The sequence below is a fragment of the Rattus rattus genome, chromosome 8 (assembly GCF_011064425.1).
Source record: "Rattus rattus isolate New Zealand chromosome 8, Rrattus_CSIRO_v1, whole genome shotgun sequence".
NCBI classification, from domain to species: Eukaryota; Metazoa; Chordata; class Mammalia; order Rodentia; family Muridae; genus Rattus; species Rattus rattus.
The window spans coordinates 38,265,087-38,407,586 of record NC_046161.1 but is presented as its reverse complement, the minus strand read 5'-3'; the positions used below and the strand labels follow the sequence as shown (position 1 = coordinate 38,407,586).

General features: G+C 51.1%; 1 protein-coding gene across 1 annotated transcript; it reads right to left on the bottom strand.

Annotated features, from left to right (window-relative positions):
* Positions 1-31,393: 31,393 nt before the first annotated feature.
* On the bottom strand, positions 31,394-94,636 carry Nectin1 (nectin cell adhesion molecule 1). The gene is made up of 6 exons (XM_032909463.1): positions 93,862-94,636; positions 47,689-48,039; positions 46,915-47,217; positions 46,519-46,636; positions 44,802-44,953; positions 31,394-35,387 (listed from the first exon to the last, which is right to left on the bottom strand). The coding sequence occupies exons 1-6, from the start codon at positions 93,938-93,940 to the stop codon at positions 34,843-34,845; spliced, it is 1,548 nt and encodes a 515-aa protein (XP_032765354.1). The 5' UTR covers positions 93,941-94,636; the 3' UTR covers positions 31,394-34,842.
* Positions 94,637-142,500: the final 47,864 nt, after the last annotated feature.

Here is a 142,500-nt window from a genome sequence, read left to right as displayed (position 1 = left end):
AACTGAGAGGCAGGACCAGGAAGCAGAATTCAGAGACTCAAAGGGCTCTGCTGAGGGTGGGGCTTGCTGTAAGGAGGTAAGGCCCTTACTCCAGAAAACCCTATCCTAGCTGAGAGTGAATTGGACGAGGTTCCAGAAGCTGGATCTCCCAGAAACAAAAAGCAGAGGTGACCCTCTGAAGAGCTACTATTGCTCCATGCTGGAGGCTACCTCAGTGGCTTCTCAAAGCAACAACTCTGGCGACAGGCTGGTAAAGATTAGTGTTAGAGCCTCACATGACTCACAGCTGGGAACACGCTGGACCCAACTGAGGAAGAGAAATTACATCCTGAAGTGAGGAATTAGCTAGCAGGCACATTAGAAGTCAGATGAATACTCTTAGATTTTATTTTTTACAGAGTTTCTTTTGTAGCTCAGGTTGACTTCCAACTTTCTGTCCTGTCTCAGCCACGTGAGTAGCTGGGATTACTGGTGTATGCTACCACATTTGACTTTAGGATAGATACTGAGGATTCTGACCCAGGGGACCCGAGCAAGAACCAGATAAGCAAGACAGACTTTGGAGGCATTTTCTCAGAACCTGGGATTTGACACTGGATCTTCACTATGATTTGAGTGTGAAGTGTTCTTTGCAGACTTATATGTTTAAGCAGTTGGCCTTTAGCTGAAGGATTTGTGTTGCTGTTGTTGTTTTGAGACAGGGTTTCTCTGTTCCCCTGGCTGTCCTGGAACTTACTCTGTAGACCAGGCTGGCTTTGAACTCATAGAGATCTTCCTGCCTCTGCCTCCTGGGGGCTGGGATTAAACATATGCGCCACCACCACTTGTCTAGGATTTTTTCTTTTAAGTTGTATTCTGAGTGTGTCACTGAGGGCGGGCTTTGAAGGTTATATCTGCTTTTGGGTTCTTCTTTCTGCTTCCTGGTTGGTCTATAAAGAGAAGCTCCTCTGTTGCCATGTTTATCTCACCATAATGGACTGTGCCTTCCTAAACCGTGAGCTAAGATGAACCTTCCTCCTTTAAGTTGCTTCGGTCTGGTATTTTGTAACAAGCCATGAAAAGTGACTAACAGAACCCCAGAGGATAAACAAATTCGCTCCCAGGGCTGTGACCTGTCTTTCACATAGGAGTGTAGTTTTGGGATTGACACTCTAACACCACATTGGTTTCTTGATCTGTGGGGGAAAAAAAGAGAAGTGGAAATCAGGGCAGCTTCTACCTGTCAGGCAGGAGGGTATATTGCAAGTTGTGTTGTGTCGGCCTGAAAGACCTGAAGGATGCAGGCAGGTGCTCCCTATCTAAAGTCTACTTAATGTATCAGTCTAGCTTCTGTAGACACCAGTAGACTCTATAAGGTGGTGGCTGATGTGACCTGAATGTTGGTGTCCTCTAGTTCTCATGTTGGAATCCTGAGGTGAGATAGCAGGAGCTGGGGGAGGGGGTCCTCTGGGAGATGAGTGGGAACTCACCCACCCTTCCACTATGCAAGGGCAGCAAGAGAATGCACCATCTTAGAAACGTGCGGTACCTAATGAACCCCGAATTCTGCTTGATTTCATTGGTGGCATCCCGGATTCAGAACCGTGAGACACATGAAGTGTGTTTTGAGCAGCCTGAACAGCCTGGGACAGTCACCTACTTACTTTGAGTTCAATCAACTCAGTCTTGGTTCAGCTGCAGTTGAAGTCTCTCAAATGCCAGCCAAAGGACCAGCCAACTTGGGAGCAATACACTTAAAAACAGCCTTTGAATTAGATTTATTTGTGTGTGTGTGTGTGTGTGTGTGTGTGTGTGTGTGTGTGTGTGTGTGTGTGTGGGCACACTGGTGCATGCAGCAGGCCACAGCACTTGTGTGGAGGTCAGAGGACAACTTACAGAAGTCAGATTTTTTTCCCTCTCGTCATGTGGGTCCCAGGGATGAGACTCGAGTCTTCAGGCTTGGAGGCAAGTGCCTTTATCTGCAGAGCCATCCTTCCTGCCCTTTGGCAGTACTTTGAAAGGCCTCTAAATGGTGCTGTGCCCTTTACAGAAAGAATGCTTGAGTCTGTGGAGCCAAGTACAAAAGCCAGCAGGAGCGAAATCTGTGGCCTCTAGTACCCAGTGGGGAATTTTGTGTTTCCGTCCCTGTACTTGCGGCTCTGCAAGGCAGAGGGTACCACAGTCCAGAACCTAGGGCTGCTGCCTGGCTACTAGAATCCGAGCAAGCAAGGTGAGGAGCCTTGTGTTGGTAGGGGGGATTGATCAGCGGGAGGAGGCCAGCTGCAGTTCTCTGACGAGGACAAGGGATGTTTAGAACCTCAGCTTCAACTCCTCGGCACATCTTCTGGTCTGATTGCGAACGAAGACAGACAAAATGCCTGGGTAAGAAGACCCTGGGCCCTCAGGAGCTCTGATCATTTGCCAGCCATCAAGACCTGCCAAGGAGTCAGCTAATGAAGGGAGCTAATGGACACAGGAAGTAGAAAGGAAGCTAAGGGTGGTGACCCATGCCTGTTAGCCCAGTCCTTGGAAGGTAGAGGCAGGAGGATCAGGAGTTTAAGGTCTTCACTAGCAACATGTCAAGTATGAGACTAACCTGGGGCAACGTGAGACTTCTCAAAAGCAGACAAAAATGAAACCAAACGGACAAGAATAAAGAAAAAGAAGAAGGTGACACCAGTCATGATCCTAAGGTCCCCACAGCAACAGGGTTCTATCTCTCATGAAGAGGCCCACATATAATTTGAACTTGGGTGACCTGGACATCTCTGTGGTCACGGGCTGTTGTAGTGGTTGGCTGTAGCCCTACCTGCCACCCCCTGGATCCTCCAACAGTGTTTATGCTGTGGCCACCCATGGTCCAGGTTGGCCCATCTACTCATGGCTGAGTGTTCTCCATTGCTTGGTCAAACTGTGTTGTATCTGGAGGTTCCCCAGGCAGTTCTCCTCTGGCCTTCTCTCCTTTCATAGGCAACAAGGCAGTCTTCTGGTCAAAAGATCTCTCTCTCCCTATGTTCCTATATCTTTCAGAGTTGTCCTCCCAGTGACCCCTGCATGTCTGATTTCACTATGACATCTGCCTCTTGGAGGACCAGAGTTGACATGGTGGCTTCAGAATTCCCAAGGCTGCTGAGTACCATTTTCATGTTCTAGCCAGGACTCTCTGCTCACAAGGATGAGGAGATGGGACTCTCTCCTTAAAGGTAGGGCCCTGCCTCCTCTCCCCTTTCTCTCTTGGACATTATGAATCTCCTGAGGTCCTGCGTAAGATCTAACCCAGAGCTGTGCAGTTGTCTGGTGGTTTCTGGATAAATTACCACCAGCCAAGACATTTCTGCAGACATGCAGGGGGCTGTCACAGGCTGGGTTAGCACTCGAGTGAGTGTGCAGAGAGAACTTGGGTCCACTCGGGTTAGGGCTACTGAGCTTGGTTGGGTCTTAAGTTGCTAGTCCCCAAGCTCCCTGAAGTCTTGCCGGCCTCTCTGGAGCTCTGCCTCTGTCAACAGTGACTGTTCCCGCACCTCCCTCTCACCACTTGTTGAAAGCAGAATTGATGACAATATCAATAATGTGACTTGTATACAAGCTGCACGGACAACAAACCCGAGTACCGGGGATAAATCCTTTCTTGGCCAGTAATTGCTCTGTAAGGCAAAAGGAATTATACTTTTCTTGGGAACAACAATGGAGCTCCCTGCAGTGCCTCTCGCCTTTCCCTGGAGACCTGCACAAACACCATCGCATGGGCCATTCTCTCCAGCCTCTAGTTACCCAGATGTCCTTCCTTGTTACACTGTCTCTGGCTCGTGCAGGACACAGGACGGAGGCATCTTCTGGTCCCATCTACTGCCTGTGACTAGTGGGCAGAGGTGGCTCCCTCTGCTCTCAGTCCTCAGAGACTCTTCAATAGAGAAGCTTATGGAGAGCAGTGGTTCTCAGCCTATGGGTCATGACCCCTTCAGGGTCACATATCAGATACTTATATTACGATTCATAACAGTAGCAAAATTACAGCTGTGAAGTAGCCATGAGACAATCTTGCGGTTGGAGGTCATGAGGAATTGTATTAAGGGGTCACCGCATCAGGAAGGTTGAGAACCACTGTGTGAGAGGACTCTGTCAGTGCAAGTGAAGCAGAGCTGGGGAAGGGTAGAGTGCTCAGGAGGAAGGAGGCTTGCCACGGCCACGAGTGTGCAACACCACGCTTAGCGGGGAGAAGGGGAGAGGAGTACGCAGTAGGACCTGAGGGATGGGCGCTGTCGTCGAGTGGGAGCTGCAGCAGTGAGGTGAGTCTGGTTCCTCCGAAGTCCCCAGGGAGGCCTAAGCCTGCTAGGCGGAAGGGGCAGCTGGCAGAGAACAGGATGGAGAAAGTCGTGGTGGGGATCAGGGCCAGGCGCAGCTGTCTCATTACATTACAGCGATTATTATGGTGTGCCTTGGCCTGCTCTACAGGGGATCCCGCTGGAGTCTATCCACGACTTTCCAAATCACGAACCTTCATCATCCTTTTTCCCAGCGCCACAGCCTCGGCCCCTCCTCCCTTTATCCCCCACACTTCAGTCTGGAGGTTGAGGGAGAAGGATAGTGTTGCAGATCTTGGATGGGGTGTGGCTTTCTCCTCTGGAGATGCTGGGCCTCTCCACTGTTTTACCTCACCCACTCCCAGCCACCTTGCCCACTCTTTCTTTCCCTTGCTGGGATAGACAATAGACCTGGGTCCTTCTGTAGGAAGCCGGAAGCTGAATGGGACCTACTTTGGGTTCCTGTGTCTTCCTTCCACTCCCTACCTGTCTGGCCCTGCTGGCCGCTGTACACACACCGAAAGCAGGATCCCAGTGACCTGGAGGGTGAGCCGTACCGTCCTCCATTGCTTACTGGGTGGTCCTGGCCGAGGCTCTCGAGTTCACTGGGCCTCAGTTTTCTAATTTATCCAGTAAATATCAACAGCGCTTGTGGTTTAGATCGGTGTGAGATTAAATGAAATAGTGTTTGTAAAACAACTGGCAAGAGGCCTGGGGCCCAGCCAGCACTGTGCACTGCCACTATGATTCCTCCTGTGGGAGTTGGCGGGGCCATGCTGTGCAGTCTCCAGTGGGGATAAGAGTGGTATAGGGGTTACTCTATGAAGAGCCAGCTTCATGTCGCTTCTTGGCTGGTGGTCTTTTGCATCTTTCGTTGTATCAGAAGGTGGAGGCTGGGCTGCTCTTCTGGGAGCAGTTCCCCAAGAAGGGGCCGTGCCTGCCCTGGGACCAGGATTTGGCATTTAAGTTGGGCCTTCATTGGCACTTCCAGCTATGAGGGAGGATAACTGTGCTGAGGAGACAAAGGCTTGACTTGGCTACCCATGCCAGAAGAGAGGGTGTTATCTTTGGGCCCAGCCGCTCTGGCCTGGGTCTCCGGGCTGGCACCGTATGGGTACCACCTCCAGTTCCCAAGCCTTCTGAAAGGAGCTGACCGTGAGCAGAGGTAGCAGCTATTCAAGTGATGCTGGCCCTGTGAGCGGCTGGGAGTGGGGCCAGACGAGGGGGCCATGAAGGAGCTTTCTGGTGGTCGTTAGAGTCTGGAGACTTGGGTGCAGAGTACAGAGCCGGGGGCTGGGCACTTGGAGGGCTGAGAGCTGGGCATCAGGCTGGGCTCAGTGTTCTTGGAAGTCCTATCTCCCCTCTAGAACATGTAGGATGCAGGGTCACTTGCCCAGGGTCACTGAAATGGGGGCTTCCTTCTTCCCATCCCTGGCTAAGGGTCCCGGTCTCAGTCTCTCTCTCTCTCTCTCTCTCTCTCTCTCTCTCTCTCTCTCTCTCTCTCTCTCTCTCTCTCTCCCCCCTACACACCCACCCCCATGTTTATGTGTGTGTATAACATGAAACACATGAGCTATGGCATACACAGAGGTCAGAGGATGATGCGGAGTCTGAAATTTGTTCTCTCCTACCACCTTATGTGGGTCACCAGGTTTGCCACCCCAAGTACCTTTACCTACCGAGGCATTTTATTGGCCTTTTTTATTTATTTATTTATTTATTTATTTATTTATTTATTTATTTTATTGAGACAGGATCTCATGTATCCCAAGCTTGCTTCAAATTCCCTAGATAGCCAGGAATGACCTTGAGTTTCTGACCCTGCCCCACTTCACCTCCCAAGTGTTAGAATGACAGGGGTGCATTACCATGCTGGGCCTCCAGCCTAGGGCCTTTCGAATGCTAAGCATTCAGTGCAGGCACTGTAAGAACTGAGCTATAAGCTCAGCTGTATCCCCAGCCCTCAGCTCATTCTTTTGTCTGTCTTTTCCCTCTAAGGCATTGGAGGAGCTCCGCTCTGGCTCCTACTGTCCTAGGGCTTAGCCATTCTTACCAAGGGCTGGTAGGTGGGGGAGACCCCCAGGTCATAGTAGGGGGGTTGTAGAGGAAGATCTTCCTGCTGTCTCCCCAGCTCTAGGTGGAGACCCTGGAAAAGAAAGTGGGAGCTGTACAGACCCTTCCACACCCTGCTCCAGATGACTCTGCGTTGGGTCTTAGTGGGGATGCCCCTCCCGGTTCATTGATCCCCATAGTCACCCCAACGCTGATTGGTTTAGAGGTAATAATGGTACCCTGGTAAGAGCCAGGCCAGGCCAGGCATCCCACAAGTGCTCAAGAAATGGAGACAGTCTCATGTGGCAGAGTAGCCTCTACACTGCTATGCAGCCAAGGCTAGTCTTGAATGTTATCTATCTCCTCTGTCTCTCTCTGTCTCTCTCTGTCTCTCTCTGTCTGTCTCTGTCTCTGTCTCTGTCTCTCTCTCTCTCTCTCTCTCTCTCTCCCCCTACCTATCTCTAATTTTTTGTCCCTTCCCCATTCTCTTTCTCTTTTCAAAAGCAGGGTCTCACTAAGTTGCCCTGGTTGGCCTGGGGCTCACAGAGATCTGGCTGCCTCTGCCTCCTGAATGCTGGGACTAAAGGTGTGCGTCACCGTGCCCTGCTTGGTCTTGAACTCTTGATCCTTCTGTCTCCATGTCCAGAGCACACTACCTTACTCAGTCTATTTGGTCCTAGGCATTGAGCCCAGGGTTTCCTGCATGCTATGGAACTCTCTACCAATTGAGCCACATCCCCATGTATGGTTGGGAGGCAGGGAGAGAGTTCCTCTGAGGGCTCTGGCTAGGACAGCCTAAGTTTGTCATTTCTCAGAGTGGGGCAGGAGAGGGCTTTGACCTAACCTGGAAAGACTGACTGGTTCATGAAATTACCACACACTCCAGGGAAGGTTAGCTCTCACTAAGGCTAGGTCCACTTAGTGAGATCCTGTATTTGAAAAAACTCTGTTTTTCCCCTAGATGAGGGATCTTGTCCTGTGCTGCCCTAGGCCCACCTGAATGTCCTCAGGAGCAAGTTGGCTTTCCCTGTCCGGAGTTGGCTCCAGCTTCTGGGAGGGGGACAGGTCCATCCTGAAGGAACCGAATGAAGGTGAGTTTAGTACAGGCTCAAATGGGGACCTGTGTCCTGGCAGGACATCTGAATACTACTGTCCCAAGAACCCTGAGCTCTGCTCCCAGGCAGCCCCAGGTGGCCAGAGTCTGAGATATGAGTACTCAGCACGGTGAGTAGAGACTAAGGGTGACCTGTCCATCTTTCGCAAGGATCCTTGCTATAGTCCATCCCAGCCTACCTTGGACAGTGTAGGAATCCTGTGAGTCCCAGTGAGAACCCCAGAGGCTACACCCAGGGCCACGGGGAGGGAGAACACAGGACAAAGTGTGGGGCACCAGCCATCTCAACCATCACAATAAATCATATTTAATGCAATATTTTTCAAATGAAAGTTAATCCAGAAATCCATGATGAACAAAATAACATTTTAAATAAAGAGAGGACCAGTAATAGCCTGCTGAGCCATATTGGAGCCTGAGGCAAAGGGGGAAATCAGTCATTCTAATTCTGTCTCTATTTAAAATGTGGATACTTTGTTCATCCTAGATTTTTTACACTGATTTTAATTATATATATATATATGTATATATATATATATTATTCAAGCTTGACATGAGGATTGAGGCAGGGGAATGATTTGGGCTAGAACTTAAAGACTAGCCTGAGCGACACTGTGAAACACAATGTTATTATTATATAAAAATAATAATGCTGCTAATAATAATGAATGAGAGAGATGAGTTAAAATGTTGTTGATGGTGATGGCTAGAGTTTTGGGCTCTTTCATAAACTTTATGTCTCTATGGTCTCTGGCCCCCAGTTAGTCAGCAGCTAAGTCCTGTGGTTCTCAACCTGTGGGTCATGACCCCTTTCCGGGGGAGGGGGGTTGCCTATCAGATATCCTGCACATCAGATATTTGCATTGCAATTAGTAACAGTAGCAACATTACAGCTATGAAGTAGCAATGAAATAATTTTATGGTTGGGGAGGAGCTGTATTCAAGAGTCGCAGATTTAGGAAGGTTGGGACCCACTGGTCTAGGGGAAGGTAAACCGGTAAGCACCATCGGGCCACAGTTTTCCTCACTGAAATTGTGCACCTACAAATTGGGATGCTGAGGAGGACCTGACGGCCTGAAACCCCTGCAAGAGCAAGTGCTCGCTGGGAGTTTAAGAGTCATTGGGTGAGGTAGGCTTGTCCACACTCACCCACTGATGTCAATTCCTAACTGGCTTTTCTGCTGCCAGCGGTACAGAAGGAAGACTGCCAGCGTCATGCCGAGGATGAGGACCATGGCCAATGCACCGCCAAGGAGCCTGGTTGCACTTCCTGGGCCCCCCTGGGGGAGGGGTTTTTCTGGAAGCAAGAGATGAGAGAGAAGGAGGGAGGGAGGGAGGAAGGGAGGGAGGGCGGAGGGAAAGAGAGAGGGGATAGGGGAGGAGGGGAGGGGAGGGGGAGGAGGGGAGAGAGAGAGAGAGAGAGAGAGAGAGAGAGAGAGAGAGAGAGAGAGAGAGAGAGAGAGAGCGCCTCAAGAGTCTGGAAGAGTCAGCAAGGCTGGCAAAATCCAGAAATTAAGAGACTCAGATGTCAGACCCCGAGGCAGGAGCCCCATGTTTCCACTGCCCTCTGGTCTAGGAGGGTAGTTGCCTGGATGGATGAGGAGGCCAGAATCTCTCCCAGAACTGTCACTCCAGTCCATGCTTCCATCCATATCTAGGACATAGAAGTGGGTTGGGGGATCCAGGGTTGACTGAGGGTGCTGAGAGATGGGGTCCCCACCCCCTCGTTCCATTTCTGGCCCTGCAGGGGAGATCCCTGATGAGGAGTTTAATTCCTACCCCTCCCCACCCAATTAGCCAAGCAAATGAGCTAATTGGAGCCCTGCCCTCACAGCTCTGGAGAGGACTGGGATCCTGAGGGGAAGAAGGCTAAGAGATTAGATAGGAAAGGGGTGCCGGGAGGCTCCTGCAGGAATCCTAGCCTCTTCAGTCAGGAGGGACTGAAAATCACAAGGGCCTGTAGTCTAAGGTGAGGGGGCTGAATATGCCTCCTGTCTGAGCTGGGGCATGGGGAGAGCCTTAACTTGCTTTGTGTTGGGTATGCAGTATCTCTGGGCCTTGGAAAGAAAAGGACCTGGGATTTACTGGGGCGTGGGGAGCTGGGCCCCAGTCTGAGCTGAGCCACCAGCCCATCCTGCATCAGTACAAGCAGCTTTCTGGCTCTGCAGATTTGGCATGGGAAGACACCGAAGGTGCCAAGTCGTCCTTGTTCCTCCCTCTGCTCCATGTCACCTCTGATCTTAACACTCTGGAAGGAAGAGACTGAGGAAGGAGTCACATGGAGTCCTTTCTCTGCTTCCTTCCCTCCACCATATTATATGTAATTAAACATGGAGAGGACCTGAATAGAGATGCTAAATTGCAGTTTGCAATAAACATCGTGTAGCCAATTTTCCTAAAGTGGATTTGACGAGCGTTCCGCCCCGCCCCCGGTCCCAATCCTGTGAAGGAGAGCAGTGAGGCTGTCTGGCAGGTACCCCAGCACGGCCTGGCTGTCATAGAATCTGTGGCCCTTCTTTGGTTTTAGCTTCTGGTATTCAGAGGACAGTGTCTCCACAGCAGCCCCACGCAGCCCCACGCAGCCCCACGCAGCCCCACGCAGCCCCACGCAGCCCCACGCAGCCCCACGCAGCCCCACGCAGCCCCACGCAGCCCCACGCAGCCCCACGCAGCCCCACGCAGCCCCACGCAGCCCCACGCAGCCCCTCCATCCATACACAGCCCTCCATCCATACACAGCTGCTGGCTTATAGCTCCGACGGGAAGGTTGTGTCTGCTGAAGGGGGCGTCTCGCATTGCACTTATGGGCTCTTGGGGCTAGGTTGCATGTGTGTGTGTGTGCATGGTGTGTGCATCTATCCACAGGGGCTCACGTGCCTCGGGCTTCTCCTCAGACCCTCTGCTGCAGCACCGTATCCTTTGTTCACAGACATCTTGGATTGGGATACTACAACCAGATAAGCAAACCTTGTTGATCTCCGTTCTTCTAACGCCTGGAAATTTGCATGAGTACTTCTCTTCTGGATCTTCAGCCTTCCTGTTCATCCCCACCTTCTCCCACCTCTCTACTCTCTTTCCTCCTTGCAGTTAGCAGATGCTTACCTATAGGTAGGAGCATCTGGACTGTTCCACAGTTGTTTTAGTCCTAGCAAGAGGGCTGTGAGAGGATGAGGCCCAGCCTCTGGGCTCCACCAGTCTTATCGACCTCTAGCGCTGCTGTCATGTCGTAGGATACCACTGTTATCACAGCCTAGCCAGACTTGTCCCCTTGAAGCTGTTCGCCCGCCACTCTCCATCCTAAGTTATAATGTTTCCTTCTTCCCTTCCATCTTGCCTTCCTTCCTTTCTGAGACACCATCTCATGTAGCTCAGGCTAGCCCTAACTTACTATATACCCCCAAGGATGACTAGGGACTCCTGATTCTTCTGTCTCTACCTCTAGGGTTCTAGGATTTCAGGTGAGTACTGCCACAGCCACTTTATGCGATGCCGGAGGCCAAATCCAGGGATTAGTGTATGCTAGGCGAGTGCTCTCCCACCTAAGCTACATCTCCATCCTGAGTGATCTTCCTAAATTGCAAATCTGATCAGGCCCCTCCCCAATTACAATCAGCTCAGGGTCTCAGGATAAAGAGTTTGATGCTCTTCAAGGAGTGAGGCTGATGTCTCTGTGTCCTGACCATGCTGTCTCCTCATCACAGAATCCCTGCCTTCTCTCTAGCTCAGGTGTTGTGGGAGCTACTTTTTGCTGGGGCCTCTCCAGTGTACCCCTCTCTCATCCAGGTCAGCCTGGCATCTGCTGCCCTCCTATTTCCTCCACCCCAGCGGCTATCCATCTGACTCTCTTTCGAGGTCTTGTCTGTGCACTGTGAGTGACTAGTTTGACATAGCTTTCTTGCTCAGGCTCCACTAGCTTAGTGGGTCTTGATTGGCCAGTCCCCGAGGGCGGTTCTGGGAGAGGATGGGCCCAAACACTAGAATCTCACCTCCCACCAGGGGGCGCTCTTGCCCTGAGCCGCCTTTGTTTCATTTTTCCTGGCTAGGACCCAAACTATATCTGGTACCCTGGGCCCAGCTGAAGAAGGCTGGCAAATTAGGAGGTGCTAAGGGGGTGGAGCGGCAGGAGAATGAACACATCCCCTATTTGGCTTAGAGTTCAGGTTTCCCTTCTACCAGTCTAGCTGTGGGGCACCGTCTACCCCAACAGCAGAAACGAGAGGAAGCGTTAGGGCCAAGGACTAGGGTCTCAGCCCCACTTGTACTCTCTGTTTATCGGTTAAGGCCCTGTTTCCTGAGCCTTAAGCCATCACCCTCTGGGACCACTTTAGCAAGGAAGGTGGCAGCTGTTTCAATAAGGGGCCTGATATCAAATTGTGTAATACACAGCAAAACAAAAATACCCAGGAAGGGTTTGTATATGCATCAAGGGTTGGGAGTATTGGGAGAAACAAGGCTCAAAGAGGGTGGCAGGCTCTGAGCAAGGCCTCACATGTGCCAGGGCCAGGGTGAAAGCCTCTGACTGTTTCTTCTAGGTTTACCCTCTCAAAGTGTCCCTTCAGTGTTACCCTCATTGTCCTTGGCCCCATCCCATTGACCTGGAGGATCCTCCCCTTGCCCCCAATTAGTGGAATAGGTACAAGTAGAAGGGGAGAAAGGAGATCAAGAAAGAAGGCCAAGAGAAGAGGCTGGCTTATGTCTGTGGCTTGCCAGGCACTGTGCCCAGTGCCTTGGCTGATTTCTGGTTTGTTTGATCTCTAAGCTTGCAGAATTAGATAATGTTATTCTTGATGAGCAAAGTCCAGATTAGGGAGGTGAAGTAATTTGTTCAAAGTTCTCCAGGTGGTCAGGAGTGGACTGGGACCTGGTATGGGGGGGCAGCACGGGGTGGGGGGGCTTTCCCTGGCCTAGGCTATAGGGGTTTCTTAGAGATGCTGGTTTTCTCATGCAGCATGGACCTGCTGTGGCTTTCTTGTCCTTTTGCAGACAAGGCCCCACCTAGCCCCGTCCGTTCCCCCCTTCACCCCCAGTGAGGGCCCCTGGTTGCTTTGTCTCTGAGCTTCCTCTTGACAGCTGTGAGGAGGGGCCTGGCGCTGGCCCCAGCTGGAGCACTGGCATCAAGCCCCCAGACACTCTCTAGTTACACCGTGACAAATGTGTTCCCCAGTCTCAGCTCCACAGGGCTTAGAGCAGGCTCTGTCACCTGCGGGCAGCCGGACACGGCTGGGAAGAAGAACCACTAAGGGGCCAGAGGGAGCTGGAAAAGCCCATGGAAGAGAAGCAAGGGCTTCCGCAAAGAACCTATGGTGCGCGAAGCCCAGTCTTTGCTGGTCTCGTGAGGTTGGTTGTGAGTCCCTTGCTCTACTGAGAATTCCCAGAAAGGTTAAGTCAACACACCAGAGTTCCACAGTCAGGAGCACCACTTTGACCCAGCATGACTTTTCTTTCCTTTTTTCTCTTCTTTCCTCTCATTTCTTTTGCCCCTTTTCCGGTCTCATGTAACAGGGGATGTCCTTGGGCTTTCTTTGTAGCCTAGGCTGGCCTTAAACTCCCGATCCTCCTGTCAACAAGCTGCTTTATCTCTCCTGCAGACTGAGCACATGAAATCCAGTGAGTTACAAAAGAGGCTCTGGCTCAGGCCTGGAGGCTGTGGACAGAGACAGACAGGGCTCTAAGCTTCTTCATGCACCAGCCTGGGGGGCTCCCTGGGAGCTGAGGATATTGTCCTCCCTGCTTGCCTGTCCCAGTGACTCGGGGCTATAACCTGCTTCCCAACTTGCTTGCCTGCTCCTGCTGCCTCTCTTTCACAAGCATGCTTTCAGCTCTAGATGCTGGGCTCTGAGGCAGGGGCTGTTCCCTGGGTAAGCTGAGGTCAGATGCAGACACAGAAAGTATCTCACTTTAAGATGGTTGCCTTGGTTGTTTTCACAAAGCCTGGGATGAGTATAGAGAAGAGAGAGGTTAACCTTGGTGTTCAGGTTTTGCAGAGCACGGGCCTCGCTGTAGGGTTTTGAGAGCCTTATTAGAGTTCCCAGAAGTAGAAAGGGATAGCGAGATAGCAGATGATTGTGCTATATGAGAAGAAGCCTAATTGTTGAATATGGCTAGGAAACGGGCTCTAGTTAGGTATGGAGGGCAGGAGGCTGGTAATGGGGACAGGGTAGAGCATGGTTAGAGGTTTAAATGGCTACAGCCTCTCTCATGCTGTCCCTGCCTGGGGACAGAAACCCTGCGTGGGGACAGAAACTCTGCCTTTCTGAGAAGCTGGACTGACCAGGTTCTCCCAGTGTAGCCCCCTCAAGTAAAGACTCAGGGCTGTCCTGGGTGGGTTACCTCCTGTGGGTCAGGCCAAACGGGTATGTCTGGGGGCAGTCTATGGATTCTACAAGCAAATGGCTGTCCTGGCGGGAGAGGAAGATGGGACTCTCATTTTGGTAGGCTGGTTTTTGGGCATGGGAGAGGGTGGGACGGTGGAAGGGCTGGTTGAGTTCTCGACTCAGGCCCTGTCTAGTGGTTTACATGGCCATCTCCCCAGCCAGATGTAAAAGCTGGACTCTGCTTGCTGGTTAGAGGGAGGGTGCTCAGGGTCAACTCCTGAAGATCTGAGGGCAAAATCCAGCATCCCACTGGTTTACCTGGCTATCTCTAGGTCTAGGTGGAGCAGGCATTTCATGATTATTTATTTTCTCTTGGTCTTTTGAGACAGGGTTCTGCTATGCAGCCCAGGCTGGATTTGAACTAACTCCTGCAGTCTCCTGCCTCGGCCTCCCGACTGTATCAGGCACACCCGGTTCATGATTCATTTTAATGTCATTGCTGTATGGGAGCCCGGGCTATGTGACCTGTTCCATGGGGACAGGAAGCTTCTTGTGGTACAGGTCAGAGCAGATGTGAAGCTGGGGTGAGGTAACACCCCAAGGCATCAGGAGGTTGGGTGGGGATCATCGTCCCAGCAGGAATGAGCAGTCAGCCCCTGCCCCTACAGGCCCGTGGCCTTGGCATCTAGACTGAGTGCCTCAGATACCTAAGACCATGGGGCTGACTTCCTAGTCATGTCCCACACAGCCCTGCAGCTTGCTGCTTGTTCCAGCTCCCCAGCTCTCTGTTCCACTTCAATTCTGTCTTCCCAGGCCCCCAAGTGTAGCTGGCTTCTATGTCAGTGTACTTGGAAGTTGTAGGAAGCTCCCCTCTTCTGCCCAGGGGAATGCATTTCGCCTCTGCCTATAGGAGCCAACTCAGGGACTTCCTTTTGACCCAGGCTGATGTACAATCTTCCTAGAGGCGTGTGGAGCAGCAGCCATGGCCTTCCTTCCTTGTTCTAAGCAGCTGATGGCTAGATGACTCTAAGATACAGCCAAGCTCTACCTGTTCCTTCTCTTTAGTTTGCCCTCTGTTCTATCACCAACGTGGTCCTAGCCTGGGGCAGCTAAGGGCCTCTGACCATCTTATTCTAGAGCCCCACTCCTGGGAACCCTCCAATGAAAAGAGCTTTTGTCTCTGGCCATAGATGTTGTTTTGGCTTAGGACTTGGCTGGAGGTCACTTTGAAGTCACCTTCTGCAGTTTCCACCGCTCTGCCCTCTTGCCCTTGACGTCTGTCTTGCTTGCCTGGGGCAGGCATAAATGATGTAAAGTGCTTAGCCCAGTGCTTGGCACATAGTCGATATGTAATAAATGGTTACTATTTTTGCTATTAGCCATTCAATAAGTAGAAATTGATGGTGGTGCTGGTGCTGAAGTTGCTGATGGTTGGGATGAGGCTCCTGCTGTTGCCAGCTGTGGTGCTGGTGATGGGGGTGATGATAATGGACATACTGGTACCATTTCTCTCCTCCTTGGAAGCTAGGTGAGATAGCTCCTCCTCTCCTTCCTCCCTCCCTCCTCCTTCTTTCTCCTCCTTGTCTGATGTCTTGAGACAGGGTATTATGAAACCCAAGCTGGTCTTGAACTCACAATATCCTTGAGGCCCTGCTCATCCTCTCTCTAGCTCTAAAATGCTGATTTTTTGGGTTGTACCGCAATGCCTGGCTTGGAAACACAGTTTGATAGAAGTGACACCCTCGGCTAAATCGTACTTGCCACTGAGAGCATCACAACTGTTGTATCTTACACGACTTTTTACTTAAGTGATCTTATTTGGCATGTCTACCGGTTAACCTCTGCAGAGAGATCAGTAACCGAGGCTCAGAGAAAGTTCGTGACATGGCCAAGGTCGCACTGCTGCTGGCGATGAAAGAGGAACCTCAGAGTTAGTTCTGATTCTCAGTACAGTGCTCCAGGTAGCATGAAGGAGGATCCTGCCTGAGTTCCCCTTTGGAAATGACTCTGGCTCCGGGTTTCTCTGCAAGGGAGACTGGCAGCTCAGCTATAAGTTACCCACTTTCTTAGCAAGTCACTGAAAACCTCCGAGTGCCAGCATCTCCTCTGGAAGATGGGAACAGTGGCACATACATTTCAGGTGTTAGTCACATAATATGTGTTTGAAGCATTCGCACAAGTGCCGGGGCACACTAGTTAACAAGCATTTCCTTTTCCCTGTAGGGCTCCTTAGGAAATATTCCTGCTACTCTTTCTCCTGCCCTTGGCTTTTCTTAGTCTTCGTACCATTAGGATCCACTCATAAAGACACTATTATGAGTGCCTTGGTCAGCTCAGGACAAAGGGCTGGCATGCCCCTCTCTCTCTCTCTCTCTCTCTCTCTCTCTCTCTCTCTCTCTCTCTCTCTCTCTGCGTGTGTGCGTGTGTGCTCCTCAAGCTTCCTAGCCCCTCCTACCCACCTTTGCACTTTGAGTTGTCATTAGGAGAGAAGAAGCAACTTAAGCTGAGCCCCTTCTGTCGGGCCCAGCTGGAGAGAGTTACTGGGATTTCATGCACATTCCTGGGAGAGGAGGAGCTGTCTTCCTGGTGGGGACCTTGCTCTGCAGGAACCTGACCCTCAGCCTCTTGGAGGGCAGGGTATGCCCTAGCCAAGTGAGGAGACCGAGGGAAGCCATTTGTGTCATGTGGCCATCCCTTACCCTACTGGGGACCCTGGTCCCCCCTCCCCTGTCAACTCCTGTTTCTCCCCTGCTGTTCTCAGAGAGCAGCTTGACCTAGGAACAAGGACTCAGGCTGGAAAAGCAGGACAGTGAGAGGAATCAGAGAGGCCCAAGTCTCCTCCATCTCTAGCAGTATAGCCTTCACTGGGCTGAGACAGCCTGTTTGTGCCTCTCTGGAAGAACAGATGTGTGGCACGAAGGCTGCTGTAATCTGGAGAGGGAGCAGGGACTTATTAATACGGCCAAATCCTAGTTCTCACATTTGCTGGGTAAGAGTGGTGGGCAGGGCCTCACTGGCTGTAGCCCTGCCCCTCACCTGGGTAACACAGTGGAGTTGGCCCTGATGGCAAAGGTAGGGGGGCGGGAGTGGAAGTGGGGGTGGGAGGTGGGAGGGAGATGAGCAAGCCCTGAGGGTTTGAGGGAGGTTGGGCTGGCCTAGCTCCTCATAAACTGCAGCACTTGGGAGATGTGTGCAGGCCTCTTGACTGGGCAGCACAATGGTGATGGCTCAGGAGGCATGGGTGCAGGTGAGCCAGCCCCAAGGGCATGAGAGCAGGAGAGCTGCCCCTGCCTCCTGCTGATGGAGGCATTGGGTGGCCTAGCCAGAGCACTGCTGGAGAGCATACCCTGGTGGTGTGGATAAGGGAGAGCCAGTGGGCTGACCAGCTCTGCTACACCCAGGCCCAGATCCAGGGCTCTGAGTTGGCCCAACCCAAAACCTGTATCATCTGTTAATGGCTGGGAGAGTGAAAGGGCCAGTCCTGCTGATCAAAGCTGCAGACCTCCATGACACAGGGCAACAACAGGATAACTGGGAGGAGTCCCGATGAGGATCATGTATTGATGGTGTCACAGAAGCCAGAGATCTTGAACTTGATCAATGACTCAAAGTAATGACCATTTGCAAGTGAAGATGTGTGGACAGAGGGATGTACTCTGGGACACACTGGGACACACTGCAGATTCCATGATGAGATGTTTTCTATGCTTTGGTATATATATTTTTTGGGAGGGGGGAGGTTGCAAGGGTGATCAGCAGATATGAGGGGAGACGAAGATGAGTGGGGCTGGGGTGCATGATGTGAAACCCACAAAGAACTAATGGCAGGGAGGGGATCCTGGCTTCTGGAGTCACCATCCCGAGCCTGGCAGGAAAGCTGAGTGGAGCCCATAGAAACTAAACCTCACCAGCTTGCAGTTGGGGGTCGCCTGGGAGCAATGCAAACAGCAGGTTCGAGACCCATCCCAGGCCTAGCTAAGATCACTGGAGTCAGGTCCAGGAGCTTTGGGCTTGAGTCAGGGATCTTTGCCTAGGATCCCCACCTCAGCTGTGGTCCTGAGCAGGCACTCCACATGCCCCAGAAAACCCTTGCTGTATACAGGGTAGAAACCCCAGGGGAGCTCCTCTTTTATCTACCCTGATAAGGGCCCACATTCCCCTGGCTTACTTTCCTGAGACTGATGGGGGGGGGCACACAGGACACTAAGAATGTTGAGTGATGACATCACTGAAATTGTCAGCGCTGATTGGCTGTGATGCCGCTCACTTAGAGTGCTTGCTTAGCATGCAACAAGCCCTGGGTTCCTCTCAGCCAGTTCTGTGGGCTTCCTGCCAGTGAGGTAGGTACCTTAATTAGATCTTGAGGTATCCTTGGTGGGGAAGGATTTCAAAAGGTCATTGAGGGTAGGCCCATCACAGTGTATGGTCAGCGGAGGTCAGAGGACAAATTTGGGGGAGTTGATATTTCCTTCCACCATGTGGGATCTGGGGATGGAACACCATGTGAAGATGACATCCTGGGCACCAGGACACTTATTCCATGTCTCAGGTGACCTCACAGGAACCCTGGAAGTGGACATCAGTGTCTTTTCTTTCTTTTTTTTCTTCTTTTTTTCTTTTTCCTTTTCTTCTTTTTTCTTTTTTTCAGAGCTGGGGACCAAACCCAGGGCCTTGCGCTTGCTAGGCAAGCGCTCTACCACTGAGCTAAATCCCCAACCCCTCTTTTCTTTTACTCTCTTGGCTCCAAGTCTCCAGGCAGTCTTTATGACTCTGAGTGAGTCTAGACCTGGCCCCACCTCTGTGCCTATGTGTCTAAGCTGTGCATTGAGATTCTTGGCTGCCACCTCAGACAGGGGCTCTCTAATTGTGAGTCGATGGAAACCTGTGGGCCCTAGTTTTAGCTTGTTTTTATTTTCTATTCTCTCTCTCTCTCTCTCTCTCTCTCTCTCTCTCTCTCTCTCTCTCTCTCTCTCTCTCTTTGTGAAACTCAGGTTGGCCTTGCACTTAGAACAATCCCCCTGTTTCAGCCTGAGTGTTGGGTGACAGGCATAAGCCATTATACTTGGATTACCTCAAATATTTATTGAGTGTTTCGAAGGAAGAAGGAAGGAGGGAGTGTGATAATTTATGGACAGAATGAGTGAATGAACAAATGAACAGAGTTGGATCAAGACCCCGCCTCGTGTGTTTATCCATGAAATCCCCTAGCTCTTTAGAACTCAAGTTCTTTCTTGTGTGCTCAGTGGGTACAGCTCAGGGAGCACTTGGCTTGGACTCAGCAGGCCTGGGTCCCAGCTCTGTCTGCTACTCATCACTGTGTAACTTTGGGGAGGATGTCAGACATCCCCACCCTGGGGACGATCCTCAGTTAATCATGTTGGGCAGATCTGCCTCTTGCTTATCTGTCCAGGGGACAATGAGGATTATGGGACATAAGGTCCTACTTCAGAAATCCAGAGCACCTTGTCATTTGAGTCCCTGCCTGCTGCTGACACGTTCTTGTAGGCTTTGCTCTGCCCTAGCTCTGTGAGCTCTGCCATTTTCCCAGGTCACTTCTGTTTTACGACATCACTGTCTTTTCCAAGAAATCTTTCTTCTCATTCTTGCCTGCTTCTCATAGCTCAAGTTGATATTCAACATGGTTTCTCACAAGCTCAGACTGAACCTGCCTGCCCTGGGGCACTTATCATTTTGTCAGTGAAACATGTATGAGACCCACATTGCCATTCCTAGAGTACAGTACATAATGCCCTATGTCTATCCTTAGTGTATACACACACAGACACACATGCACACACACACACACACACACACACACACACACACACACACACACACACACACACACAGAGTCTCCCTAGGTAGCAGTCTGGCTTTGAACATATTATATAGCCCAGGCTGGCCTTGAACTCATGGCAATCCTCCTGCCTCAGCTGCCTCGGCCCTGAGATTATAGACATAAGTCACTCACTATACCTTTCCTTTATTTTCTGCCTTTCTCCCCACTTACATTGACTTTGTTCTTTGACAATTTCACCCCCATAGAAACTACATTCTGACTATGGTAACTACTCACCTCTCCTCTCTGCAAGCCCCTTTCCACATTTATGTCTCATGTAGCCAAGGCTTTCCTCAAATATATGGTGCAGCTGAGCTGAGGATGGCCTTGAACTTCTGATTTTTCTGCCTCCGCTTCCTGAGCATAGAATTTTGGGTTTAGTTGTGTACCATCATGGCTGATTTATGCTGTGCTGGGGATTGAACCCCCCACTTTGTGGCTAGGCAAGGACTCTGCCAACTGTTTTGTGCATGAGAACCCCTTTAAAAGCCTTTAGTCTTTATGGTGGTAGTGGCTAGTAAAGGGTAGGACTGCCAAGCGGTTAGAGGAGTGCATGGCTTTCGAGGCAGCCTGGCTGGCTTTAGAAGACCAGTGTCTAACCAGCTGGTGTTGTGACTTTGGACGTCTCTGTCTGTCCTTCATTTTCCAGTCTCTCTGGGTGATGGTTGTAACACTAATGCCTCCCAGGGCTAGGGTGCAGGGCTGATCCGGTAAAGTGTTCTGAGCAGGGTCGGGTCCTTGGTGATGCAGTAAGGCAAGCTGTCATTGAAGTATCTGGTCACTTTGTGATTCCAGACAGTATACACATGTAAGGCGTCCTTACTGCGCCTCAGTTTCCTCATCCGGGCTTGGGGGGAAATGATTGCTGAGTTCCCACCTGCTTTAATGCACTCTATCACGAGCAGATACTGTACCTGTATCTCTACCAGATACCGTATCTGTGATGGCCAATCTCTGGGGATATTCAGGAGGCTGGCAAGATGGCTCAATGGTGCACGTAACCCAGTGACCTGAGTCTGCTGTGTGGACCTCACATGGTGGAAGGAGACAGCTGAGTCTTGCACGCTGTCCTCTGACCTTCACATATGTGCTGCCCAACTCACTGATAGAGATGTGATGTAAATAAATGAAGATGTTCAGAAATAATTGTAGCAGAGTGCAGTTGTTTGCGGCTGTAAATTCAACACTCGAGACTCTAAGTTGGGGGGATTCCCTGCTGGGTAAAGGGCAGGGTCATGAAGTCTGGGCTTTGTGGTGAGACTCTGCCTCAAAACAGAAAACAAGGATTGGCTATGGTTTGGCTCTGACGTGCCCTCCGTGGACTTGGGTCAGAGATCTGGTCCCTGGAGCTACTGAGAGACCAGTGTACACTAACCTCACAAAGGATTGATCTTTTGAGAAGTTCACGGCTGGTGGGCTGTCAGGAGCTGTGGCTTGGCTAAGGGAAGTGGGCCACTGGGCTATGCCATGGAAAGGTACACTGTGACCGTCCCGCTTCATGACTGTAAGGAAGCAGCAGCCTTCCTCCACTATGGCATGTGCAATTTAGTCTCTCACAGGGGCCTAGAGACTGAGCAGGTGAAAAATCTGAAAGCGAGGGCCACAGAACCTTCCTCGCATCACGTTTCTCTCAGGGCTTTCGACACAGAGGTGGAAAACTAAGACCGCCTCTGTGCTGAACACATGCGGACTGTTCCTTGTCATTATTCCTGAGACAATGCACCATGACAACTCTTAAACTGTCACCTAACCATAACCAGTGTTGCAAGTAATCTAAAGATGGCTGGAGGCACACAGGAGGATTGTGTGGGTTCTGTGTGAACGCTGCACTGTTTTATATAAGGGACTGGGACATTTGTGGACTATGGAAGCCCTGGATTTAACCCTCTAATGGGATCAAAGGATGGCTGCCTTCTAAAACTAGAGGAGAGATATTTTGCTGGGGATTTTCATGTGTTGGGCTTCGAGGACAAAGGAATAGGGCACATGGCAGAACACTGGCAGCTTAGGCTTTGAGACTAGCCTCTGACCTCCAAGAAGGGCTGGGGAGAGCCTTACTAGTTAGTTGGGCCCTGGTGCCATTGTCCTTCTTCCAGAGCCTCCAAGAACAGCCGCTACCAATCAGTTGAGTGCTCTTAATACCAAAAGGTTTGAGGATGTCTCCCAGAAGAATTTCATGTAAGGGCATCCACTTTTTGTTACTTAAACCTGGCCTCTTCCTCCAGTAAACAGAGAGGAAACCTCTGGGGATAGAGTAAAGTCACAATCTTCATGGGGGTTTGTCTCTGTCTCCACTATGGCATAGGAAGCCGCTCCTGCTGTAGTTTTCCCTGTAGGAAGGGCTTCTCTGTACATCTCGTCATGGAGGGGGCTTGGATAATTTTTGTTACCAGAGAAGATGTTTCACTTCTCTGCAGGGAAGGATGGGGGGGGAGGTCTGTCACTAGTGAGGTGGGTCAAGCCCTATGACTGGGCTGCCCCTTCTCCCACTGCAGCTGCTGACCAGAATCCTCTGCAAGCCTCTGTCACTATCACCCCAGGCATGGTCCCAGCATCCACTGCAGTGGATGCAGAGGGCCTGGAGTGGGGTGTGGTGATTCATCACTGTGAAGCTTTGAGGAGTAGGGAACTTGCTGTCCTGCCCCTGCAATTTTGTTTCCAGAAGCACCTCAGGGGAAGCCACTATGCTCCCATGTCTGCAGCTCTTTGTTCCACATGCGGAGAGGGACCGTGCCCTCCCTGTTCATTTCTGTCATGGAATCAGAGCTCACTTGATAAGACCTGGCAGAGTAAGGTAGGAGAGCCCAGCCCTGGGATTCAGCCCAGCCCTCTCCAGTGCTTTTCTTTCCTGCTCTCTGGGGTCCAGTTCTAACCAGTGCTCTTCCCCTGTAAGTCACGATAGTCATTTGGAGAAGAAACATGAGGTATGTCCTGTCCCCTGCCTGCCTTTTGCTACCACCCCCACCCAGGAACTGAACTATTTAGGAGCCCACCATGGAGGAGAGGGACAAAAGATGGTTTCTGAGTAAATTTCACATTTTGTGGTTAAGGTGGCACCATTGACACCGTAAGCTAGCCAGTGACTCCAGCTCTCAGGTTCTTTAATGTTGGTGCTTCCTTGCCTCTTTAGGACAGCCCCTCCCCCAGGGTACTAGTCATTCCCTCACCCCCCTTTCTTGCTCTCTCCATCCTCCTCTGGCTCCCAGTACTTCCTAGGTCCCTAAGAAGACTCCAGTATACAGGTACCAACCTTTCTTTCTGAGCTCTGGGGAGCATGTGCCAACCGCCTCCAAACTCTTTGTGCATGTGTGCTCATGTATGTGTGCAAGCGTGTGTACACATGTGTTTGGAGGCTGGACGTGGATGCTGGGTACCTTCCTCTTACTCTCGACCTTATGTTGGGAGACAGGGTCTCTCACTGATTTGGCTAGACTGTCTGGGCAACAATCCCCAAGGATGCTGTCTCTTTCCACGGCACTGGGATTACAGGTGGGCGCCAGACTTTTTTTTTTTTTCTTGTTATAGAACCCGTTTGAAAACCCAGATCATTAATAGTCATGAAAAAAACCATTCAAAACGTCACTAGTCATCAGAAAAAATGCAAATTAAAGCCATAATAAGATAGCATTAGGTCCTTGTTGAGATGACTAAAAGTGAAGAGATGACAGCAAATGTGCAGAGTAGTAGAGCCACCGGAACGCACACACATCATGCTGCCAGGACTTCCCCTTAGACAAATCCAGCTGCATCTGTCTCCAGTGCACTCTCAGGTCGGTTCCAGCAGACATCATTGTGACGGGCTCCACAGTAGATACAATGTATATAGCAACTGGGTGTGTGGTCATCTCAGACAGGTGCCCTGTCCACAGAATAAATACACTGTAGCCTGCACACACATACAATGTCATAATACGTAACTAGGAAACAAACATCAGAAGACTCCTGCAAACTGTCCTCTGGCCCCTTCACACATGCCACAATACATGTACATATGTTTGTCTTCATACACACACACAAATAATAAAATAAATCTTTGAAAACATTAAGAAAAGGTAGGCTCATGGCTCCAGAGGAGGGTCTTATCTGGAGGAGTGGTGTATGAGCCTTTGTCTTGATGTACTTGTGTGCCCACATAGAGCTAGACCCGACAGTCTGAGCACTTTACCCTTGGCAAATGCGAAAGTTAAAAAATTACAACTAACTCTTACAAAAGAGTTATGATAAGGAGGTGGAGACCTATCCTCTTGCTTTCCTGGAGTATTCCAAATTCCTATTTCTTTTTTAATTAATTATTTTGCAGTGCTAGGGATCAAACCCAAGACCTTCTGCATGCTAGGCAAGGGATCCATCACGAGCTACAGCCCCAAGCCCCCATTTCTACAGATGGAACTTTGGAGGGCACCCAGAAGTCTTTGCGCGGAAGTAGATATAGTCTTTTGTTTCTGTAACTAGTCCCAGTCCCTTGCTAATGAAGGTGGAACAGTGTGGAGATCCTAGCCAAGGCTACATATGCCAGCTACCACACCAAGCTGGGAGCTGGGATGAAAATACCAAGAGGGTGGTGGTCACCAGAGCTTGTACTGTGCAGAGTGCAGTACAAATCATCACCCATGATTTGATGAGTGTCCTAATAGTTGACGTCCTAATTAGGGAGACAAATAGAGCTAAAAGTTATGGTAAGATATGATATTACCTTGGCTAAGCCTGACTGAACACCCCATCTGTCCAGGGATATATGTTGAATGCCTGAAACGGAGATTGTTTTCATTTGATCTGCACAGCCACTGCCTGTGCTGGGTACCACTCTTATCGTCTCTCCAAACAGTAGCTCTATGAACCATCTTTAGTCCTCGCAGCAGCTTGTTGACACAGATTGAGACAAAGCTCAAGGACAGCTAGCAATGTGTACGGGTCCATACCGCTGACACTTGGTGCACCAAGGGATTGAATTCTGTCTGCTTCTTTTCCCTGCTTTTCACACACGCTCACAGTGAAGCATGTGTTGCCATCAGAACCGATGATCCAATCACCTTCCAAAAAATGGCAGCAGGCTGAAGTGCTGACCCTGATCATTGAGATAAAATGGAGCAGAGCCACATGAAAACCACCACAGGTGATGGGGATAGACGGTCCTAGTATAGGGCAAGGGAGACCATGTTGGAGCAAGCACACATGAAAATTCATCCATCTGTCTGTCCATTTATCCATCCATCCATCCATCATTGTTTTTCTCCTTGTCTACTCATGTAATCCATCCATTTACCCATCCATTGCTCTTCTTTCCTCCCTACCTGTTGGGGGAGGGGTTTGTACACTGTGTATTCAGATGCTGATTATCGTGCCCAGAGATCTTGTTTTGGTCCAACGTTGGCACTGTCAAGCATCTCCTGTCTCGGTGTTGTGTAAAATTAATTTCCCATCACTTCTGATTGGTTAACCAAGAGCTGATCAGCCAATAACTAGGCAGGAGAGGAGGGAGGACTTTCAATCCCACTGAGAGGGTCTCTCGGTAGGTCCCAGGGAAAGAGGCAATTCCCCATGAGGTCCCCAGGGAGAGTCGCTGTGAGAGGACAGATGGAGCAGGGGCAGCCAGGGTAAGACTAAGAGGCAGGTAACGGGGCACGTGACTGGGTGGCAGGCAGCATGGTCAGGTTATGGTAGGTGAGAACCCTGCCCAGCTACAGTGCAAGAGGCTCACTAATAAATATACCAGGTCTCGGTGTCATTATTTCAGCATAGAAAAGCCTAGACTTTTACACCTACCCATACATTTACTCACCCATTCTGTCCATCCCTTTGTCTGTCCCATCTGTCCCATCCACCCTCACCTATCCATCCACATATCCATCCATCTGCCCTCCTAATCTTCCCTTCCTCCCAATCTTCCTCCTTTTCAAACTCAACCACCAGGATCGAGCCTTTCTGTGTCCTATGCCGTTGCTATGAAGTCAGGTGCTTTGGCTGTGCCCGTGGCACAAGAGTGGGTAGGTCAGCATCAGAGAGGGCACACAATTTCCCACCCCTGCACTGTCATCTCATCCTGGTCACACAGTTGCAGGCAAACAATATTTTGTCTGTGCCCATGAGGATGAGAGGGAGATGGTGTTTTGTTCCCCCAGGAACACTGGGATTGTCAAGAATTGACTTCATTTCTTGGAGTAATTTCAGGTTCACAGTGAGACCGAGTGGAAGGCATAGAGATTTCAGAGACTCCTGCCCTTACATACAAACAGCCTCCCACCCTCAGCGGTCCCATGGTGGAGTGGTATATGTGTTACAGCGGATGATCCCACACTGACACCTCATTGTCACTGCAGTCTGGAGGGGACAGGTGCCGGGTGATGCCAGCTTGAGTGCTGGCTCTGTACTGGCCTGGAGACCATGCCTTCCCAGAGTTGCTGACCAATTGCACCAAGACGTAAGCCCAGCCTTGCGTGCCTCCCAAGGGCCGGTGCCTCACTGCTGTGGGGTTCAGTGGCCTGATGATTACTGTTCGGGTCAGGGATAAGCAGTTGGGTAAACAGTTTCGTAATATCCAAAGGGCTATCCTAGGAGACTGGCTGAGTTATTATTCTGTGTGTCCAAATCAGTGGGTGAGACTTGGGGAGGGAATATCTTGCCGTAAGTCGAACAGCCCTGGGTAAGGCAGGGTTACCCAGGATACCATGAGCTATGCTGATTTATCAACAGAGGTGTCCATTGGATGCTTGGGGATATAGCCCTGCCTTGCCTTTGGAGAGGTTGGGCTGTGTGACCCAAAGGTCTCTTTTGGCTGTTGCTTTTACAAATTCATGTGCCTTCAGTTCTACTGAGCACCTACTGTAGGGCCCTTTTTGCTTAGCACTAGAGATGAGGTAGACGACCTCTCCCTCTCCTGTGTCTACAGTCCAGTGAGGAGGGCAACTTGTGTGGGTCCATTATTTGTTGCTCCTCGGTTTGTAGGTTGTGGGATTCTCCTGAGGCTGAGGGACCTAAGGATGTTGTAAAATGAAAAAGAGCTCATGTGCTGGCTAGTTTTATGTCCACTTGACAGAAGCTAGAGTCATTTGGGAAGAAGAAACCTCAATTAAGAAAATGTACCCGTCACATTGGCCTGTGGGCAACGCTGGGGTGCATTTTCTTAATTAGTGATTGACGTGGGAGGGCTGGCCTATTGTGAGTGGTTTACCCATGGGCAGGTGGTCCTGAGATGTTAAGGAAGCAGGCTGAGCAAAACTTGGGGAACAAGTCAGAAAGTAGCACTCCTTCTCGGCTTCTGCTTCAGTTCCTGCCTCCAGGTTCCTGCCTGTGTTCTTCTCCTGACTTCCTTAGCTAAAGGACCGTGGTGTGGACGCATGAATGAATAAACCCTTTCCTCCCCAAGTTGCATTTGGGTATGGCGTTTTACCCCAACAATAGAAAGGAAGTTAACCAAGAGAGGCTAGATCCTTCAGTTGAGAGGAAACAGGTTGTGAGGTCAGGGGACCTGCATGATGTCGGAATCAGCCATCCTCTCAAACGTTTTCATTCATGGTGGAATACAAGCCTTCTCAGGCCCTTAGGGCAGGGAAAAGGGCAGAAAGGGTATAAGCATTGCTACCTTCCCCTTTTCTATCATGAGGGTCCTTTCTTGTGTCCCTAACTGGGCCCTAAGGGAACTGTCAATTTCCTTCTTGAAGCACATTCACTTCCTCCAACCCCACAGTCCCGGAATCTTCATTCACAGGGGACCTATGGAAGCTCCTTCTGGAAAGTTCCCAGAGCCCCCACATCCAGGAGTGGGGTAACATCAGAATACCTGCTTACAGCTATAGCTATTCCCTGGCCCTCTATTTGCCTCCAGGTGATGATCTCTGTGACAGACATCATCTTCCAGGACATTATGTCTTGGAGGATGATGATGAAGGGGGTTAATAATGATGATAATGGCATATTTGGTACCTAAGCCCCTATTTTACCATGTTACCTAACTACCCATCTACTCTGCTGTTCAAGATACTACACATGTTATTAGCCAATGGCCTCTCTCTCTCTCTCTCTCTCTCTCTCTCTCTCTCTCTCTCTCACACACACACACACACACACACACACACACACACACACACACACACACACACACACTAGGGTATTGCTTTCTATCCAAGGCTTGCCCTGACCTCACAATCCAACCTAGCTTCCTGAGTTCTAGGAGTACAGACTTACAGTCAAGTATCATCATGCTTAGTCAGGTTCCTATCTCAGGATCCTCCCCTTCTTCATGACTGACACCTGAGGATGCTCACCACGTCATGTTGGAGGCTTTGGATCTGGCTGTCTTTTAAACTGTCCTAAACTGTTTAGGGATTGCATATTAAAAGTTCCCAAGCGCCAAGGTTCTGCCTCTATCTGCCTGGGGCCAAGTTTGGAGTTTTAAAACCTCAACTGTGAGGGCTAATCTTGATTGTCAACATGATAAGATTTAGAATCATTATGGAACACATCTCTTGGTGTACCTCTGAAAGATTATCTAGATTTGGCTAATTGAGTTGGGAGGATCCATCCTAAATGTAGGCAGCACTATTCCCTAGGCTCAGGCCGCAGACCGAGTGAAAAAAAAAACAAAAAACTGAACATGAACACTTATTCCCTCTGCTTCCTGACTGTGGATACAATGTCATCAGCCCTCGAGCTCCTGACCCTATGACTCCTTCACTGAGAAGAACCTCACAGTCAGACAGGGAATCAGAACAAACTCTTCCTTAAATTGCTTTGGTTAGCTATTCTGTCAAAGCAACAAGGCAAGTAATTAATGCATTGGGTGATTCTGGATTAAGTAATCTGTGTTCACTGGAGCTCATGGTGTACATAAAAGGTGCTATTGTGTTCGTTCTCAAGGCAGACATACCAACTCCTGTCCTGGTCTTAGCCTGGAGTTCAGGGTGAACTGGATATGATGAGGCCAGAGGTGGAGTGGAGTAGGCGATGTGGAGTGTTTGTGCATGTCTCTGTCTCTGTCTCTGTTTCTCTGTCTCTGCCCCCCCCTCTGTGTGTGTGTGTGTGTGTGTGTGTGTGTGTGTGTGTGTGTGTGTGTGTGTACTTGGAAAGGAGTGGTTGTCGGAGAGAGAAAAAGAGGGCCAGTGCCTCTGTCATCTAGGAGTTGGTACAGATGAGGAACGAGACAGCAGCCTTCTAAAGACCTGGGCATGGCTGTCATCAAAGCTCCTCAACCAGGGGGAGAATAGCATAGGGCTTGAGGACCATAAAAATTAGCACCCAGGTCAAACCCAAGAACTATTCCTTAGAAGCTGCTGGACCTGGAGGTAGGTACAGAGTCCAGCTGGTGCTCGTTCCAGCCACCAGAGGCCTTCCACTGTCTTGTCATCCATGTCCTTCTCACTTTGTGTGTGTGTGTGTGTGTGTGTGTGTGTGTGTGTGTGTGTGCTATTTATGGTGTGGCTCTCTCTGTGTGGCCCTGGCTATCCTGGAGCTCGATTTGTAGACCAGGCTGGCCTTGAACTCGGAAATCTGCATGCTCAAGTGCTGGGATTAAAGGTGTGTGCCACCATTGTCTGGCCCCCTTATTATTTTAGATCATCCATTGACATTTTTCCCAGGAAGTCTTCCTCGATGAGTCTGTGACTGGCACCTCTACTCAATGCTCAGTGTAGCTCTCGCATGCCTACTTCATGCTCCACTGGGGGCTTGTATTGCTTCTTGGTCAACAGGAACTTGTTTCCCCACCTCTAGTTTCTTGACACCTCACTTCCCATTCCCCACTCTCAGAGGTGGCCCTCCCCATGAGTGAGCTCATAAACACTTACAGGCTATGTCTGGGTTTATCCCTAGCTTCCTCTCTAGACTTCAGCTCTCCACATACAGAATGAGGAGGCTGGACTAGCATGGTCACATTGGAACAAGTAATGTAAGATGCTAAGGTCTGACGTCTGCCCAGAGTACTTGAGACCCACCAATATCTGCATAACCCCTATGTATTCAAGGTCAAGGTAAAAAGGTCATGCTGCGTCCACTCAAACAAAATGGGTAATTCTCATCCTCTGCAGCCACAGCCTTGCGCTGCCATAGTTCTCGGCCCGAAGGCCAACGACTAATTTGGAACCTAGGTTCCTTGGTGCTCTGAATTCTTGGAATGGGGATAACCAGACTAGCAAAGTGACCTGGCTTCTAGTGACCCAAAATGTGAAAGACTACATGATCAAATATGGGACTCCTAAAGGTCAAGTTTATTTCCTTAGTCATCTACAACAGACTCAGAAGAATTGCTCAGAGAATGGTCTGCCAGCTGGGCATGGGCGATGGTGGCCTGCAGGAAGCACACTTTGCCTTATGCAGGCAGGGGCTGCCTCGGGTTCTAGCCTTGGGGTCCCTGCTCTATCTGTCTGGGGCATTGGTCAAAGATTTAAGTTTAGACAGAAGGAGGCCCCGTGGTCTAACTAACCAGTATGAAGTTTCTCCTAAGCCCGAATACAACTAGGAAGCTGAGTGTAGATGCTGCCCTCCTCAGTTAGGCATCAGGCCTCAGGCCTGGGGAAGGTGTGGCCTGGCTTCTCCAGAGCCAAGCTCCACCCACAGAGGCTGTGTCTGAGACTAATTGGCTTGCCCTCCTTCTTCGAAGCTGGAGAAAGTCTTGGCTAATTTGGCGGAACGCTCTAGTTAAATGCCAATTAGGGTGTTCTGTCCACTGCTCTCTTCCAATATATTAATAATGTAATTAAGCATTTATTGCTCCCACAAATTAAAAATTAACTTAAACAGACAGCCTGAAAAACTGAGGAAATAAACGCTCAGACAACCAATTTGCATCCCATTCGAATATCAACACCCTAAACACAGCTCAGCCCCGGTGAGGGACTCAGCCAGCTGCCAACAGCTGTGGGCTCCGCCTCTTCTACGCTGGATTCTGCCTCTCTGTACTGCTCAAGTCTTAGGTGTGGAGGAGGTGGCCTTGTTCCCACGTGGACCTGAGATCTTTCTCTAAGCAATCCATTTGGCTTCTGTGGTCCTTGTCCCTAACCCCATCCCCTCCCCAGGAGCCCGAGGATCTACGGTGTGGATCATGGTGAAGAGATGTTACCAGGGGTGGGTAGGAAGGAGCAGTCCCTGAAGCCCCTGCCCTCCCACCCTCTGGGTCGATTTGTCCTGCATTCCAGTCCAGGAGATGGGAAGCAGATGGTGCTGGCATGGGGAGGAGGAGGAGGGACTGGAGAATCCAGAGTTGAGCTACCCCAACCAGCCCCCTGGGAGAGAAGGGCCAGGACCAGGGAGAGCTGCTGGGATGATGGGGCTGTGTCCTCAGAATAGAAGAGGCAAGGCTGGAACCCCCCTCTTCTGTCTCCAGGGATCTAACACAGCAGGCACTCCACTGCAGTGTTCCTCAGAGCCACAGGGGACCTGGTGGAGGGGTGGTGACTCTTAGGAAATGGGCAATAGGAGAGGGACCTGGGGAGGGGTGGTGATTGACACAAGAGCTCTGGAGCAGGGGCTGCCTGTGACACTAGCCAGAGCAGGCTTTCCTCAGCTGTGTACTTCTGTCATCTATATCTTACCCTGCACCCCCATGCCTTGGCTCTAGCCAGCAGATGCCAGCCATCCCTTCCCTGTGCCCTGCACAGCTCATATCTTCTCACAGAAGGATGCCTCCATTGCAGCCTGCAAGGACTCAACAATGCCTGCAAGGTGGCCACTGTGGCCCCTCAATGAGTCCCTATTATAGAATCGGGTACTCTGTTGTGGTGCCTCCTTTGTCTTCCCCGCTGTCTGGCTGTGTCCTTCTCTTGCTCCCCCCCCCCCCACTGCAGTGACAAGAGGCAATTGGGCTTGTTTTAAACACTTTATTTATAAAAAAGTACATTTTTTTCTCAGTACATTTTCAACCCATCTTTTTTTTTTTTAATACAAGTAAAAGGGGGGCAGGGCAACCCCTCCCCCCTCCAGGTCAGGACCAGGAGAATCTGCTGGGCTGTCCCCGGGACCAAAGAGGAAAACAGTGACATAGAAACTGAAGCAAAGGAAGCTTAGTCACACTCAGGTGAGGGTGACAGCTCCTCCTGGATTTTGTTTCCATTTATTAAAAAAAAAAAAGAAAAGAAAGAAAAAGCCACCCCCTCACTCCCAGCCCATTCCTCACAGCCAGGGTCAGAAAGCAGCATCAGTGAGGCGGGTTCCTCACCTCTGGTTATCTCTGGCCCAGGTCAGCTTGAGCCACCTGCCCTCACCAGGAGAGGGTTTCAGTTGGCAGTTAGGCTTGGGGAAGTCTCTACCTGGACCCCCCAGAGGCCTGGGAGCACCCCCCTCCTCCCAGGAAAGGGAATGCAGTGTCTACTGGGCTCAGAGGGGTGGCCTCACCCACCTGACATGAGTCCTGATTCTCCCACCTCGAGGACGGCAGGAAGTTTATTGCACCAGTGACTGGGGCACGCTGGGGTGGCTGGCAGAGGGTGTGCCTTCCCAGGGCTCGGGGCCCAAGCATTAGTACGGGTTTCCCGTTCGTTCCTCGTGTGTATTTGTGCACACACACACCTGTGCTTGGCCTGTGGAAGGCGTGTGTCGGTGTGCTGGGCATGTGTTCACTAATCGTGTGTTGCTGTTTTTCAGGTCCGTCTGGTAAAAGAGACTCTGAGGGTTGTTGCACACCAGAACAATACCAAAATCTGTAGGGAAGCAGGGTCCAGGGGCAGTGGAGAGACAGGAGGGGGAGGGCAGCTAGGGACGACAACTGGAGGGGTCTGGGCAGGTAACACACCAAGTTCACTCTCTGCAGTCTGGCAGAAGCTCAGTTGTGTTGGAGGCAGGAAGGTGAAGCAGAATGCCCTCCTCTCTGCTACCCTGTCAGCCAGCTGTGTCCACTGCCCCACAAACACAGGGCAAAGAAAGGCCCCCCTCTTTGGGCCCAGCTACTGACCCTTGCTTCATGCTCTCTCTTAGCCCAGATGGCAGCTGCCTGGAAGCGCTTGGTGCCACAGCTGGGGACCCTAGATCCTGCTGCATGGACCCTATAAATTGTGCTTTGCTTGGGGGAAAGGCGTGCAGGTCTGTAAAGGGAGCTCAGGTGCTTTGTCCGGGCCCAGGGCCTCCTCAGTTCATCACAAGACAAGGGATAGGGGATGACTGTGAAAGGTGAGAGACGTGGAGGGTGAGTCTTTTAGTCTTATGGCCCCAGAGGGACAGAAATGCCCCTATGGGGGCAGTCAAGGTTCTGCCACCTGCCTTGGGAAGAAGGGGACCAAGGAGAGGGACGGAGTAGCATGAGGATCAGGATGAGCTGTGACATGGGAAGGACATTAATACTTCTGGGAGAAGCAGCCCAGCTCCTCCATCTTCCTCCGCCCTGTGGCTAGAAAGGCCCCAGAATCGTCTCCAAACTTCACCCCATCCAGTGTCCCCAATGCCAAGAGGGGAGAGCCGCCCCAGGGCTGACATGGCTTCAGACTTCTGCTACGTGGCTACTGGGCGGCCTGGGCTGGGACTAGGGCAGTGAGGGCCTGGCAGAAGGCCCCAACTGGTGGGCTGTGGGACGTCAGAGATGGCGCTTGGACTGGGAATTTAATAGCAGCACCAGGGAAGAGTGGGGTGAGGGGCTGGGGCTCCCTTAGGAAGCCTATGGCAGGGTGGGTCAGTGCCCGTGGGGCACAGAATGGCCTACCTCCCTCTCCCCAACATTTGCTATCCCTCAGTGAGTGTCACCTTGGGCTGAGTTAGCTGAGATTCTGACAGGCAGGCCCTAGGCATGCCCATTTAGAATGAGGGTAACCTGGGGGGGGCACAGATGGAGAAACTGAGGCACTTTGAGCTTGGGGACAGAGGGCTGGGAGGGACCTTTCTCCATGCACTCAAGGGAAGGCCCCAGCCCCAAATGGCCGATGAAGCCAGAATCCCATTCAGAGAGGGAGTCTGCATGCAAAGGAAGGCCCTTCCACACTCCCCTCTGATCAGCATGGCACCAGGAGAGACCGAGCAGGAATTGGACTATGGATAAGCAGCAAGTTCTTGGGGGCCCCTGCACTTTCTTTGAGGGCCGTGGCATCTAGGCCAGCCTTCCCCTATGAGACACCAGCAGTCCCTTCGGTCTACCCGATTATGTTTGCAGAGCTCCTGCAAAGCCGCCTTCTCCGTATCAGTACTTCTGTGCCTCATGCTCCTTCCCGGGACCCCAGCCCTGACTTTCCAGAAGAGTCAAGTGTTGCTAGCACTTGACAGATAAGGAGACATCTGAGAAACCTGTACACTGTAAGGAAAGGTTGGAGTGACACTGAACTCTTAGAGTGGCAGAAGTGTGTGTGTGTGTGTGTGTGTGTGTGTGTGTGTGTGTGTGTGTGTGTGTGTGGTGTTCATCCTAGCTGTCTCTGGATGCTTCTGTGAGCTGATCCCTTCCTGAGCTGGGAACGGGTAAGAGCTGGGGCAGAGGGGTGAGCCTCGGGCAGTGTTCAGCCTGGGCAGGGCGTGAGAGATTGGCATAGGCCCAGGGATGTGTGCATGGATATGTGTGCACGTGTTGGCAGAGACATGTAGGAACTGTGGGTAGAGTCCACCTGGGGTCACCCACTGTGTAGAGAACAGACTGGGGTTAACGGAGAGGGGTATATGAGACCTAGGCCAACTCCATTTTGGGGGCCAGAAAGAAAAAAAAAACATAAAACCACCCTCACCAGGAAAACACACTGCCCAGGACCCTCCCTTGGCTCCATTATTTCACACACAAGACTCCCCTGGGTACCACTGAGAACTCCTCTAAAACCTCTTAGGTGCACTGGCTGCATCAGCTTAGTGGGGGACATTGGGTTACTTCTCTCTGGGAAGAGGAGCAGCATACGGGATGGGGGTGAGGGTGCGCTTCCTCTTGAAGCTCCCTTTGCCCTCCATTCCCAACGAAGAGAACACAAACAAATTCCAGTGTTGGGGGGTGGGAGAGGACTGGCTCCCCAAACCCTGGAGGGATGCCCAAGCACACAAGACAAGAACAGGGCTCCCTACACATAGGGCAGTGGAAGGGGTCCTTAAAGGAAAGATACAGCAACACCAAAGCCACGGTCGAACACAACACCATGGGGAAAGGGTGGGGGGAGGGAGGAAAAAAAAAAAAAAAAAAAAGGAAGCCAAGTGGGATCTGCCCTGAGCTCCCCTGGCTCCCCAGGAGGTTGGGGCTGGTTTAGGGCAGCTGGTCAAGTCTCTGTGGAGCTCCTGGGGCAGTGGGCTGTGGGGTTGGTCAGGGGGCGTGCGGGTAGGGGCCAGGAAGAAGTGGGCACAGACAGAGGCTCCAGAAGGCGGGGCTACACATACCACTCTTTCTTGGAAATGAAAGACCCGTCGTTCTGAGAAACCATGTTCTCAGCCAAGTCCAGCTGTTCAGGGTCGTATTGGTAGCCCAGAGTCCGGTCCCCATAGCCGTCCTGACGGGCCTCAGCCTCATCCACAGTGAAGTAGGGCCGTTTGGCGTCCTCGTCATATTTGGGGTGGGGGCCGCCCACTTTGCGTTCGCCTCCTCCACCGCCCTCCTCCTCTTCTTCCTCCTCATAGCTGCTCCCGCCCAATGGGCCGGCCTTCTTTTCATCATCCGAGTCATCCGGGTACTGCAGGTTCTGTGCCATGGGCGGGTGATGCTGGGGGATTCCTGCCTTGCTGTAGCCGTTGCCGTATACGTGTTTCTTGGTGCTGTAGTCACCCTTGAAGGTGTGCCGGCGCCGGCGCAGGGCCACTATGATCCCTCCAACCACAATCAGCACCAGCAGGACACTCCCTGCCACGCCCCCAATGATGGCTGTGGGCATCTGCCCCGCGCGCCGCCCATGTTCAGGAGTCGGGGTGTAGGGGAATTCTGGGTAAGGAAAAGAGATGGAGGGGATAGTGTCAGTGTCTGTTCTTCAGAAGTCAGCAGAGATGTAGGGAGGCAGGGGAGGGAAAAGCCCAGGACAGGATTCCACACCCCAAGTTTGAGCAGTTCTGATTCCAAAGACCCCTTAGCACCCCATCTTCCTGAGGTCAGCTGCAGCATTGGAAGCAAGGCAGGCAAGAGGATGAGAGGCAGCTAATGTACCCAGAGCACCCAGCTTCCATCCTGACCTCCCTGGAGGTGGCATCAGTCCTGTTCTATCCCATCATGGTGCAGAGGTACATCTGTATGTACCCAACTGTGAGTCCCTCACTGTCACCATCCTCCATTTCTATTCAGTGCAGGGGAAGACTAGACTAGGGAGGTTAACTTACCCAAGGCCACTCAACCAATTAGAAATCATATTGCCTTTTTTTTTTTTTTCATATAAACACATGTAGAAGTAACTGACTGTCCCAACACCAGGAGCCTAGTAGGTATTCCAGACTAATTTATTTTGCCTTCAAGACAAATGGAAAATGGGTTCCCAAGTTTTGGCTCAGTTGAGGCCCTGTGAGTGCCAATGTGCTGCAAATGAATGCTGTGACTTTTTGGCTGTGATCTGGCTCTGCAGGACAAGGTAGAGACACGTTTGGATTGCCAGCTTGGGCTACAGGGTTGAAACACCCAAAGAGACAGGTCGTAGGCACAGAGCAGGGACGGGCAGAAAGGGGATAACAGGGGACTACATGTGTGTCACAGATCAGGAGCATACGTATGCGAGAGCACGTCTGATGGCCTGCAGGCTTTACTGGGCACAACAAATGTGTGAGGAAGGACATGCTGATAACAGGGACAGTCTGAGCCAGGCATAATGGCTCCTACTTGTAACTTCAGGATTTGAGAGACTAAGGCAGGGGGTGGGGGTGTTGCTATAAATTCAAGAGTGGTTTGGGCTATAGATCAAGACTGTCTCAAAAGAAAAAAAAAGACAAAAAGAAAAAAAGGGGAAAAAAAAGTCAGAAATGGAAAAGGCAGAGTGGAAATTAAAAGGCAATAAAAGCAGAAAAAGACAAAAAGGCCAGAAGATGGAAGGAAGGGGTGGGTGACCTTTTTTAAAACTCTGTTGTCTCTTTCTTTCCTTCCCCTTCTAGGCCTGGGAGGTGGATGAGTGAATGGGAAGCCAGACCAGGCCAGGCCAGAGGCCAAGAGGTCCCAGGGCAGGACACGGGGAGATGGTTCCCAGCACCACCACAGGGTGGCACCGCAGACCATGACTGGCTTCGGTAAAGCGCTGGGGTGTAGACATAGGGGCAAGTCAGGAAGGCTGCTGTCCAGTCCTCTTCCCAGTCTGGCCCAGGAGGGCCAAGACCAAGGTACCCGGTCTGTCTGGGCCCATGTATCTGCTCCTGGAAGCCTGCTGCAGCCAGCTCATTCCCTGATTCATTATCACTCACTCCATCGGAATCACACGTCTCCCATGGGCCCCATGTGAGTGTGTGGGGTGCTATTGGCAAGCAGGCAGGAGCAGGGCGGAGGTTCTGGATGGGGGAAGAGGCTTTCGTGTTGCTCAGGCTGGAAGGGCCTACTGAAAACACAGGGGCCCCAAAAGGGGATGGGGTGGGGGACACTTGCCTGAGGTCACATGGTTGAGCTGTGGCTGCCCAGAAGTTCTTAAAAGCCTGGAGCTGGCAGAAAGAAGCACAAGCCCGAAGGAGGATTTGGGTCCCTCCTTGCCACCACTGTGTCCTCTGTGCAGGTCACAGAGTGCAGGTCCATAAGTGTTTACTGATAACTGTTTTGAATGCCTATTTTGCCACCCTCTCTGAGAGCTCAGCATGGTTTACTGGGTCCCATCTGTTCATTGTCCTTAGAAAGGATGTACCTTGCTTATCTGTATTCTCAGCCTGCCTCTTCAACTCCAGTATCAGATACAGTCCTCTACATCTGCCTCTGTGTCTTTCTTTGCTTGGTTGGTTTCAAACAAGGTCTCATTAGCCCAGCTTAGCTTCAAACTTGCGATCTTCCTGTCTCAGCCTCCCGACCGCTGAGGTTCCGAGCCACCACTCCTGGCCCATCTTCACCTGTCTACTTCCTTATTCAGTTAGCATGTATACCCCAACTATTTTTCTCTCTAGTCATAGCATTGCTACGGAGCCAGATGACATGCCTGGGGTCACTGCAGCAAGCAGACATGGAGGGAGAGGACAGTGAAGTGCTCAGGGGTATAGGAGAATGAGAACACTGAGGCATGCACTTCACAAAGGTTTCTTGGAGGCTAGACTTTGCCCAGCCTTGAAGGATGATGGTGTGGGCTCAGAGAGGCCAAGGTAGTAATGGAGGCGTCTCGTTGGAAGGACCAGCCTGCCTTTCTGAACTGCTCCCCTCGCCTTCTGGGATGAGGAGCCCCAGGTCCTTGGCTTTTCCTTTCAATGCTCTGTAACCACCTGCGCTGTTGCACCAGTTGTCCCTGTGGAGGCTTTATCTTTGGACCTACGGGCCTCCCTGTCTCTGCTAAGGACAAAGCTCATCTCCATTCTGTGACTTCACTGTGACCCTCTAGCTTCTCAAGCCACTTCAAGTACAAAGCTCCCACTCAGCTGCAGAACTGTATCTCTGAAGGTCTCTGGGAAAGTGTTCCAAACTGCACCTCCTGGAACCTTGAGGCATTACTCAGAGCTCAGCGAAAACAGCTGGACAAACACTTTGGGAAACATTGGCTTAGATGACAGACTAGAGCCCTTCGCCTTCCCCCATACCCTAGAATATGACAGACATACACAGGATGGAAAGATTCCCAGTTTCCAGAAGACTGACCCCATCTTCCTACCCACAGGGCCATGCCGGGGAACTAACAGTTGGGTTATAGAGTCAAGAAACCTCTGGGACTGCCAACTCAAATTCCGACCTGTTCCAACATGACTGTCTGTCCCTTCTCATTCTCTCCATTCACCAGGCTTCTCCTGGCCTTCCACTGCCACCACCATTTGTCCATTCTGACTCCTCTAATATCTCATCGTTCTTCTCTTGGTTTTGCTGTGGTACAACATTCTTGGGCCTCTCACCTTTACTGTGTCTCTACCCTCTTGGCTGCCCTACCCAGTCGGCAGATTAATCCCCACTGGAAAGACACGACCACTCTATCTCAAAGACCAGCAGTAAGTCCCCATTGCCTGCTGGGACTTAGAACCTGGCCTGCCACACTCTTACCATGCACCTTCATCGCTGACTGCTGTGATGTGGATAGCTGTCCCCACCAAAGGCCCCAGTGCTGAAGGGTTGGTTGCTAGCCCATGGCACTACTGGGAGGTGTGGAACCTTCAGAGCTGGAGTCTAGCGGGAGGAAGTTCAGTCACTGGGGGTGTAGCCATGAAAGGGCTATGGCGACCCTGTCTCTCGTCTGCTTGCTGGCTTCCACAGGGTGAATGACTCATTCTACAGTCACATTCTTTCTGTGATATACTGTCTCATCCTAGGCCCTAAAGCAACAGGCCAATCAGTCATGGACTGCAACTTTTGGAACTGTGAGCTAGAATGAACTCCCCTCCCCCACCTGCCTCTCCGCACCCCCTGACAAGTATTTCACTATGTATCCCTAGCTGTCCTGGAACTCACTATGTAGTAGACCAGACTGGCCTTGAACCCATAGAGATCTGCCTGCCTCTGGCTCCCGAGTGCTGGGATTAAAGGCATGCAAACCTTTCCTTTTTTTAAATTGATTATCTCAGGTATTTTATGACAGGTACCAGAAGGTTGATTAATACATTATGCTTGCTATCTAATGGGCTCTGGTTTGCGGGTGTGTATGTGGAACTAAGGTTTTAACAAAGAGCCTGGGACAAGCTAGTACTCTTCCACCAGGCTGTACTCTTAACCATTTTTTTACTTCATATTTTGAGATATGGTCTTGGTAAGTTTCTCAGGCTGTCCTTGAACCTGCGATCCAGCTTCCCAAGTAGCTGGGAATAGAGAACCAGCCTCAAGTGAGTCCCTAACTACAAACAAGCCTTTGCTTACACCCCACGCCCTGCTGCAACGCCTCCCTCGTGCTTCGTTTCTGTAGCTCACGTTTAACTTTTCCCTGTAGACTTCACATGGACCGATGGCTTGCATCCTATGCCGTATTTTAAACAAGGTCAGACCCAAGTCTATTAATTACAAGTTCTTTGCTAATAAGCGCCTGTTATGATTAACCACAGTTGGTTCTGGTTCTCCTTCCAGTCAGAATAAGGAAAGAGCTGGGCGAAGTGGCCGCTCGTCCTCTGGCGGGCGCTGACTCACTGCAGCATGGTGGCTGTGCAGAACGTAAGTTCCGCCGTCGTTACCTTCCTGCTTTCCGAGCAAAGAGCCAATGAAAAATGCCGTGGTCTTACATTTAAACTCAGCTAGATTGGATTTTCTGACCCCACTAATCAGAGGATGACAGGGTTTGCTGTATCATCTGTCTGATGAGAATGGTCGGTGTCCCAAACTACTCTGTAAATTATATTTCGAAATAAATCTGGAATCTAGGCGCTTCTCACTAGACCCTCACCCAAGACACCACCATCTCTCACCTGGATTATTTATGGTTATCGACACCTAACCGCGTTCTCCAGTTTGCTTCGATAGGCTGCATTTGATAAAGCAGCCAGCAAAAATCCAATTCAAGTATAAGTCACATCCCATTGCTACCCTGCCCAGAGCCCCTAATTGACTCTGTTTTACTCTGTCTGGAAAGTCAAAGCCACAGAGCCTGGAATGGTCTCCATGACCTGACCCCTTTCCCAAACTCTGACGCCATCTTGTCCTGCTTTTCTGAAGGCTGAGGGCTCGTTGTCATGACTGGAGCCTCACGATCATGCACTGTCATCATGCACCTCAAGGGCTTGGGTTGAAAAGCACTTCCTCAGGGACGCTTTCCTCATCTACCATATTTAAAATTGCAATGTACAAGTCCGGTAGCACAGTGGTCTCCATCCCACTGTTCCCTTTCCCATGTCCCCTTCAGGACCCCATAAGCTTCCTAAGGATGGAGTTCGGTCTGCTTTGCTCACTGATTTATCCCAAATGCCTAGATTACATGGCGAGGATTTCTTAATCCTTGCTGAATAAAAGGACACATTCTCTCATGCCATGGCTCTGCCTTAGCAGAGCCAGCATTCGGGCCACAGATGAAGTAAACCTGGGACACACTGGGGACCTCATTTATAGGAATCGTGGTAGTAGGGGCAGCGGCTTAGGGGCAGATTATGCTTGGTTCTCTACCTCTGACCTTCCCTGCCCATGTCCTCTACTTAACGTTTTTCCTAAGCTCTAATGAGGTTTACTGTTCCTGGGGCGATCTTTTGGGACCAAGGGGGAGCCCAGGATATTTCAACTACTTTAAGGTCAGGTCTGTGTGGAGCAGAGGGAGGGCTAAGCTGTCAAAATAAAAGCGCCAGATGAGGGAGACAGAAGGAAGGGATAGTTGCGGGAACTTAATCCCTCCCCTGCTCTCCTCTGATGGTCATGGTCAGCCAGCAGCTTCTTTTTTTTACCAGAAGCAGAGTCACAAGTGCCACAGCTGGGTGGAGAAGGAAAAGTCACACTGGGGTCATTTGCTCTTGCTGTTGGGGACCCAGTTGGTTCCTCTCACATCCTTTTACAAAGTGGCTCACTTGGCCCTGCTTCAGAAGGGTTGCAGACTTCTCTCTGGGGGCCTGGGATGGACAGGACCACAGGGCAATGGAACATCTCAGTCTGGGTCCCCAGTTCTGAGACAAAGATGGGTGGCCCAGTGTGAGGGGCTTTGGATGGACCTGAGGTGAACTAGAGTTAGGGTTTATAGTCTGGAACTAGGATCTAGGGTCAAAGGAAATGTCCGGGCTTGCTTCCACAACCAATGCCGGATGTTTTCACAGGCAGGAAGTGACCTACATCAGATCAAGCCAGGAGGTTGTGAGAACTACATTTCCCAGCATGCAGTGAGGCCAGCCACTGAGAGTGGGAAGGCTTAAGGTCATACCCTGAGAAGCGCATGCTGTCCTCTTCTAATAGCTGAAGCAGCAGTGTGGTCCTACATTGTCTGACAGGGCTCCTGCAAGCTGGAGGAGGAACTCCCAGAGGTACTGATGTAGCTGCATCCTCAGACTCCCAAACATACCGCCATTTGCAGGCTCGGAGACAGCACATTTGCCCTCAGCATAGCCCCAGGCTTCCATTTGCACACTCAGCAGGCAGACAGTGGCTTGCCTGCTCACACTGGCTCACACATGCTTACAGAAGAACACACCCACAGTCATGTCTGGGCACGCACACGCGAAGAGACACTCCCTATGAAGGCCTACCAACCTCGGTCCAAAGAACTGGCCTGACTGGCATGCCCAAGGGATGAGCCCAGACATCACCAGAAGTAAGAGTTGGGACAGACACAGTGAACTTAAGTGGCTTCCCTCCCGGCTCTTGGGAGTGGCGAGAGGCCAATCTGCTACTTTCCTCCTAACACCCTTAAGGGCAGAAGCTACTCCTATTTGGTCAAGGCTGTATCCTGGAACCCTCCCCACCCTGACTGTTAGCCCTTGTGGAAGAAGGGCTCTCTGACTACTATGTTGTGGTACCACTGACCCAGGACTCTGAAACTGCTTCTCAGCACAAGGGCCTTGCAAATGGGCTTCTCTGAGTGGCCAGATGCTGTTAACTGCATCCACAAGTCCCCTGGGTTGTCCACTCAGCTTTCTCCTCCCTATGGCCACAGCATGGGCCTATTTCACACTAGGGGTCATTCACTGTGACAGCCCTTACTTAACTGGTGTCCTGGTGCCACCATGCAGCCATCTGACAGTCAACCCCCCCCTCCCGCCCCCTGGGATTGCTATGCTGTTTCACTGAGAGCCTTCCAGAGTCTCTCAAGGCCCTTCTTCCATACCCACCATCGCTGTTCCAGCTCCTGACCTTACATGTTCTCCCTCCCTACCCCACCATAGCCACTCATCTCTCCAGATGTGCCCAGGGCAAAGCTATTACCCGAAAGGATGGTCAGGATGAAATATTAAATTTCCACTTACCCTTCTCACTCATGCATTGCCCTTAGACCAGTGGGGCTGGCAGCGCAGGGTCCAGCTGTGCCCCTTGGGGTGGTCCCCAGAGATTTCAGAGGGCACTTGCTGGTGTGGGGAGAAGGGCGATGTGGTTGTCTGCCACTTAGAGAACGAACAGCACTGGAAAAGCTTAGGGCATGGGGCTGAATCCCTCAGAGAGGCTGGAAGCTGCTCCCTGCAGGGCTGACGCTCAGCTCCTGAGCCTAGCAGCTCAAGGACTGCCTTGCTTTCTTGGCTCTTGGCTCCTGGCATTAGATTCGCCAATAACAGAGCCCTGGGACGACCCTTTTCCAACTGGAGCTCTGGGCGGTTTTAGATCAGTTGATCTTGATCACACTTTAGGAACTGTATGCAGAAGACCACACACTACCACTTACGCCCCCGACTACGGGTCCCACGACCGGTACTGGGTACCCATGGCAACTTCTTCCTCATGGCTAGTTTCCTCTTCCTCCTTTCTGCTCCTGGACCTGAGCCCCGGGAGCAGCCCTTCCTTGTGTCCACTGCCTTTGTTCCTGGGCGTTCAGAAAAGGGAGGATGCCCCTTTCCTGCCATCTGTGGCTCTGAGGCTGGGCACACTTGCCCTGGCAGGGTTTCTGGTCAGTCTACTCATGCTGATAAGTAGCATTGATTTGAAGATGCTTTGGGGCTCCTTACGTCCTCCAAATTTCCAGTCAGCCGTTTTCCCAGAGTGCCTGGGTGGCAGAGTGGGATGCTGTGGTGATGTTGGTGATCCTGTTGGAGGGACCACTCCAGCACTCCCTTATATCCATACGGGGATATGAATGGCGGAGAACGGAATATAAGTTTGACTATCTCCCCATTACAGATTGGGAAGCTCAGGCTCGGAGAGGCAAAGAACTTATTTAAAGCCACACAGCCAAGAAGAGTCCTTATAGGAACACATTTCTGGCCTTCAAGTGACATACTGGTCATACACACATAGGTCATGTCCCAGGTGACGCCTCATAGGAGGTGGCTGTGCTTTTCCTCATCCAACCCTATAGTCTAGGGGGTCAGAGCTCAGGCCCCTGGGGCTCCAAACTGTTCCAGAAGGGAGAAGTGTGTGGCAGTCCTCTTCTGCATGTCTGCCACTCTATAGGAATTCCCAAACCCTATCCTGGCCTGTCACCTCGGCTGACACCAGTCTCCAGCCCTGGCACCTCTGCTCCTATAAACAGTCTCAGAGTCAGGGGTGGGGAGTTAAGAAAATAGTGAGTGACCACACCTTCTTGTTCCTAGGTAACAAGACAGCCCCAAGGACAGGTCAGTGCAGTGCTAGGAGAGCTCCAGCTGCTCTCTGTGCAGATGTGTTTGGAGCCTACCCACAGCTGAGATCTCACTTCTGAGATAGAGACTCAGAGCCAGCAAAGTCTTCAGGCTCCCCCAGACCTGTGTCTAGCTACAACTCTGACCATCACCTAGCTTCCTGAAGCCCAAGGTCACTCTGCACATGTTACATCCTGTCTCCTTTGGTGGCAGCGGGACGTCCCTTCCTGTTTTCAGAGGTTCTTTGTGACACTTTCTCAGCCTACAAAGGAATTTAGGTCTGATATTACAGACACTCTCCGTTGTGAAGTTTGGTGGCAATTTACTCCTTGGTGCATTTCTTTTGATGCTCCCTCCCACTAATGACAAGGATAATTCTGGAGGTCGGGACAATAATCACAGAGCCCTGGCCACTTACTGAGTCCTGCTAGGTTATGTGACCTACATTCTGTGTCACTGGACAGCAACCCTTCCTTCAAGGCAGGTCACCCTGCCCCCATTATACAGATGAGGCCTGCTCAGGTCATGTCCCAGGTGAGGTCTCCCCGCAGAACATCAAAGTGCTTATTTCCCCGGACAGACTGACACACACACATCCCTCATATAGTGACAGAAAGATCTGGGAAAAGAGCAATTCAGTCTGGAGATATATGTATCCAATGCCTTCAGGGAGCGTGCACGCCCCAGCCTCCATGCACGACGCTGTCTTGTGTTCTGCTTGAGGCTAGCTTCATCCTGCAGCCCTACAGGTTTTCTCACCTCCAGTCTGTAGAACTTGGAGGTCATGGGCTCTGTCAGCAGACCTGCCCCACCAAGCCAGCCTGATTCCCTGGTGCAAGCGTTCAGCTGTAGCTCCTAAATTCCACAGCTGAAAACAGCATTTCCTGTCCTCTCTGGCTGAGGGTCATTCTGACTGCACTCTTTAGCCCCATGTAAAGCAAAGAGAAAACTGCAAAGAAAGAATCGTGGCCTGAACCCCAGAAAAGCAAGAGAGGAAAAGACACACACTTCCCATCCCGATGCAATGAGCGGAGCGGGTGCAGCCACGGAGGAACCTGAGGATGGGAGCGGCAGGGAGGCTGAAGATTCCTACCTGTGATATTGACCTCCACCTGGCCAGAGCGGGTGCCAATAGGGTTGGTGGCCTCACAGATGTAGGTTCCTGCTAGGCTGTAGTTGATAGGTCCCCGGAAGAAGAGGGTTCTGTTCTGGGCCTCTACGCCCTTGGGGAGAGAGCCATTCAACCTATAGATATTGGGAGACACAGTGAAGGGTTATGACTCTTCAGACCCAAGAAGTTCCTAGGGCATCCACTTGGCTCAAGTGCTATCTGCCAGCTCTTTTAGCTGTGTGTGTGTATTAGGGTCTGTTTGGGATAGAGGAAGAGAGTGACAACAATCCCCCCTCACATCTCACAGTCTTGTGGTATTCAGTAATTTATGTCTTTTTTTTGTTTTGTTTTTGTTTCTTTTTGTTTTGAGACAGGGCTTTGTTATGTAGCCCAGGGTGGTTCTGCACTTGATCTTAGCCAAAAGGCCGAGAAGCGATCCAGGGTGGTTCTGAACTTGCAGTAACCCTGACTGGGTTCCTGTGGTGCTGTGATTACAGGACTTGGGCTACCATGCCTGGCGGTTCACCGTTGATCATCAAACCGCTGAAATGTATTCAAGGCAGGTGGGTCCCACTCCCACATCACAGACGAAACCCGAAACCGGAGATCCAAGGCCAAGGACACACAGCTAGGAAGCAGTAGAGCGAGAGCCAGCTGGGCCTGCAGGCTACAGGAGAGTTCTACTGCTCCTGGGTCCTCTTGCTGGCCCTTTGCCTCCTGGGTAGTGGGCTGACAACAGAGATACTGGGGTCCTGACCCTAGATAGCTCTCCTCTAGTGGGGCCACTGGGGCCAAGTGCCTTTGAAGAAGCTAGTCAGATGGACAAACAGGCCTGGTTGAGCTCTTTTCTCATTGACGATCTAGCCATTGCTGGGTATGTCTTAAGACGTTTCCATGTGGGCACCTTCATTCTTGTTCGTTCTTCTCCAGGTAAGCCGGCAGCCACTCTGGCTACAGGGCTGACTGGCCAGCAGGTCCCACCCACCTCATCTTCAGAAGCAGTTTTGTGCCAAGAAATGGAAGCTAACAGGGAGGGCCTGTCAGGGCTCTCTCCTGCCTAGAAAAAAAACCCTCTAGACTCACTCTGAGCTGCTGCCTTCTGGTCACACATGTCAACTTTCTTAGCTTCCACCACACCCTGTCTGCGTCCCTAGCTCTCTGCGGAAAGAACGCTCGCTTGAGATATTCAAGTCGGCTAGAGCGGCTGGGTTTGTTTCTCTCTGAGGGTCAAGAACCAGACTGTAAAAGCCAGGCACGGGACAGTGGGACATGGGGGTCCGCTGCTACTTCCACCCAGAGAACCTGGGGTTGCTGAAGGACTAGGGACAAAGAGAGACTGGGGTGTTCCAGAACACCAGCTTCCCAGGGGACACCTTGATAAAAATAAATAGTGGGAACCGGGGTGGGATGACTCAGGCTGAATCACCAAACGAAAATGACAAAACTCTTTATTAGGGAGAGAAGGGAAGCCGGTTATGAGAGAAGCCCCTGCTGGCAGGATTATTAGTTCCAAACCCAAGCACTCCAGTGCTGAGGTGTGAGTACAAAGTATGTGTGTGCATGTTGGGGCGGGGGGTCTCTTAAACCAACCCCTGTGGAAAAATCTGAGCTTAGATTCTAATCCTCCTTACTCCCCAGAGGTGGGTGGTTGGGCCTCTGTGGGATGTTTTCAGGGGACAAGCCAGCCTGCAGCACTCACGTGGTCCAGTGGTACTCAGTGGCCGGCGGATTAGCGTCTGCTTTGCACGTAAGCTTCACATCTGTCCGCTGTAGGTACCAGTTGCCATCGAAGCCTTCAATGGTCACCTCAGGTTCATCTGTGAGGCAAGGTTGGGGGTGGATGTTGGAAAAGGGCGAGGTCAGTGGGACAGACAGGGAAGGGATAGAAGGCACAGTTAAGGAAGGAGGATGGTGAGAACATGGGAGTAGCTTGGAGAACTAGTGGGTATCACGGGACCTCAGCGGAAGCTGCAAGGGGAAAGGTTAGGACGGGGAGAAGTGACAGAGGGGACAGGGAGACTGCAGTATCTTGGAAGAGAAAGTAGCGGGAAGAGATTAGGGGACAGAAGAGGAAGGGCCCCTGGCCGTGGCTCACACTGCACGTTGAGTGTCAGGCTCTCCCTGAAGCGGTCCAGGTGATAGTTGACGATGCAGGCCAGGGACTGCCGGTGGGCTTCCCTGCTGGGCACCAAGCGGTAACGGCTGATGACGGTCACTGTGCCGTTGGGGTTCCGAATTTCCTGGTACTCTGCCTCGCCCTTCAGCCTCGTTTCCCAGGACACCACGCTGGGAGGCTTCCCGTTGGCTGAGGTGCAGGTGGCCACCAGGACCTTGTCATCCTGTCCCTTCCTGGCTCGAAGCACAGCCTGAGTGCCCTCGATCCAGTTGGTGGGTTTGGCTGTGGGGGCAACACCATGGCATTAGTTGAAATTGCCTGGGTATCTGCTAGGGACCCACCCTGGTCATCTCTTGACTCTCAGCTGTGCTTTGCTAAAAGCCCTTCCCAGAATTTCTCCTGGGAAGTCCCTCAGGCCAGCCAGCCTTCCTTGCTGCATAAACAGCCTTGGTTTTAGGCTTCTAAGAGCCTTGGCGTGTTCAGCTTCCTTCCTTACCATGGTGTCTAAAGCGCCTGGCTGCTTCCTAGGCTCCAACACAAGTAATTCCCTTGGTGGGAGTCCCAACCTAAACACAGTGTCTGTCCCTGTCCAAAGGCCCCACCCCAATCCTTGAGGAATTGTCAAGTGGGAGGCACTATGCCTGGACTTATATGTGTGTGCCAAGCCAACAGGGGTGTCTGTGGCCACGGAAGCACATGTTAAAGATGGCCAAGCCATCGAGAAAAAGAAAAAAGAGGCCCAGGGCAGCTTACCCATCACGGTGAGATTGAGCTGGCTCTCCCGGTTGCCCGTGGGGAAGGTGGCAAATTCACAGATGTACATGCCCTCGTCCTCCAGCTCCAGGTGGGAGAGGCGGATGGTGCCGTCAATGAAGGAGGGCCGCAGGAACTCCACTCGTTTCTCGTAGGGAGGCAGCACAGAAACACCCATCGTTGGGTTGTAGATGGCCATGTTCTGCTTGGAGCCATTGGAGGCCTTCTGCCATGTGACCTGGGTGATCTTCACAGTGGGCAGTGGGTTGGCAAAGCTGCAGTGCAGAATCACATCTGTGCCGATGAAGCCATACATGGAGTCGTTCACCTGCACCACCTGCGTGTGAGTGCCTGGAAGACGGGATGATGGGAAAGTGGTCAGCACCGGGCACGACTCCCCACTCCTCGCTCTCTGCCCCCTGCTTTTTGGCGCTTACAGCAGTCATTACGTGTATAACTCTTCTTATGGAAATAATCACTGGGTCTGGTGGCTTGTGGCTCAAACCCCCGCACGCACTTGGGAGGCCAAACAGGAAGTTTGCTATGGGGCTTTAGGTCGAGCCTGGGTTACACCGGAAGTTCTAGAACAACGGCCTGCGACACAAGTGAAACTCATTTCATCCACTCCACTCCCCCTTCCCAAATAGATAAATTACTTGATATAAAGACCACTTATAGACTGTTAAGATGGCTCAGTGGGTAAAGCACTGGCTCCCAAGCATGGTGACCTAAATTTGATACTCAAAACCCTGTAATTGTTCTCTGTCCTCCGCACACCCACAATGGCTTATGCACGCGCGCACACGCACACGCACACACACACACACACACACACACTAAATAAATAAATAAATAAATGAATTTAATAATAAAATCCCACTCCGGATAATTCTGAAAAGTACTGAGAAGACAATGACATCATTCACTTGTAGCTCAGAATGGCCTTGAGCTCATTTTCCTCATCCGTCTCAGCTTCCTGAGTGCTGGCCTCCTTCATGCATACCACAACCATGCCTGGTTCCGATCTCTCTCTATACATTTGCATGAGAATGTGCTACGCATCCACATGGGGCTCTGAGGTTGTTGTTAAAGCTCTTCCTCAATTGAGTTCCAACATATTTTCTTTCTTTTTCTTATTTGTTTATTTACCTATGTATTTATCACGGGGTCTTCCTATGTAGTCCTGGATGGCTTAGAATTTGCTGTATGAAGCAGACTGGCTTCAAATCTGCAGACATCTGCTTACCTCTGCCTCCTCAGTGCTGGAGGTAAAGGCATGAGTTTCTCAGTCTTCTATTTTTAGGCAAGGTCTCTCTGTTGGACCTAGATGGGCTTAGTCTGTCTAGCCAGCCCACTCCAGGGATCCCAGCTTTGTCTTCTGGGCAGGCCACTATGAACATCTGGCATTTGTGTGGGTGCTGGGGACCCTAAATGTGATTCTCATGCTTTTGTGGCAAGCACTTTACCCACTCCCTACCTCTCTACATTAATTAAAACAAAACAAAACCCAGAATCCCCAAAGAAACAAAAACCAAACGAAACCAACAAGAAAGAAAGAAAGAAAAAATAAAAGAAAGAAAAAAATGAAAGAAAGAAAGGAAGGAAGAAAACCCCTCAAACTAAACAAAATCAGAACCATAGTGTAGAGATTGTTCCAAATGCTGCTTTTCAGTGAGTGGTACAGGTCAGTGTCCCATGTTAGTGAACATACACACACACCCCACTTTCTCCCTTTTGTCTGGTTCTGTGGACGGAGTCCAGGACCTTGCTCACGCCTGTCAAGTTTTCCACCACTGAGCTACCCTCCAGCTCTACCTCCTCATGCCCTCCCATGATGCCTTGTAATCTACACAGTCAAGTCTGATCTTGAACTAAGCCTCTTCCTGCCTCAGCCTCCAGAATGCTGGGATTGCGGGTGGCGCAGTCATCCTACCTAGCATGCCGCCATTTTTGTATGAGGGCCGAGAGCTCTGCTTTCCAAGAAGAGCCCTAGCTAGTTTTCCTGGGTCTTAGTCCCCTCATCTGAGTCAGATAATCCAGTGTCCTTTTCCTTACCCATTGCTGGGGAATCAGATGGCATATAGTAAGAGAGGACATGGGGGAAAAGGGGCAGGAATCTGGAGAAGGGACTGGGGATGCCCAGCAAGGAGGGCCCTTCCCCTTCAGCTCCCGTAAGGCTTACTTAAGCCCTTCCGTTAGAAAGCTGCCCAGTCTGGTCCTCCAGGCTCCTCCCAGAGCAGCTTCTCTGTTTCAGACTATGGCTGTTTATACCCAAGACTTCTACCCTGGACTATGAACTCCTACAGGGAACTCTTTTCCTTCCTGAATTCCCAAAGCCCAGCCCAGCTCAGCATCTGGCTTACACAGCAGGCTTCCGTGTTTCCTTTTCTCTAGTGGAGCAAATATTTATCGCTGGGCAAACTGCAGTGGCAGCCAAGAGAATGGAGATTCCTTGGAAGAAGCAGGCAGCTGGGTGACAAAAGTTTACCCAGCTTCCTCATCTAAGAGTCTTTTCCTTAACCTGAGCTTGGCGCTAGTCTGGGGCAACCACCCCAGACCAGGCTCTGCCCATCTATCACTTCTTTCCATCTGTGACAAGTCCCTAAGGCAGCATCTTTGTCATGTGACTGTATTGTTCCTGTCATTGATAAGTGACCACAGTTGTGAACTTCTTATCCTGCATCTCCAGTTTACTGATCATCAATAATAGCAGGCCCTCCACCAACCCAGAGGCAGGAGGATAGCTCCAAGAGACCTGGGATCCTTGCCTCCTCTGTGTGGTGGAGAGGTGGGGTCTCCTGGGAAGATCACTTTAGCACATGGTCACTTTAGCACACTGCTCCCCATTCCACTCCTCTAGAGACCACAGTGACCTCAGCTTAGTATACAGTAGGCTCTCAAGAGACACACGCTAAGCCAGGCATGGTGGAGCATGCTTGCAATATTAGCATTCAAGAGTCAGAAGTCAGATGGATAGTAAGTTCAAGGCCAGCCTGGACTACACAGTACGACTTGAGATGTAGGGGATGTAAGGAAGAAGGGAGAAAAGGAGAAGAGGTGTGGGGAGAGAGGGGGTAAGGGAGGAAAGAAGAGAAGGAGAAAGAGAGGGGCGGCAGCAGGGGCGGTGGCGCTGGATTACTGAATTCCTTCTAATGTCTCGATTTGGCTCTCCCAAACCATACCCTCAACACTGAGAATTCCATACACATCCCCATCCTTTTCACCATTGGCACAGCCTTACCAAGCACATCAAGCTGTGTTCCCATCCCTCCAGCTGGCCCTTGGAAGCATCAGGCACCCCAAGCAGAGGGGTAAGGAGCTGGAGGAGGTGGGAGGAGGAAAGTGACACAACTTGGGGTTTGAATTTCCGCCTACCCGTGGGACCCAGGCAGCCATTCCCTTGCCTCTTCAAAGGAGCAGGCTCGGTGCCCCGGGTCTCCTGTTTCCTTCTGGCTCTGTCTGTCAGCAGCCCAGCCCTTGTCCCACCCAGAAGCAGTCCTGAGAGGAGGCTAGTGGGTCAGATGGTCTAGCACTCTTGCTGACTGGTCAGCTGGCAAGCGACTAATTCCTCCATCTTCCCTGACAGGATAAATGGGTGCTCCCTGAATGCTCCTCCAGCCTCCGCTCCCCAGGCCTGCCAGAGGCTGCCCAGCAGCCGTGATAATGTGAGCATAATTGGGGAACTTGCGCCACATAAAGCTGAGAACTGGAAAAGCCAGTTGGGAGGGCTTGGGACACAGGTGAGAGTTGGGGGAAGGTGCATGGGCATCAGGAACTATCTTGGTGCTAGGTGTGGTTGGCCTGGAAGGGGCACATGGCCCACTGACCCCAGTATCCCTTCTCCTTGCATCCCTCTGCAGGTGTGTGGCTGGCGGGGGTGGGGTAGGGGGGTGGGTGCTTGTTACACAGGCTGACATTCCTATGCTACTTCCCAAGCAGTGACTTCACCCTTCAAGGATAAGGCAGTGCCAAGAGGGGAGGTTGCTGATGATGCCCGTGGAGGTTGAGGAGGTTCCTGTGCCAAAGCAGGTGTGTGTGTGTATGTGTGTGTGTGTGTGTGTGTGTGTGCGCTCACGTGTGGGTACACGCTCATGTCTATGTCTTCTCTAAGTATACTGGGTAGAGGCTGTTTGTCTCTCCACTGGCTTCTCCAGAAGCAGCTTCATGATGATGCAGAGAGGAACATTCTTGGCATCCCCTCATTGTATACAAAAGCATTCCTGGCACTTTCTGTCCCTGTGATGGGCTGGGTCAGGACACAGAGGACTTCTCAGTAGCGGGTGTGTTCACTTTTACTCTTGGCCTCTGTTAACCAGGCTGGGAGGTAGCCCATGGGTGGCATGTGGGGCTCCTGGAGCATTGACAGTGCCAGAAAGAGGGGACAAAAGACTAGTAAAAATAGGTCCCTCTTCCACATGCCACCCTGAGGGGCCTGGTTCCCAAACTTCTTGGACCAAGCGTGTCAAGTCAAGTCTAAGTACCCAGCTCTTAGCCTGGATGGCTTAAAAAATGTTTTTAAGGAAGCGGGAATCAGTCTTGAACAGGTAGAAGAGGAGCAGGCCTGGGAAAAGGAACAGGATGAATAGGTGCCTGCTGGGGCGGGCGGCAGGAGTCGGGACCATAGTATATGCTCATCTCTCTTCATTTCTGCCCTGGCTTCCTAATGTGGGACACAGCCAGGGTGGCCCCTGAGCTCAGTGGGATCTTTCTGGCATCTACTGAGGTGCACACAATGAGGCTGGGAAGAGTCTGCACTCTGCCTTGGTCGGTGCCATCCAGTGGCCGATGACTCAAGCCTTTCTGTGACTCAGTTTACACCGAGGGTGCACATGTGCAAAGTTCCAACAGTTAATGCCCGCCCCGTGAGACTTGTGAGGGTGAAATGAAGGAGTACGTGGTGAACCCAGGAGGCAGCATTAGCACAAAGTAAATGCCCAGTCGGTGTTGGCTGCTGCTGTCACCGTTGGCATTGTCACCATCGCCACCAGCATCAGCATCACCTTCCTCACTATCCCCATCATCTGTGAAACAGTGGGTCTCCCTCTCTAGGACTTCATTCAACTAATGCTTACTGATCATCCACCTGGCAGTAGGCACTGTACAGAACCCCCTCTTCTGGGACACCATGAGGTTCTTGCTCCTGACTCTCTGTGGGCACTTCTACTAGGACCCCAATGGCACAGAACAGGCAACTGTACCCATTACTATTTCCCACCCTTGTGTGGAGTCTGTATCCTGTCACTCAACAGCTGTCTAGCTACCGTGGGAAAAGCAGGGACACGCTTGTCCTTGAGCTGTGTCAACCACATTTTGCCTGACATTGTAGGCCTAAGTGTGGGAAACCTGCTGACTCTTTGGTTACCTAAGCAATAGGAAAGTCCTCTTCCCCTGCAGATCATGGCCTGGAGTTTTGTGACATGGTGACACATGAGCGTTCAATGGTCCAGGCAACCTCCCACTAGCCAGGTCAAGAAGGATTGAGTCATCTGCCCAGGGACACGGAAGAGTAGCCCCCTGGTCTACTGCAGTTCCCACCCTAAACCTGTGTCTTGCTCAATCTCTCTCTCTCTAAGGCTTTTCTCTGGGTGGTGTCCTTCAGAAACCCCAAAGTACTTTGCAAACGATACAAATGTCAATCATAATACTCAGTCACAGTACTCATGGGTACCTTATGCTGGGGTCCAGTCACTGAGGGTCAGACATGTTGTCTAGGGAACTCAGGCTGGGGCACCTACTGTGTGCTATGTGCAGAACTGGATGGGTCAGGATAGGGGACAGGGTGCAGAGATCATGAGACCTGTGTCTGCAGGAGGGGGTCCAAGCAAGGAGTCTTTCCCTGCCCGCCCTGTATAGTCACAGTTGAAGACACTGGTCCCTGGGACTTGTGCTCTGGTGCCTCGGTCTCCTTAACAGAGCACAGGCTAGGCAGTTGGGGCGACCTGGCTTCTCAGAAGTGCTGACCCAGCAAGGCAAGCATCAGACCAGCCCCCCCTCCCCCCAACGTCACAGGCCCGCAAAAGCCCAAGCTCAGCAAGAAAACACAAAGGCTCTTCAGTTGTGGCAGACGAACCTGCTCCCCAAGGCCCTACCCTGCTTGCCGTAGAGCTAATCTACAGCGAGATGGCAAGAGTTCCCACGCATCGGGCGTGGCCACACCGGCAGGTTCTCCTCCTGTCCCTTTGACTTTAGAACTCCTGTCCTGGCTGGGTCTGGGCTCGGAAGGCGGGTGTGTAAAGGGGCACTTTGGTGAGGCCCACTCTGCCCTGGCCTGGCTGTGGTGATCTCCAGGCCTTCACTTCCTGAAACTTTGCCTCGGCATCTCCAGCAGTCGCTTGAGCAGAGGGTTAACGCGCGCATTAGAAGTCTGTGTGTAAAGGTGTAGGGTGCTGGGCTCTCTGACGAGAACCTGTGTCAAAGCGACGTCCCTTTCTTTCTTTTGTTGTACTCTGTTGTGAGACAAGCATTGCACACCGTCGCCTAAGCTGCCCTAGAACAAGACTGCTGCAGCCTAGACCGGCGTCAAACTCATAGCAGGTCTCCTTAATCTCTCGACTAAGCTTCCTGACTAATGGGATTCATTACAATGTGAGAGCTACATGAGTTACATGTGACATCTGGCTAGAAGAAAATCAACCCTGTTTCCCCCCAACTTGTCCATATGTCCGTGTGTCTGTGTGTCCATGTGTGTAGGTCAGGGGCTGCACTGGAAATCCAACCCAGGGCTTTGCACATGCTTGCTAAGTAAGTGCCCTACCAACAAAGTACAACCCCAGTTGAAACTAATACCCTTGGCTTCTAGGGCTTTCTAGGCATGTTCCCTCCCTCCCCTCCAGGAACTGGCAGACAGGACAGGACTTCCTTCCGGTGGCTGGTGAGAAACAGGTAAATGCAAGTTAGAATGACTCACTGTGGGGAGGGGGAAGGGTCCCTGAAACCTGCTGAGTCAGCAAGGTGACCTAAGGCTTTCGGACCCTCCCCTCAGCCCAGCTTCTTTCTCAAATGTCAACTCTCTGGAAGTTCAGGCCGGAAGCATTCAGGCTGGCAAGTAAGAAATGGGATCAGGAGGGAACTCCCTTTCTGGGGTCACACTCCTCTCTCTTGGAAGACTGTGCCAACCTGTCATCTGGACCTGATCATTCTGCCAGGAAGAACCCATAAGGGCAGGCACTTGCTGAAGCCCTTTGAACTTGTCCTTTCTCGTATCTATGCCCCAGGCACGATTCCCCATTAATTCAGGAGCTCCTTGGCTCCCAGGCTGCAACACCTGCTTCCAAACTCCCCTTCACACCTGGGATGGGGCCACGGTGACCCCGATTTAGAGGGCACCAGGAGCAGACTGAGGCAATGGCTGTCCCACTCCTTGTCCCAGTGTCCAGCCAGCCCTCTCTAGGGAGACACAGCAAGGAGGCATAGAACATGTCCTGGCCAGGCACAGTAGCTAGTGGCGGCTTCATTTCCTATCTCTTGCAGCTCAGGGACCTCTGCTGGTGAGAAGGCCTTGGGGAATTCTCTTGGGGACAGAGTTTCTGGAATGGCTCCAGGGGCTCTGTATCCCTTCCACTCACTACCAGCCACTTGCAGTAGTGATAATGTCCTATGATCCCACAGTCAGGGGCTAATTGCTACTGTCTGAGCCCAGGCGCCTCCACCCCCAGTTCTGGGGTCACAGAAACTGCCCATGTTTTCCTCTTGGCTGAATGCTCCCCCCCTCGACTCCCCACATGGAGTTGGTTAATGATGGGCTGTGGGGCTGGCGCCCGGTTGCCTTGGGTGGGGGAACACAATGCGTGGGAGAAGAGGGGGCGCGGCAGCCTGGGAAAGGACCTGGAAGGAGCCAGGGCGCAGGATCTTCCAGACAGACTGGGCCAGCCCCACTCCCCTGCCAGTACAGAAGCCCCGAGGGTGGCAGCAGCCATGGGGGTGCCCTGACAAGCTCTGTCTCTCCCTGAAACTTGGCAGGGTGGGTTGGGGGACCAAGATGAGTCAGGGAGCTGGGCTTTGGTTCTCCCATCAAGGAACGCAGAAGAGGTTGGGAATTCTGGACCACTCTCTTGCAGGCCCACTTCCTGTTGTCACTCCATCCCCTGAGGCTCTGGTAAGCAGGGACTCTACTTTGGCACACCAGGAACACAGTGCCTCACTCCTGGCTCTACTTGTCTCCATCTCTAGTCTTCAAGGTGTTAGGTCTCAGCCTCCTCTACTTCCTCTAGTAGTCTTACCACCTTTCCTCTGGGCAGTGGTGAGGGGAAGGCTACATGCAGGAAACTGGGACAGGTAGGCCCTGGTCCCTACCACTCGGTCCTTGTTGTCTCCAGGCTTGAGTAGGGAGTGGTGGTCCTGAGGAACCCCGGAAGGGTTCTGTGGCCCTAACCTGTTCAGTTCACTCTGCCACAACTTTGCCTCTCTTGGGAGTCACTGTGAACTGACCACTCAGTTCTCTGACTTTGTATGCTGGCCAACTTCTCCTGGAAGTCCTCCCAGATCAAATCCACGGTGTACCACAGCAAAGCTGGGGTATATAGGAGGTTCTTCCATAGCCAAGCAGTCGCCCAGTCCAGCCCACAGTAGCTTCAAAACAGCTTTGTTACCAAGCGGCACTGGTTCAAATCTAACCCCTCCCCCCTCGCCAAGCTCCTCCTACCCCTACCCTCATCACCAGTGATCTCTCACTTCATATTCTCAACACTCCTGGCCTGGGCCCCCATGCACAACCCCTTCCTTTGTAACTCCAACACCCATGCCTTATGCCTTCTTCCTTCCTGCTCAGGCCTTGACCCTGAGTAGCTTAGACCACCTGCCATTGGCCCACTGCAGGACGATGCTGAGTGCCCTGGCTGGGGCTCCCATGTTGTAAAGTAAACTTCCTGAACTCCTCAAGATCAAGCCCAAGGTCACCTAAGTGGGCTTCGAACTCATGGCGATCTTCCTGCTTCGGCCTCCTATATGCTGGGATTAAAAATGTGAGCCCACCACGCCCCAAGGGAAGGTGTTGAACAGAGAGTCCCAGACTAAGAACAACAGTGAGGAAATGAGGGTGGGGAAGACTGCTAGAGGTTTGTCTTGCTATCCCTTCTGTTAAACATATCCTTTGACTTCTGTCCTTCCCAAGTCCCTTCTTGGGGAGGCAGCTTCCTGGAGCCCTCTCTTCTTGCCCTTGTCGTGGCTTAGGTGGGACTGTGCGTTCAGGGTGCACACGTAGGCATGCACTTGTTATAGCATGTCAGCCAAAGCCTGGCACTCAGACCTCACAGGGCACCCCTACTGGTTGGTGGAGAAGTCTGTAAGCCAGCTGTGGTCCTGAGCCAAGGCTAACTAACCATTGTTCCAGGTCCAGTGGCAGCTCCTGGGAAGGGCATTAGCCAAGGGGCAGAAATGGAAGCTGAGACCTCACCCATACAGAGGGGACACAGCTTAAAGACGGACTCTTCCTTGCCTGAAAATGGGAATCCCCACACGGCGTGGGTCAGTTTGCTCACCTTTTCAATCCCATATCTTCCTGCTTTGCTTCCAAGCTGATAGGCTTGGTTCTTTCTCTCTCTTCTGTCCCAGTTCCTAGTAGCCCATCTCCCTTCCTTCCTCACACCAGAGCATAAGGTGAAAAATAGTTTTCTCACCTAACTGAGCTGCTGCAAGAGAAGCCTTGCTCCCTGCCCTCCACCTAAGCCTGTTTATGTCTGTGTGTTCTCCAGCTCCACCCCCTGCCCCCCTCCACAGCCCTGGGCTGCTCCTGCCTGACCTGGCCTTTTTTGACTTGCAGCCACAGAAGCCTCTGGCTCTAAGGCCAAGATTCAGAAAGGTGCGGTGACATAAGGGTAGCTGCCGCCGCAGTGAACACTACTGTCTCACGGCAGACACAGCCGGGGCTTCCCTGTGAGCGTGCGTGCACTGCCACTGACACGTTTGGGGAAGTGTAGGCAGCAGCCTTTTTGGAAGACTGCAGTTGAAGAGGGAGAGGCTGGGGGCTGCTAGAAGGCAGGGGAAGAATTCCCTAGGCTTCCCCAGGGGAACCTTTACAAGGCTCAGGATCCGCATGTGCCTTCCTCAGTGATCACGGTTCCAAACTATGGAGAAGCTCAAAATCTGCTTGGGCAGTGCAGGGCTCTCGGGTCTACCTTGTATCAGGAAGGGCAAGGTGGGCTACTCCGGCACCAAGCTCTGAAAAGGCTCTGTCTTGCAGAAAGGTTGTAGGGAGGGGAGGCTATCAGGCAGGTAGGTACACTGCCTGCCTAGAAGGAAGGCACATTCTAAGAGAAAGGGTTTTTGGGTGGGAGGTATGATGCCCAAGGGATTGAGAGGAAAATAGAGAGTGAGGTCTATAGAGACCATTGGGGTACATGAAGTAATTAGTCCGTCAACTTGAAGTTGCATGGATCTCTCTGGGCATCATTTTCCTCACATATGAAGCAGGGATCATGATAGTACTGTTTAATAGGGCTGATATAAGAGTGAAACCAGCCTGTTCCTATGTGTTCCTAGCATGATGGGCACATGGAGAAGCTACCTAGGTGCTGGTATTGGTAACACATGGGGAAAGACCTGCCTTGATACAGCCTTGATACAGGTGGTGAGTCAGTTTCCCAAGCAAGGGCACCTAGATAACTGCTAACATTTTGGGCCAGACAATCCCGCCTAGTGGGGTCTGTATTGTACCCTGTGAGACACTTAGCAACACCCCTGGTGTCTATACATTAGATATTAGGAACACCACCATCACTTACAACAATTAAATCATATTCAGACACCGTCACATGCCCCCAAAGGAATAAAATTGCCTTAATGAAGACCAAGGGACTAGCGGAGGAACCGAAGAACTCAGGCAGGGGAGACGAAATGCATGATGGGTGTGTAGGGCCAGCCATGGCAAGCTATTGGGAGTGAGAAGTGCCAGCGTGGGACAGTCCGATGGGGAAACCTTCCTTGTATGTCCTGGGAAAGAAGAGAGAGGTGGGCCTTCGTGTCTGAAGGACAGAGCTGAGCCATGTGGTCAGAACGCTGGGCTCAGGAGCTGCTCTTTGACAGACACAGGCCACCGAGAGACGTTTGTGTCTCCAGAGGATGGAAGAGCTCTGGGAAGGACAGTCAGGGAAAGGGATGCCAGCAGGTGGACAGGCCGAGAGAGCATTGCCAGAACCTCTAGCCAGGGAGGTTAGGAGGCTGTGGTGGTAGTAGGCCAGGATATACTCAGGGTGATGCTCGACAGAACCGAGGAGAAACAGCATCTTCCTCCGAGGGTGAACTGCTATCATTTTGGAAGGATTTTCACCTCATTTGGTTCCTGCTTAAGTGAAATCCACAACATGTGTTCTCTGCATTAGTGGAGTGTTTGTGCTTAATTAGTGGCAAATTCTTTCATATTAAAGTCATTAAGTTTTGCTGTTTGCGCTCCTCACCCTGGGCCTGGCTCTCCTGCCTTTGCTTTAATGTGGGAAGGCCTGACTAGTGATACCCAGTCTGGTGGGCTAAGGAGAGAGTCGTTCAAACATACATAGCCGTGCATACATGCATGCAAGCACGCATGCACACACTCTGCGACACGCAGACTCCGTTGCTCCATCCCTGATGGCTGTCCCACCCAGGACTGGCATTTGTCCCTCCTGGTCCTTTGTCTATACCCCCAGGCACGTGGCTGGCAGCTCTCCGTTGGCCTTGCCCCACCTTTGGATCTATCTTATAGGCAATGCTAAGGGTCAGAGGAACGTTCCAGACTTCTGCGTGTGGGCCTGCCCCTCAAGCCGAGGGACAGGGACTGTACAACGTGGAAAACACAAATGCACAGGAGGCCGAGTTCTTAGGAACCAAGTGGGTGGTGGGATTGAGAGCAGACCAGGGCCAAGGCCACCGAGGGATGCTGGGATGGGGCAGGCTTTGCTCCTGCTCTAGCAGACTGTCTTATCCGTTCCAAAGGCTAAAGTGCACTGACTTGAGTGATGCTTTGTAGCCTAGAACTGCAGTGACCCCAACCTGTTGTCTATGATGGCACGGATGCCCTTTCAATATTAGCTTTAGGGGCCGTAGCCCAACTCCCTATACATTCCCACTGTAACCGCCAAACCACCTCCCCCACCTACCCAACATAAACCCTCCCAGCAGCAGTTTGAGCCTAGACTCACACAACAAACCAGGGTCATGACTCCAACCTGAGCGCTAACCTCTTCTGGGTTGTAGCCTCAGAACAGCACAAGGAGGGGGGGTTGGGAGTGGGGTGGGTGAGCATTCCAGTCCTGCGGTGACAGCCCCAATCTCTCTCCCTTCTAGATATAGGTTTCCCAGGCTGGGCCCGGAATGGAGCACTTTGGGGGTTTTCTTACCTCAGCCTTCTGAAAAGTGGAGCTGGGACTACAGGTGGGTGCCCCCTTGCTGGCTGCTTTTCAATGTTTGTGGAAGTTCAGGTCTAAATTCAGCCAAGCTTACTGTCACAGGGAAGCAGGACACTTAATGACTCATTTTGGTTTTTGTTTGTTTGTTTGTTTGTTTGTTTGTTGTTGTTTTCGCCTAGTTGCCTCCGTATGGTGTGGAGAAGGAGAACTCTTCAGAGGGTCCTGACATGGTGGATCAGGGAGAGGGAGGGTGCTCACTGGTACACCCTGCCTCCACCTTCAGCAGGCCTGTGGTCACGTCCAGGTTCTGCACAACTGACCCTGGGTGGCCCTCCCTGCTAGCACCCAAGAGGCCGAGTTGGTATAGGTCTTCCTAGCTGACCTGGACAGCTTCAGTGACTCCCAATGTCAGTGCCCATGGCCAAGTCTCATGCCCATCCCCAAACCCAGCCTTTCCGCCTATACAATGAGTCCCGGCATATCCAGCTCACTCAGCTGGGGTGAGGTCACCTCCCCAGGACTGGGCAGCTTCCTCTGTTCCTGGCACGCGGTTGTCACCGTTCCCTCCTTCTCTCTCTCTTCACAACACTCAAAACCATCACCTTACACTTGGCAAAATGCTGAGGGAACCCCTCCCTGCTGCCTCTGTAGCCTGCCCTCTTCCTGTCCTGCTTGGCAGGGAGACATGAGGAGGCCGGAGAGTCAGAAAAGGCTCTGAGCCCAGCCACAACCCCGCATCCTCCCGAGTCTTCCTTCTGGTTCCTGCTGCTGCGTCAGTTTCAAGTGTGGGGTCTTTCCCACACCGACCATCCCTCTGCCCAACATGAGTCTATCAGGAGCCTCGCCCAGGCCCGCTTCTAGCTCAGACTTGTCAAGGTTTCAGGAGTCACTGGTAGGGGCTGGCAAGCCAGGGCCTGTTCTTCATCCTGCCTCACAGAGGGAGCCAGCACGTAGGCACAGGGCATGGCGCCCAGCTGCGGGATGTAGCTAGCCTCTGTGGCCACCTGCTTCCCTTGACTTCTCGTCCTCTCCATCCCCTTGTCCTTCTGACCCTGCCCAGAGTGGCCTGAGAGCCCAGGGGCAGCCTATGGCAGTGGTATGCCATGTGTGCCAAGCATCCCTTGTCTTTCAAGTGTTGGAGGAGTTATCGCATGTCCCCTCTGACCACCAAAAGGTTGAGCAACACCCTGAACAACAGAAGCCTGTGGGTCCCTGAGAGGACACAAGAGGGACATGTTTCCTGCTGGGTCCCTCCAGAAGATGGCAAGAACAGTTAGCATGTGCGTGTCAGTTACCTGTACCTGTGGAGGCTCATGGGTGTTTAGTTCTCAAAACTCCCGGGTGCTAGGTGTCATTATCATCCTTGTCTTAGAAATGAGGAGTTCTAAGGCCAGTTGGACAGAACAGCCTGTTTCCAGAGGCTGTGCCTTCCGTCACTGAGCCTGGTGGTAAGTCTTGCTCTTTGGAGTTTAAGCAGAGGTCTACGCATTCATGACAGACACAAGGAACCTCTCTGATGCAGGACAGGTGAGGAGTCCCTATTTACATAAGGAGTGAGGGCATCATCCCCTCTGCCTGTCACCCCTGGCTCTGGGAAAGGACTGAGCCTGTCACCCTGGCCTCTGCCTCTGCTCCAGTCAGGGCTGCAGGCCAGCTGAGCCACAGAGAGACCTGACCGAGGACTCTGAACATACCTCATCTTCATTCTTCCAAGCCTGACTCTGGCTTAGATCTTTATCTTTGTGGCTCTCAGCTTCTCAACCTGGGAACTGTGGGGTGCGAGCTGTAGTGGAATGGAGATAAAACACCGAGGATTTGCAGGAATCATGGAGTGGAGGGTAAGCGTGGCTATCAGGCACCAAGGAGCTAGAGTTGAGAGTGAGTATGTATGTATGTATGTATGTATGTATGTATGTATGTATGTATGTATGTATGTATTCTTCACAACCATCCCAGGATGGGAGTTCCCCTCAGCCTTAGACCTAGAAAGATAAAATGACTACCAAGCTGTCTCTCCCCAAGACAGGAAACAGAAGGTTGGTATTTCCTATCTCATCTCCCCCCAAGCCCATCCTACCCTCATCAGCCACAAAGCCAAGGAAGCCTGAAGCAAGTGGGACTCATGAGACCCCAACCTTTCCCTGAGTGAGCCTGGAGCTCCCACGCAGCCCTCAAGGTGAGCAGGGCTTGTCCCACCTCCACCACTACCAAATGTTGCCTGGCTCCATGGCTGGCCTTCCCACCAGAGGCTGCTGGGATAGCATGCCAAATTAGCTTAATGAGTGAGGCCCCAACTTTAATTGGAGGCCAGGGCCTTGCACTGCTGGCTCCTGCTGTCACTCGGAAAGCTGGGAAGGGATGGGTGTTCGCTCTCTCCCTCTCCCAGGCATTTTCACCCTGGCTAATGGTTCCTCACTCAGAAAGGCCCCTACAACTGCTAATTGGACTTAATTACTGGGGTAATTAATGATTTGATTGGGAAACTGAAATGTGGTGGGTGAGTTCTGGTACATAAATAGAAAAGTCAAAGGGACAGTGGACTCAGACTGGGATCCAAGGACCATCTAAGGTGGAGAAGAAGCAGGCTGCGGATCCTTCAGAGGCCTCCTTAGTTGGGGACCAGGTGCTACTGGCTCCCCATTTGCCCATGAGGAAAGAAAAAAAAATCACAGAGGAGTGAACTGGTTCAACAGTTGTAAGGGAGTTGGTAGGGCTTAGAACTGAGGATCTGGCTGAAGAGGAGGGGCGGGGCTATGACTTGGCCTGAGATGGCTCAATAGGGTGACAGTGGCCATGAGAGCACCTGGGGAAGACTTATCAGCCAGCCACCTTAGAAAGGTAGTATGCTTGTTTCTCTTGTTGTGGCTACAGAGGCCTTGCCTCTGGGTCACAAGATAAGCAAACAGCTCACCTAAGAAGCCAGGTGCAGCCAAGGAGCAGCGGGTGCTTTGGCTAGAAGGCCGCAACCTCCAGCCATACATCTCTCCCCTTTTGGCCTCTTTCTCCAGGTTCAAGTGTTTCTGAAGGCTCCTGACTGCTCATTTCTTTCATGCTTGGCTGACTCTGCCTGGCTGCAGCATGAAGTTACAGGAGCTCAAGAGAAACCGGGGTGTGAGGGCATGGGGGCGGGGGCCAAAGCATCTGCTCTTGGACCTTATAATGGTGCGAGGACTTTCTACCACGTTGGGAGGGAGCAGAGGGGAAGGAATCAGAGCTAACAGAGGGCTGGTAGCCAGGCAGTAGCTGGGTCTGCAAGAGAGGCTGAGTAGGACGGTGAGTTGAAGACTAGCAAAGCCTGGGCAATTTAGCAAGACCTTGTCTCAAAAGCTAGAGCAACAAAACAAGCAAATCCAAACAGGAGCTGGAGAAGAGATGGTTCAAGAGTTAAGAGTGAGCTCAGGCTGCCCTTAGAGGGTCTAAGTTCACCTCCCTGCACCCTCATGGTGGCTCTCAATGGTCTGCAACTCCAGGTCTGGAGGATCTACTGTACCCTTGTTTGGCCTTCATGGACACCATCACACCCATGATGCACGCACATCTACCTCTCTCTCTCTCTCTCTCTCTCTCTCTCTCTCTCTCTCTCTCTCTCTCTCTCTGGCCAAATCTAATGTACGTAAGATAAAAATGAATACCGCTGAGCACGTTTGCCTGCCAACCACTTCCTCGCTATCTGCAAAACTCGCTCCTTAGTCACGGTGGTATAGCGGTTTAACCCTCTTTGGGAATTTCTAGAATGGTCTCGAGCTTCCTGTCTTTACAAAATCTTGGATAATACTGGATGGCGAACCTTGCCTGAGAGGCACCCACGTCTCACGGTGCGAGATTAGGCAATGAGTCTCAGGAACACTCTGTTAAGGCAGATGCCACTGTCGTGCTGGGAAACTGAGGCTCAGACAGGTACAGGGATTTATTCAATGGACACTGCTAACAGGTGGATCTGAATACAAATCAGATCTTACGACACAGCCTCCTGCCCTCTCCACTGCCTAGGGGCAGATCTGAAACAGTATCAGACCATCAATCTACCCCTGCTTAAACTCCCAGCTTCCTCTCCTCCTCTCCTCCTCCTCCTCCCATGTCCCCACCCGCCACACCTCCTTGGGGTGGAAAACTCCTACTTCAACATACAGGTCCCACAGTACCACTTGCTCTGTTCTCATATCCCACAGCCTCTGCCTCTGGCTTGCTCAAATAGCAATCCCTGGGCCCTCCATGATTGGCTGGGCCAGAATCCGAATCCCCAGCTGGCTTGGCACCTGAAGCCTGTACTGGGAACACACTCTATCTGATCTCCATAATGAACCCCAGGAAACAGACAGGGGTCCCCACTGACTTCCTAGGTCACTGAGAGCTTTTAATCAAGACTTCTTAGGAAGCTACCAGATCAAAGGAAGACTTGGGTCCCTGGCAAAGGCCATGCCTACTTCCCCAAAGAGAAGAGTCTCTATGAGAGGAGGGCTGAGAGCCACAGGGGCGTAGAACCAGTCACTCTCAAAGGTCTCAGGGACACACAAGGATGCACCTCTCTCACCCTCTGCTTGCTAGGCTGACCAGCAAGATGTAGGAACGGGTGGGGGTGGGGTACAGCCCTAACACACCTTCCTCCAGCCTCTTTGACTTTGGGCATCCAGAATCCTGAAGCAATCAAGGGGATAGTGTTGCCCATTTCGAAGTGGACTGAGACTACTCAGCAAAGGGAAGTGACTTACAGTTATAAAATAAACAGAAAAAAAGCATGGAGAACCCGAGACCCTTTCCACTTTGACTGCACAATACTGGGGAAGCAGCATTAGCCAGTGGCTGACGAACAGCCTTCTGAGAGTGAAGGCTTTTGGGTAAGGGTCTCTGGGAGACTGGGTGGCATCGCACACACATCACATGCATGTAGGACCCAGAAGAGCAGGATTGGGGTGAAGAAGTGTGGTGTCCCATTCCCCCACCCCCACCCCCTGCCACCACCCTTAGGTTGCAGCTGCACCAGGCAGAGCCTCTTGTGGGTGCAAACGGGAGGTGCTCTAGAGTTCAGTCCTGCCTGCACCCCCACCCCCACCCAGGGTAAGAGGGGAGAAGGAGGCCTGAAGAAGCAGGTCAGAGCTAACTCTCCCCACTGCCCCACCCCCAGTGAGAGCAGCACAGCCAAGCCTGTAGGACCAGAACCCAGCACGTTGTCCTGACATGTCCTGGAGACACAGCTTGAGAGGGAAGAGAGGGAGTGAGTCAGGGCTTGGAGGTGGGGTAGAGAGGGATTGGGGGGGGGACCAGAGGGGGGCTGGAGGTCTGTCCACCTTAGAGAATCAAGGTGCTGGCAGGCAGCAGGCCAGGGTGGCTTCCCCAGGTGGGAAGGCAGCACATAGGTTCAGGGCCTCATCCCAGACCTCTGCCTCCCTAGTAAGGCTGCCTCTGGTAGATAGGGGCTAGGAGGCAATACCTTTGTGCCTCCATTGAGCAGGGAGAACTCAGGCCTGGGCTAAATAAAAGCTAGAGTTGAGCTGGTACTCTCATGGTGTGCTTCAATCAACAGGAAGTCTGGTGGAGTGTCCCCCTCTTCGCCAGCACTTAGGCACTGCCCATCTTGGTGGTGCAGGAGTGTCAGAGCCGGCATCCCCCAGAGAAAAGCCTCTTGCCCACAGTAGTGGTGGGGGCGGGGAGGTCCAAGTGAGGATTAGGGCGGGGAGACGCTTTGAACCCCAGAAAGACTGGTGGGAACTGGTTCTTGACTCACTGCAGAGAAAGGGGGCGGGGAGTGGCAGGGCTGGCTCCTGCCTTATTATTATTATTGTTGTTGTTATTTCCCTCTCTTTTATGAGATGTGAACTCAAGCAATTAAAGACACACATCTGACTTTAGACCTTCATCATTGCTCCAGCTCTGGTCCCATCCCAACAGGCAACCGTTCTCAGCAACTTTCTCTTTCTGAAACACAGATTGAGTAAGCTTACCCTCCCTCCCAACCCCTCCCCCCATCACTGGGGGCTCTCTGAACCCTAAAGATAAATGAATGCTGGTGGGCAGAGTTTGTGTTTCTGGACCTCGGTATTGGAGAACTGACTGCCCTGCTCTGAATTTTTTTTTTTTTTAATGTACTGTGCACTCAGAAGTGCTTCTGGAATCTTCCACTTTCACTGCCATGTTCTGGAACAAGGCTCAAGACACACCCGTTTTACAGAGGAGGAAACTGTGGCCTGGGGTTGGCTGAGAAATCCACCAAGCTGCACAGCTGGGACAGTGGAACCAGAACTCAGCCCTAGACTTCCGTCTGAGCCGTGTCCTGGGTCAGAGCCTGGAACCCTACACCCTGTCCTGCTTAGCAGTGTCTTTGCTGAAGTCTGAAAGTCTTTTTTCCTAAGAGAACAAGAGCACCATTGGCTGAAGCCCTCAGTGACAGACCCAGCTTAGGGTTCCTTTGGTCCCTTTCAGGGACAGGGAAGGAGGGAAGCAAGCAGGGCTTGAGGGGCAGTGTTCTTGGCTGGAGGTCAGCTAGTACCCAGACAGGTAGCTGAGCCCCACATGCCCAGCCTTGGTTAGCAAGGGTCCCCAAGTAGATTGAAACAAAAGTCTTTGGGAAGATGACATTCAGATCTGACTCTCTTGGCCAGGTGGCAGCAGATAGAAGTCAAGCCTTTCTTGCTCTCAGATACTTCCCAAGGTAAAGGTTCAGAGGGAGGCTGTCATTCGCTACCCACCATGTCTGACAAGCCTGACCTCCCAGCCTCTCACCCAATCAGTAAATAAGTTTCTTCTCCTTCCGATGTCTCCAGAGTCGGGTACCTTACCATTGCCATGGAGAGACTGGCAAGCTAGTCTATATCCTTTCCCTCCTGAAGATGTCTATCCTCAACTCTTCCTGCTTTGGTGGAAGCATACCCTGTGGTTAGACTTGTTTGACCTGCCAGCAAGGCTGGGGTTCAGTAAGCTCTTCCTCCTAAGGAGAAGACTCCGGGTGTAAGGAGAGAGCTTGGGAGGCAGAGTTCAGGCTGGGGTCTTCCACTCACTGGCAAGTTGCCTCAAACCCAGGAGCCTCAGTTTCCTTACCTGGCAAGTGGACTTGACATCATAGGTTAAAATGGCTGAAATAAAGCAATATGCAGTTGCCTGGCCATTGTTCAGGACAGGGAGCTTGATAGAGCTACTGTGGATCAAGGCTAGAGCCACAGCCTGACACTAGCCTTGGCCTCTTCTAACTCCCTAAAGTGGCGTCAAGGTTTGTCTGTGTGCATTCGCTAAGCTGTCTTTTGGAAACCCCACGGTTGGGCAGCTCAACTGCTCTCCATCAAATCAGCACCCCGATTTTGACTACAGAAGCTGGGCCAGGTGTTGAGGTCCCATGGCCAGTGGGACAGGAACTCAGGAGAGCCCCTCAAGGGTGTTCTTCCGCAGAGATTAAGTGCAAGCGACCCTGTGTTTTTCCTGGCCAAGGTGCAAGGGTGTGGTAAGAAGTTTGGTGTGGCTTCACGGGGCTAAAGGGCCTCTCAGTTCCTTCTCCAAGTTCCCCAAGTCCAAGACAGTTCCAAGTGGCCTCTGAGACTCCCTTCCATGTTCAGCCCACAGACAGAGACACCAACCTTATCAGGCCCGCTCCATCCCCAGTCCCCTCCCCAGTAGCCTCGCAAAGTTCTCTTGCCTAACTGAGACCTGGAGAACAGAGGCCTCCATCCCAGCTGCCTGTTCTGCTCCTCTCTCTAGCCTCTATCCCGGGCAGGTGTGCAGCAAGGAGGCTGGGCAGCCCGGGTTAGAATCACAGGATGGCCGAAAGGGCTCTATTCCATCTCTGCCCAGTGTGGAGGGAAAGTGGCAGGAGGCAGGGAGGAGCCTTTGCAAGGCGCTCGGGAGATCACTGGGCACTGGATCTACCCCAACGGCATCACACCCATGGATCGTGGAGTCCTTACATTTCAAAGCAGATATTCGGAGACAGCTGGAAAACTGAGGCTCAGCTGCACCCAAGGACAGCCAAGGTCACAGTCATAGCAGAGAGCCAGGATGCAGACCCAAGTCTGCCGATTTAGAAACTGCTTACTGCTAACGCAGAGATGCGGCAGGACCCTAAATGTCCCCGATGTCAAAGGGCATACATCAAGAGCATATGTCCAGAGAGGGTGGAACCGTGACCTAACCTCTGGACACTAACTTTGTAGTCTGACCCCATTGAGCATATGCCCACATCCCCCAGAGGTTTTCTTGGTTCTGAGAGTGTCTGATGCGACAAACTAATTTACTTCTGATGTCTTTTTTTTTTTTTTAAAAGCCCTGACACCTTCTTGAGAGCAAGTCTAGGAAGTCAGCAGACTCAGGTGCTTCCTTGACCCAGCATCCTGTGGCTCTTTTTCAACGCTTCCGGGCCTTCATGGGAGCTACAGGAGGCTGGCTACTTAGCCCTCACTCCCTTTAGCCTCTTCTGGCTGAACAGCTGGGGGGGGGGAGAGGGGAGGGGGTCTTATTTCTGTGTGACCTTCAGCCAACTCTGGAGGTGACAGGCTTGGGGAGGAGGGAGGGCTTCATCTCTACTGGGATCTTTTTGGCTGGTGTCAGTGGAACACCTCTAGATGCTGTCAGTACAGTGGGACCCACAGAACAGACTGGGTTTTGCAACCCTCCAAGGCAGTGTCTACTACAAGGTGTGGCTGTGGAGAGGTTTCTCAGAGAATCACTCTGACACAGCAGGGCTGGGCCTAGCTCTGGGAAACAAAACCAGGCTCTCACCCAAATCCAGGGCCAGCTGGGGTGGCAGCTGGGGTGGCTTCCTGGCTGGGAGAACTTGCATTCACAACCAGGAAGTGAGACAACTGTTAGGGAGACTCCTGGAAGTAAGTCAGGCCCTGTGGTGGGTGAGATGGGCAGATAGGCCTCAGATGGCCCAGCCAGAGTTCCTGGGAGCTCTGTCTCTGTCCAGTCACTAAGGCACATTTAGATACTTAATCTGTATTCTAGAGACTTCTGCAAATGTGAAACTCTAAAGACTTTGAGGGTAGATACATTTTTTTTTTAAAAGACAGGATCTCTTTATATAGCCCACGTGACATCGAACTAGCAACAATCCTCCTGTCTCAGTCTCCTGAGTGCTGGGGTTATAGGTGAACACTACCATGATGCTTGAGATGAAAGAATTCTGAAGAAGTTTCCGTATTTCTGCTAATCTCTGTCTCACAAGTGACACTAAGTCCTGACTGTGCCCAGTATGGCACTTGACACTAGACACTGTCCCCACATTCTTGAACCAGTCAGGCAACAACTTTGCTTCATCGAGGAATGTGAAGTAAACCAAGACAGGAGAGCAGCATCAACATGGTGACAGGAGTGTTCTGGGGCTCAGCAGTGGACAAGGATCTAGGGTCTCTTTCAGCTGGACCCTGGGGGCTCCCCTTTGGGTGACCCCTTTTCTGCCCTCTCCTTTAGGGGTAGGCGTTGTTAGGAGTGGTTGGACCCTGAAGCCCAAGCCTGACCTCTGGCAGACTTTCCTCCTTCCTGCTCTGAGGGTATCTGGAGAGGAGACAAATCTCAGGGAGATGTTAATTAGTTCTGACAAATTAATAAAGAAACCCTAATTTATTTTCCGTATCTAATTTCCTTTTCTGTGTTTTATTTTCCTGCCCAACAAGCTGGTGCTGGGGAAATGGAGGGGAAAGGTGGCAGCAGTGGTGGTGGTGACGGTGGTCTGCAGACAACCCAATCTACCCCCCACCCTCACCCCACTTCTGGCTCCTGCCCCACCCCCACCCCACCCCTCACTGCTCCAGGAAGCCAACCTCAGACATTAAGCTGTCAAACTGCTCCCAATTATCTCCCTCTATGCCCGCAGGCTCCAGGGGCGACAGTTGTAGCAAGCTGGTGTTGACTCATTCTGTCACCAGCCTGCCCTGCTCTGGGAAAATGCAATTTAATGAAGTCCAATGGCAGGGCTGGGGCAGATGGGGTCCAAGGGAGAGGGTGGTACCAGTGTAGGGGTAGCCAATAGTCTCCTTTTCCTGTGGGACAGCATCTTCGGTCTGACCCTGGAGAGGTCAGCTGAAGACCCTCCCTCACAGCACCCTCCAGCAGCTCTGAGCAATGAAGGCATTAACCTTCTCTGCAAGGGCCTCCACCTTCCCGGGATGCCTGTTTTAAAAGCGTATGGTCCTGACAGCTGGGAAGTTCTACCTGCTGTTTAATCTCCATCCTTTTTGCTGAAGGGAAAGTCCGTTTCCCTACGCTTTTTGATACCGAGCCCAGGAGTGGATGGAGCTGTTACTGCCAGACACCACCCAGGCTAAGGCTGGAGATGGATACTGTCCGTACTCCATCCAGCCATGCCTGGTGCTAACATAGTGGGGGATTCCCTTTTGTTCTGGGTAGAGTCAGATCCCTGCCTCATGTCCTTCTGGTTCCACCAAACCAGGGACTCTGCTGTCTCACTGTGTAGCAGAGAGCCCTCTATTTTCCAGTTACAGAATCCAAAGCCCACCTCTATAAATTGCTAGCTTGTGTGACTTGACGCTTTTGACACCTGTGTCCCCACTAATGACAGTGAAAAGAAACTGCAGTATGATAGCACATGCCTAAAATCCCACTACTGAAGATGCTGACGCCGGACCATCCCTTTAAGCTAGCCTGTACTACCTAGCAAAATTCTGCATCACAGAAGGGAGAAAAGGGGGGGGGGAGAAAGGAGAAGGGAGGGGAAGGAGGGAGAGGAGACGGAAAAGGAAGAGGAAGAGGAGGAGGAGAAAGAGAAGGAAGAGGAAGAAGAGAAAGGAAAGAAGAGGAAGAGGAGGAGGAGGAGGAGGAAGGTGGGGACGAGGAGAGAAGATTGTCATTTCCTTATTCATTGATTAGCTGTTGGAAAGGTCAACTGACAAAAATCCAGAAACATTTTAAGTCTATTTTTCTGTTTGGATAGGTGTGTGCCCTGGCACAGAGATCAGAGAACAATTGGCCAACTTACTGGCTCCAAATCAATGAGCTTTCTATAGGCTGAGACCAAGAAACTGACCCTTGCTCAAAGCAAGTGGTAAATAATAGTCATGGGCTTCATGAACATACATGGTCCTGCCTTGCTAAGAGTGGGTGCTGGGAGCCCGCCAGGATGTCCACATGCGAGGCCAACAGTGACGGGCTGACATCCACAGCCTGACCAGGAGGCCAGGGTATCCTAATGCTTTTCCAGTCCCAGTGGAGAAGAGCTTTGACTTCTGGTTTCTCTTGTCTCACCCTCTAGAGCCCACATTCTGAAGGCCCCAGCTGTCAAGAAGGGCTCCTGAGCACACCAGAGGGACAGCCAAGTGAAGGTCTTCCACAGCAGTGGAAGGCATCTCCAGAGGCTGCACAAGTCCCCGCGGCACACTCTCGTGTAACGTTCTCCCTAGTGTTCCAATGCTTTGAACTTGACAAGCGTGATAGGCTAACACGGACCTGCCGAGCACAGAGCACAGGACAGAAGAAGGGTTTCTTAGAAGCCTCAAGGTCAGAGAACGGCCAGGGTCACGTGGTGCTTGGTGACTGAAGTGGGCTTCTCAGCTCCAAAGCAATGCTCTTCCGACGTAAGCATGCTTAGCCTAAGTTCGTGAGCTAATTCCTGTATGAGTCCCACCCTGAAGCCCATCACCTGGTTGTCCTTAGCACCCTTGTCCTCAAACACTAAGACCCGGAAAGGACAACTGGTCATGGAACCTGCAAGGCAGCTTTCTGCTGGCTGAGTGGAATGGGCTCATCACGTTGTGAAGAAGCAATCCACCTTCATCAGATCTGTCTTTTCAAATAGACTCAAATCATACACCTACTGTGCTTCCCTCTCTGCCAGTTAGTTCTCCTTGCAGGAACCTCATCTTAAGGCTCCTGCCCTAGCATCCAGGGGATATGATTCTCTAGGTTGGAAGGAGCCACCTCTGGTAGATAGCTCACTAAGACCACACTGTGCTATTTTCCTGAACATTCACCTGAGATTTGGGGCTATCTTCCTGTTCCTCTGGCCTTCTGGGACATCCCCAGTGTTCTCTGAGATGCAGAAGCAACAGCCAGAGAGGACTTCAGGAGGGAGGACGAATGCAGTCAGAGACTGTGAACTAAATTCCTTGGTGCATAGAGAGAGATCCTTAGACCCTTCCAGGTCCTGTGTATCTGTAACTTGGTTGGCTAAGTGTCAGGAGGGCTCAGAGTGAGTTCTCTCCTCCTTAGTGAAGGACAGAGGTCTTGGAGTAGAGACTCCTCTACCCACAAAGTACCTCAAGAGACTCTGGGACAGAAGGAAGATTCAGAAAAGGCAAAGAAGCTCACTGTGGCCACACGGATACCAGGGGCAGTGTTCTGGAGCGAGCTCAGGTGATCAAGGGATGTGTGCCTGTGCATGCAACATGAGCCTCCACAGGAAAGTCAGCATGTGTAAGGGCTCCGGTGGTGGCTTCCCTCTGGAGCGTTCGCTCACTGATATTACTGGTATCTCAGGGTTCCTATCAGGTCCAGGTATCTAGCACTAGATAAAACACAAAAATCTCCTGTTCCCGGAGAGTCTGGATGCTAATGACAGAAAAGAAAAGAAATGAGAGGAAGTGTGTAGAGGCTATCTGAGCAGAGGGGCAGGGAGCTGTGCTGACTGAGAGAAGACCTCTGAGCAAAACACCGATGGAAACCCCAGTAGATGGGAAAGAGCAACATTCCAGTAGAGAGAGCAGAAGGTGCAAGGGCCCTGGAGCGAGAGGTCTGGAATTTCTGGCCTGGGTTGCTAATGTGAGAAATACAGCAGTCATGTGACCAGAAATACAGCGGTCACATGACACAGGGCCTAGACAGCTCCTCTGAGTGAGATGGGAGGCAAGAGAGGATGCGCCCCATCTGGCTTGTTTTCACAAGATCACTGATAACTGCTGGGACTAAACCTATAGGGAATAGAAGCAGAGAGCTACGCTAGACTACATGCTAGACTACCGTAATAACTGGGACACTCCTGCAGCTTACAGAGCTTCATGGTAGCACCCCAGCCTGATGCCGGAGCGAGGCATGGAGAGGTCTCCAGCTCTCCATAGCCCACCTCTCCCACCTGTGTAGGTGACAGCTGGCAGCCTACTCCCTCTCCCTGCAGACAAGCTGTCTTATACTCACCCAGGCCTGAGGGAGGAGGAACAGGGTAGGGGTGGGGGCACACTGCATTAACAATGGCCTTGGGTCAGCTGTCACACAGAGAATAGAGCCTTCTGGGGTGGCCTCCCCAGGGTCTGGAGCCTGGCCCCACTCCTCCCTTCTCCTCACACTTTCCCCCAGACACTCACTGATCAAATAACTTTTACTCAGAGGGAAGCTCTCCTTTCCACTCAGCATCAAGTTAGCAGGCCCCCATCCCCCGATTAAAAGGCAATTCAGTGGCTTGGCTTCTGTTAAGGGCAGGAGGTCTGTTTGATCCCTTTCTTGGGAACTGAGTTCCCCTGTAAGGCAGTGACCTGGGCCTTGGGCCAAACCCCTACCTACTTCAGCTTCAAGGAACTGGGAAAAGCAGGTCTCTCTATGCTTTGAGGCTCCTGCCTCTAGGCTTCTGCACAGCTCAGGAAGATTCTGCAAACCAGGGTGCTGCACCTCTCTCTGTTCGTCTATACCCTCAGAGCAGAGATAGTGGGAAAAACCCATTCCCTTCTACACCCAGAAACCACAGTGTGGGCTGCTTTCAAATACACAATCTAGCAGTGTTGCCACTGGGCCTTTTAAACTCTTGGAGATGGCGCAGAGGGTGTCAGAGGCTTTGGTGTGGATTTTATCCATTTGGTTAACGGTGTCCACGGTACACCTGAGCGCAGCAAACACTGGCACACCCTTCCAGTTCACTGGTACCTGCCATCTCTTTCAGCCCTCATGAAAACTCGTGGAGTTAGTTGGTGGCACTGTTACTTGTTTTTATTTATTTGTGGGGGAGCTGAGAGAGAGGATCTCATGATGTAGCTCAGGGTAGCCTTGAACTCCTGATATTTCTGCCCCAGTGCTGGGGTGACAGGTATACATCACTATGGGCAGCTAATCAGTTCTTCAGAAGGAGAAACTGAAGGCCAGGGCTTTGCCATAGAGTCCAAGGGCATAGGCTAGCAGATGCCAGGGATCCCCCAGATCTACCCGTCTCTCGATTCTTTTTTTAAGATTTATTTTAATTATGTGTATGGTTATGTGCACCTGAGGAGGTCAGAAGAGATCGTTGGATCCTCTGGAGCTGGAATTACAGGCAGTTATGAATCATGAATCACTTGACGTGGGTGCTGGGAACTGAACTTGGGGCTTTTGCAAGAACAGTAAGTCACCAGGTGCGCTTAACTGCTGGGCCATCTCTCCAGCCCGAACCCTTAACGCTTCCACACAGGGCTACGAGGATGAGGATGGAGAGTACCCTCCATCTGCATTCTAGTAGTCTCCATCAAACGGTCCATCTTTAAATGACCTTGAAGGATAAAGGGTGTGATGGGTAATATCGATTGTCAATCTGACCGGGTTTAAAATCACCTAGGAGATAAACCTCTAGGCACGTCTGTGGTGGCGGAATTTCTAAATGAGGTTAATTGATGTGAGAAAACCCACTTAAGCTACGGACAGGGGCCCAAGATTGAATAAGAAAAGGGAAGCAAGCAGAGTTCTAGACAGTCTCTGTCCGTCTGTTTGTCTCCTTCCTGAAGGCGGCTGTGGCTATAATGTTCTCAGCCCCCTTCTACTTCTGCAGTTATGCCTGCCTTCCCATCTATGATGTACTGTGTCCCCGCAAACTGTGAGACAGAATGGGCCTTTCTTCTCTAGAGTCTCATCTGCCGGGAATTCTGGGTAACAGAAGTCACACAGGGTGGTTCCCATCGATGCACCTGTGAAGGGCAGCTACCCCCGTCACTCTACCTGTCTAAACTCACCATGTTCTCTTCCTCTCCTGTGCTGGGCTCTATGCCAGCATATTGTAGGGCTTGGCTCTCTCCTCCCTCTGGGCCTTTGCTACCCTGTCTGAAGGAAGTGCCTTCCCCGACACCCACCACTCCTGCTCCCACCTCTGCCAATTTTCCCAAACCTATCTCCCATGCTCCTACCGAGCATCTGGCCATCACGGAAGCCACCACACTTTTGACCCATCTTTTGACCCCTGCTGTTTCTCATGAGACACTACTGACTACACACTGCTTGTCATAGGTGGAGATGACCGCAGATGGAAGACCATGGAAGGTAGAGACACTCTGGCTAACAAGAGCCCTGGACACGAAAACGAAGAATTTACAGCATGCCGAGCACTGTTTTTTATTTGTTTTGTGAAGTGGAAACCAAAACAGGGAGTTTCCAATGAGGGAGAATGTTACCAGAGAGTGATGGAGGTGCAAGCAAGAAGAGGCTTTTAGTTAGGTCTCGTGGGAGTCCCTCAGAGAGGAAGAGGAGAGGGGACAGGAGAGAAATCGTGTCTTCGAAAGCATGCGTGTTTGTGTGTGTGTGTGTGTGTGTGTGTGTGTGTGTGTGTGTGTCAGGATCTGTGGCAGAGCGGAAAGTAAGTGGTGGCCAGGAGGCAGGGGAGGTAAGAGCTGAATTTAAGGGTCTTGGGTAGCCAGTACACTTGAATCCCTGGGTTCAATACCCAGCACCAAATGGCACTGATCACTCAACTGTCACGTTGGGAGGTGGAGATGGAGACGAGGAGTCCACGGACAGCCTCTGCTACATAGTGTACTCGAGGCCAGCCTGGTCTACATGAGACTGTGTCTCAAACGAAAGCAAATAAGTAAATAAGTAAGTAAATAAATAAATAGCCCTTGTATTAGACAAGGTTGCAAACCTTAGTTATCTATGAGCCATTCAGGTGCCATCTGGGCAGAGCTGTGACAGGGTCACTTGAGGAGGAGGCTGTGGAGTGCTAGGTGAAAGAGGACAACACTGAAGAGTCTCACTTATGGGCTCGCCTATGGGATGTGTTTAAGTAGGAAGCAGAGTGGATGAGTGGACACGCGGGCAGGAGACGGGGACGGGGGCAGGTCGAGGGGTTTTCTCTAGGGTGGCACAGATATTTTGAATGGTAGGGTGGCGATGGCTTCTCAGCTCGATGAATATCATAAAAAAGCCACTGGGTTGCATACTTTAGAAGGGGGAATTTTATGGTATGTCAATTATATTGTAATAAAAAGTACATGGAGGTTAGACGGTGGGGCACTCTATTCAAAGAAAGCCAGCTGTGAGGGGGTGTCTCTGCAAAGGTCTGAAATACCTTCCTCCCTTCCCAGCCCAGGGCTGATTCTGCTGGGGGTGGGTGGGTACTTTGAGGGCTCCAGGACCTCACCAGGCATATCAACAGCTCCCTGCTATATAGTAAAATGTTTCATGCATACCCCACACATGATGTCCGGGACCAGCATAACAAACAGGTCACCTGACAGCCTACCCCACTTATTTTTGAAGACAGGCAGGTCCCCTGGTAATAGAGCAGGCATAGAAAGACTTTGCTAGAGATGAGGAAATTAGGGCAGAAAATAACATCATGAAAGCAGAACTAGCTGTTGGATATGAGACGGACCCCACACCCTCTCACATCCCAGTGTATCAGACCTGCCGGAGCTCCTAGGAGACCAAGGGTCACCTGACTTCAGACTGCCACAGTCTCCCTGGAGTCAAAGTGTCCTCTGTTACTGTACCTGCAGGGATCTAATGTTGAGGCAGGAGGGAAAAAGGAAAAGGATTCAGAAGAAGCCAGGACATCTTGTAAAGGTGGCCCTTGCTATATAGCACACTGATCATACATAGGCTCCAGGTTCTGAAGACACTTCCCAGTAGGGGATATAGAAGGCCCTACTTCTTAGCTGGTTCCTCTGTGGGAGTTGGGGTTCCCCTCACATTAGCTATAGAGTGGGGGACACTGTGGGGAAGCTTTGCATGCTTTGAAGTGGTGGGGCAGGGAGACAGAAAGGCACCAGAAAGAAAGTGGCAGAAGATTCAGTCTCTCAATCTGCTGGGGCACAGGACAAAGGTGATCCTGCATGCCCCAGTGTGCACACGTGGAGAGTCCTTATGAATGGAAGTGGAGGAGGGAATGGTGTGTGGGAGGCCAAAAGGCGCCTGGGAAAGGGCTGGGGAGATGACAGAGTGTGGCAGGGAACTCCAGCTCTGGGGCAGGGATGGCTTTTATGTCACTCCCGGTTCAGAAGGGAAGGCATGGCAAAGACAAGAGGAGGAGACAGAGCAGGTTGAGGGGGAGGACCTAGCTATTTTTTCCCAGCATCCCCCAGGCCACTTCTCTCACCACAAACCTCAGTCTCAAGCCACTTGGTTGTCATGGAAACAGGATGGAATAGAACAGATGGTCTCCACTAGCCAAATTCCAATTAAACAGGGCAGAGATAGATAGGGAAGGGGGTGTGATCTGATGGGGCCATGAAGGGCTCTGCCCCACAACCCACCCCACACGTATCCAGGGCTCCCCTACAACGGACAGAAGGCTTGGGAGGAGAATCTCACCGCCAGACACCCCTGTCCTCATGCCTTTAGTTCTTAAAGATGTGGGGCGAAGAGGTGGAGGTAATGTCAGCCCTGGGGAGCAGCACCAGGGGATTCACCTCTAAATTCAGAGCATTAAAATGGAAGCACGCACACACACACACACACACACACACACACACACGCACACACACGCACGCTTGTGTACTGAAACACATCTACATGGACAGAGGCATGCAGGGAAAGGTTAAACAAAGTCATTACAGAGACATACTTTTAACACGTAACAAAAAAGATTTTTGCTTTGGAAACAAAATAAGCAATTTATTCCCATTTATTTAACATCTCGGAAGACTCTTATTGAGAGCTTCGAATAGAGATATAAACACAGGGATATAAACATATACCTGTGATTGGACATAGTCCCTGCTCTCAAAGACACTGGACAAATGACCTAATAATATGAGCACTGCTTGGGTCAGACTGTTTGCATAGTGCTGTGGCCACAGAGGAAAGAGGTGGATCATGTGGAGAAGGCGACTGGAGATGAAAGGGCGGACCCTTTGCACGGGGCTTTGAAGGGTGAGTAGGAGCTTCCCGGGCAGGGTTCTCCAAATAGAAGATGGTCAGAACAAAGTTGGGAAAGAGCATAGCTTGCAGGGGACTAAACTCATTTGGGTGGAATTGGAATATGGCACAATTAGTGGGCAAGAAGACCCCTAGACAAGGCCTGGCGCAGATGGCATCATTTCTGACGCCAGCACCAGTACCCGACACACGGAAAACATGCCACCACTCGGTTCCCGCCTGCAAAGCCACCCAGCCACACACAGCTTCACACGGGCAACCACGGCGCCCCTGTACTTAGCAAATGGAAAAAGATGACTTTTGTTTGCTGTGTGTGAAAAAAACGAGGTGGATATAGAGGTGTCAGGAAAAACGGAGCATCCGAAGTTCTCTCTTGGCTACGGGGTGAGAGAGGGTGCCAAGAACGGCGGAGAGAGGGGGTGCTCCAGAGCCAGCTGGCTTCCAGCACGTCATCATACATTCATGAGGCACCTGCTGCTTACAAGGCAGAGTCGGGGCCGTGAACCGCCCTCCCTAAGAAGCCAAGGATCTGGAGGAAGAAAGTCCTACAGAGCAAAGTGGGTGTTTCACAGGCAGATGTTCTAGGGCTCAGCATCAGCAGGAGGCAAGGCTCAGGGGCAGAAGTTGGAACGTTTGACTTTATGCTCCGGGAACAGCATGGGAGGTAGCTTTGGCAAAAGAGGTCTGGCTGTAGCAGGCTAGACCAGTGATGCTCAATGTGCAGCCTTGGTGGAGGGTAGCTGGCGAGGGAGCTGCAACAATGTTTTTTTGTGGTTTGATACTTTGGTTTTTTTTGTTTGTGTGAGACAATGTCTTTTCACCTTGTAGCCCAGCCTGACCTCTAACCCGCAGTGATCTGCCTGCCTCTACGTCCTGAGTTCTGGGATTACAGGCAGGCATCACCACTGTGTCTGGCTTGAGGACATCTACTCTCATTAGAACACGCGGGTAAAAGTAGGTGCTACTAGCCTCCAGTGATTAGAGGCTAGGAACATTGCTAAACATGCTACGGTGTGCAGGATGGCACAGTCCGAAGCTTGTCTGGCTCCGAGAGAGCAGTTCTAAGGCTGAAGGGTGTGGCCTAGGTCATGGAGCTGAGATCGGCAGTGGTGGGGAGCTCTCTGGGGCTTCAGAGTAGGACAATGGTAAGCTCAAACTTCTCTTCACTCTACAGTGATGAGTGGCTGCTCAGGAATGGGAGAGACCGTGAGGAAGAAGAGCAGTTCCAAGCTCAGAGGTGTTCCAAGGACAGTGGCAGGTCTTTACAGCAGCAAGGAGGGAAAGAATGAAGGGCACGGAACAGAACCAGGGGATTCCAACGGTACAAATGGGAAGAGTTCTGCGTGAGCTGTGGCTTGAGAAGAGGGGTGTGAGTGAGGATCCTGAGGTGCAGACTGAAGTAGGTGCTAGGTTTGTTTCTCTTTAGCCCTCCCCCCCCCACCCTAGGGCTCTCCAAGGCTCCATGTCCACCTCCATTCACAGACCCCTTGAAGACATGGGTCTTCCACTTGGGGTGGTCCTGATGTCTCCGGCCTCTGGGACCCATCCTCACAAAGGCCAGCTCCTGAAAACCCCAACCTCTGCATTCTTCAACCACCCAAGCAGCTGCGACACCATTCCCAGCAGCCACCTGGTGAGGACGCCCAGCACTGAGTACTGGGCTCCAGGGATGTGAAGGATTCAGGAGAGCCCACCCTGGTGCTCCAGTTTCACCTCTGACCTTTCTCTTGCTTCCTTTCTGCCGCTCTGTCCCTTGATAACAGGCTTGTAAAACCAGCTAGGAAAACTGTTTTAATGGCCACCAGGACAGGATTATTTGCCCAAGATCATAAGTCAGAGGTGGGGAAACCTGGCCAACCTCCAACCAGCAAGTGCCCCAGCAGGCTGAAAATGCTCAAACCTCAGAGCATGTGACTCCTGCCTCATTTTATCCTAAATGCAGGGCCTGGTGATACTGGTCTCGGGTGCCCCCAACATATACCAGCTGGATAAGTTTCGAAGCTTGTTTCAGGTTGCTTAAAGCAATTGTGCTGGGGGGAGGGGGGTACACACATACACACACACACACACACACACACACAGACACACACACGCACACGCACACGCACACGCACACGCACACATGCACACACACGGAGCTACCTAAAGAGAATCTATTGGCTCACTCTTCTCACAGCCACCATGGAGCTTCAGAAAGGGTCCACATATAACAGGCCCTGCTCACTAGGGCACCTGGAGACCCTCTGTGGGTGGCCTACCCTCCCAGCAAAAAGTATGTAAGGGCATTCACAGCCTGTAGGGGAAGGGCAGAGAAGGAGGTCACTAATCTCTCTTGGAGATTACACAGCAGCCTGATTCTGGATGCCAGAGACCAGCTGGGATGTGGGGGACATGGTGGGAGGCTCTCACCTGGGAGGTAGGGGGTCCCCAGGACAGGGCAGATAGGGCTCTGGGGACCTGGACAGTCAGAAAGACCTCTAGGGTTGGGGCAGGGGGCTGGAATTTAGGAACAAAACTGCCAATGAGTTATTAACCAGAGTCACCAATGATTAACCCACCAAATGCCCAGACCTTTAGGCCAGTTGGGTTGGCTTCCTTGTCATCAGAGTTAAATGCCACCCCCTCTCTCTCCCAGCCACTTCTGGTCTGGATCTTGTCTTCTGGTGCCCTGATGGCTGCTACTCTTCAGTGACCCCTACACCCAGGATTGACAGTTGTTTGGGACAGGTCCCCCAGCTTGTCTGAGCAAACAGGGAGGTCCTCAGCCTTGTCTTTTCTTCTTCATTTCCAGCCTCTCCTGTGACTGGCTTGGCCCAGGCTAGGAGTGTGAAGGAGAGGAGGACACACTATAAAACGCCATCTCTGCTATAGACATACTGATGCCAGGCAGGGTGGCAAGCTACAGTGAGTAGCCTGGGGTATGTATGGACTCTATACAGGGCTGCCTCTGAGGAGCAGGGGCTGGGTAAGGTGAAGGCAGGTAGAGCAGATCCTGTGTGACCCCTCGCCCCTCACTTGGCATTCAAAAAGACTTCTGAGCGGTTCTGCCAGGAGAGGGAAGCTGATTCTCAACCTCAACCTTCACTCTGGGGAGCTGGTGGGTGTGTGGGTTTCAATGTAACTCCCAGGCACTGTCTGGTAAAGACCCCCGAGACAGGCAGTGAGGCTCACCTGGACTCACTTCAAGGCAGGCTGGTTCTGTCTGACCCAACCCCTGCCCCTCAACTTCCGACTGCACAATTTGCTTCAGCATCCTAGTGCCAAAGAGTGGAGTGCCCCACCCTGCCACATGCTGGGGCTGGCCCTTCCTGTGCTGAGACAAGTCCCAGAGCTGCTGTACTGGATCATGAAACATCAGAAAAGGACAGAAGGGGCTACTAGGAGATCATTCCATCTGTGGTACCCCATATGCCTGCCACTCCCTTCCCATGGAGCCACAACACTCTCCAAGGCCGTCAGGAGTCTGGTCCCTAGGAGGACACAGGCAGCTCAGAGCCCAAGTCACACCCCCCCACTCCACCCCCACCCCGCCGCAAAGTAACAGATGCAGGCAGACAGGGTCCTGCCCGGCACTCTGGCTGCCCCAACCCCCTGTTCCTCTGCAATATGCTCCCTCTCCCAACCCTCTCCCACCACTAACTTAATTCCTTAATTCCTACTGGAGATAAGCCGATCTTTCACTGCAATTTATAGTTAATCCAAAAGAAAACAGGGGTGGGGAGGGGTGAGGGCTGGGAGAAGAAGGGGTGAGGGTGTCGGGAGGTGTGAAGCCAGCCTGCTCCATTCGGCCTCCTCTTAGATCTCTCACAGTCGGTCGGGCCGGGAATTTTGAGGCCAAAACCCCAGGCTGCTCAGTCCACTTCAGGGGCACTGGGTTCAGTTTGGGGCGGTTACTTCTGCTACTAGATATCTGGATGGTTCACTCCCCAAGACAGAAGCAACAAGGGTGAGGTGTGTGGCCCTGGACCACACCAGGAAGAGCTCTCTGAGCAGATTATCACAAGGGCATCAAATGTGCCCCAGGCAATTCCAAGGAGCAGAAACAGACTTGGGGGTGGGGGGGACACAGAGCTTGGCATAGTCGCATGGGGATGTGGGGCTTCCAAGAAGGAAGGTGAACTAACTCCCTGTCACTAGAGGGGTTCACACTGAGGCTGGAAGCTATACCAGCTGGTAGGAGTTTGGGTGAGGAGGGTTCAGGATGGGAATGTGGTAGTATGTTGTTTAATTTTTGCCTCCAGTGCTGAGACTCCAGGATTTTGACCACTTTGCTCGGCCCTGTGCTGCAAGGCAGGGAAACTCCTGAGGTTGTGGTTCTACTGGGAGGTTCTCTCTAGACCTGGGTCTGGTGGGGTAGCAGGGACTCTCCTTGAAGGTGAAGGAAAACACAGTACCTTGCCTAACCCAGCTCTCCTTAACTTTCTATACAGGGAAGATTCAGGGAGGTCAGCGTGGACATGACCCACCAGGCTGCAACCCTCTGTCTACACTGCCTTCCAGGCATCCGTGCTGTGGACATTCTTGCTTAAAGGAGCCAGCACCCCGAGGTGTCACATGCTGTGTGAGAGGGGAGAGGGCTGATGACATCCACTACTGGCCAGGACATTATGTGTGCTGCTATGTCCCTGGCTGCCACTTCCAACAGAATGTAGGGATTAACCTGCCCACCACTAAGGTCCAAGGGTGGTCAGAAGTAGGTGGGGGGGAGTCAGAATAATTTAACCCTTGCTTCCAACTACCTCTTAAGGAGACCAAATGGCCCCTAAAGAGCCACCAGGTGACCATTTGAGGTGTGAACAAACCTCTAAGGACACACATCTGTGCCCAGCTTGGAGGAGGAACCTCTTGACAGGACTGTGTGTTACTGCTGCTAGGAGGGGGATCTTCCTTCAGAGACTGAACCTTCCTCTCCAGACTGAGGGTCCTTAGGTAAAGAGCTAATAATGAATGGCCACGATATGGTATCAGCTATCAGTTGCTTCCCCTTTCAAACTCTCATCCCCACCTTAACAGTTAAGGGAGTCCATGTCTAGAGATCATCTGGCATCGATCCACAGGTCGACGCAGGTCACTCATAAAATCTTGAGACCAAAATAACCCGCGGGTTCAGTGTCGAGAGGAAAAACAGTGGAACAAGTTGTTTGTGATCCTATAGACAAAACAATTATGTAAGTGACCTCTGTGTGTCTGTGACACGGGGGGGGGGTAGAGCAGATCCTGGCTGGGAGTCAGCATCTCTGGCCACCTCGCCTCCAGGAGCGGGGCTCTCTCTGCAGCAGCAGCAGGAGCTGGGTGAGAGGCCCTTGCTCCCTGAGGAAGGTGAGCATCTAGTCAGGAGCACCGTATGCACGCACGCACACACACAAGCATACACACAGACACTGACACACAGGCACACGTGCACACACACGCACACGTGCACACACACAGCCATAAACCTCCCTAGTACACACTCGGAGGACATAAAAACACTTGTGAAGAACACACATAAACCACACAGATTATTGCCACTGTGCAAACTGCGTCCGCAGTGCTGGGGGCGGGGGGCAGGATAATGGAACGATAGGGGGAGAACAGGGTAATAGGAAACACTGCCTGCAAGGATGCGGCCATGCAGTGCTTGGGGCGGGGTGGGTATGGAGACTTCCCAGCTATCCTTGCGGCAGTAGCACCGTGAGGTGGGCGCCAAGGATTGTCACTGCTTCCCCTCCTTTATCACCCCTGCTTCTCTTCAGCACAGACTCAGGCCCATTATCTGCCTCCTGGGAGGGCTGGGAAGGGTGCTGTAGCAGGGACTGAGGAGGGAGCAGGGGGTAGGGCCTGTCGCCTAAGTTCCCCTAAAGGCCCATCCATCAAGCCATCGGAGATAATCAGTGCTCAGCTGGTTCAGGACACTGATGACTCTCTGGGCACCACAGACACAAAGAATAAATTTTAGGAAGGGGCTGTGTAGGAGGTATCTGGGTAGCAGGGCTGCTGCCCTGCCTGGGAAGGGAGAGAAGGCCCATCCATCATTCTGAGAGATGCAGCAATCTAGGCCAATGAGACGGCGAGGCTTCGGGGCGGGGGTGGCGGGCAGTAATAATAAAACCATCTCGTGCATGGTGTGGATCCTCTGTCAGTATCTTATTTACACTTGGGAAATGCCTGCCCCTGCCTGTGCTCCAACTGAGATCCCAGAGATGCTGCAGAATTCAGCCACCATAGATGCAAACCTCTAGCTAGCTTTGGGGAGGGGGGTCCCTTTGTGATCACTGGGCAGTCCCTGGGTTTGGGGAGGATCCAAGCGGGTCCTAAGCTTGCTTCTTCTAGGGGCTTCAAGCAGATCCCAGTCTAGGGAATCCAGAGCATGGCTCCGGCTGGTGTCTGGGCCACACGGGCCACATCGTGATTCAACCTAATGGAGCATGGACAATCAGAGGGTCTGGGAGGAATTTCTCTTTGGCTTCGAAGCTGATCAGATGACTCTGTTTCGGCCCAGCTAACTTCCTAATTAAGCCAGTGGAGCTGGGAGGTCAGAGTCCACTGGGTGACCGGTAGAGTCATGGGTGAGTGACCCTGAGAGGGGAATATGTTCATACGCTGTGCAGAGGTCATGTTAGTCCCTAGCCATAATACAGGGGAAGGTCTGATTTTTCTGTGCCTAAGATTCTCTCTCCTGGGCTCATTCTCCATTCTACTGCATGCACCCCGCTGTGGCTGAGGATCCCAGGCCCCAGGAGCACACTGCCTGCACTCCAGCTCCCTAGAGCAAAGGAAGCACTGGTCCTTTCATCCCAAGGGATCAAAGCTTCCTACACAGGTGAACACCCTAAATCCTCCCCAGCAGAGGCCCCTCCCTTTCCATCTTTTGGGATCTCTAGGAGATCATAACCTTCCAGAAGTCTGGGATAAGCTCTGGCCCCACCCCATGATCAGTACCCAACCCAGGAACCTTGATACCTGCTGGGAGTAGCTCTTGGCAAGTTCTCTCAGAGAAGCCACTGCCCTGCTTCTTGTGTCTGCATGGAGCACGGCAGGAGGCCCCCACGATGGCGTGGGTAATGTGTAGAAGAATGATAACATCATATCTATTCCATTCCAGCACAGCCAATGAACACTCCTGAGGCCCAGGAGGGGTAGGGACACAAGCAGAGGCAGGATGGTCCAGGAATGCATTAACTGTGCTTCTAAAACTTCTAATGTAGTGAAAGGACGTTATAGGAATAGCGCCAAGACTCTTGAAGATGTGATGCTCCCAGGCCATAGAACCACAGAACCAGGCTATGTGGGGGTCCCTCATATGGACACAGATGTAAGCAGTACAGTGCTATCCACTGGGGTTGAACCACTCTTAATGTACTGCCTTGTGGGTACTCCAGGCTTAGCAAACAGGCTTCTCCATCCTTTGCCCACAACACCCTTGAAGAGAAGCCAAGTGGAAACATTGGGTCTGACTTCCTAGACCTGAACACTGCTGGCTCTGCTAAACATCAGCCCAAGTGGCCACAGGCAAGTCACCTAACCTGTCTGGGCCTCGTCTTTCCATATGTAAAAACAGGCAAACCACATCTATCACGAACGTTCCACGTGATCTGCGATGGTCATTAAGTTATTAAATGGCGCTGCCAACAGTCTAGCACCCAAGATCTCTGAATGCAAGTTTGCTTTCACCATGTTTACTCTTCATGCACCTATGCATCCAGGTAGCATGTACGGGACTGGCTCCGTGCTAGGCCATGGGAAAACCAAGCCCTATCAGGAGTGGCACTCTCAGGCTTGGGGAAAAAAAAAGATAAATCCCAGGCTCAAAGAACTACCGATGAGGTGCAGGAAGGCTTCGAGATGAGAGAAGTTATCTTCAGCCAGAGGGCAGACTACGAAGGCTTCATGATGCTGTTGGCTCAGATTTAGGGTTTAGAATCAGTATTCAAAGGAAATAGCGGACAGTGTGCAGGAACAGCATGTGCGAAGGCACTGGAGTGGAAAAGACACTTGATGCAAACTGAGGAGTGTGCAGTGTGCAGGCGAGGGCAGTGAGAGGTGGTAGGGAGTGAGCAGCTAATCGTATGCTCCTGGGCTTGTGAGTGTCCTTCTCAGGTGTATCCTGGGAGTGTGGGCACACTGGAGCCAGGAGTCAGGGCCAGATGCAACCCAGGAACTACAGAAGCAGCCTCACCAAGGAGATACCGTCATCAGAGCCCACAGCAGTGTCTGTAGGGCCGGCTTGGCTCTGAGGCACCTTCTCTAACACTCTTATCTTAGAAGGTGATTGTGAGGGGGCAACACCTGAGGTGTAGCTCAGAGACAGAGAAGGGAACCACCTCCCTATCCCAGTGTCATTTATACACCAGAAGTGACTTGAAGGGACTCACAAGGAACGCCCCAGAAGCCCACTTTCCTCAGGGCAGAGTTGGCTGTGTTTGCCCAGTTTAAACTCCTATCTCCACTGACTCACACTGGGCGGACATACAAGCTCACCTGACAAAGCGTGGGCTCCCCTGCATGACCCCCTTACTGGTGCAGGGCAGATCAGGGAGCCTGAGTGTGCTTGCCCTAGTTATTTAAGTCTGGCCTGCATTTTCCCCATAAGCCTGAGGCACCAAGAAACATGTTTGTTTTCCATTGTGACATCCATGGAGCCATGCTGGTGTTCTGGTATGCTGGGTTTCGGGCAAGATGTCCAGCACAGCGGCAGAGGCTACAGGCAGAACAAAGGCTGGAACAGGCGCTAAAGCCTGCTGTGAGACAACCCCATCTTTGGGGGGAAGAACTCCAAGGCAGACTCTGGGTCCCTACCAGTTAGTATGGTCATGGTGCCCAACTCTAGGGAGGAGGTGCCACATGAAGCCCTGCCAAGGCTACTAGATGGTTCTTGGTAGCAGCTAGCTCTTTCTTTCAGTCCAGGATGAAACTCCAGTAAGAGATGGGGAAAATGCTCCAGCCACAGGGTCTCTAAATCTCTATCCTCTGCTTTTTGGATGGAAGACAGGCCAAGATTTAGGCCAAGGCCACTGAGGACTCCTGGTTTAACTCCTCTTATATATCCCTGTCCATAAGGTTTTCCTCCATGCAATGATGGCTGGAGCCTACAGTCAGTTCCTTTCAGAGGACAACCTGGAAAAGAGCTGGGTCTACTCCCCTGGAGGCGGGGGCAGAACTGAGAGTCCCACTGGTTTCCAGCACTGAGGTACATGCATTCCAGAACTCTGGAGGGATGGCCTCTATTTAAGTCCACTGACTGACCTCAGTGTCTCAATGGGACAGGCTGGTGCCCATGGCCAACGGCCCATTTTGCTTCTTGGACCACGCCTGCAGCTGGGTCCCAAAGGAGCCACGAGCCAGCGGAACTAATGTCCTCTAATGAGATTCGGGCCAGAGTGGTCAGGCGGGTTTTATTGTGTGTGGCTGGGTAATGAGACTCCTCGTGAACTGGGAATGATTTGGGGTCTGTGAAGACTCAAGGTGGCAGAGGTTGCCTGGGTGAGGGAGCTGACTCAAGGTGCCAAATTGTATCTCCGAACCCCTCTTGGGTGCTCCATCCACCCCCATGATGCTTTCTGGGCTCCCACTCTCTGCCTGAGCCAAGCCCACACCCTGTCCTGGCCTGCCCATGCCCTGGGGCTCCACGCTCACACCTCAGGGCCCTGCCCTTGTCTCAGCCCACATTCCCAGGGGAGCATTCTCCCCCCTGCTCCTTCACTGCCCCACTGTTTCTGCTCCTGTGCCAGCCTGGGCTCTGTGGGCATCTCCAGTAACTCTGTATTTTTCACTCACCCCTTACCTCCCCCAGGAGCTGCAAGACAGGGAGGGTGGAAGCTGGTGGGGGCTGACAAAGCCAACGTCTGTATCACGTCCACAATGACGGCCTGGCTCAACCCTTCTGTGTGTGTGTCCATCCTGGCTTGTTCTTTCTGATCTAAAGGATTTACTGTCAGAAGTCCCGGTCTACTTTGGCCACATGGGATAGGCAACAAGTCACCAAACTAAAATCCCTTTAGAGGAACGATATTAATCCTAACACAATTCATGTGAATCTGGCTGAAATTCTGAGTGGAGAGTGGTGCTGGCCTTGGGTTCCGTCTGCCTTTATTTTCATGACAATTTAGTGGAAGTGTTCAATTGGCAACAGGAGACCAGGAAGAGAAGTGGGCAACCCCAGGAAAGACTCTTTACTTGGCTTCTACCACCTCAACAGAAGCTGCTGCCACCCCCACCCCCCTCTCAGAGGTAGGTAGAAATTTGAGAAAAGCAGAAGCAGAGAGTCCCAGGCTCTCCCTGCCAGCCCCTGGTTGCTGCCTCTGCAAGCACTCCAGATGGGCAATGGCGGGCGCCCCAGCTGGGCTGCATCCAGGCAGCAAAGCGGGTGCCTAGAGAGCCCTGAGTAACAAGCTGCAGAACAAAGACTGCCCAGCACCTGCTGCCTGTGCGGCACTCTACAGGCCTCCACAGGACTGGCCTGGGCAGGTATCTTTAGCCGGTCAGGCCACCCGAGTCCTCCCACCATGCCAGCAGCTCCCAGGTGGCTGTAGCATCATGTCCAAATAGGGGCAGGGACTTACTCTCACGGTACCAGGTTGGAGAAAAAGGAAGTGAAGCTGGCACTGAACAGCTAAGTGGCTTTCTCAAAAGAACATAAGGGGTCCTACCCAATGGGCAGACACACAGGGGAAGGGCCATTCAGAGGAAAGACATGTGGTGATAGCCCAGGCCCTTCATTCTCTTCGTGTTATCACGTGCTAGCCTTGAGTTAAGAACTGTTCAGTCATCTTTCTCCATCTCATCTTGAAATCTGGGATAGCGCACTCAACGGAGTTCCATTTCACAGACAGGAAAGCTGAGGCTCATGCCACAACTCTGCTAAGGTTTCTCAACAAGTCATCGGCAGAGCTGGGATTCTAACCTAGCTTAGCCAGTTTTACTAGGCTGGGCCGTCAAGATGAGGTGAGCAGCTGGTTACAGGAGAAGGAAACCTAAGTGACCTGCTTCTCTGCCCCCTATTTAGAGACTGAGAAAGGCACAGCTCCCATGCCCTACCTACCCCTGAAGAATAAGAATCTCTAACCTCCTCTTCTGCACTTCCCAGGATGAAGATCACCTATTCACTGCCCTCAAGATCCTGTTCTCTGCTATCACAAATCATTGAGTCTGTGTTGGGTCTCTTCTGCTCTACTGGGTTCCCCTCTGCTTGGGGAAGCTTCGACCTTCTCACATGTCTGACAGCTTCTTCGCGCTTTTTCCTTTTCCTCTTCGTCCAGCTCCACCAGTTAGGCGGGGTTTAGAGGGTTAACTGGATGCAGGGGTGTTATCTCCAGCTCAGGGCATTCCCTCTTGCAAGGTGATCCACTCGGATCTTAAGTTACCTCCTGCTCCAGGCAGCACATCTGCTGTTGGCTCTGCAGGCCTGCTCTCTATGGAGCGCTGTTGGCAGCACAGGGGGGATATGTGCCTGCTGGGTTTAGGTGAGGAGTCTGAGCTCTTGAGACTGACTGCTGCTTCCCTACTCCTGGTCCCTCGCTGCCTCCTCCTTTTCGAACAAGTGGCACCCTCCTGCTGCCCACACCTAGGATTCTGTCAGGTACATTCATACTGCTGACCTGGCCACACACTTGGCTCTGCAGGCTTCTTGTGGGCTCTTGCTCCTGCTCTTTAAAAAGGACAGTGTGCTACCTAACTTGACTTCCAAAATTCCTTTTTCCTAAGTGCCCATGCAGGAAAGCAAAGGTGCCTGAGGAGGAACCGAAAACCTATGTCCCTTGGCCCCTACCAAGGAGGCAGCAGGTATGCAGGATCTTGAGAGCCTAGGGAGCAGGCTCCAGCATTGCTGCGTTGGCCAAGGAGACGACAGACAGACAGACAGACAGCCCTTTCCAGGTGTTGTCAAGGTCTGTGCTCTTTCCAGCAAGGATTTAGTGGAAAGCCAAGGACAGAGAAGAAGGAAGCAGAATCAAGGTTTCCTATGCCCCAAAGGACTAGGACCCGGTAGCTTTTGCTGGAGTGGGCTGGTTTTGCTAGCTCTTAAGCAAATCCTGGGTCTCCTCCCCAGATCACCTTCAAGTCACTGACATCATCACAGGCGTCCTCATGGTTCAAAACCGCCCGTGCAACCCCTCTGAATGCTGTAAAGAATCAGTTATGTGTGAGCAAGCATTTGGTACTCACGGTTCCAGGTCCGTGGTAATCTGCAAATATGAGCACATACACTCCCTAATTCTAGTTCCTGCAGATCTGTACTTGTAACAGTGAATCGGAGATGACCAACAGCATCACACAAAGCCCCGTGCACATGCGCAATCCACCCACGCCAGACCAAAGGCGAGCCTGTCAGAAGTATTAGAGGCTAAGTTCCACAACTGCCTACTGCCCATTCTCACCTGGTGTGCTGGCTAATGTTCAAAGCTGAATTAAAAAAAAAAAAGAAAAAGAAAAAGGAAAGAAAAGGGAAAAAAAAAAAAAGCCCAACAGGTGACTTCGTACACACCTTCTTCAGTTAGGAGGTGTTCGATTTGCCAAGTTAACCAGGAAAGATACAATCGGAGGAGTTGAAAGCTATAGTCACACCTCCCTTGGGTGTTTTCTATTTGTGTTGAACAATGAACATTAGTCAGCTGCTAAACAATGGCAGCATCATAGATGCAGCGATGGGAGCCGACCCTCTGGCCCTCCATCCTGGCCCCCTGGCTCAGCTGTGGTCACAGCCATGCTGGCCAGCCTACAACTGGATCCACAGGCCAGGCGGCCCAGGCGATCTCCCAGGAGGAATCATTGTGCAGAGCCAAGTGGCCGAGGAAGGAACTGGCAACCTACAAATGGTCCCAGCTTGCATTAGGGAACGACTCACTATACATCCCACAGGCATACTAGCCTAGGTCCAGAGGCCACCCTCTGGGCTGCTCGGCCAGGCCTGCTGGGCCCGAGCTCTGTAGTGTCTGGCTTTCTTTCTGGCCTTGACAGTGAGCCCTTGGATCTGACTCAGAAGATGCTCTCTGCAAGGCTTCCTGACTACTAGGCCTAGAGATGGTTCTGTTTTTACAGTGCAAGCCCCAGGCCAGAAGAATGGGTTCTGCTACAATGCCTGGTCCAGTAAGCCCAATGGGAAGAGGAAAAGACCCATGTAGCTTGGCTCTGGGGCCTTCAAAGGAAAGCATCAGAAATCAGTGCTGTGCACAGGCAGCTTAAAAGGAATGAATGCTGTGGCCTGACAGGTCTTTGCATGGTGAGCTCGACACCTAGGGTGTGGGGTTTCTTTCTAGACCAAAGGTGTGGGGAAGCCAATTAGCAAGGGTGTGGCAAAGGTGGGACACTTACTTCCCAGACAGCCTCTCCACCCTTTCCTCTTCTGGCTTCCATCCCTCTGTGGATAACACTGACCCTCTCCTCTAAGTGAGCACCCTGGAAGGAACCTCTGTCATCCCAGGAAACAAAGACGAAGCCCCTGGGCCCTTCCTACCCTGCCTGTACTGTCTGTCATATAGAAATGTACTTCGAGAGCCAGGTTGGCTGTGTTTTAAAGTCAGGAGCCAACACACATACTGGGGACTCTTGTCTCCCCACTTCCCCAAGGCTCCCCTGTCACAGCCCTGAGAACACAAGAGAGAGCAGCAGACAGACGGGCAAAACCCCAGAGAAAGGCAGGAACAGGAAGAAGCTGAGGAAGGGGGCAGGAGGGAACACAGAGGGGATGGATTGCCAATGGGGACCTCCTAGCTTTCTCAGTCCGAGGACCAGACTGAGTGTAGCCATAGCCCCCTGCTTCTGGTCACTGTGGACCTCAGAAAGCAAGCAGAGGAGGCAGCAGGTATGCAGGAGCAGGTTCTGTCTAAGATCTCCACAAGTCCAGGAACTTTGGCTGCCTCAGCTGCACCCATCCATGGGTCATGGTCAGCACAGAGCACTTGTTAAATATCTCTTAGCTATGATTCCATTCTGGGCATCCTAACCTCTCTTGGTTGGATTTTTGATGGGGAGTATCTGCTTTGAGCCAGGTGAGTGTCACCTCTTGTGTGGGTGGAGCACAATGGGCCTCTACCCCCACCCCCACCCCAATGGAATTAACTTGCTCCAACCCAAAACTGGGGGACCGAGCACCAGATAGAATGTGAGCTTATCCTTCTTCAAACCCTCTGGCCTTTTGTCCATCCCCGGATTAAGTTAACCCCTAGTGTGCTAGGACGCTTTAGGGCTATCGGCAAGTGGCTTACTCTGGGCTCCAGGAAGAGTTAGGGATTTAAAAGGCGTTCTGAAGTTCAGCCTATGCTGACCACGTAAATTAATTCAAAGGCTGAGTTTCGGCGTGCACTGCACTTAACACTATCAGCAAGAAAGTAGATGAACGGTGGCTCTCACTCTCAGCCAGACCACACCAGTGCCGGGTTCAGCATGCCCCTGTGAAGTGGAAAGTGATGTCCCTTCTTGGGACATCCAAGAGGGGAGCACTCCACACTGGCCTAAGTACCAGCTTTCCCAAATTGCTTTCTGGACATCCACCACTGATAGAGAGGTGCAGTGCTTCAGCGCCGAGATGGCTGGCAGGAGGAAGCAGTAAGGGAAGGAGAGAGGCCAGGCTCTTGTCTTACAGAAGTCAGTCCAAGCTACACCTGGACAGCCAGGCCTGCCCTTCCCGAACAAGCAGCCCGGCAAGCCTACAGAGTCGCAGTGGCTGGGAACCCAATATTCTTAACCCAGAGGCTCTGTCTGTATTCCAGCCCCCTAGTTTGCCACCCCGAGTTGACGAACAAACGAATTACCTTCGAGCTTCTGCTAGCCTTTCAAGACCCCATCTTATCTCAGAGCTCGTCTCAGGTTGCTTTACAGGGGAGGGGGCAGTTGGTTAGAGAGATACTTTCCCCACTTTGACCCAAATCAGTGTGTCCTGCTGGCAGCCTCGTTGCTTCCCCAGGGACACAAGGGGTTAAATCCAGGCGAGGGGACTAGGTAGGATTTGCCTCCTAAACGCATTTTCCAGTTCATTCCCCAGCACAATATGCCTGGGCCGTCCTAGCCTCCGCCCGCCCCCACCCCATCCGTCAGAATAGGCCAATATGGGCCACCTCAGGGTCCGGAGCGGAGTTAACCCCTCTTCTGCCGGCAGCTCACACCTCGAGGAAAGACACGCGGGACCGTCGGGGCCTCTCGGGAAAGTGGGTCATGCGGCCACCTGGTTGGCATGAAGCCAGTGGAGCTTCCTCCTGGGAGAGCCCTCCGCTTTAGAAGTGGAGTTCCAATACGGAGCCCAGCCCCGCGCAAGGCCGGGAGTTTGCGAACCCCATGCGGCCCCGACCTCACCCTCCAGAAAAGGAACCGCAGGTGAGTAAGAAGCTGCCGGTGCCGCAGGAGCAGGCTCCGTTCGCCCGCTGTGGGGCGATGTGGGGCAGGAGGGGGCCCTCATGAGCCCGAAACCATCTGACAAGAGGCCGCCAAAAGAAATGAAGTCCTCCCCCCAAAAACCCCCGCCACTCTCCAAGCCCACCAGCTAGGAGACTGACGCCCTCCCCCTGGGGCTGTTGTCTCATACCCCAAGCCCGTGATTACGGTGATTATTTTGCATTTATGTAACACGCAGTGTTTCCAAACTGCTTCTCGAGCTGAGAACTGGTTATTAAATAAATAGAACCCTATTACATATTATTATTTTTGTGAAGAACTGAGCGGAGAAAGTGCTTTCTTGCTACATAGAGACGTGCATCCGATTGCTTCCCTGCAGGGCAGGCTGTTGGGCTTCTCAACCCCTTTCTCCACGGTGCCACCTCCTACCCCCGCCTTATCCAAGCGTGACCCAACTTTTCTGGCTCCGTTCGCTCCTTACAACCCGTAGTCTTGCCCATCATCCAGCTCCGAGTCCCGGGGAGGTTCTGGTTGGGTAGGGGGTTATGGAGGGAGGCAGAAGCAATCGCCTTACCTGGGAGGAAGAAGGCGGTCAAGCCGAGAGCGAGTCCCCACCAGCGTCCAGCGGCGCCCGCAAGCCCCATCCGAGCCATCGGGGGGCGGGGGTCCAGCAAAAGGGGCTGCCAGGAGGGCGCTCCTCGCGCTCCAGAAACCAGCCTGGAAGACGAGGGCGAATCGCTGGCGGTCCGCGGGCACTCGGAGGATCCAGGTCAGCCGCAGCCGTCGGTCGGGGCGGGGTGGGCTGGGTGGGATCCGCGCGGCCGCAATCCGGGCCCCGGCTGCCGCCGGCTCAGAGCCTCGGCAGATGCCCGCAGTAAGTTGCACGAGTCATGCCCCCTTCGCCTCCTCCGCTCTCCTCCTCGCCCCGGTCCCCGCCCTCTTCTTCCACGCAAAGCCGGGCTGGGGAGAGGGACCCACCCCCGGCTCGCCCGGCTACCGGGCTAACGCGGCGCAGGCTCCCGGCCCTGGGGCGCGCTCACACCCTCCCGCTCGGCTCCAACTTGCAGGCGTCCATGGCCGGTTGTTCTCCGAGGGTGGCCGGGCGGTGCGGAGGGCTCGGGGCCCAGGCGGTGGTGTGCGGCTACAGCGGCCAGCTGCCCGCGGGGCTCTGGGTTGCACGGTCTCGGAGGAGCGAGGGGAGCGAGCTGGGTGCGCCACGGGTCCCCACCGCCGCCACCGCGCTCGGTGCGGGCGATCCGCAACAATGTGGAGCTGCCCCGGCGACGAGGCGAGCCGCGCTCGCTCCTCTCCCTCTCTTTCTCTCACTCGCCGATCCAGCCTCTCACCCGCTCTCCCGTGATGTCAGCCCGGGGGGAGGGGTTAGCATTAACCCCCTCCTGGCTCCCACGCGCCCGGCCCAGCCCTGGCCCGGCCTCCGCCCGCCCGGCCGCACCTCCCAGTCCTAAGCAGCTGTGGTTGCGAGCGTGGCCGTGGGATTCCGCTCAGGGACCCTCGCTAGCGAGATGCCCCTTGGGTCGTCTTTCGGTCGTGGAAAGGGCCGGAGGGCGGGCTGCCCTCCGCGATCGCTGACAAAGAGAGGCAGTGACCCCTAGCGGCCGGCAAGGGGGAGAAGCTGCTCGGTAGGGGTGGAGTTTGATGAGGAGGGGGGCTGCCTTGGGGATCCGTGTGAACGCTGGAAGTGGCATTGTCCGAGCCCCGAAGGCTTTTCCAACTCTCTGGTCCAACCCTGGGACCATTTCGCAGATGAGGAAACAAAGGCCCAGAGGAGGGCGTGAAGAGTGGGCCTAGGCAGAAAGAAGCAGAGCACAGACTAGAACTCAGCTGCCAAGGCTTCTGCTCCCCAAGATCTGGACACCAGACGGAAGCAGCTTTGCGGAGGACCAACCGCGAAAGCTGTGAAGAGCGGAGGCATGACATTAGTGGGTGAGATCAGGGCACTCAGGTTTCTAGTGGGACTTCTTTTATAATCTTCATTGCCTTCAGGGGGTCCTTGTCCCGAAACTGAAGCCTTCTGCTTTCCCCGAAGAGCGACAAACCAAGTCGGTTCCCATTGCTTACACCTAGTCTCTGAGTGGTTTGCGGGATTCCCGCGAAAGTGGCCCATCCAGTCGGTGTCCTAGAACGGCCAGGACTCTCCGCCCCATCCTGTTCGCCACCCACCACATCCGGGTGGCTTCTTGCCAAGGTGACTGAGCCCGAGGGGCCCTTAGCAGCCTAAAGTCTGGACCTTCTGTCCCCATCCTTGGCCTATGAGAGGAAGACAGACAGGGTTTCCCAGTCAAGAGAGCTGAACTCTCTCTTCCCAGAGGTTTAGCAGACTACACCCACTTTGCCCTTTGCCCTTTGCCCAGCCTCAAGGGCACCGAGGCATAGGGGAGCGGCCAAATTCTGATAAAACGTAAATTTTTTTTTTCGGAGAGTGGGAGGGGCAGGACAATAGAGGAGAATGACAGTTTCCCACTATTGGGCTCATGCTCAGCCTCCTAAAGAAGTCACTCCACTCACAGGAACGCTCACTCTCTGAATCCCTTTCACACGTGTAACTCAGGACAAACTTTTTACCACACTACTGCCTGACTTGGGAATGCGTTGTGTGGTCTCAGAGTTGGCCCTTGCCCCCACATGAGCTGGGTCTAGGGGAGGAGGGGAAATGGAAGTTCTGAAGAATCCTCTACCACAGCACCCGTGGTGTGGGTTTTCGTATTCACGACAAATGCATCTATCTAGGTTAGCCCGGGCCAGGAGGGACCTGAAAGGCTTCTGCTGTAGTAAGAGAGCTGCAGGGGCTGACTGGAGGTGTCTATCAGACACAGACAGAGCCTCAAGAAACTGGATTAAAGGTAAGGGTCAGCGCAGGGAAAACCATGAAAGTGAACAACAGCTAAGACATTAGGGAACGGGCTCATAAGTAATTGGTCCTAACCCAGCCTGAGCTTGAGGTAGGGTCAAGCCTGAAATCAGACTCATGCCAGGTAGCCACAGGAGGATCTTAATCCAGGGGATGCCCTGTCAAATTCAGCAAGTTGGTGGCTGGCAGCCAGGAACCTCCCAAGTGCTTTTATGCTTGCCCGAGCCAAAATGAGTTTTTGGTTTTGTTTGTGCTTGTGGCCAACATGCCTTAGGACCTAACGTTGTGCTCTCTTACCTTCTCCACACTTGCTGAGTATTCCTGAAAAGCCAGGGATGGTAGCTTATACCTTTGAGGCAGAGGCAGGAAGATCTCCGAGTTCCAGGCCACCCTGTTCTACTAAGTGAGTTCTGGGACAACCAGGGATACACAGAAAAACAGTGTATGGAAACAAACTGAAAAACAAGGCATCCGAAGAAGACATGTCTCTTCAGGAGGGACATGGCTGCCTGAGGGTGCAGAATATGCAGGCAAGTGGCTGCTGCCCTTGAGGACCGACCAGATTTAAACCCAGAGAGGCAGAAGAGAGAATTCCAGGGAGATGATATTATTTAGACCAGAATGTAGGGAAGGGTTCTGCTGTTCTGGGAAAGGCAAGTGCTTGGGTTTGGTTTCCCAGTGAGAGGGAATGTGAGAGAAGGGCAGGAAGAGCAACAGGATTGCAAAAGATCACAAAGATTTCCTTTGCTGATGGGAAGGAAAATAGGACCAGGCATCAGGACAGCACAGGCTGTGGTTCCCCTCCCCCCACTCCCACCCCATGATCTCTCTGTGTAGCCCTGGCTGTCCTGGAAGTCACTCTATAGACCAGGCTGGCCTCAAAAACACCTGCCTGCGCCTCCTGAGTGCTGGGATTACAGGTGTGTACCACCATGGACAACGTCCTGTGGTCCCAGTTCTTAAACTAGGGACCCCAGTGTCATTTTTTGCTTTTTTCTAGCTTAACTGTCACGTTCCAGCTTGAGAGTAAACCTGATGGTACTGCTGGGCAGTTGTGCAGACCCTTAGTCCCAGCACTCAGGAGCTGATCTCTGAATTTGAGGCCAGCCTGGTCTACAGAAAGAGTTCTAGGACATTCAGGGCTACAGAGCAGAGTAAAGCCCTGTCTCAAAAAGAACGACCGACCAACCAACCAACCAACCAACCAACCAACCAACCAAACAGAAAAACCCAAACCAACCAACCAAACACAAAAAGAAACCCTGATGGCTCTGCTGTGTCTATGCCCTGTGCATGAAGACACTACCTCACTTGTGCTTTTGTCTGCCTTGACCCTGTGCTCATGATTTCCATGTGGTCCTCACACAGAGGACAAAGAGGAAAATATATGGTTCAGACACATGGGACTTTGATGTTTGGATGCCTGGATTCAAATCAATCAATCTCTCTCTCTCTCTCTCTCTCTCTCTCTCTCTCTCTCTCTCCTCTAGCTTTCTCTCTCTCTCTCTCCATCCCTCCCTCCTTCCCTCCCTCCCCCCCTCCTGCTCTCCCTCCTTCTTCCTTCCCCCTCCTCCCCTATCTCAACAGGGTCTCTCTATGTACCCCTGATGCCTTGACTCTCCTGGGACTCACTATGTAGACCAAGCTCACCTTAAACTCACAGTATAAAGGTCTGGGCCACTATGCCACACTTAAGAGGTGTTGGTTTTTGTTGGTTGGTTTTTGTTTGATTTCTTTTACTCTCCAATCCAGAAAGATTCCATTCTTGTTAGTTTGTTTGCTTCGTGTTGGAGATAAAGTGTCTTTATGTAGTCCTGTCCTTGAACTCGCTATGTAGACCTGGAAGCCTTAACTCACAGAGATCCTCCTGCCTCTGCTTCCTGAGTGCTGGGATTAAAGGCCTGGCTCATCACACTGTGGGTTTTTTTTTTTATTTGTTTTTTTTTGTGTTTTGAGACAGGGTCTCCTTGTGGCCTTGGCTAGCCCTGAACTAACTAAGGTTGACAGTTACTCTCCTGCCTCCACCTCCTGAGTATATACCCCTTATAGCTGTGTATCATCGTGGCCAGCTCTGGATTCTAATTTCTTTTAAAAAATACTTATTTTGTCATTTTTAACTGTGTGTATGTGCATGGGAGAGCAGTGCTCAAAGTGGCCAGAGACATCAGAGCTCTTAGACACGAGTGGGTGCTGGGAACCACCCTCAGGTCTTCTGGGAGGACAATAACCGCAGAACCATCTACACAGCTTGGACTCAAAGTGTTAAATGCCTGCTCTTTTCAGAAATTGTCTTTAGACAAGAACATCCACGTCGCTATGTGTCTTTAGACAAGCTCAGTCTACACACTTGCACACGCCGGTCCCATTCACCCATAATTCTCTTTCCCTTTCCTTGGTTCAAATCTAATTCATCCTTCAGGGCTGCAATAAACTGTCAGCTTAACTTTAATTCTCTGTCCTCAGCTTCTTTACCTGTAAAACGGGAGTAGACAGCTTGCCTGTCCTAGGATTGTGAGGATTAGACTTGGGGCACACTTGGAACGATGCCTGGTACACAGAGAAAGCTGTGTTCACATTGGTCACCATAGATCACGTCGCCTGTGTTTCCACACACACTTTCGTTCTTCCCTGCCAGAGGGGAATACACTACATACAAAGCATGATAGCATTCCCATTTTGTGCGTTTAAAGTATATTTTATTTTGAGATAGGCTTGGATTTACAAAAGAGGTATAAAGAAGGCTAAAGAAACGGCTCTGTGGTTAAGAGTATTTGTTACTTTTCCAGAGGACCTGAGTTCGATTCCCAGAGCTCGGATCAGGTGGTTCCCAACCACCTCTAACTCCAACTCCAAGAGATCTGATATACTTTTCTGCATGCACAGACACATGTGCACACACATAAGCGTTGTTTTTTTTAAAAAAAAAAAAACCCTTAAAATAAAAAAAAAATGATAGTGCAGCTTTCATTTGCCCTTCATTTACTTTCCCAGATGTTAATGGGAAAGTATATATGATCCATGTAGCAAAACTAAGAAGTTAGCATCACTACATCGCTACTTCATGAATTACAGAATTTATTTGGATTTTCCCCATGTTTCTCACTAGTGTTTGTTTTTCTCTTCTAGGATCCAAATCAGGACACCGCATGGCATTTAAGGCAAGTAGCCTTCTAGTACAAAGGATAGGTCCTATGCATGAGAACCCTTCCCTGGCCTGCCAGGCTGAGGCCATAGTCAAGGCCTCTGCAATGCCTATTGGATCTAGCTGGCTTCGGAAGCCTTACGCCCCTCCGCCCTAGGATTCTGAATGTGAAACACTGCACGTTCCTGGGGCTGCTGGTCATAGAATTTATTTCCTGTGCAACTCTCTCCCACTCGTTTTGGTCAGCCACCTTCTCTTTTGGCCTCAGTTTACTGTGTCAATTCCTCCTGGTAGACCAGCTTGTCTCCTCTGTCTCCCCACAGCTCTCTTTCCATCCCCGCAGCCTCACCGACGATTAGTTACGATGCCTGATCTACTCTAGGACGGGGCAGTACTATTTGGTTCTCTTTCTTATCCCTGGTACCTAAAGCCCACCGCATACCCACTAAACACTTAATGGAAGTGTGCTGTCTTCTCACTGGCGTCCTGTGTCCCCTTCTGCCCATCACACGCTCCTCCTCCTGGGTCTCATTTTTCCTCATCCGCAGACGGAGGAGGCCAGCGTGCCCACTGGCTTTCAGATTGTATTTGGAGAGCCCTACAACATCTTCGGGTCCTAGCTCCCCGCTTTAACAAGGGCTGTGTTTAGAGAGCATGTTGTTTTCATACACTGCAAACACTGGCCTTTCTGAAAAGTATTTCTCTTAATGGAGTTTGAAGAGGTGGCTGTTGGGGAAAGTTTGAGACCCCTGGCTGATTATCGAGTTATATGTTATGATTGCATAAAGGTGCTACATGGTTTCACAATTGCATGATGGTTGGTTTAAAAAAAATTTTTTTTTCTTGGCAATAGTGAGCCATTGAAGATTTCTGAACAGAGAAGGGCTTATTGGGGGCTGGGCTTTCAGGAGATGAATCTGGCAACCGTGTGGGTAGGACAGAGAGATGATGATTGGTCAGTGAAGGAGGAGGGGAGCAGAGAGGGTGGGTTGTCATGGAAGCCAGTAAGAAGAGGAGGGGATTTAGCTGAAGAAGGGGAAGGGGAGAGAGGGCCGGGGTGGAGGAAGGCCATCATCTAAATAGTGAGTTATTCTGCAGGTGCCGGCAGGGATCAGACCGCTCTTGGGGATAGTGTCAGAAACACCAGGGACTTTTGGGAGAATGGTGTTGACCTCCAAGTAGGAGCAAAACCCAGATCCAAGCGGAGGGTGGGGTTGGGGCGGGAGGTGGAGGTCAAGGGAAGAGCGACGGGAGAGTAGTAGTAGGTGCGAGGAGTAAGCAAGATAATCAGAAGCTTAGAGTTAGCCAGACAGGTCAAGGGGCTTAGTGTCTTCTTTTGGGTGGGAAATCAAAGGCCCCTGGAAGGGGGCGGGGCAAGGTGACGCCAAGGGTGGGAAAGAGGTGAGGCGCGGGATTCTGAGCCAGGCCCAGGAGGTGAAGAGGGCAGAGGTGAAGAGATTTTTTTTTGGGGGGGACAGAGCACAGGAAGGATGAGTAATAGGGTCACTGCAGGGAGGTGAGGGCTGGAGTTACCTGCAGAGGGAGGTTGGAAGGCGGCTTCAGATTTCACAAGTCGGAAGGCTGTGGTGAGTGGAAGGGAGGTGTGATTAGCAGTCTCCCAGCACCACTACGGGAGAGTACACGTGATGGGTGTGTCTTTCGGGGGGGAGTCAGGGCCCGGGGCTTCTGTTTAAGCAGAGTTGGATCCAATTTAATCTGGCGAGGACCATTAAGAGATTCTAGCTGAGGGGTGCGGGAAATAACTCCAGGTCTTCTTCCCACTGAGGCGGCAGTCAGCTCATAAGAAATGTTCCTCATGGAGTTTCTTTTTTAGCCTGGGAACTTGTGGGTCCTACCCACCTCTCTGACTCTGGGACCTGATGTGCCTTAGTGTGTCAGGCCGCTCCAAAAGCCGTCAGCTGATCTTTACTTTCTTATCTAGCCCAGTCCTACGGTAGAAAAGGTGGCTACGGATATGCCTGAGAGTAGCCAGAAGAAAAGAGCCCTCCTAGGAAATCCTCCCCGGGGCACTCTCAGCTTCCACAGGCCCTTTCAGAGAGGCAGCTGTTGGGCTTGGAAAAGGCCCAAAGTCAACACAATAATGACTTCCCCTCCCGGCCATCTCCCAGGCCCCTCTGTGTCATTCAGTAATTAGCTAATAAAGCTTACTTTGATGTGAGAAGAACCTTATGAAATCCCCCAAACCCTGAAACCTGTTGGCAGGAGAAGATACATTGGAAGCGCTACCCCGAATAAAAGGTTACCCCTTCCAGGGTCCCCAGACCTCAATGTTAGGTCAGTTGAGGCTGAGGTGTGAGGAGAGAAAAAAGAAGATGGTGGAGGAAGAAGATGAGATACACAATCAGGGCCAGACGATGGGATCCTATGGAGAAAGCCTGTCCAAATCTCTGGCCAATCCCAGAGATGCCCCACCTGCTTATAGGTACCCCCTTCCCTCACCTGACAGGCCAGCGTCACCCTAGGCTGTGCTCCTGGGGGGAACTGGAAACCACAGTCTCTAATTACTGTTATCATCACCATGGTAGCTGTGGTGATTATTATGGTACTTCTGTATCCCACAGTGCTTAGCAGCATTTAATTATTGTTATTCCTAGAGAGATCACTGCAGAGCTTCCCCATTGCCAAGGCTGCCGATGCTCTTGGGACCAACCAGATGAACGCAATGGCACCCCACCCCAGCGCTGGTGATCAAGTATGTTCCAAAGGGAACCAAGATGGTTAACTGAAGCAAAGCCTCAAGAGATGTTCCAGGGACCTTAATGGCTGGCGGAACTGAAGTCCAAGGGTTCTGTTTTGTTGTTGCTTTTGAGACAAGCTCATCAACACTGGCCTCAAATTTACTTTGTAGCCAAGGGTTACTTTAAGCTTCTGTTCCTCCTGGCTCTACCCCACAAATGCTGAGACTATAGGTGTGAACCACCATGCCTGGCTTCTTTGTTGCTGGGGATTGAACCCAGGGCTTCATGCATGCTAGGCAAGCGCTCCGACAACTGAGCTGCATCTTGCCCCATCTTGAACCATGCAATTCTCCAGAAAGAAGCCTGGAATAAACCGAGTCCTGTCCTTGCTTCTGGTCAAGAGCTCCTCCGAATATTCCTGCCACTCACCACTCTAAATCCCAGGGGGTTCTGCATGTGACTGGAAGTGGCGTGCCTGCCTAGGGTGGGGGTTCTTAAACTCTGCAGTGGTGCTGAGATGAGGGTTGCGTGAGGAGCTGCATGGACCTTTCTCAGTTGGGGGTAGGCAGGCTTTTCGAGAGCCCTATGGAGTTAAGCAACAGAAGTCTTAAGTGTACAGGAGTGTCCAGCTCAGTTCCTGTCCAGCAGAGAAGGGCACATTGTGGACACTGGTCCTGGGCATACTGAGCTAATGCTAGCCCGAGAGTTAGGCCTTTCAAACTTGTTGGCCACAACCTTTCCCAGGAAGGATGGAAGAAAGTTATGTCCCTCTGCTTGGGAGCCCACACATCTGTGCAAGGACAGTGTCTGTGTGGCAAGACAGTCCTGCTAAAGAAGGAGCCCTTTGTGGAGTGGCTGTCCTGTGTCCAGGCTCCCTGTCATCTGACCTAATGTTAGTCACCTAGAGACTCTGGCAAGAAGAAAATTCATATCACATTTTTATGGTGTGAAAAAGGAACAGCCAAGCAGGGTTCATGCACTGTTTTAAAGTCCTCAAAACTAGGCAGCTATTAGGAAGGCAATGGGGAGAAATGAAAATAATTTGTGGGTGAAGATTTTTTTATTTAAATTTTATTTAAATTTTTACTTTAATATCATTATGACGTTACTTTAATAATAATTTAATTTTTTCCTGTATTGTGAAAAGTGCTTTCTCCTGCAGAAATGAACATGGAATTATATTTGATTTAGGTTAATATCAATGCCCTGTACTCCTTGAGCCTCTGAGAAGAGGTGCTTTAGAAAGGTGGCAAGTGGCTTGGGTGATCGCCAAAGGGTAGACAGTGCCGTGCAGGTACTTGAGTTTTAAAGAAACAGAGATTATGTGTCGCTCTGTTGCCTGGGAGGTGGCCTAACCAAGAGATGAGGGTGAGCTATGGAGTCCTGGGATAGGGTCCTGGATCAGCCATTTATTAACTGCGAAGCCTGGGACAGCAAGAATGGCCCACTGTACTGGTTCGTGTAGGATTGAAGGGATCCCAGGATGCGAGTCTTCCCTTTATTAAAACTAGGAAGGTCATGGACAAACTCTTTTTTTTTTCAAGGCCTATTTTAAAGATTTATTTATTTATTTTGTATATGAGTACACTGTAGCTGTCTTCTGACACACCAGAAGAGGGCATCGGATTCCATTACAGATGGTTGTGAGCCACCATGTGGTTGCTGGGATTTGAACTCAGGACCTCTGGAAGAGCAGTCGGTGCTCTTAACCATTGAGCCATCTCTCCAGCCCCCATGGACAAACTCTTAATGACTACTCAGTATCCTTACTCTGAGATGGTGAGGATGACTCTGAGGATCTCTGTTAAGTGTGCTGCAAACTCGGTTTCTTCCTACTTGTTGGGGATGGTGGTCACTGCTTGGGTGGCGGTGGATTCGGGAGAAGGGAAAGGGGGCAGGGGAGGGGTAGTTCCCCATGGCTTTAAGACCCCACAGCTGAAAAGCTTGTCTGGATTCACCCCACAGCAGTCTATGTGTGGAAAGTTTATATTCATGGCAACCAAGGAGGCAGCTCAGCAGTAGAGACCTGCCTAGTGCGTGAAGTTTAATTCCTAGAATCCAGAAAAGAAAGGGTTACAGCCCGGTGCTACGCTCCTTTCCTTCCTGGAGCAAAGTCTAATAGGGTAGATGGGGATCAGTAAGGAAGTGGGAATCTAGGGAAATTTGGAATCCGTGGGAGTGTCATAGGTGTAGGGACATGTTGCTAGTCCAGGAGATTAGGAGAGGCTCGGAAGCATCTTACGAAGTGTGCCAAACCCTCTGAGGTTGAGGATGGTCCAGTCAGGCATGTGAATCTGGGAGCCAAAGAGGGCTGAGGAAAGGCAGAAAACCTGCAGTCTGGGTGCCTGGCAGGGGTGGGGTGTGTACGTGGGGTTAGGGCTTGAGAGTTCAGGGTTCCTGGAGCTGAGCAAGAGGGGTGCATGAGGGAGGGGCTGAGGAGATGCATGCCTCACTGGAAAGGGGTGGGGGGACTTTGCATGCTGCCTCCTGAAGTCTAGAGTGAGTTCCTCAGGGCAGCCAGGAGCTGCGGTAAGGCCTGTCCACTCAGCAGCCCCTCACCCCACGACTGCTCAGACATTGCTTTGTCCTGTCATCTCCAGGTCCTTTGAACATGGCAGTGCTGGCTCTGCCTGTCTTGTTCTGAAGGCTTCTGAGCCTTACCCACCTGCTGCACACCGCTGTAGCTCCTAATGTGGTATGTCAATCTATGCCTTCTCCGGGCAGGGGTCCTGCCACCTTCACAGCTGAGGACTCCAAAATGCTGAGTTCTACCCCTCCCCCCACACACCGCTGTCACCTCATTGTGTCTGTGTGGGCTGGGTGGCTCACAGCAATCGTGCTCAGAGCCTGCCCGGCACTCACTCAGACCAGGCAGCTGATAGACAAGGAACAATTATACTAATCAGCCCAGGAGTGGGGCAAGCGGGTGTTCGCCCACATACGTGTGCATTCGTGCACACACACACATGTGCATGTACATTTAGTCTGCATGGCGTTTGTGCTCACATGTGCACTGACACTCAGGCAAGCACACAGAGGCCCTCCCTGGGACTTTGGGCAGGATGAATAGACTCTAAAGTACATTAGATTCGTCTTCGACATTCCTCTTCCAACCCAGACTTACCTATGTGGAAAACACCATTGTACAGCCTCAGTAGATGCTTGTGTAATATGTTGGCCTGTGGGTCTTCTCATGCCCTTAAAGATACATCACAGAGGTTAAAAGGGACATCCACATCAATGCCTGGCACGTAGGCGTTTTGTATTGTGTTCTAATACAATACCATTATCTACAATTATGCGGAGACACGTTAGTGTATGCACACATACTCATAGACACATGTGGATTGCCTCACCTATTGCCTTTCGAGGCAGGTGCAAGATGAGAACTCCACCCTTCCCCAGAAGAGATGGGCAGGTACACTTCTATTTACACCAACAAGCTCACCCTCAGCGCTGGCAGCCATCATTCCTCTCCCTGTTGCATCTACACAGAATCTTGTCAGCATCGATAGACATTGCAAACTCAGGTTAGGTGACTGCTTTCTATATTCCCAAGGCCTCCAGGCCCAGATCCGCACTGTGGCCTCACAGCGGTGCTTGGGGTAGGTGGGAGCAACAGGCACCATTGCTCTACAGTTATGGCTGACGAACCAGAACAAGGGAGGGGAAGTTCCTCATCTGGGGAGGCAGCCAGCAGCAGTCAGATGGTGAGCTTCTTGGGAGTGAGCTTCCCATGGTCCTTGGATGCTGGTTTGATGACTTCCATCCCTCATTATGGAAAGCAGTGGCCATGGGCAGCGCCTGCTGGAGTCTTGATTCCTGGTCAAAACATTTCCCCGAGTCAGCCGGGGCCAGCGGGAGAAGTGGGAATTGGAGGCTGATAAAGGGAAACCGCCATCATTAGAAATCCCATAAAGTCTCATTTACAATCCCTGTCAGATGAAAGGAGCAATTGAATGTGTTGGAGGGAAAAAGCAAATACCGATTTCCTTTAGGATGCCCAGCCTCACACAGCTGATCCCAGAGGTCCTGGAAGGGCGTGTGTGTGTGTGTGTGTGTGTGTGTGTGTGTGTGTGTGTGTGTGTGTGTGTGTGTGTGTGTGTGTGTGTGTGTGTGTGTGTGTGTGTGTGTGTGTGTGTGTGTGTGTGTGTCTGTGTGTGTGTCTGTGTGTGTGTCTGTGTGTGTGTCTGTGTGTGTGTGTGTGTGTGTGTGTGTGTGTGTCTGTGTGTGTGTGTGTCTGTGTGTGTGTGTGTGTGTGTGTGTGTGTGTCTGTGTGTCTGTGTGTATCTGTGTGTCTGTGTCTGTGTGTGTGTGTGTGTCCTCTCTTGGCTCTCTCCTGCTCTGCATACTTTTTCAACTTCTCTCCAGGCTCTCCTGTGAGTCTGGAGGCTCTGGCTCAGGCGAAGAGAGGATAAAAGGATATAAAGAAGGGGCGTTCTTTCCCTCAGAGCCCTCTTGTATGCTACACTTGCTTTGGCTAAAATGAGGAAGAGATCTCAAGCCCTCAAACACCTGCTTGTCATGTTCTCTGAGGTCCGTCTCTCAGACCCATTAAGAGGCCACAAGGTCAGCTCCTTTCAAAGCTGGTGTGCAGTAGGGAGGTGGCCTAGTGATGGGGCGTGGAGAGTGACTGCCACTGCTCTTCACCATGCTTGGTCGTCACCGTGGACCTCAGTTTCTGAAAAATGGGGCCTTGAGGGCCAGATGAGATGAAGCATTGAGAGCCCAGAAAAGAGCCTGGAAGACTGCTGAACCACACCGAGTTGGGCCCTGCCCTCCATGTTGCCACCTTCCTTGTGAATGCCTCCACTGACAGGCCTGGGAGGCGGCCTGGTGAGAAGCATATCACCAGCCTGCTGGGTGTGCCTGGCCTGGTGGGGGTGGGAAGGAGGGAGGAAGGAGGGACAGGGAGGAGACATCTGTTTGACACTCTTGTCAGCATCCGTTACCTGGTGTGTATTTTCCCAGGAGCTGATTACATTACAGCATGTGTTGATAAACATTTGGAGTCAGAGCAGAGGGAACCGAGCAGAATGTTAAGCGGATGGTGGCATGGTCAGGAGATGAGGAGAAAGGGCTGACTTGGAAGAGCTGTAGGAGATGCTAAGTACCCCATCTGGAGCCTTCTTAGCCTATCTGGCCCTGATCTCCTGATTTCTCCCCTCCTCTGATGTTCCGGTCCTCAGGAGCAAGCCATCTAGTCTTGCCTCAGAATTAGACAGCACCTACAGCAGAAGTGGGTTGGGAATCAGTCTGTCACAGATCCCCGTCCTCCTCCTGCAATGGTTTGTTTAGTGGTATTCTGGGCCAATGCCTTAAACCTTTCTGAGCCTCAGACTTCTCTGTTGTGGTCTTAACATCCACACCAGAGTGGAAGAAAGGCTAAAGGAGAAGCTACTCACTGTGCCTTGCACATGGAGTCAGGAGCTGTACTTCTTGTCCAGCTTACGGAGAAAGACAGCCATCTCAGTCTAGATGGTGTTCTGGGTGCCAGGCAACCTTTCTCATCACAGGCTTGACCTAAGATGCACATGGCTGGTATTCTTCCTGATACAGACTCCCCTCCTTCCAACCATTGCAACCTAGGTTGAGCATGGTGGGTATTGTCCCTGGAGATGAACACTTGAGTTCCAGAGCACAGACTGTGGAGGTCACAGAGCTTAAGGCTTAGCTCAGGGCAGACAGGACAGGCTGACTCTTTGGAGTTTAGGGATGTCTCATTCCTCTCTGGGACTGAATTCCTAGCTTTCCCACACACCCTTGGGTGATTGTTTCCTGTGTGTAGCTCTCTGGTCTCTGAAGTTGTGACCTTCTTGAGGACAAAGGCCTTTAGATCTTCAAGAAGTGTAACTGACTCTCTGTCCAACATAGACTTGTGCAAACTAGAACGAATGACTTGGTGACTCTGGTTTCCAATGTTCCTCTCATTCTTCTGTGGCCACCATTTCCAGACCCTCAAACGCCTCAAGCTGCAGGGCTTGCCCCAAGTGGACTGAGCACAGTGGGGCCAGCGCCATCTAGCGGATACGGAGGCACGGGGACTGTATGTCCGGGTCTTTTCCGGTGTGTGGGACCCGGGACTGCCCACCACTATAGTGACTGCTCAGTGCGGGGATGGCGGGGGTGGGGGGTGGGAGTACTTTGACCATTGCTTGTATTGGCCTCCTGCTCTTTGCGTTCAGAGAGTGTATAGACGTTACTGAAGAGAACTCTTTCTGCGTTGAGGGACACCTCGAGGGCAGTAGGCCCGGGTCTCGCGCCCGGTTGTCCCAGAGGCAGCCTGTACCCCTCCCCCAACACTGCATGTCCTAGCTCCCCTCCTCTCTGTGCCACAAAGAGGCCATTGATTGGCAAGAGTAGCCGGGCTGTGGTAGGAAGGCCGAGGGAACAGGCACACGTGCCTGCGTGCGCGTACACACACACTTACATTTACGTGCCATACACGCGTGCACACACACACGCACACAAGCACACAGCCCCTTTGCAGCCCCATCACTCTGCGGTAGGACAGGACAGAGTGGGGACCTGGTGTGGAGGACGAGATCTGCCTCGTGATTGCAGGTTTCCCGTTCCGTGGAGGGTGCTCCACGACCCATTTTTGCAAGCATCTTTGGATGCATCCTCAGCGCTAAACCTCCATTCTGTCCAGCTAGCCACCCCCATCCCGCCCCTCCCGCGCGAGCTCTCCACTCCTTGCAAAGCTTTTCAGTGGCACTTAGGGGCCCTTTTTAATACCAGGCAAAGCCCATACCGTTAGGAAAGAGGAACTGCTATGCAGCTGCTGCAAAGGCAAATACTTGCTGCAAAGCACGTCGGCGGCTGTGGCTCACCTAGCCCTCCCCTGGGAAGCCCAGAAGGCTGCGTACAGGAGGTGGGGGAGGGGAGGGGAAGGAAGGAGGAGAGCTGGGGCAGGCGTCCTTGATGTCTTGTCTGCCTCTTTAATTGGAAAACTGCCAGGGTCTAAGGATGGCACTGGATTTGTGCCGGTATGGGTGCTTTCTGACCCATCTACAAAGGATTTAGTGACTCCCGCTGGAAAGGCAAATCATGGACACTCTGGGCCCCCGAGGACTACCTGGTTCCCTATAGTTCCATCTACATACCCAAAGAGCAGGCCTGGCTCTTGGTCCCTGCCCCCACAGCCTCCAACTGGGCATCTATGGGGTGGGGGTGGGGCGAGGACAGGCAGCTGGTAAGGGTAAAGAAGAGCTGTGGGAGTGGTAGGAAACAGGCTCTTGGACCTGCTCCTTGGTCCCTCCCTCAGCTCCTACTGGCCACCTGCCACTGGTGTGTACACAGGAGTTGGCTGGGGCGTGGGTGGGGTGTGCTGGCTGGCATAGTTTATAATGTGTCTGCCTGTTAGCCACAGTTAGTGTGGATGGGCCCAGAGAAGCTTACCTGAATGAAGATGCTTACCTGAAGTTTAATAGCCAGGAAGTAGCTATGCTTAAAGTCAAAGCCTGAAGGAAGTGTGTCTCTGTCTGTGTTTAATCAGTAGTGTATACACACACATATGTATTATGTATACTATGTATACATATTGTATTATGTATACTATATGTATACATAGTATGTATGTATGTGTATGTATGTGTGTGTGTATGTATGTATGTATGTATGTATGTATGTATGTATGTATGTATCAGTGATATGGACTGAGGGGCAGACAGAATTCTCCTATTCAGAGAATGAGTGGATGTACAGAAAAGAGGAGGCAGGCACCCACACATGTATGTTTATATTCAACACTGTTTGTAAGAAGCCTAGCTTAGTGGCTTCCCGGGAATCCTAGATAAGAAACTAAGGCACCAGAAATTGTTTTCTCCTCTTCCCCATCCCTTTCTCCTTCTCTTGTTTCCTTCACCCTTGTCCAGGGATGAACCCAGGACTTCATACATGGGAGGCCAATGTTCTACCTGGGAATGCCCCAGCCAGACCTCTCTCCTTTTTATCCCTTTCTGTACCCCTCCCCACCTCCCTCCATCATTGTCAGCTTCACCTTTGAAAAACAAAACCCAAACCAAACCACTTAAAAAAGGGGGGAGAGGGGTCTCTGTAGCATAAGCTAGCCTAGAACTCAAAATGTAGCCCGTTGACTTCAAACTCACAGTAATCTTCCTGCCTCTGCCGGGATTGTAGGCATGTACCACCATGCCTAGCCAAATTGAAAACATTTTCAGCACTAGGTTTTCCCAATCCCAGTAACTAACTCTACCTGGGAGCTGCCGGGTCAAGCAAGAGTCACTGGCCTACCCAGACATTATGCGCCTACCCTCTGAGGTGGTGTGGAACAACTGTGGTTGGTAGATAGGAAATAAATAGGGGTTCTGTATTTATGTTCCGTGCCAGCCACAAGTTTGGCTGTGCACGGTTCAGGGAGCTTTATATCCAATTTTATGTCTAGACAGAGTTTGGGATGAGGTTATCACCTCTCCTCTAATTGGAGCACGAAGGCTTCCCCGGGTGCGGGATGTCTCCTGCTGTCCTGGCTTTCCCAGCTGTCCCCTAGAATAAGACTTGGGGCAAGAGAACCCACAATGAAATTATAGTCAAGATGTATACATTTTTTTTTTCTCAGCCTTGGTTTTGTCACCAGACAGCCACATGACCCTGGATCTCTCTTTGGATCTTCACTTCCTCATTTGCAACCTAAAGGGCTAAACTGGTTCTTTCAGGGGGTGTGCTCCCTGAAGTCTATCTGACGGGATTACTGTGTACAGATAGGCAGGCTGTATAGTGTGCAAAGACACCCGGACAAGGAGTAGACAGGAGCGGAATCTAGTCTGGGAGCTCATCAATCCATGTGCCCAAGTGGGCCTGCAAACACTTGGCAGAAGGAATCCCTTTTCTAATTCATGGAGATGGGCTGTATGGGCAAGCAGTGACCTTGCAGAATCCTCTCTCAGCTTGGCCTACTGCTGGTGGAACTGGAGCCCCCTAGGGAGGCTTATCAAGTGAGATGTGGGGGATGGGGTGGGCAAGAGTCAGAGCAAGGGCAGTGGGACTATGTTAGCTTGGAGCTGCGCTTCAGAGGTAAGGAAACTTGGGATCGCCAAGCCACTCAGGCTGCCAGTGACTCCTGCAGGGGTCTTTTGATGGAGCCCTGTGCCTCATGGAGCAGGGGTTTCCCAGTCCACAACCTAGCTCACTCCTGTTCTGTTCTCACAGGGATCTGCTCTAGCAAGAGTGCCCCCCGCCCCCAGCTCTCTGCTAGAGGAGTTCTGGGGTTCCTGGGGTTCCTCTTCAATGGGCATCTCCTCTAGCCCCTGGATTTGGGGCCTGTATTAATTCCTGTTCTCCTTCCTATAAAAACATGCCATACAAAAGCAATTTAAGGAAGAACATGTTTGTGTGGGCTCACGCTTTAAGGGTGCAGCCCACTATGGTGGAAGGGGCATGTTGGCAGGACTTGGCCGTATTGAGTCTACAGTCAGCAGACAGAGAGATTGAATGTTGGTGCTCACCTGACTTTCTCTCTTTACCTTTCTTTATTCAGTCTGGGACCCAGTACGTTGATTGGATGCTGCTGTCTACATTCAGGGTGGGTCCTCTACTCTCAGTAAAACTCTCTGGAAGTGCCCCGGGAGTACAGATACTCCCAGATGTTTCCTAGGTGATTTCAAGCCTAGTCAAGTTGACAATGAAGATTAACCATTGCAAACCCACCCCTTGTCAACTTGATGCTCAAATATATCATTTTAAAAATCATAACATTCCACCCCTGGTCCTCAAAGCTTCATGGGAATCTCATAATAAATTGTTCAAAGCATCCTCTGAGATTCAAGGCAATCTCTTAACTGTGAGCTCCTGTAAAATAAAATAAAAAAAAAAGTTAATATACTTCCAATACACAGTGACACAGAATCAACATTCCCGTTTCAAAAAAAAAAAAAAAAAAAAAAGAGACTCAGAAGTATACCAAGGAGAGACTGGACCAAAGTAAAGCTGCAATCCAGAAGTGCAAACACCAAAGCCTACAGATACACAGCTTCCCGGGTTATGGTGATGTCGTCTGGCCTCCCCGTGTAGAGCCCCGCCTCTCTAATTCTGTTTTGTGTATTGCACATAGCTACTTTCTCAGCTTGGTTCCACTCAGTTCCTATACCTTCCTTCAGCAGATGGCCTACCCTTGGAATTCCTCCAGACCTGGGATTCTCACTGCAACCTTAGGTCCACCTCTGTAGCCTCATGCCGTTGCCCGTTGGGCCTTCCTTGCCTGGAAATCAACCCTGCTATACAGTGCATGGTCTTAGCAGCTTTCTGGAACCTTGGTACAAATCAGTCACCATCTTGTAACCGTGTATTTTGCACACCTGCAAACCCAGCACTGTGTGGATGCTGCTGCTGTACTCTACTGTGAGCTTGAGGCATATTCTGATGCCCTGTCATCGCAGCTGTGATGGCAGGAGCTGAGGAACTTGGTCATGTTGCGTCCCCAGTCAGGAAGCAGAGAGAGATGAATGCTTAGCTTTTCCCATTTTCTTTTTAAATTCAGTGCAGGACCCAGCTTATGGGATGGTGCTGTCCACATCCTTTCTGGGTAAGTCTTGTCTCCTCAGTTAACCTCTCTGGAAACACTCTCACAGACATGCCCAGAAATATATCTTCTAGACTATTTCAAATTCAGTCCCAGCTGGGCACAGTGACGAATGCCTTCAAATCCAGTACCTGGGAGGCAGAGGCAGATGGATCTCTGTGAGTTCAAGGCTAGTTCGGTCTACATAGTGAGTTCCAGGACAGTCAGAGCCACACAGTGAGACTCTATCCCAAACAAAACAAAATAAAACAAAACAAAAAATTCAGTCCCTCTGGGGATCCTGTGGTAAATAAACAGCCATGGACTTTGCCAGCAGGAATCTCATATCACAGTGTGCTGTGATCTGATGAGACATGTCCCTGTCCCAGGGACATCTAGCGAGCGCTACATTCTGGTATCTACACTGGGCTCAGTCTATGAAAGGCTACCAACTAGAAGATCCACAGCGGGCAGATGTCTGCACCTCTTCCCTCTCCCAGGAGGTTGTGAGGTCACTGAGGGGAAAGAAAGCTGGGATTGAATGCTTCTGCAGGGGAGGCAGGACAGGCTAGAGGTACTGGGAAAGCCTCCCTCTCATTGGTGAGAGAAGTAACTGAAGAGGGGCTACTGAGGAGGTGTATTCTGTGGGAGGAGTAACCCATAATGGATTGGCCAGACCGAGGTTCAGGAGGCCATCTCATCTCCTTCCCCTTTAATTCAAGTCTTCAGAGTAAGTCCTACATTGTCTGGACACCAGGGAAGTCCTCCTTTTGCCTAACTCCAAGTCCTTCCTGAGGCACTTGTTCTTTTGCACACTGCACAGTGGGTGCGAGGTTCGATGCCAAGGGCCAAGCCTTCCTCAGTCACCCTGTCTCCCTGGCAGTGTCATTGTAAGGAGCGGGATGGGGTACAATTAAGCTCCCAGCTGTCACCTCTGCAGAGGCAAGGATAGGAACGTCTTTATGTCTGCACTAGATGGGCCCACCCCTCTCTCCCGGGTGCCCACTACTCCTCTTCTTTTAATGAAAGGGACGGCAGGGATGCTGCTCATCTCTCTTATATTCACCAAGTGCCATGTGCCAAGTGACATTTCCCTTCGAGGCTCTCCCTACTGTAACTCCCACTGGCAGTGTTACGTTCCGTCTCCGGTCCCCAGAAGATTGCGATGTGGGTTCTGCGCAGTTCACACAGGAAGCCACCCAGCAGCTTCCATCCTGTCCGACCATCAAGACAATGGAAGTGACAACAAGATGACGTCTGTTGAGCTCTTGCTGTGCGCCAGACAACCCCAAAGTGCTCAGCGTGTGTTTCCTACCGATGCTGTAACACATGGCGCAAACGCACCCCCCCCTTACAGCACCGCCCCCCCCCGCCCCCACCCCACCCCCTTCGCCGGTTCCTATCTCACACTCCTGCCAGGGGTTAGAAGTCTGATACAAGATTCTCTTGGGTAAAAGCCAAAGTGTAGCACCCGTTTCTGGCTCCAGGGTCTAGGTTAGGCTCTGATCAAGAGAGGCAAGATCTGGGTGTCTCGTTTCCCAGGGGACCCTGTTCTATCAGCTCCAAGTGGCTAGGCTGGGTCAGCTCTGGGCTAATGGGGATAGTTTAGGATGGTTTACTGTTTCTGGCCATCCATCGTGACAGAGAGCGGGTCTTGGGCAAGCTTGGGACCTGCAAATCATAGAAATTATGGCCAATTAAAGGGGGAAGCGGCAGTCCGTGGTGGAGCTTAGGGCCACAGAGGCAACTCTGGAGCTTTACGGATGCTCCGTCCCGTTTTGTGGTCCAACTGAGAGGCAGAAACATGCCAGCTCAGCAGAAGGCCACGTTCAGATGCTCTGTGTGAGACGGGGGGCGCGTCTCCTCTCAGCAGGAGCCAGAGTTCCCACTTGCTGCCTCTCCTGAGGAACCTCTAATGTCAGCGTTCATTCCACGGAGCTTCTTCTTAGCCTCTTGCTACAGGCTTCTTTCTCTCCACACTGGCTCTGTCCTTCACACAGACCTCTGAAGGTTGAGCCTGGGGACCTGGAGGAAGGTGGGAGCCTATGTCAATCACCTCGAGGCTGTGGCTCAGGTCCGCTTATCTCTGCTTCTGCCTCCCTGTGTGCTTATCCCCACACCAGCTAGAGAGCTCTTTTTGCTTCCCTGTGGGGATGACTCTGAGACAGACCAGTTGTCTAGTTTTATTTTCCCAGGGAAAAAGGAAGGGTGCAGACCCTTTGCCTTTGTGCACCTATGGCAAGATAGTGCCAGAGGCTAAAAAAACAAAACCCAAGTTAATCCTGCAGGTTCCCAAGTCCTCTACAGAACTCACCCATGTCCTCTTATGCTCTAGCCTTTCATTAGACCCTCTCTGTTCCCTGTTGAGGGGAACAGAGCTGGGTCTATGTAATGAGGGGAAGAGGGCTGGCTCTGAAAACGTCCCTTGAAGGGCCAGGATTGATGGAAATTGGGCAGAGCCAGGGGGATAAAATTAAGCTGGGTATTGGCTACCTTTTCTGTGCAGAGGGTGCCATGCTATCTCTGTGCTGGGTTCTGGGTTCAGGGTTGAGGTTACCTTCTGAGGAGATAAACCCAAGTAGACTGGTAGGAGGGAGTTTCAGTGTTTGCCACCATCTTTCAGAGGCCTCTGAGCAGATCGTCAGCTCAACCAGAGAAGAGCCCTGACATTCTGACCAAGCTGTCATCTGGTGGATGACAGAACTGAGAAAGGCAGTACCTCAGCCATCATGAACCTGAGGGAACTGGAGGGGAAGTGAAGGGGCCAAGTCTAAGAGAAAGCAAGAACCCTGAACTCTTGGAGATACCTGGTGGAGGCAGATTATGGCAGGGCAGGATGGGTCCTGGGTATCACTGCCCCACCCACTCCTAGACTTCTCTCTCCTCCTCCTGAGGTCTAGGGTTGCTAAGGCTCCCTCCCAGTCCTTCCAGTCTGATTTTGAGCAGGAAGACTGTTGACCTTGGGTAGGTGGCATGGGTTATGATGGAGATGAAATAATTTAAGAATGTACAACATGTAGAGAGGGAAGTGCTATGTAAGTATTAGCTGTAATAATAATCATTACTCGTACTATTTAAAAGGCCATGGTACCAGGCCGGGGAGATGGCTCAGTGGGTAAAGGTTGTTTGCCCTGCAAGCCTGACAGCCTGAGTTCAACCCTTGGGACCCACAGTGGAGGCAGAGAACGGACTCCCCAAAGTTGTCTTCTGATAGTCACACACCGGCTGTGATACATGCACGAGCACACAAATTATAATTGAGAAAGAAAAGAAAAAAATCATATTATATTGGCTTAAGGTGGTAAAGTCGAGAGGAGGAGATACGAGAAAGTCTATGATCAAAGTACATTATGGACATGTACAAAATCGTCAAAGAATAGATTTTAAACATTTTTTTTGAGAAGGAAGAAGATTGCAGGGTTTGATGCATACCTAGGGGTTTCTTGTCTCAGCTGTGACCTTGGTGAAGTGATTTCACTGCTGTGAGCCCATTTCTTTCATTGACTAAGCGGAGACAGTAACTGGAAGGAGAAACAGTAACCCCTTGCAGAACACACTGATCTTTTTTCCCCCTCCTGGTGGGGGCATTGGCCTGGGACAGTGGGCAGTAAACAGCTGTGACCCCCAAGGAGGTCAGCTGGTACAGGAAGTCCACAGGATGAGGACCTGCTTACAACTGGGCAATGGGAAGGCTGGGAGCAGGAAGCCTGGTTCTGCCTCACATCTTCCCCCCTCTCCCTGAAACCCACCAACTCTGCTGCCCTGCGACTCCAAAGTGAAGTAGTAGCAGCTGAGGGGAGAAGGTCACAGTCCATCGATCGCATGTGCCTTGGCTAGACCAGCAGAGCATAGCTGGCTTTTGACCATCTCTTATGTGTGCCTGCGGACGCTGATGAGCACAGAGATGTGCACGCTCAGTGGAGCCATGTGAGGCCCGTCCCTTCCAGAGAGCCTGGTCTGACCTTGCAGGCTCATTTGATTTCCTGTTAAAGGCCCTCGGCGAGCTCTGTTCTTTTTCTGCATGGTGATGTGTTAAATACGCAGTTTTCACATGATCATTGAAAGACTGAGTTGGGATGGAGATCAGTGGTAGTGTTTCCTTGGTGTGCTGGAGGCCCTGGGTTTCTTCTCCAACATTCTTCCTATGGCTGTGCAGATGAACCCAACGCTGTTTTCATTTGATAGCTGAATAAATAATGATCATGGCTAGTACTTACCTCACTTTTGTTACGCACCATCTGTTATTCTGTGCACTTCATAGGTCTCTGTCCAATTAAACTTCATAATACACTATGGTGTGTGACAGTTTATGCCTGTAATCTCTGGACTTGGGAGGCTAAAGCAGGAGGATTGCTGCACGTTTGATGCCAGCCTGGGCTACATGGTGAGTTGTAGGCCAGTGTGGAGTGAGGGGCCAGCCTTATCACTCCTGGCTCATGTACCTATTCCTCTCTCAGAAACCTCCCATTCGGGGTGTGACAGACACAAGAAGAAACATGACCTCTGCTGCCCTCCCTGCATTCCTTTTCTCTTTCTCAAGGGACTCTTGCTCAAGGGAAGGACAAGTCCCAGCACAGACCTGCTATCCTTAGCACTGTGTGGGTCCTGTGGTGTGGGTCCTGTGGGTCACAGCTGAGGTGGGGAGTGAGGTAGGGACAGGAAATGGAGGGAATGTGACTTGGGCCAGAGCAGAGCTGACTGGCTCCTGAGAGGGCCAGGGCTCTATGCCAGAGTTCTTTTTCCCCCTGATCTTTGTCCCCTCACTCCTACCTCCAGAGTTCAGTGTCATCTCCAAGCTAAAGGGAGCAGCCTTGGAAGCTCCCCGCTCTGACCCTTCTCTGGCTGAAGGCCGAATGTTGAGACTGCTCGCCAAGATGAGGCAGCAATCTCTATGCTGATCTCTGCTCCAGTGTCAATACACAGGCCTCTCCAGGAACAAGAGAGTCTTCACTTACAACTTGGTGAGGTGGGGCCTAGAACGCATGACTTCTAAGGGCACCTCCAATTTCAGGCAGGTGGTGTGACTTGGGAAGCCCCTGGGAGTTTTAACCAATTTACTCCTGGGAGAGTGAATTAGAGGCCGAAAAGGAAGTGTTTGCTTTGTAGCTGGTGCAACGCCAGGGGCTTCACATTCTTTATCTCATTGTATAATTTAATCCCCTACAAGAGTTCTATTCTTCTTTTAAAAAGAAGGAGGGGGAGGAGAAAGAGCAGGAAGGGAGAGGAGGAGGGGGAAGGGAAAGAGGAAGAGGAGGGAGAGGAAGGGGAGGAGCTTGGGACAAAGCTTGCACCAGGTCAGTTTTAGAGGCAAACTCTGATGTCAAGGCTGTGACTCAGTGTCCTTGTTTATTAAGGCCATTATTTCAATTCAGTCATACGAAGTGGGCGGGATCAGAACAGTCATTTGGTGTTGTAGAGGCTGGGATGCCATAGTTGTCCCCAGAACAGAGAGGCTTGTCCCAGAATTGGGGGAATGTCATATTAGCCTCCTAGGAAGGCAGAAGTAGAGCGGCAAGGAGCATCCTGGGTTTGAAGGTAGGATAAGTCCTGAGTAGTAACTGGCAGGGGCTATGAGCTAAGACCCCAGGGAAGGGGACTCTGGCTGGAAATGCCTGACCCCTCAAAGGTGTGAAAGTACACTGTAGGCTGTTGACTGCAGGAGCAGCCACAGGTTCCTCAGGCACACATTCGCGAGGTCCACATGCACAGGCATGCTCTGTCCTCTTCTGTCACAGCCTGCTGTCACAGACACAAACAAGTCTGTTCTTGGCTCACTCTGACGGCAGTTCAACTCTTGCCTTTCCTGTTCCTGGTACCACCTACACGCAGCCTGTGTGTGTTATGTGCATGTGTGCATGAGTGCATATGTGTGTATCTGTGTGGCCATGTGTGTGTATGTACACATGCATGAACACATATACGTGTATGTGCATGCCTAGTTTGTGTGTGTTTTCCTTGGCTTGTGGAATTCTCCGCTAGCCTTTCTTGGGTTTGCACAAATACTTTCATACAATTTGATAAGTGCACTCGAATGTGCATGTACACACACACACACACACACACACACACACACACACACACACACACACACACACACACACACACTCCTCAGCTTCTGTGCGCTGGTCTTTTTTTTCAGTCCACATAGAACTCTTGGTTCTGGAGAACCTTATTCATCTTAAGGGCCTGGGCGTGTTTTCTGTTGTTTCTCTCTCTATCAACTCCTACTGTCTCCAGAGTTCCCAGTGGGCTCAAACTGCTGAGGAGGCTTGTCAGGCCTGGTGTTGACCTTGAAATCCCTATAACTCTTGGGTCACTCTCAAGCCTGGCTGCAAGTAGGGCAGGTTCCTTCCTGGAAGTGGCATCCCTAGGAGCAGCTGGACAGGGTATGGCGACGTGGGTGGGGACGGCACGGCTGGAAAGGATTTGTCTGCTTTGGATTCTTTTCTGTGAAATTTTTGTCTCTTTGCCATGATGCTCCATTCATTTCAGCTGATGTCACTGTGGTGTGTGGGAGCGCCTTTGACATCTGTGTAGAGCTGAGGCAGATCCTGACCCAAGCAGCAGGAAATCCTAGTTCTAGTAGTGGAGGAATCTCTGCCTTCTTATGAGAGCCTCTGGGCCCTGGAGTTTGAAGTTTGAGGCTTAAAACTAAGGGTCCTGAGCTATGAAACTTTGACAGATGGGAAGACAATTTCCTCCTCCTCCTCCTCCTCCTCCTCCTCCTCTTCCTCCTCCTCCTCTTCCTCCTCCTCTTCTCTTCTTCCTCTTCCTCCTTTTCATCTTCTCTTCCTCCTCCTCTTCCTTATCTTCTTCCTCCTCTTCCTCCTTCTTCTCCTTTCCCTTCTTCCTTTTCCTTCTCCTTCCTCTTTTTCCTCTTCCTTTTCCTCTTTTTGTCTTTCTCCTCCTTTCCTCTTCCTCCTCTTTTTCCTTCTCCTCTTTCTCCTTTTTTCCTCTCCCTCCTCCTCTTCTACCTTGCATTGTAACTCCTCCTCCTCCTCCTCCTCCTCCTCCTCCAACGCCTTCTCTTTCCCCTCTTCTCTTAGACAGGGTCTCACTATGTAGCCCTGGCTGTCATGTAATTTACCATATAAACCAACTGGCCTCGAACTCACAGAAATCTGCTTGCTTCTGCCTCCTGAGTGCTGGGATTAAAGGTGTGCTCCAATGGATTCAGCTTTGAGGAGGCTTCTTTCATTTAAATTTGTCTGTGCCTTGGTCATTCTAACCAAAACTCTCTCAGTGACTTTCATGCACACACAGTCATCACACGTGTTTACATCTTTACTCGCTTGCATGTTGACAGGGCACTTAACCTTGTCATGCTTTGCAGGAACTGCCTAGCCCAGGCTCTCTCTCTCTTTCCCTCCCCCTCTCTCCCTCCCTCCCCCCTCCCCCCCTCTATCTCTGTGTGTGTGTGTTTATAATCTACACTATTTCATGGTGCATCCTTGTTGAAATATGCCCCAAGGTGACAATGATCTGGAGGTCCCCAGCTTCTTCTGTCTTCCCTGTGTCCTCTCCCCTACAATTTAACACCTGTCCTTGCTTCCTGCACCCTTTGGTTGTGAGTGCAGGCAAGCCGAAGGAGCCTGGGAAGGGTGTGCAGGGGCCACAGGATTCTGGAATGTCACCAATAAGGGACTTCCCTGACCTCTCTTAGTTGATAGGCTTCCAACCTTTTCCCAGTGTGGACACTCGATGGTGATTAAGTCTTGCTTAGACATGAAGGTAAGCAAACACACAAAAACTATGCCGTTTATGGCAAGGTGGGCCCTGCTTAGCTACGTGCTCCTGCTTGAACTTCCTGTAAACACAGCCTTCTTCCGATAAAACAGCTCAAACCCGTCTACCAACTCTCACCATTGATAGCATAAAGATGTAAAGCTGTGATCCCAGCACCTGGGAGACAGGCAGAAGGGTTGCCGCAAGTTCAAGGCCAGCCAGGACTACATAGTGAGGTGGGGCCGGAATGCAGATTTCAGGCCCCTTCAGACCTATTGAATCAGAGTGGTGGGGGTAGGCCCGTTTGAGAGACAATGATCTTGGTTGGTGAAGTTCTCCCACTTCTCTTTACAGACGATACCTGAAGCCTACAGAGCAAGGCATGCCTGCTCAAGGCTGTCATGCGGCATCATAGACAAGCTGCAAAGTGAGGTTGGCCACCTGAGATGCCGAGAGGTGAGGCTGGGGGAGGGGGTCATACACCTCTCTGCTCCCCGAGTCCGTAAGAGTATTCAGCGGTGTTATGTTTGGAGACATTTTGCTTCAGTTAAGATGAGGGATACTACCAGGCCTGGTCATTCAAGGACGGATGCACTCGAGAGCCCAGATGGAGCGAAGACCTGGAGTGTGGCTCATCATCACTCATACGATAGGTCTGGGGGTGCTTCTGGGAAGAGGCACATTTAGGAGAAGACAAAATCTGAGGAAACAGAAGTGCGTTTCATTACAGCCAGTGAGAAGGTACGCTGGGATACAGCTAGGCACGGAGAGGGACTTACTCTGAGTACAGTGAAGAGGGGAGGCATTCTTGGGGTACACTGGTAGTAGTGGCCCTGCTATCAGGTCCCTAGAAAACCATGAACTTCTCTCTTATAGAGCCAGGAAACATTTAACATCTCCAGCTAATTAGCCAGTGCCTGTTAGGGATGAGGGAGGAGAGGGGAGCTCGCTCGGAGCCAGGAGGCTTTGAAAAGGAGGGCTGCTCCCTGACAAAGCCGGCCTGCAAGGTTTCAAAGGCAACTTCTGAGCAGCCTGTGCGTTTCATGTTCATTGCACCAGCACTTCCCAGGTTCCAAAGACAAACAGTGGGATTTAAGGGGTTTCTTTCCCTTTTAGAGTCATTTCATTTGGAGCTGAGCTTTCGCCTGGGGAGGAGGCTCAGTAGCTGAGCCACTTGCCCTTCCCCAATCCCCAGCCTAGGGAGGAACTCAGACCCAGCCTCTTGGTACCCTGCAAACTTCCAGCCCCTGCCCCACCCCTACTCCATAGCTCTACTGGGTTCCTGCTTCAGGGTGGGTGAATAGAAGCCTCTGGCCAGTTGTAAGTGAATGAAGCAAGGTGTAGTCCTAGTCTGCTGGATCCTAAGAGCTTCGAGGGCAGGACCCAGCATTCTTCTGCGTTTATTCCCTCTGCTTGTCGAAGCTCAGTAAATGCAAGGATGGATGAACGTGCCCATCATTTGCTTCCTGATCATATTCTGCTCTCCCCAGCTCTGGTTTGTATGCCCCAAGGAAGCTACATTTCCCAGACCCTCTTACCTTCTGGCTTTTGGATGAGTCCAGCCAATTAAAGCCACTGGAAGAAGATGGGTGGAGGGAGAAGCCAAGATCTCTCTGTGTCTCTGTGGAGCTGTATTTCTACAGCAACGGCCTCCTTGGCGTTTGTGAGCAAGCCCCTCCTCTCAAAGCTCAGTTCCCTCTGATTGACTGCAGTGGCTCCATGTCCTGTCTGGTGGTCTCTGTGTTGAGCTCTTAGAACATTCCCCAGCTCCAGCCCCATGAAGCGAACAACTTCCTATGGGGCTAATGTGGCCCCCTACCTCTTCTGTCGTAAGACAGAATTGAGCCCATCAATTAAATGCATCTGTTTGAGAAGCCTGGAGTGGTTTCTGATTTCTCAGTGGACTCGGGGGGTGGAGTGAGTAAGTGTACACACACAGTGTGACCCCCTTCAGAAACAGATTGTCGTGAACTTTCAGCTTTGAGTGGGTTGGATCTGCTGGGGACCTGGAGCCCCTCTGATGTGGCAGCCTGCCCTGGTGGGAACCCTCACAGGCCCCTGGCAAGAGATGATGCTACAGTCCAGAGGACCCTGCCTTCCCATCTTGGGACAGCTCATTCATTCCCTGTGAACCTGGCCCTGCTCCCTGCTGAAAAACTGCAAGCTGGCCCATCTCACGTCCCCGAGGATAACTTCCTAGCAAAAAGTCAGGCCACAGTAAGTGTTAATGAAGCCCTCACGCAGCTGGTAGTGGGGATGGGAAGTGGTGCAGCTGGAAAGCACTATGGGGGTGCCTCAAAAAGTTAAACATAGAACCATCTCATGATCTTGTAATTCCACTTCTGGGTATATATTTTTAAAAACAGAAAACGGAGTCATCAAAATCTACTGTACACTCATGTCCTTAGTGGAAACAGTAGCTGAAGCATGGAAGTAATCCATATTTCACTTGACAACTATGAAATAAATAGACATGTGAAATGTGAAATGTGAAATGTGGGTACAACCAAAAGAATACTACTCATGCTTTAAAAAGTATCTATCTCTCCATCTCTCTCTCTCTCTTTATCCATCCATCCATCGATCTCTCCCCACTATCCATCCGTCTGCCCATCTATCTATCCATCTATCCATCTATCCATCATCTCTCATCTATCTATCTGCCTGTCCACTCACCCATCTGCCTGTCTGTCTGTCTATCTATCTATCAATCAATCAATCATCTATCTGAAACAGGATACTCTGAAGCCCAAGCTGGCCTGGTAGTTATGGCAATCCTCCAGTCTCAACCTCCTAAGATATGAGCTGCCATACCCATCAAGGAATGGGAATACGGCATTGGCTACAATGGGAGAAGCCTCAGGAGGCTTTGCTAACAAGCCAAGCATGGAAGGATAGATTCTGTACGATTCCACTCATGTGAAATACTTCAGGAGGTAAAAATTGTAGAGATGCGGCTAGGGGGAGGGGAAATGGGAGTCAGTATTCACCAGGTACAGGTTTTCGGTTTGCAACATGAACATGATTTTGGAAATGGATGGTGATGACGGCACAACCTCAGGCATCGAGTCTTGTGGAGCTATGTACTCAACAGTGGTAAGTTGTACATCCTGGGTATTCTTGTGATATAGCTTATATAGTAGTATATATATATATTATATATCATATACATATATGATATTATATATATATATATATATATTCCAATAGTCTAGGATGTAGCACAAAGACACAGCAAGGTACAGGGAGGAAAAGCTGTCTCTGCTTGCCAGATCTTATCTGGCCTTTCAGTCTCCCTCCATAAATGCTCACAAGGACACTGCTGGGTCGTTCATCTTATCCTTGTTTTATAGAACAGACTGAGGCCCTGAGAGCTTACATGACCTCTTTCCTCATTCACAGCCAACAGCTGCTTGCTTCTGTCCTATCACTCTTGGTGTGCCTCTGGTACTCGCTGATCTCCACAGTCCCCACTCCTACACCTCTCTGTTCTCCTCCCGGCCTCCTAATGGTTTGCTTAAATCCCTCCAGTAGTTCCAGTTGTCTGGGAGGAAGGCCTGTCCTCTGTGAACAGTCCCAGCTCCTCCCTACCACCATTGCTAGCTCTGGCTCCTTGCTTCCCCTTCACACCCTCACCTGTAATCCAGCCTCATATAGCGCCTGCCTCTTCGCCTCTTTGCCTCTTTGACTCTTTGACAGAGCTCAGAGGTGGGGTCATGCATCCTTATCTTTGTGAGGGTTGTCCTCTTAGCTCATCATTGTCATAGGATGCTTTCAAGGTATGGCCACAGCATCTCCCTCTCCAAGTTGCCTGGCCCAGCTTCCCTGGGTGGGGATGGGTCCCTTTCCCTTCCTTTATGCACCGTCTACCTACCTCTTTGTTCTTGTCCACTCAGAGATTGTAAGAGTTTATGGGTATCTCATTTTTTTCCTTCTAAATCTCAGGCTCCTGGGGAGTGGGAATTATGATTCAGCCATTCATTAATTCATTCCTTTGTTCGCTAATTCACTCTTCACTCACTTCAGACTATTGCTTAGGCACTAGCTTTATACCAGGCACCATATCTGCTTAGCGACACCCTGGAGCACAGAGTCTAGTGTGTGCTGAGCTGTCTCAACCATAACAACAAGCACAGGATTACAGACTGAAGGGGAAACCCAGGGCAGGGAGACCCTGGCAGCTGGTACATGTAGATACATCATACCTTCTTCTTCTCTAGGGTGCCAGGGTATCTTAACGGTCTGGAGTATTTGTTCCTCGTTGCCTGATTTGTCAGTCCCCTGTGGGAGGGGCTCTCTCTTTGACTCATGTCTTCAGGGCTTGGCATATAGAGATACAATATGAAGATGAGTTGCCATGACAATGCTGTGGTACCTCTGGGTGTGACTGAGGATGGGACTTACTACCTAGATGAGCCCAGGCTACTGAGCAGGGGGCTCAGGGCACACTGCCCTTCCCTTCTCTGAGCACTCCTTCTTGATGGCGATGCAAAATAGGAAAAGGAGAGGCCTTCAACTCCTTCTCCTTAGCTGTGGCCTCAGCTTCCTCAGTTGCAAAGGGAAGGTAGCAGAGTGTTTAGTACCGGGAGATTTAAGATGATAAGCAAAAAGGTCCAAGCAGGGCCAGCCCTGGGGTATGAGGTCTGAGAACTTGTTATTCTTCTTTCTGGAAGGTTCCCAGCTAGAGCCCAGGGTTTGTGGTTCTCCTTGCAGACCTGAAGCCCACTCAACTCCTTCTGGCTCTGCATGCAACTGAAGTCCCAACTTTTCCTCTCCCTCAGAAGTTGTAGCTAACTGGGGCTTAATTAAGCATGCTCAACTGGGGCATGATTATGGAACGTTGGGTGAATCAGGAGAGTAGCCAGGGTCGGGGTGAGAGTGAGGGGGTCAGGATGGCGATTGCCTGGGCACCACAGCCACCCTGGAGCAGGCAGGGTGAGCATCCAGTCAGTCGTTCCTGGTCCTTCGGCTGCTCTCACAGCTGTCCCACCTCCAGTGCTGTGATGCACTCGTTCTTGCTAGGCATTGTGGGTAACTGTGTAGAATTATCAAAAAGGGTCACAGGTCGTTACCCTTATGAACCACACTCATTGTGGGAGGGGGCAGATGGAAGCAAGCAGGGAGAGATTCAAATACTCTTCCTCATCCTCACTCTGGGCACATAGGAGACCCACAGAAGGAAAAACAAAAACAAAACCAACCAACTAACCAACCAACCAACCAACCAACCAATCAACCAACCAAAACAACCAACCAACCAAACAAAAGTCCTTTCTGCCTCTTATTGCCCTGTCCTGAATCACTTCCCAGCATGCCCTGAGCTGGCAGTGTGTTCTTACCTGTCAGTCTTTCCCAGTACTGTCGGCAATCCCATCTCCAGGACATGATCTATATAATAAGTACCTCCAGGTCTCAACACAGGCTCAAAACAGAGCAAGTATGGAGTCTTGATTGGCTAGCTGGGTGCACCTCAGCTCAGAAAGCTGACTCACCAGAACAGAGGCTGACAAACTAGCTGTGGATCAAATTCCACCTGTTGCCAGCCTGCCTTAGGTAGCCCTCAAACTGAGAATACTTAAATTCTCTCTCTCTCTCTCTCTCTCTCTCTCTCTCTCTCTTTGTGTGTGTGTGTGTCTGTCTCTGTCTCTCTCTTCTCTCTGTGTTGGCACATGTGTACATGTATGTACATCCATGTGGAGGCCAGAGGACAACCCTAGCTGTCATTCCTTAGGTGTTATCCACCTTATTAAGGGACTCACCAAGTAGACCAGAATGTCTGTCCAGCAAGGTTCAGAGGTCTGTCTGTCCATGACCCTCCTGGTACTGGGATTATAAACACATAGCTACACCTGCCTTTCTTGTGTGGCTTTTTTACATTTAAAGAACTCAAATTGAGCTCTTTATTGAGTTATCCCCAGCTTCATTTAAAAGGAGCTCTTAATTGACAGGTAATAATTGTGCATATACAGGGGTACAACGTGATGTTTTGATATGTGCATTTATTGTGAGTGTCTATATTTTTAAAGAGCTGTAGTGGAAAAAGAAAAGAAAGAGGACCAGCAAGATTCCTCAGCAGGTGAAGGTACGTGCTGCCCCTTCCCCCCTTTGACTTAGGTTGATTCCCAGGACCCCCATGGCAGAAGGAGAGAACCAACTCTTGCAAGTCATCCTCTCTCTACACATGAACTCCATGGCATATGCCTCCTACCCTTGGAATAAACAAAAATGTTTAAAATAAAATCCTTAAAAAAGTACAACTACAGACTAGTAACATACCACAGACACAGACATGGCCTGTGAGGCTTAAGGCATCACAGAAAAACTTTGCCTCCTCTGCTCTAGAGTCCTTTTGGTAGCTCAACTTCCTCACCTGTAAAATGGTCCCTGAGTTTGGTGCACCACAATGGTGCAAAGGTACAATTCTGTCTTCACCTTGAGTGTCCTGATGTGCCCTTCTTCCAGTGTCAGCACCCCTGGCCGTGTATACAGCAAGTGCTCAGGAAGTGTATACAGCAGGTGCTCAGGGGGTACTGACTGTTAAATGTCAGGGTGTGGTCATCATCGAGTCCCACAAACACCCAGCTGATATCCATTCCTGAAGACCCCTCCTCTTCCTGCTTTACAATCCTCACAGTATTTTGGCCTGTAATATGTGAGGCAGATGCAGGGCTCTGTGAGGACCCTCCAGGGTGTTCAGGACTAGCGAGTATTCAGAGCTCTGCTCCCCACAGGGCTGCATGAGTTATAAAAGTAGCTGAACTAGGAGTCTTTGTTTCTGCACCTGACACATAGAAGATGGTTCTGTACCTCCAGCACAGGGTCCTGGGCAGAACTAAAGAGATCATTAATGGGAGGAGCTTCGCTATGCTGGGACCTGCAGGTGCTGTTACTGCGGGAGACAAGGGAGCGCTGTTTTGCTATTAGTTCCACTGATACAATGTAGCGTGTAAGGTGGTTCCCATAAAGGTCAAGGTGGAGTCTAAAGGTGCCTGTTGAAAAGTCATGGGAAGCGTGGGACCACCCAGTGTTTGTGGCCCTAGGATAACCACTGATTATTTACTGTCTTCTCCTTTGGTTAAGAGGCCTGAACAAGGTGGAGAAGGCAAGCTCATAAGGATTGGGTGGGTGCACTGGCAAGAGTTCAGAACCCCAGATACTCCCTGGAGCCAGGGTAACATAGACAAGGCCTTCACCATTGCCTGTGCTCACTGGGAGGGCCAGCTTTGCTGCTTAACTCCACTACCTTCCCATTCCCTAGTAGCTTGTACTCATGTAAGATCTGGCTGCATCCTCCCAGAACCTGGCCTTTGTTTGGGTTTTCTTCCCAACAAATACACTCTTTCCTGAAAAACACAAAACAAAAACCAGCCACGAAAAACTAAACAAACCCTGTATTGACAGCAATAGTAACACCCTCTCCTGATTTTTATAGATGTAGATATTGACTTTTAGAGAGATAAAGTGACTTACTCCAAGGGACTGACCCAGCATACCTACCCTCCTCTCAAAAGGTCTCGATCTGTAGACCAGGCTGGCTTCAAACTCATGGCAATCCTCCTGCCTTAGCCTTCCAGAAGTGCTGGTACAATAAGCATGAGCTATCATGCCCAGCTAAACTCTGATCTCCTTACTTGTAGGGTTTTCTGTAGACACCCAACTGTCTTTCTTTATCTGTTTCTGGTTTCCCCATGAATCTGTCTCCTTCTTGCCCCTCCAGGGCTGCCCTTCTGCCCACCAAAGCCACCATAGTGCGGCTAGTTCCTACTACATAGCCCATGGTGACAAGGGTGGGGCTTTGGGGACCTCCCTTGTTTGACCCTGACCCCTGGGGTTCTGGGGTAGACAGGGTTGGGAAGATACATGCTGGGGCAGCAGGGAGGAGATGTCATACTTGATTTCCATGACACGGAATATTGTGCTGCCACAGGGCCCTGGTGTCACACTGCATTAAATGGCACTCAGGACCTTCTCCCTCCAGCCAGGAGATCAGCTGGTCAGCCCTTCCCTTGTCCCGTTCAATCCCGTTCAAGAGTGCTCAGTGGCACTCTTGACCCTGGGGAGACAGTTAAGGCCACTTAATAGCAGCTGAGTGCCCAACTTGGGGACATCTTGATCCCTCGACAGCCTTATCCGGCTTCTTAGGGAGCAGGCTATCACTTTGTGGTTGGTGGAGAGCTTGGGGCTTAGGGACTTGATCCTTCTCCCGATGGACTCATCTCACAGATGCTGTCCACTGGAAGGGTGGTTGAAGAATGGCTGAAAGCTTTAGGCTCTCCGGGCTAAAGAGGAGACTGCCTGTGTCCCTTATGACTCCCTCTGCCTCATTCACCTGCAGCCGGTCTGTATCACCCTACCTCCTACGCAGTGTTAGGTGGGATACACAGACACACAGACCCACACACAAGGATAAAAGCTATTGGTGGTGGTGGTGGTGTCATGGCTTTGAGAGGTCAGCAATAGGAGCAGGGGCATGAGGAGCAAATAACCTTTGCTGTCGTCTGATAGCTGCACCCACCCTCCTCATGAGGCCTTTCCCCGCTGCCTGGCAAGGACCCCAGACGCCATCACTGTCACCAACATGTTTCCAGCGCCAGTGTGTCTCCAATCTGATCTCCCTCACCATTGTTGAACCTACCAGGGTGCATAAACCCTAAGGCGTCCAAACCTTTCCCAGCTTCCAACTCCTCATTGGGTCCCCGCCACTGGCAGGATGTCATCTTAGCCTGTGAGCATAGCACTGTGGCCCAATATGGGTCAAGTTCAGCCTTGTTCTCTGCACCTGCCTTGTCCCCTCCCCCCATGTTTCGGCTGTGGACCCAGCAGCCTCAGACACAGTCTTGGCCTAAGCTGATGCCACTGCCCGGATTGATGGTAACCTGTTTGCGCTTAGAAAGTCCTACCATGCTTCATGCTTCATCTCTCAAGATACACCCCCCCTCTGTGAAACCTCTGCTGGTCTCTGCGCCCAGTGAGCTCGCCACAATTGGTCACAGCTGTGTTTCCATGTTCACAATTATTCATAGTGTTTTAGATGCTTGGATGTTTCTCTCAGACTCCTGACAGGGAGCCACTGAGCGGTGAGACAATATCTTAATCACCTGTCCCCTTACCAGCGGCTCTGTGCCCTGCCAGCATGACTGAAACTGCTGAATTAACACACTCATTAAAGACTAGGGACATTGGAGACATGCTTCAAAAATCCTCTTTGTCCCCTGTTCCTACCCCCAGCGCCTGTGTGGTGCAGAATTTGGGGTTCAGACCATATAGCCCAGATGCCCCAGAGGTATTTGGAAACTGATACTGACCTCCCAGCAGGAGAATGGGGTCTGCAGAGAGCTGTTATCCCCACTCCTAGTGCTGGGCTCTGTCTTCATCGGTCTGTGACATCCCTGGATAGCACTCCGCCCAGGTTGCTGACATTCAGAACTAAAGCCTGCCTCAAAGTCCAACCCGCAAGCCCCAGCCTGGAGCTTCACTGATGATGACATCATCAGCCTCGGCCAGCACCAAACTAGGTCAGGGCTTGCTGGCAGGGGTAGCTAGTGCTGACTGCCCAGCATGCTGGCCACGTAGTTGCAGTTTTTGGTGGTGACAGCTGGAGCCTGCTACAGTGGGGCATAGTAGCGAAGGGGAGGGTGGTGCAGGGTGGTGCAGGGTGATGCAGAAGCCCGATGCCACGGCCAAGGCAGGCTAAGAGGCTTCTCTTATCCAGTGTGAGCTTGTAAGTTACTCAGCTATCTAGTGTGTGTGTGTGTGTGTGTGTGTGTGTGTGTGTGTGTGTGTGTGTATGCTGGTGCTCATGCACACGTATGTATGTATGTATGTATGTATGTATGTATGTATGTATGTATGTGGACATGCTGGTGCTCACGCACGTGTGTGTGTGTGTGTGTATGGACATGCTGGTGCTCATGCACACGTATGTATGTATGTATGTATGTACGTATATATGTGGACATGTTGGTGCTCACGCACGTGTGTGTGTGTGTGTGTGTGTGTGTGTGTGTATACGTGCATGTGGAGACCAGGGATATCTTTCTTTACCACTCTCTGAGACCTGATTCTTTGAGACAGGTCTCACTGATTTGAAGGATTGATCAATGAGGTCTGGTCATACTTCCCCTGCCACCCCCAACCCACCTTGTAGGGTTACAGATGCTCATCCCCATGCCTGGCTTTTACATAGGCTTAGGGATCTGAATTCAGGTCCTCACGGTAATGTGGCAGAAGCTTTACTGACTGAGCCATATCTCCAGACATCATTTTTTTCCCTTCTTGTTTCATGAAACAGTGTCTCTCTGCATAGCCCTGGCTGTCCTGGAACTCACTACACGAGCAGCTGGCCTCAAGCTTACAGAGATGTGCCTGCCTCTGCCTCCCGACTGCTGGGTTTAAGGAGTGTGCCACCACGACTGGCATTCTCTCCTACTTCTTTATTCAACACATAGCAGCTGCTTGCCTTTGAGGCACTGGGGTTGGAAGAAGAGATCTTGGCCTGGAGACAGACACTGAGACATAGCCAACCATAGTTTAAAACAAGCCAAAGGGACTCTAGGGAGTGACTGGGTGCCCTGGGATACCCCGAGCAGGGAGCAATGGAGAGAGTCTATGGAGGTCAGCGGACTACATGTCCTGAGGGCCAGGTGCTTGTATAAACTCAACAGCCAGCTTTGGAGTCTATTTCTGCTCACCTGCATGTCTATAGTGTGCACTCTGGACCCCACCTCTAGACCAATCTTAAAGGCACCCTTCTACTTCACTGTTGCCTTTGTGGTCCCAGTGTCATACCTCGTGATAACAGTGACTTCCCCCAAGCTCCTGACTTCACGTTAGGGATCAGACTGAGGCCCTTAGGCTTGCTAGGCGGGAGTTCTGTCCAGTCTTTAATCATCTCTGCTCTGCTCCTCCTTCCTCCCCCACCTCCCCCTGGTCTCAAACTCTTCTTAGGCTACTCTGAAGCCCTGTCTAGCCTTGATCTGATGGACTCCTTCCTAAGCCTTCTGAGTGCTGCACCAGCTATAGTTACCTTGGGGCTTCAAAGCCTCCACTCTTACCCATTTGCAACCCAGTCTCCGCATGACAGTGACGCTAATCTTGTTTTCAATATACATTTTATTTCTAACAGATAACGCAGGCCCCTGGCACAGAGTTGAATGATTAGAAGCAACAAATGAACGGGAATCCGATTGCGCCTCTCTGTTGGACGATACCTACCCGCCTACTTGGAGTAAAGCCCAGACTCCCTGCCCGGCTTGCAGATCCCTTCCTGACATGGAGTCACTCTGCCTCGGTGGCCTCTGTGACCCACAACAACCCTCCCTGTACAACCTGCCTCTCAGTGAGGATGTTCTCTTCCTTGCCCACGAGGCCCTGTACTTACAGTTGCTTCCGCTTGGGACAGAGTTCCCAGACTTCTCCTGAGCTGCTTCCTGTCAATCGGACGGATCCAGCTTCGTGTCATGATATTAGCTATTTTTCTGCTTGCTCTGACAAAATTCCTGAGAGAAGCCACTGAAAGGAAGGGGCGGTGATTTTGGCTCACAGTTTCGGGGGGATTTTAGTCCATCAGACAGGGGATACAGAGGTTGAATAGGTCCATGGTGGTGGCTATGCAGGGCAGGTGCCTCATCTCTTGCTGGACCGGAGACAGAAGACTAGGTAGGAACCAGGGGTAAGTGTAATCTGCAAAGCTAGACCCGAGTAACCTGCTCCTTCCACGTAAATATCACCTCCTAAAGGTTCTGGAGCTTCAAAGTGGCTCTGTAAGCTAGGCATGGAGCATTTAAAACACAAGCAATCGCGTGCGCATGCGTGTGCGTGCGTGCGTGCGTGCATGTGCTATTTAAAGATTCAAAGAAGTGGCAATGCTTCCTCAGAGAGGCCTTCCCTGGTGGCTGACGTGGAGTAGCTGTGAGACCCTTATTCAATCATGATACTGAGCAGAAAGGTCTTTACTGAGGTGTAACTGACATCAGAAACCACACGAATGTCACATGTTCCTTTGGATATGTTTTGACTCTGAAACAGACCACCATCAAGGCAGTGTATGAAGAGGCTGGGGATCCGCTCAGTGGTAGGGCGTTTCCTAGTGAGCACCCAGCCTTAGGTTCCATCCCTAGCCTGCACGTGCTACCCTTCTCCCATTGCCCCCCAAAGAACAGTTCTCTCACGCACCTTTTGTTCCTTCATGCACCCCATAGTTGAGCGCTTGCCTAGCATATGCGAGGCCCTGGATTCAGTCCCTAGCTCAGAAACAAAGGCAAAAACACAAAACCAAAATTCTTTTTCCTGGGTGTGTTGGTGCATTTAATCCCAGCACTCACCTGGGAGGCAGATCTTTGTTATTTTGAGACCAGCCTGGTCTACTGTAGTGTGAGCCTCTGTCTCAACCACCCTCCTCCATTCTCTTCCTACCAGGCTGTATTATTTCATGCTCCCGGCAGCATCCACGTACGGATGAGAATTCCTCTTCTGCCACAGCCTCCATTAGAATCAACATAGTCAGTCTTTTTAGTTTTAGTGATTCTAATCACTGTGTCATGGTACCTCATTATGGTTTTAATTTGCAGTCCCCTGGTGACTAATAATGCTAAGGATCTTTTCATGTTCTTTTTCTTTCTTTCTTTTTTCTTTTTTTCCCCATATAGCTTCATTGGTGAGCTGTTCAAATATTTTGTGTCTTCCGTTTTAATTGGGTTATTTTCTTACCACTGAGTGCTTGTTTATGTTCTGAATACAAGCCCTTTATCAGCTCCGTGATTTGCGAATGCTTCCTTCCAGTGTCTGGTCGCCTTTTTAGTCTCTTCGCAGTGTGTCTTTCCAACTCCGGAAATCCTAAATTTCCTTGAGACCTAATTGATCACTTTTTTCTTTCACGATTATATCCTCGGTGTTATATCTAAGAAATCTTTGCCTAATCCATTGGTCGTGAATATTTTCCCCCAGGAACTGTACAATCTTACGTCAAGGCTTATTGTGCATTTTGAGCTGTTTTTTCTCCATTTGGTTATCAAAAATAATTTTGTATTTTGAGTGTATGGTCCGTAATATGGATGGGCGTCCTCCCTCTTCTTTTAAACCTATTTAAAAATAACAGCTGAGCAGACATGGGCGTTCTGTTCTATTTATTCTGTTCGGTGACCTGCTTGTTTGTCTCAGTACTGGAACCACAGTATCACAGCACCTGTGACTTTATGGCAAGCCTTAAGTCAGATCACATGAGTGCTTCAGTTTCATTCATGTTCAAACTTTTTGGTTCTTCTAAAGCTGTTGTGCTTCTAAATAAATCTTAGAATATGCATGATAGTTTTGATTTACAAAAAGATTGCTGGCGTTTCAATCAGGATTGCATTGAATTGATTGATCAATGTGGGTAGAATTGACGTCCTAGTAATAGCGAGCTGTTTTGTTCATTGACACATTGTATCTTCACGGTTATGACACATTAGATCTCCAGAGCTATTTATGTCTTTTTCCATTTCTTTTAGCAGCATTTGTAGCTCTCACAGCATCCTTCTTGTATACCATGGGTCAGATCCCTAATTAATATTTCATACATTGCAAAATATATTATTTTTTAAGGTTTAAGTTTCCAACTGGCTGGCGACAAAATGCATTTTGATTTCTGCATTCTCAGCTTGTAGCCCATAAACTTACCTGGTTTGCTTATTCACTTTGTAGATTCTGTTAGACTCTGTGTGTAGATGTTCTCTCATCTATGAATAAATATGAGTTTACTTCATGTTTCCTACTCTCAATTACCCTCCTTTCCTTTTTTCCTGCTTTGTTGCATTGGTGTGAACTTCCAGGGACAATGTTGGACAGAGGTGATGAGAACAGAGATTCCTGCCTTATTTCTGATCATAGGTGAGGAGCAGTCACAACTTCGCCATATTTAAATATGACATTGTTAATAATGGCTCTGCATTGGAGCCAAATCCTGGTCTCTAGATGCTATCTTAATCTTTACAAGAATATTATAATGTGGCGCTGCATACCTGTAATGGAAGTACCTAGGAGACTGAGGCAGGAGGATTGTTTCTTGAGGCTAGACTGGGCTACAAAACAAGGTTCTACCTCAAATAGACAAATTAAAAAAAAATAACCAGCTATAAAGAATACTGTGACATAATGTTCCCATTTTATACCTATGAAAACTGAGGCTTAGAGAGATGAAGCAAACCTCTCAGTACTTTATAGTCTAGTAGGTGGGTCAAGTACATGATATAATTCCTACATAATTTTCTCTTTGTGTGTGTATGTGTGTGTCTTAGTTCAGGTTTTATTGCCGTGAAAAGGCACCATGACCAAGACGACTCTTTGTTGTTGTTGTTGTTAAGATTTATTTATTTATTTCATGTATATGAATACACTGTTGCTATTTTCAGACACATCAGAAGAGGGCATTGGATCCCCATTACGGATGGTTGTGAGCCACCATGTGGTTGCTGGAAATTGAACTCAGGATCTCTGGAAGAGCAGTAAGTGCTCTTAACCACTGAGCCATCTCTCCAGCCCCCAAAACAACTCTTATAAAGGCAAACATTTAGTTGAGGCTGGCTTACAGTTTCAGAGGTTCCATTCATTATCATCATAGCAAGAAGCATGATAGCGTGCAGGAAGACGTGATGCTGGAGGAGTTGAAAGTTCTACATTTTGATTCGAAGGCAGCCAAGAGAAGACTATCTTCTGCAAGCAGCCAGGAGGTGATTATCTTCTGCACTTGGCAGAGCTGGAACTTTCAAAGCCCACCTCCATAGTGACACACTTCCTCCAACAAGGTCATACCTACTCCAACAAGGCCACACCCACTCCAACAAGGCCACACCCACTCCAACAAGGCCACATCCACTCCAACAAGGCCACACTTCCTAATAGTGCCATTTCCTATGGCCAAACATTGATGCGCATGAATTTATGGGCGACAAACCTATTCAAACTACCATAGTGTACAGATATGCTCGTGTGTGCACGTGTGTGCTCCTGCATGTGGAGGTCAAAAGTTGACTTCAGATGCCTTCCTCTATTGCTCTGTTGAGACAGAGTCTCTCACTGAAACTGAAGTTCACTAATTCAAATAGATGAGCTCCTCCTCTCTCTACTCTCTGGCTCTGAGGTTACAGATGCATGCTGTAATGCTAGCTTTGACTGGGGTGCTTAGGGATTAAGACTCAGGACCTCATGCTTGCTCAGAGATCACGTTTCCCACTGAACCATTTCTCCAGCCCCTTACACAGGTTTTCTGGGGTTAGTGTTTACTTTATAGGCCAGTAAAAAAAAATTAATGCAGCAGAGGAACTAGTCAGGACTCTCAAACTGATTCTGAATGATACTCACTTGGAGAACTCATCGTAGGAGCCAGGACTCCTCACCCTCCAGAAGCTCCTCGGGTGTTTTGACATACACCTCCATGAGGTTTATGGAGGTGCCTGACTCAGCCTGTGCAAACATAGGAAGGTGATATCTGATATAAGTAGACCTAAAAACACTGGAGGAGTGAGATCTGAGTCTTCAGAGCCCCAGCCCTGAGGATGGGACATTTGCAGACATGCGCATACAAACCCAAGAATCCCTAGGGCAAGCTGTGCCTAAGGTTAGTGTTCATGAACCACTCCTCCTACCCTTGGTGCTGCTTTTCCAAGCGGCTAGAGGAGTTCCTCAGCTCTTAAGACACATAAACAGCAGAGGATTTCCTTGGAGAAGGTCCTAGAAACCTTCCTAGTTCCATTTCTTTTTTTCCTGTCTGGTTCTATGAGAAGTTGGGGGCAGATGTACCAGAAGCAGGTAAGGAGCGAGGCTGGGTTATTTCCAGGGTAAAGGCATTGTCTCTATCCCTCAGAGATCAGGCACAGCAGCCCTTTTAGCATAGTCAGAGGATAAGGGCAGAGAGACTTGAGGCCCAGGAAACTGACATTGGATAGATATACCCATCTCTGGAAGCAGTCCCTGATCACTCGCAGCTTGTGCAAATCAGTGAAGGAGCTAGGATGCCCGGGATGGAGCTGGGAGGCTGTCAGGAAGGCATTCGAGTAAAAGACACAGGGCTCAGCTCTTTCTTGTCCCCGGGGGCCTGATACTGTGAGTTTCGAAGCCTCAGCTGGTGGCTGCCCTCCCTGCCCAGTGTCATGCTGGATGAGGCCTTTGCTGTAGTAAGGAGAACGTGGCAGCACAGGAAAAGAGGACTGGCACTCTGTGGAGCAGGCAGAGAGGGAGGGCAAGAAGGGCACGGGAGACAACAGGGCTGGTTTTCTGAGCCAGGTGCCAATGGGCACTGCTGTGGGGCTAGGGGTGGGGCAACTTCCCAGTGACATAATACCCAGCTTGGCTGACAATTGGCCTGGAAGCTGATCGAGTCAATTTGTCTGCTATTACCACATTGGCCAGGACAAATGGAAGGGCACTTGTCCCCTGGGGTGGTCTCTGCCATCCTGTTTTGGTTCTGGGCTGGACAGATGTCACTGTCCTCATGTTGAAAGAAGAAATTCTCCTCAGTACAGTGGCTCCTTGTTTTGCGCCATGGTCTCCATGATGGGCTTAAAGGGAAGGGGTCTTGGATAGCTCCCAAATGGTAGAGGAGGCAGGCTACTTGTTTGTGGCATCAGAAGGGGACACAGGCACATTTTTATTAGAAGATGTTCTTTGTGTGCCATTTTATTTGGCTGGTAACTGTATTTGGGTTTGTAGTACTAAGTCACAAGTGAATACAGAGGAATATAGCAGCTAAAAACAAGTATGTTACCGTCCCAAAGCAACTACTCACATGTCTGAGCTCAATTCAGAGAGGATGTCTGCTCATAGTGTTATAAGCAATATATATATATATATATATATATATATATATATATATATATATAATCCTCTCTGTATCTACCTTCCAGTGTACATAGCTATTGACAGGATTCAAGCTCTATTGTCAAGAATGGAGTTCTCCCTCTCATGATAGCTGCCATCCCAGGGCCTTTCTCAGCCCCAGTGGTGATCACAACTTCCTGCTGCTCATCAACCATGGGAACGCTCACGTGGCAGGTCATTTCATCACAGTGGTCAGGAGAACTCGCCTCCACCCTCAAGGAGGTTCAGTTCCAGTTTTAGAACCCATCACCTGTTTAAACAGGCTTACCCAGGGTAAATGTCAATCAGTTGACCTTAAGGAACTCAAAGTCCATTGATTTGAGACCTCACATTTGACCCCGTAATATTCATAATTCTTGCCCTGCACTCAATACAAGGAAGATGATAACATATAGAACATATGCCAGTATTATTTATATGTATTTACAGAAATGAGAGAACAGAGAACTTGGGGGCTGCCTCGGAGCTCTGATATCACAATATTTAGCTTCATGCAGCTCAGAGGAGAGAGAGAGAGAGAGAGAGAGAGAGAGAGAGAGAGAGAGAGAGAGAGAGGCGCGAGTGTGTGATTGGTGGACGCTAGCTCCTATTTCCTATTAGTGGAACCAGGATTATGAAGAGCCACCTGTGATTCTGTTCTGCCTTGCCCTCCCTTCCTTCCTTATAATGACAACAGTTGATAATTCAGAGTTTTCATTATAAACAGTGACTGTAGCATGGATCAGAACCAAAAAGAGCATTTGCTGTATGTGCTCATTTCTTACAGAGAATTGGTGAGAACCCGCTCAGCCAATGACTGTTGCTGTTAGCCATCTGCTGGGACATGCAAATAGCTTATAGAATCAGAAAGCCACAGACTTTTGGAGCCAGAAGGGGCTTTGGGGGATACTGTAATCTAATCCAGGCATTGCACAGATGACAGATCTGAGACTCAGAGAGGGCGTGGGAGCTGTGCAAGGTCACACAGTTGGTTGGTAGCAAGGTTTACTGAAACCAGCCTACCGCCTGCAAGCAGGTCTTGGGTGAGGACTGGGAGGGGCAGGTGTAACCTAGACCATTTCATGTACTCTCTGTGATACCAGTTTGTCCCTGCTCCTCCAACGGGCCCGGCTCCACCGCACTCTTAATGTGTAAATTATTAATCAGCAGTTGCCTTGCCTGTCCTGGTTGGCTCTGGGGATGAGACAGAGGGGGATGCAGCGTGAGCGCAGATGGGGTGACAGTAGGAGGGGGGGCTCCGCAATCTGCACCATGGCAATGTTGGTGTGTCTGCCCACGTGTGAGTGTGTATGTGTACAAGTGTGTACGAGAAACTGTGTGTATACAACTGATATTAGTCATGATCGCAGGACTTACCCTTGCCCTCCCCTTCCCCCACTGTCCATCCTATTCAGGACTGTGCCATCTCCATCCCTCCGGCATCCTCCATCAGTATCACAGATGCGGATTCACAAGATGCAGGTTTCCAGGGAGGGTGATTAATGACAGCAGCTGTGGTCCCTCACACTCTCCCAGCCTCCCTGACCTTGTTCTGCCCCTCCTCTTCCCGCTTGCTTGTCTCCACCATTCCCTAAGGAGAGAGATAAACGTTCAAGGGCAAGGGGGAGGGGAGGATTCAGGCCCTGTGGGGTAGCTGCTGTGGACCAGGCACTGTGCCAGGCTCTTTTATTTACTCTCAGTTGCCAGCACATATACAGAGAGGCTGTAGGGTGTGCTTGGAAGCAGGGGTACTGGACTGTGTTCTTCCCATGTCCCCATAGAGGGCAGTGCCAGGCTGGTTTCCTGTAGCCAGACATATATGTGGCTCCTGTGCTTCCAATGTGTATGCTGTCTGCATGTTTAGCTCCTAAAGATAAGTGTTGGAGCCCTTCACCATCTTGCAGCTAACTGGAAGTGTGAGGGTATCCTAGAAATGACTTCCTCAAGGCCACACAAAGGTAGCCTCTCCAGCTTCTTCCTTGAGGCCAGTCTCATACCCAGCTGCTGGTCCCCTGCTGTACTGGCTGCAGATCAGCTCTCTAGGGAAGAAGAAACTTCAACCATAAGGATGGATTTTCCTATCACCCTCTTCTGAGCAGCTCCGCCCAGCCTCCCTGCTGAGAGAGACTGAATGAGCCTGTAGTCACGGTGACTAGAATGGCCGGGGCCACTGTGTGGCAGAGCTTCTGACACTGAAACAACTCTACACAATGGACACTCATTTTCACTGTGTCATGTGCATGTGTGTGTGTGGGTGGGGTGGGGGAGGACTGCAGAATGAGCAGGGCTGTCATGCTAATGCCCATTCAGAGCCCGGTGCCCAGTTTCTGACCTATGATTCACAGTTCAGGTTTTTCATCTGCTTTTACATTTCTGGGTCACCCAAGAGTCATGCAAGTGGGTGACAGTCGAATCAGGGGCCTCAGGAGTAATTTTCTGCCTCCTGATGACTGACTCTAGCCCAGGATGGAAGGTTGAGAAGGGGTTAGCACAGCTCTAATTTTTCTGTCCTCTACAACTTGGTCCTTTGGAGAGTCTGGATGAAGGAGACCCTAGAGTAAGAGATACTGCCCAGAAACCATGTCAGGTAGGTCTAAGAATGCAAGGAAAGACCATGGCCACGTTGAGTTTAAAGCTGGGTATGGCCAAGAAATCTGCTCTTCTCCTAGCAGCAATTTCAGCACCACGGACAGAGGCCAGGCCTGGTAAGGGAGAGAGGCCCGTGATGCCCTTTGGTGCCACCACCAGGCCCACACCAGTGCAAAGCTCAGAGCTGCCCAGAAACTCTGAGGCATGGTGGGAGGTATTTAAGAAGTTGGGCCCCAGCCTCCCGGGTAAACGGAAATTTAGCAGAGGGAGAAGACTTCACTTCCTGTGACCGATTGGTAAACAGGAAGCGTCCTGGGATCAGAGTGTCCTTCAGGAAGGACCCCTGGACAGCACTAGCCTTGACTGCCTGAGGTCTGTGAGCCCTGCTCTGATCTTCTGCCCGCTGTGAGTTTCTGCTGTTTGGTCTTCCCTGCTGTGAGTTTCTTGAGGACAGGAACTGGGGCATTCTCATTCACTGCTGTGTCCTGGACAAATAAGACAATGCCTGGTCCAGGGTGAATGTTCCCAATAGTTAATTATTGATTAGGGCTGAGGAGACTGCCACAAAGAGGGAAGTTTGGATTGGGAACTAGATGGGACAAAGCCAGGGCCTCTGCGGACCTCTCCCCCTTCTATCTTGGGCTTACAGGAACCACCTTCCCCAGCCGGGCTCTAACCTGCATCCTTAATGTACTTCACTCCTACCCCACATCATATGCAATCCTTTCTTCTGGTTCATACTTCAAGGGTTTCTCAAGGCCATTCCCCCATTTCCTACTGTACAGAGCTCTTCTGTTCTAAATTCCCAGGGTGCTGACTCCTTGGACCCCACACCAAGGGGGCATTGTGTAGTGGATGTATATGTGTTTCAGTTCTATGTGGGGGGTCTTATATTCTGCTGTGGATCCGAAATGTCCATCAGAGACTCACCCATAGAAGGCTTGGCGCCCAGAGCAGCAGCGCCCAGAGGTAGGACTTTGGGGAAGCAATGAGATCATGAAGCCTCTGATGGCATCAGAGATTAATACACTGAGGGTCCCAAAGTTGAACGGACTATGGGGAGATAGTGGGAATTGTAGGAGGTGATGAGAGATGCTGGGAGAAAGTGGGTCTTTGGGGTGTGCCCTTGAAGGATCTACTCTCCCCTCCTCATTTCCTTTCCCCTCCCTTTTCTTCCTCTTTCTCAACCAATCTCTTTTACTCTCTTTTTCTCTCCCTTCTTCTCTTTCATGTCCACTAGAATGCCCTACCACACATTCTCTATGTGATGTTCTGCCTCACCATGAGACCCAGAAGCAATGACTTCTGGGTAACTGAGGAAACCAGGGAGTAAGACCTCTAAAACTGTGAGCTCAAGCTAGCTTTTCTTCCTTTAACTTTGCTACTCTTAGGTATTATGTCACAACAGAACACTGACTGACTTTCTAGAAACTTTTATAGTATTATTTTACTTAGCCCAAAATATTAAAAATAATCAATGTATGTTAAATATTTAAAAGTTATGAATAAGACATTTGCATTTTTGCCAAACCCATGATACATCACACACGTGTGACAGCTCCTCTTCTTTCATAGTGCCCCAGGTGTCCATGTGGGCTGCACAATGCATTTAAACAGCCTTAGTACTGAGCAAATATGAGCCCCAGTCACCATCAGCACAGGAGAGCTCTGTGCCATGCAAGGCATCCGTCCCACTAACACAAGATGGAGTCAAGGAGCCGGTGAATACATGTGCCAGAAAGAGTCACTGCCTGCCCCAGTGCTGTGTCAATAGGTAAGAGAGCCCAGGGAGCCAACAGCCAGACTCATGCTCCATCCTTCCTGTGCTTCCCCTGGGATGGACCAATCCCACCAGCTGGGATTGGTCCTCAGTGCTTCTGTTGCCTGCTCCTCTAAGGACATGGGGGTTATTTTGCTTCCTCTCTATAACACAGAAGGCTCTAACCTGTTATCTCAGCTTTCCCACAAATAGAAGGTGCTATATTTCTTTTGCATAACAGATCTCAGCCTATATGGCCTTGCATTTGCCTTGTATCACCCCTCCCTCTTCCTGCTCCTCCAGTGTGCCCTACACTATTGGGAAGCTCTCATTCTAATAGAACTGCCTACTCACAGAGAGAAAAGGCACTGGCGATACTACTGAGTTCTTCATTGTCGGGGGTAACAAGGGCTCATGTATTCCTGTGTGTGTGGTGTATGTATGTGTGGTATATACATGAGTGTGTGCATATATATATATATATATATATATATATATATATATATATATCTGTACTTGCATGTGCAGAGGCTCGAGGAGAGTTTTGGGTATCTTTTTCTACCAACATCTGCCTTATTTCTTTTGAAGCAGGGTCTCTCCTTGGACCTGAAGCTTGTTTTCTTTTCTTCTTTTTTAAAAGGATGTCTTTTCCCATCATGCAATTTTATCCCTTAATTCAGTCCCGTACCCACGGAGTAAGTAGACAGGAGGGTCTAAAGACACATAGAAGACACTCACTCTATTGCTGTAGAATATATACAGTTTAATTGGGGGGAGATACAAACAGGTACAGAGGAAGTTTCTGAGAAGAATTAAGGGTTAGTGCAAATACAATAGGATACAGAGTGGGGATGTGGACAGTGGGAGACTGGAGAGCCCTGGAAACAGCACCATGGAGAGGGACATGAACGCGGCTGCACAGCTTGCTCGTAGGGCGACCTTGAATAAGACCTTTAAGCTTCTGCGTTTTGATAATCCCGTTACTACCTACATCTCAGGGGGCTGATGACAGTGTCCCGCGGCATCATCAAGAGGATGGAGTATGTGACTGGCCGTGCTGGAGGCTGGGGACGCAGCAGCA

Bases quoted from the DNA above. Each gene is read 5' to 3' on its own strand.
- Nectin1 (XM_032909463.1), bottom strand. From the start codon at position 93,940: ATGGCTCGGATGGGGCTTGCGGGCGCCGCTGGACGCTGGTGGGGACTC. The intron at 48,040-93,861 runs GTAAGGCGATTG...CCCGTCTTCCAG, and splicing joins GACCGCCTTCTTCCTCCCAG to GCACTCACACGCAGGTGGTG. The intron at 35,388-44,801 runs GTAGGAATCTTC...TTCCTTACCCAG, and splicing joins GGTGGAGGTCAATATCACAG to AATTCCCCTACACCCCGACT.